Here is a 121,896-nt window from a genome sequence, read left to right as displayed (position 1 = left end):
GTACTGGCTATGAAAAGATAACATCTATTTCAACATGTTTGGGACAATATGTGAGATGTTTTGGGAAAGACATGTTACCTTGGAAAATGTCTTGGGTCAAGCTGAATTTGAAATCTAATGGCTTCTAATATAATAATAATAAGGTATATAATACATTATAATATAATAATATTACAACATAATAATATTCTTTGTATCTAAAATATACTCTTCCTCTCCCTCCTTCCTCAGCCAAGTTAGAGCACTCAATCAAATTACTTGCAAAAAAAAAAATGCCTGTAAGGAAGAACAAGTAGAGGTTGGACATCTACTTAGACAATGAACTTGTTAGTCTGCTGTCTGTAGTAACCTGAGCAGGAGAAAAGCATTGCCAAACAAAGACAAGTGATATCAATTGAGGTGACAAGATTTCCCAAAAGAAGAGAGCCAAACTTCAGGTGATTTGTTGGAACCAAGGGAGGGGACCCCAACACTAACAGGCTGTGAGGCAAATTTCTAAAGAAGGAATCAGAAGTGGCTTTTCCAATATCAAATATCTTTGCAGAGGCTCTCAGGTGACTTCCTGAAGAGTGCCTCTTCAGACAGAAGCAGCATGAGGATGCCCGCCGGAGGATATCAGCAGCAGGCCCAATTAAGAGAGACTTTTGTAACTTCTGCCTAGCCTTCCACTGAGAACCAGAAGGCCAGGAAACAAGGAAAACCAAAATAGAGATAAATAAGAAAATAGAACACCTCCAAGTATATCAGTCAGTCTTTGAAACATGATTAGATTGTGAGGGCTTTAGGGGATGAGTAATGCAGGTGAAATTCAATATAGGATTGAGATGAACCAGATTGAACTTTTTTGTATGTGTAATACTAGTCCAGGCTTTATGCACACTAGGCAGGTTTTCTACCTGAGCTACATTCCAGGCCCAGAGTGGGTGTTTTACTGACAGGAAGACATTTGAAAGTTATGACAGTCTGCTGGAGATGTTAAAGGATTTGAAAAGAAACGTTATCAGCCACTTGAAAGCAATGATCAACAACAAGAGAAGAAGTCTTTTCATATTTATACCCCACTGAGTCTAATCCTTTCAATGACCTTATTTTAGAATCAATTGCAAAGATACGTTTCTAATTATGGTACTCTCGGTTTTCCCCACACGCAGCTGGCGTGTTCTTCCGAAATATGTATCCAATTACATCACACACTTAACATAAAGATTTACATCCTTACCATTTTCCCAAAATCTCTCATGTCTCATAGACCCAGCTCTCTTCTCTCTGCCCACCATTCATGCAGGTTTCTCAGGGGCTTAGGTACACTACATTCATCTTTATCATTTGCTGTTTCCTAAGTCTGCGCAGCCATCCCTGTTCTTCCCTCCATTTCCAAGCCAATTAGATTTTAGCTCACGAGTCACCTCCTCAGCAAAGTCTGTCCTGAACTAGGCAGCTATCTCCTTGTTACACATACTCAAGGCACAGCATATTCATTCATGACACCAGTTATACTCATTATAATAATTACATACATTTATGTAACTATGTGTTACGTCTGTCTTCTCCATAAGTCTTAAAAAGAACCAAAGTGATTTTACTGACTTTTATATTCATAGTACCTAGTACAGTAGCCAACAATGAGAAGGCAACACAAGAAATATTTGTATTTATTTTTATTTATTTATTTTTGGTACCAGGGATTGAACTCACTACCTCATGCTTGCCAGGCAGGCACTTGTGCTGCTAAGCTATATTCCTGGCCCCCTCAAGAAATATTTAATCACTAAACCAATGAATGCACAGCAAAATCCTGTCTCAAAATTTTAAAAGGGAGAAAGAAGCTGGAGATGTAGCTCAGTAAGACGCACTTGGTTCAGTCCCTAGTGCTACATGTATACACCACACATACACATACACATATACATACAGAGAGAGGGAGAGAGACAGAGATACATATAGAGACAGACAGACAGAGGGAGAGAGAGAGAAAGAAAATGAATTTACCCAAAGCGATCCAGAAGACCTTCAGTGGAGATAGCACCAATTCCTCATCCTCAGAGTCAGTCACAAATGGAGTAAACAACAATGGGCAGGTCCACCTTGGTTCTTGTTTCTGGGGAATCTTGTAATTACAATAACAAACTACTACTGATAGGAGTAATTCAGTGAGCACATACTGAGTTCTAAACAGATGGTGTTAAGAGCTGTTCCACTATTTATGAGATCACTGTGGGGATCACTGTGGATCTCACCTAATCCTACAACAATCCTGTGTTAGATGCTACTTTTTGACAGATGAATGAAACTCTGGATTTAAGGTGTTAAAGGTCACAAAGTCAAGTGGGATGAGCTGGGACTGGCAGCCAGATGTAGCTGACTCTAAAACCTATGTTTTTCATTATTGTAATGAATAGCTTCCAAAAACAGGTATTACCCTTGGCTTACCAGCGCACACTTACTGACCATTTATTGATAAATGCAATCTTCTGACTGCTGTAGTAATGGTCTTCTTCAGTGCTATTTAATACCTGGATTGAGAGCTAAGATCTTATGACTGTGTGTTTTGAATCTGAATTAGATTTTCAGTTCCTGCAGAAGGAGGTCTTATATTGTCTCATGATTCCTTGGCTTCCTCATGAGGTCTATGTGCAGCTGTAAATGCTGAGAAATAATTTTAGTATGAATGAATACATAAGTACTGGAATAATCTTAACAGTTAGTATGGATAATATATGCCATATTCATTAAACACAATTTCAGGCTTAGGAAAACTTTCATTTTTAATGAAGATGTCTGTGGATCAATACTACGGCCTTATTTAAACTTAGGCTGTAATTCAATGTGCCTCAGAAAAACACTACATATATATAATGTAATGTATATATATATATATTATATATATATATATATATATAAAACAACAAGCCTAACTTAGATCTCTCTAATGTTACATGTTAGTTTCAGAACAAATGCAGAAGTGTTCATGTTACACTTGAGATAAAATATGAAATACATGGAATCATTCATCAAATATTTAAAGTGGGTTAGGGTAGATCTTTTTGCAGAAGACTAGAAGAAAGTTTTATATCTGTTCAAATGGTAAACCTCATTTATCACCTCATATATTAAATATCCCTGTGAATGATTTAAATGTTTTATTCTTCAGGGAAAAGTAAACTGGGATAAAAATTACTATTTTTCCTGACCTCTGACTAACAATGTTGTAGTTATAATAATGAATTAAGTTTCAATTTATTGTCATAACTCAATAAGAAACCACTCTGCTACAATTGACAGTCTGAATTAAGTCTCTCCAGTTTAATTACAGAAATGGGAAATGACGCATAAAATATACAACTATTTCCTAAATTAATTTTACCAAAACTGTTTTAAACTGTACCTTCTCAAAACAGAAAGATGAATTAAAATAGTTAAATGAAAAACAAATATTTATATTTAACTCTTCTAAATTTCAAGATTCTGCCTCATTTAAAGGTTTCAAATCTTTCAAACCTTGAATCTGAAAATACACCACAAAGTTAAGAAAAAAAAGTGAATTCCATGTAGACATGGGAGGTTGTGACCACCTGATAATTTGCTCTAAGTAATATGGTCCTAAGGGCATGTTACTTTGAAAGTTGAAAGAGCAATTAAGCAAAGAGTTAGGAATTACAATTTGTAGTTTAATCTGAATGTTCTCTTTCATCTCTTTAAATTTTCATTTTCCCAGTGGAAAACTGAACATAATAATCCCTACCTTGCATCTATTTTACAGAAATTTTAGAAAGACTGAGAGGATATCTTAGAAACACTTTGAAAATCTCTAATGTTTGATGTATCACAGCTCTTGATATCTTTACATAGCTGTGGCTTTAGTTCACATAGATCATACTGAAGATCAGAAAGATAAATGGTTATTTCTGTTACCAGTCTTTTTCAGAATTTCTCAAGACATGGCAATGGCCACAGCAAGGTAATATTTGTGATTCTTGATTACCTTGAAGAACAAAACAAAATAAGCAGTATAAAAGAAGTAAAACTAGTAACTTTGCACTCAGTGCAAAATTTATTTTAGGAATGTTAATTTCACCACCAACTATTCACCTTCAGCCTTGAGTGTATTTCATATGGATGGTTTGAATTTTTGATACTCTGAAATATTCTGCATTTTGACAAGTTTTGATGAAGTCTATTCACACTAGACAATTTATGCAAACCAAACTTGAATAGTTGATTTTGACTTTATCCCCTTGAGTTCCTAGAACAGCCCTGATTAAAATTCAAAATATAATTACAGGTAGAACATTGAGTCAGTCAGTTAGTCAGAGATCTGAGCTCTCTGAATGCCTGCTTCCTGAAGCACAACTGCATTAAGTGCTCTGGAGGAGGGCGGGGGTGGACGGAACAGTCACCCATGAAGTGATTTAAGGATTATTATTAAAACAATATATCACCAAATGCAGAGCACTCCTGTAGAAGAAACTCTATATATAAAGTTCAAGTAATGGAGAGTAAAGGAAATAGCTTCTCTATTTTAATTGTCTACCCTATATATTTAGCGCACATGTTTTGTGAATGCCACAAGCTTTGTGAACGCCACAACACAACAAATTAAATTGTTGATGTGCCTACAAACAGGCAGCCTGAGTTGATGCATAGTGACCTTCCCTTTCTTTAACCTGGAAAGAGCTTTACCTCCAAGGGCTTTATGAAGATTCAAGGAGACATTTTTTAAAGAAATCATTTTATTGGCAGAACAGTTATCAAAATAATACTTTCTTAACACCTTCCTCAATTTTCCCTTGTCAATTCTTACAGTCTTGTAACATTTTTTTAAAACATTCTCATAACAATTTTTTTCATTTTCTTTCAAATCTTTTTTCATTTGGCACATACTGTTAAAGATTTTGGACCTTATTCAAATGTTATCCTTTTTCCAGTTGTTTATCTTTTCCAAGATTCAGTCCAGGATATCACAGAAAGAGATGTTAACATCTTACTACTGACATGAAAAGATCAATGTTATATGAACAATGCAGTTAATCAGTGTCAGATAGTAATCTGAGCAGTAGGAGAAATGAATTGTGAGTTGGGATTGTAGCTTAGTGGTAAAGCACTTACCTATAGCATGTGCAAGGCCCTGTGTTCTATCCCCAGCATCCTCCCACCAGAAAAAATAAATTGAGTATCCATCAGTCACCTGAACACAACTAATATCAGGTTTTAACTAGCTTTAATGAAAAGTAAACATGATTTTATAGCCAGTGCTTAATATCTTTTATTTATCTAAAGGAACTACCTATATCAAGCTTAAATATAATAGCTAGAGTCTATTTATTGTATAACAGCATCTTACTATACTAATTCTTTTGCCATCACCTAGTATGGACATACAGATTTTTCTATATGAAGACACAGGAAGAGGCTGATTTGGTTACTAAATCTTCCAATCACTAAAGATTATCATAGATATAAAAAGAATAAAGACCTTTGGTCCACTTGTAGATGTCAGAAAATAATATGGATCAAAACCAGTGAATCTCTAACTTGGGCATGTTTCAGGATCACCTGTAGGCTGTTAAAACACAGACTTCCAAGTCTCATCCCAAGTCTCTGGGTTAGTGGAGCCCACACATATGCACTAACAAGTGGGTATTGTTCATTTGGGGACCGTATTTTGAGAGTCACTTTTCTGAATCTTCCCTAAATTAGCCTAAAATCTTTAATAAATCCTCATGTCTCTTACTGACATGTCCTAAAAATTATTTTCCCACAGTGGCAGTCAGTGAGCATGCAAACTTATTCTATGAGGGTGAGACAGGCTCCTTATTTCAGCCTCAGGGACCTTTAGGCCCAGCCCAGTGACAATCTGGAAGAAGTCCTGCGATTCCATGTTTTTAATACATTTTCAGATACTGATCACTGGCTTAAACTTCAAGCTACTCTCCAGGCCTTTTGCAGGGTTTTAGCAAATATAGTATGTACTAGTATTCAGCAATCCCTGGAGGACAATGGAATTTCCTAGCATATTTCTGTCATAGGCACTAGTTAGTGCCATTGATTAAGGAAAATTTTGGAATATACTGGTCTCTGTCCTGAATTCCAGGTTTTAGAATACAGAAAAGATAAATTCAAAGAAATGAAATCAACAAAATCTTCCTAGTGTCCTGGAACATGGTAGAAACATCTAGTACCTGATTATTTACTAAAAATTTCTTTATCCTCGATCTCTACATCTTCAGTAGCAGAATTTCAGTTTAACATCAATCTAGTAAGTAGAAGTGATATAGGAAGCATATAAAGATAAAGAGTACAGTTCCATTCTGCATTCTCTCTGTATCACTACTATTAGTGCTGACCTTGATGTATTTCTGATTTTCAGGTGGTTCTTTGGTCTCTTCAGCTTTCTCTCTCTCAAAGAGGTGTTCCTGGGTCCTGTGATAAGATTCTAGAAAGACCACTGAATTTCACCTTTTTCCCTAAACAAAACCCACTTCCTTTCAATGTTGCATAGACCCAAACCAATATTACATGAGACTTATCATCCCTATTAAAGTATAAAGGAATAAAGAATAAGAAGACTTTGACTATATTTCATCTATTTGCTATAGGGAAAAAAGAAGAAACCAGAAAAATTAAAATGTTTATTGACTGCTTCCACAATAATAAAAGAAGCTGTAAGAAGTCATTCTTTTTTCAAGGGGTCAGGAAAGAAGAAAAACCTTAGTCAGGAACAACGAATGGTACAAACTTTGACTTCCCCTTAGGCTATAATACCAGAGACGGTGAACCTTCTAGGACTTCCAATGATACAAACAGCCTGCTGCAGCATGTAGTCCATAGGTTTCTCCACTGGACCATCTGGTGAAATATGACTCGCATAGTACTCAACTCAGTAAGGTGGAAGAAACACCCACAAAGCACTCCTTGGATTGCCTTCATAAGCAAAAATACATTAAGGGTGTGCTTGTTAATTATTAGTTGTCACCAGAAAGAATGTTAATTTTCAGGAGTCCACCAATGACAGAAAGAGACAGCCTCACCTGAGAAATAGACTTGAGAAGTTTATACCAGCAGGATGCTCTCGCTGCCCACAACTCCTCATTCTTTTTTATCTTATCCCAATATCTCTATAGTTTGCCTACATTGATGGGATCAGAAGCAGCAGCCTAGGACCACTGATGGCCCTGATCAAGTAAAAATCAGAATTTTGGGAAACTTATATCCATCATGGTGAACTTGGCAGTTTACCAGTATTTCAAAATCTTGCAGATGACATTAGCAATAATTTTTAAAATGTGGCTTTTCAATAATATATAATAAAATGTGTTAACTATTAGAACACATGTGTAACTCTGTGAGCCAATATTTTCCAAATGACTAGCAAATGCATTTATAAAATCAAGCATGAGTAAAATGCAAGTTAAATCAATAAATTTTAATGAAAAGCTCATTGTGAAGATTCAGATTGCACATGGAAACTAACCTATAACATATCAAAGTTTCTCAGAAATTGATACGGTATCAAAGAATATTCATAATATTCAGGGGAAAAAAGCCCTTAAGTATTCCTCCCTTGTTCAAACACATACTTGTTTCAGGCCAGACTGTTTTCACATACATCAACCAAAATGGTATATCATGAAAAAAATGGGTGCATCATAAGAGATTAAATGCAGGAGCAGTTATATATCCAGTTGAATTCTAATAAGCCAGACATAAAAGATATCTAAAATAATGCCACTCTTATCAATTTCTTGTTTGAGAAAATATAGCCATTTCACAACTTTGTAAACTATCAAATAATTATTTTATTGTCATTATATTTAAATAAATAAATACTGTTTTCTCAGTTTTAATTTCTACATAGTAAATATTGACAGATACATACCACATGTCCTTTGGGGATCTTCAATAGTTTTTAAAAATGCCCTGAGATAAAAATTTAAGAATAGCTAGTCTAATCTAAAGGTCATGCTTTATTGCCTGATACTTAAATATTTGTGTCTCTGGCATGAGTGATCTGATCACAAGTAGGTTAATTTTTATGGAAAATATGCTCTGAGAACTCCAACAGAGGACTTCCAAATACAGTCTTAAGTCACTGAATGATAGAGAAATGTATAAATAGGTGATCTTATCATGGTTCACACATCATAGAGTATTCTTAGCCAAACCTGGATGGCACAGGTCAACCATTCAACATGACCTTTTGATTCAGTCAAGAGATGCTGTGAACAAGACGTATGAAGTTGATGATGATATAAGACAGCAAGGTGCTTTGCAGTAAGCATATTCTTTTGAAATAGAATAATTATAGTGTATAGTATGAAAAATGCATAAACCAGTAACATGGTGGTTTGTTATCATTATCAAGGATTATGCATTATTCATAATTCTATTACTATACTTTTATATAACAGACATATAAAAGATATAACATATATGATATCACTAGACAATAGGAATATTTCAGATCAGTATATGATCACTATGTAGTTTGATCTATGTAGCTTAGGTTGGACTCAAACTTGTGGGAATCCTCTGCCTCCAGCTTCTAAACACTGGGATTACATGCATACACCACCACACCAAGCCAACTTTTGGTTTTTGAAAAGGTCAGCATATTATTATTCCTATTTGATTGTGTGGAGTATGAAAATATGAGAGTACTCAGCATTCTATTACTCCCCAGATGTTCAATGCCTGAAAAGGTTGCATACTTGAGTCACTCTAATTCACTTTGTGTGGGAGGAATGTAGTTCTAACATCTCCTCATAAAACTACATTAATTCTACTCCTGTTGATCTCAATTTCTTTCTTTTATAAAAAGCTATATATATTTAAGATGTATAATGCTATGATTTTATATAGGTATAGCTGAAATAATCACCATAATCAAGCCAATTCATGTACCTGTCATTCACAGTTACCCTGTATGTATATATTGGGAGTATTCAGAAAATTTGAAGTATACAGTACAGTATTATTACTGTACTATAATTATTGTACTATACAATATCCAAACCTTGGCAGAGTATATGTCTCAGATTTTATTTATTTATACACCACAAACCCTACTTGTTAAGGGTTTGGTCGCCATAATGTAGTGCTATTGAGAAGCAGCATAATGTTTTAGAAGTTGGGATTAGTAGGAGGAAGTTAGGTCACCAGAGATAAGGCCTTGAAAGGAATATTGGAATACTAGCCCTTTCCTCTCTTTTCCTCTTCCCAGTAGCTATGAAGTAAGACATTTGCTTCACCATGCACTCCTGGCCATGATATACTGCCTCACTACAGCCCAGAATCATGGGGTCAACTGATTATGTATATCCGGGAACCTCTGAAACAGTGAGCCACAATAAACCTGTCCTCTTTTCTAGTTATCTCAGGTTCAGTATTTAGGTACAATAACAGAAAGCTAACTAAATGCTCTTTGATCAACACATTTGCATCCTCCCTACCCTCAGTCTCTGATTACTACCATTCTACTTCTGAGTTTATTTTAGATTTCACATATAAGTGAACTACTATAATACTTATTTTCTGTGTTTGGCTTATTTCACTTAGTCTAATGTTCTCTAGGTCATCCACATTCTCATACATGGCAATATTTTCTTCCTTTTCAAGGCTGAACAATATCCATTGTATGCATATAGTACTTACTTTCTCCATTCATAGATAGCCATTTAAATTGTTTTCATACTTGTTATTTTGAATAATGTTGCAATGAACATGAGAATTTAGGTATCTGTTTAAGATCTTGATTTCTATTCCTTCAGATAAATTATTTCTAAGTGGAAATGCTGAGTCATAATGTAGTTTTATCTTCAATTTTTTAAAGGGATGTCTATACTGTTTCCTGTAGCAATTAAACCGATTTTTCATTTCCCAAAACCTGGACTCTCTTTTCTCTACATCCTTGCCAACACTTGTTATCCTTTTACTAAATGTTAGCATTCTTAACAAATGAGATAATATCTCATTATGTGTACTACTTTGATGATTAATGTGTACTTACTTGATGATTAATGTGCATGTGTAAGCCTCATTTGGCAAAATATCTGTGTAGGTCCTTTGCCCTCTTTTTTACTCAGGTTACTTCTATTGAGTAGTATGAATTCCTTATCAAGTAGCAGATTTACAAACACAGTTGCTCTTTTGGTTACCTTTGGATGTTGATGTTTTTCTTTTTTGGGGGAAGATGTTTGTCCTCATTTTTGATGTAATCCTACTTATTTTTGCTTTTGTTACTGTACTTTTGGTTTCCTATATATTGCCAAGATTAATGTCAAGGTGCTTTTAAGCTATTTTTTAAGAATTTCATAATTTAAGATCTTACATTTACCTTTTAAATCCATTTTGAGTTGATTTTTATTTATGATAAAGGTCATTCTTTTGCATATGGCTATCCAGTCTCCCCAATGCTATCTTTTGAAGAGTCTAGCTTTTACTCATTGTATATATTCTTGGGCTCCAGTGAAACATCAATGGATAAGTGGTGAGTTCTAGAATTGTTCTATTGTTCTTACCAATAAACTATATGACACAATTCAAGTTCAAAAAGCATTGGTTTAATTTACATTTGCCAAAGGATGACAGTACTATGCTATAAACTTACAATCTGCCAACTTCAAAATCGATTATTTCTTACTAACATGCAACAGATTCATATATGCCTTTGGAGTTTTCTGTTGATATAAAGAACTTAAGTAATAATTTAAATGTGTTTCTTAGCTCACTTGACAGTTTCTAGAATACAATAAAACTATTATAACATGCATAGATAACTTTAAATTGACAGCAATTTTATATTTGTGGCACTGACATAAAATATTTATCACACTATATAAAACATTTTTGAAACATTAACCAGTCTTACATATTTGAGACAAACTGTCTTAGACAAATTCAATATTATTGGATTTGATATTTTATTTTATATTTTTAAATTTATGTCTGTATGGAAGATGGTTTTAAACTGACTTTTTAAATTTTTTTCTTTGGCTTGTAATCATAGTAATCTTTACTTTTTATAATAATTTGTTCATTTTCACTTTTAATCAACTGACACTTTATATAATAAATTGGAATTATTTTTTCCTAGTAAACATTTCATCTGTAATAAAAGAGAACAAATATTTTGATCTTACTTTATATTAGTGAATTCATCTGCCTAAAAGTTGTATTCCAGAGTCTATAGTGCATAATATGTCAGAAGCAAAACAAATAGGTTAAAAAAAAAACTAATAAAAGGAAAAAAATTAGGAAATGTTCAAAATATTTTATTTTAAAAATAACATGTATTCTGTTAAGAATGGCCCTTGAAGATAATGAATAATGAAGTAATTAGAGAAAATAGTTGAAATCAGTCTGATGAAACAATCAACACTGATCTTTAGTCAACATTTGACATACCAGATCTATGTTTCTTTTTCTGAACTACTTAATATAAACATAATGTCTTTTGCCTCCACAATGTTTAGCACCTCTGACACCTTAGAAATAACAACCCAGCTAGCTATTAACTATGTCTAATTCTTTAACATATTTTTACTTCTCTCTGTATCATAAATGTGGTAGCATAATCCACCCATTTTCAGATTATTTCTTTAATATACATTACTTTTACTTATCTATTGGTAGCATAATTTGCCCGTTTTCACGTTATCTCACAGAGATATAAGGCAACTTAGCTGAGATTTTATAACAGCTAAGTAACTAAGATCAAGTTTGACCATATATCTGATTCACTGTTTCCATCATTCCCACTCACCCTATGTATCTATTGAGTAGTGTATTAATTAGCCTTCTAACAAATATTTAAGATAACCAATGTAAAAAGAGAAAATGTTTGTTTTCATTAATTGTTTCAGAGGCTCTAGTCCATGATCAGGTGGACCTGTGCTTTTATGCCTTTGGGGAAATGCCAGATAGCAAGGTGAGTAGTGGATTGCAAAGTAAAACTGCTCACCTCATTGCTGGGAAACAAGAGAAAGAGACCAGGGTCCCACTATCCCACTCAGAAGACGACCTAAAAAAACCCTCTCCCTAGGCCAGTGGTGGTAAACCTATGGCATACACATGCAGCAGCTGGCTGTTTGTTATCACTGAAAGCTCTAAATGGTTTGCCTAGGGCCCAGTCCCCAAGTCTTAAAGACTCTCTCATTTTCCATTTGCACCAAGTAGAGCCTCAAGGTTTTGGGAGACACTCCAGAACTAAACTGTAACAAATAAAATTAAATATATATTTGCTAAATTGATGATTTTGTGACTTTGTCAGAATAAAGATTTTATTCTGGTCATAGAAATCCTCTCATTCAATGCACACAATTGTGACTATAAATAGCATGTGAGGAACAAAAGGAAAATGTCTATATTAAGACATGGTCTCATTAGTAAGGCACCCTGAATAATTTAAAAGTTACATAAATCTATTTCAGGATAGTATTCTTATAAGGAAAACATATATGTAAAGAGATAAAATATCCAGGCTCGTTAAAAATGGAAACAGCTCAATGTAATAAAGTTTGAGTAAGGAAAAGCTTCTACACTGAGGCTGCATCCCAAAGGGAAGTTGGTTCAGAAAGCTCCAACCGACCACATGCACAGATTAGTTTTACAGCCAGAGGAAAAGCAGTCTCAATGCCAAAAGAACCTGACTGGTTGCAGTTGTCATTTACCTTATTTTTATGGTCATGTTATTGATTTGTAAGCTTCTGACTGGCTGAAGTTCAGTTGCTATAACTTAGTTGTTTGGTTTCAAGTGTGTACTCATAGGTTACAGTTTGTTCATGAATCAAACTAGAATGCAGTTCACTATAAAGGTCGCTTTAGATCAAATTTATGCTTCCAGTATGGAAAATGGTTTAGGTTAGTATTTAACGTTATAGTTTTCAAATGATGTTGTCTCTTCCTCTTCTACATCTCATATTTTTGTTTTTTGGGGGTTTTTTTGGCCGATTATCCCTCTTTAAGTAAAATATGAAACTATGATTTATTGCAGCCAACTCACATGTCAGTGGTTTTAAAACAATACTATTTTCCTCTTTTTATTTTATTACATAATTCAAATTCAATTTTGGATTCAAATATCACAGTTTTATTTAATCGCAATTTTGTCTTGTGACCTAATAGCAGGTAAAGATGGAGCTTCTACTATGGAATATAGCTTTGATGCTTTTGATGTCCTGAATATTAAAAACAAGAAACATGAATGAGTGAGAGACAAGCTTGAATATATCGAAGTATTAGATTAAAATAGATACCAGAAGATAAAATTTGAAATATCTAGAAAATTGACTAACAATAAACCAAACTGGACTTTTGTCGCTGGAAGTCATTTTCACAAAATTAAAGTGAAGAGTACAGCAAATTTAACCTTTGCGGAAATGTTTCCTCACTTGAATTTCATGACACTTAACTCTTGGTTTTCCCATTCTCCTTTGCCGGGTCCTTTTTTCACTCTTGGTTTTCTTGTCTCATTCTTCTTTGCTCGGTCCTCCTTTTCTCTTCATGAAGGATTTTTCCATAGTTTAGTCATTGTTAATCATCCCTTTCCCATGTATCCATCCACACTCACTGATGCCCAATTGCTGAAATTACAGGCATGCGCCACCACCGCCGGGCATATATACTTCTAAAAAAATGTAAATAGGGCATAGGTTGTTTTGTCCTATAATTTTCAGAGTTTAGGACACAGCGACAAGTAACGAAAGAGCCCATGAACTCATTCATACAAGTACGTAGGTTTGCATATACTTATGCTTCAACTTTGGTACTTCCTTATTGCCCGCAGCTCACAGGCTTCAGCCTGTTTTCTTTAGGACCTTCATAACCCCGGAAGTAAAAAGGAAGAAAAAGGACTCAAGAAAAAACTATTTCCGTTTCCGTGTAGATGCGCCGGGGCAAACAACATGGCGAAGACCGGAGAAAAGAGTGGCGGCAGCGGGAAGAAAACCTTGAAAAGGAAAGCTACTGTGGAAGAGCCTGAAGAGGGTACGGTCACCGGAGATGGAGCGACGCAAGGCGGGGTCCAACCTCCGAAAGCCACTGCCTTCCCCCCAGGCTTCAGTATTTCGGAAATTAAGAACAAGCAGCGGCGACACTTAATGTTCACACGGTGGAAACAGCAACAGCGGAAGGTATGCGAGGGGCCGGGGTGAGCGGGCGCATGCGCTAGTCTTTGGCGTGGAAGAGGATTGGGAGTTGTCAGAGCTTGGGGTGTTTAGCCAGGATCCTCCACCTGCGCAAAGTGCGCAGGAAAGTTCGTCAGGAAGTGTAATCTCCTGGCTCACGGCTCCTGATTCTCAATCTGCCTTGGAGACTTAGTGGAGCCTGATCGTCAAGGCGAAGGGTTCCCTTCCTTTCCAACGCCCAGAGCCGTCCACTCAGAAAGCTAGAAATCTTGTTCTCTTAGTGAGAATTACCCTAAAATCTCAACTCCTCTGTTGTACGAACCGTATCCAGATTTGATGAACTTAGGGAACATGTGGTACAGGCAATACATAACAGATAATGCAGCCTTTTCCTGCAGTAACACTTACTGACGTCAGTACTGTTAAGTTTCTAGTAATTATATTCATACTGTTATAGGAGGCAAACAACAAATTAGGTTTAAAACGACTTATCTCAGGTCATAGTACTCTTTTGTAGTTAGATTGCTACTGGAAGAAAGCATGTGTTTCTGCATGTTACAGAAGTTCACCTATAATACTTGCCTCTTCTTACTAGAATTTTTGGAACCCTGGACTGTTTCTTGATTCATTCTAAGTGCCAGAGAACTACTGAAATACATAAAAGGGCCGTGTAACACATCTGATGTGCAAGTATAAGGGAGAGGTGTCGTAGACTACTTGTTTTTTGGTTTCAAACCAAAAACCTGATGGCTGAGGGTTAGAAGTTATTGGAAAAAAATATTTTTTATTTTGTATCTAGTACTCTGTCTAGAAAACAGAAGATACATATTTATAATAAATAATCCTAACTTTGTGAGTTGTCACGAATTTTAAAAGCATATTTTGATTATAAAATATGAGCATCAGAAAAAAAATAAGGTTTTTTTGGAATGACCTAAAAACTCATTTCCTTTTTCTGTTTATCTGAGTGCGTTCCAAGAGAAACAACTAGCATAACTATGACCATTAGGATGAAACTGTTTAAGAAAACCAAAACTTGTTTACTTGTTTAGATGTGCGTTTTGCACTTTGAATAATTTTAACTTGAATTATTATAGCAAAAGTTAAAAATAAGGGTATTCTAAATGCTCACCTTGCCAGTTTAGACTTTGAAGAAGTGAAGTGTGTTAAGTCATGTTGATTTGACTTAGTTACTTAATTATAAAAATGTTTGATTACTTTAGTATGCCATTTCCCAGTTAAAATGTTCATAGAATTAGTCATTTATAATATCAGTGTGTTCCTGACATAACTAGTGGTTTTTCAATAGTGTTCTTTTGTTTTTAACCCTTTAGGAAAAGTTGGCTGCTAAGAAAAAACTTAAAAAAGAGAGAGACGCTCTTGGTGATAAGGTAAATAAAAACTTTAGTCATCTACTTTCCTATACTAAATAATGTTACAGTGATTACGTCTCTAAAATTTATGAAATATTTCAGATATATAAGAAAGTACAAAAAATATCTTTCTGTCTTTTTTACGCTGCTTAACATAAAATGTTGAAACCCCTTTGCCTGCTTCTTTGCTCATGTTCCCCCTCTAAAAGTAACACTCATGAAATTGTTTTATTTTTCCCAGGTGCTTCTTTATACCATTACTGTGTATGGTGCCATATCTAAACAAAAAGCGTAATGATGGTGTTTTATATGCTTAAAAGGCAGAGAAACCTCTTAATTTTGAAGGGAAATTATCCAGGTTAGGATAAAAGACTTTAGCTCCCCTGGTTGAAGTTAGGCTTTGTCAGACAAGGCTGCCTAAAGGCAGGACAGGGCCTCTTCTATGTGAAGTGGAGTCACGTGATTAAGAGAGCCAAAGGAGAGGGTAGAAACCTGTGAAGAGTGGCAGTAGGGCAAGACCTGCCTGGATAGAGTATGGCAAAGAAAGAATGCATCAAGAAAGGTTTTGGCTATTTTTGTGTTGATAAGCGAGTGGAATCTTTCTACTTAAAAATATAAAAAGAGCTACCAAGTATTCCTACATTGTTGCACAGCTAAATTATTTTCTTTAGCTTCATTTTACTTATACATAGTATTTCCTTGGTTATGATTTGTGCTTGGGAAATTTTAAAAACATATCACTGCTTCCATTCTTACTGTTAAAAGGTACTATCTTAGTTACTTTATTCTGTTGCTGAGACAAAATACCCAACACTCAAAGTTATGGAGGAAAGGTTTATTTATCTTAGTTTGTAGAGGTTTCAGTCCATTGTTGGCTGGCTCCAAGGAAGATGGCACATAGCAGAGGGGCAGCAGTCACGGCGCTAGAAGACAGCAAAAGCAACAATGGAGTTTACAGCATCTTTCTGCCTCTTTCATTTTATCCACAGTATCAGGATTAGGGCGGTGCCAATCCAGTCAGTGGACTGATCCAGCAATCATTCACCCTTAATCCCAGCACTAAACCATGAATCAGTCATACACTCTGGAATCAGCCACCTCTGAAAAAGCCCCATCTAAAAACTGTATGAGGCTTTGGAGGGACATCTAGACACAAATCATTAACAGGTACCAAGTAAGAATAAAGTTTTTCAAGAAAGAGAAAAATATTAATAATATAAACAAAGTGAATATTCTGCTTTTTCAGGCATTCTCTTAATGGTATTAGATTAAACTGTATGAAATTGTCAGTATTTTTTGTTTGTTTGTTTGTTTGTTGTACCAAGAATCAAACCCAGGGCCTCACGCTTGCCAGGCAAGATCTGTGCCACTGAGCTACACATCCCTGGCCCCAGTAAAGACTATTTTGACCTGTAAAATTCTGATATATCAAGCAATATTAGTATCTTTGAAATTCTTCAGTAGTCACAGGAAATTAATATGCTATTAATCACCATTTTAAGATATCACAATTCTTATTTTTTAGACTGGAAAACTACAAAACTTGTTTCATAGAGTAAAAAAAAATCCAAAATAGTTTATTGGTTAATACTTTCCACATATCCTTGCAAGCATACATGTATTGTGAATTAGTTTTGGTTATTGTGTTCTTACAGTTCTGTTCTTGCTGCTTGCAAGTCATTTTTCGTTTCTTGTTTTAAACTGAGTATACCTGACTGCTGATTTTAACACTGTCCCATTTTGTTGATGCTATAAGGTGCTTAATCTTTATACTGTTGTTAGATATTTGCTGTTTATTTTCATTATTAATAGTGATACCACGTGTTTCTTTGTAAAGATAGTGTTACCCTATCACCCACCATTACTTACCGTAAATTCTCCAAACCAAAGTAGAATTATGAAGTCAGATTAGTGAATATACTTTTATGTTTCTAAATAACTTTCTGGAAGTACAGAAATAAAGTCTAATATATAGACTTTTGTAATTTTTTTTCCCATTCAGTTGTTTGCTTTCTTACTTTGTTTTCCTCTGTGATGGATAATTATTTTGATAACTACTTGGATTAGTGCTTCTAGCTAGTTTTAAGCTGTTTAATTAGCTATTCTTCCAATATGTATTATATGTCTCTTCTCAGATTATTAAAAAGCAGTATTCAGTTTTTTTTTCAATCAGGATTGTTGGAACAATAGCAGTAGAATGAGTTGAAATAAGGAACAGATTATGTTTAGGAGGTAGTGGTAGATTTGTTTTTCCCCCAACTATATTGTAAATCACTAATGTAAAATGCTTTTAAAAACTATCTTTTTCTTTTATTTAGGCTCCACCAAAACCTATACCTAAGACCATTGACAACCAACGAGTCTATGATGAAACTACAGTAGACCCTAATGATGAAGAGGTAATGTTAGAAGTCTTAAGTGAATTTGAATAGTCATCCTTGATAAAGTTACATGCTGATATGTTAACTGTGCTGCCTGGCAGCGTTATGTAATGTACCATAGATCCAGCAATAATGTTTGATGGCATAATATATTTGCCACATTATTTCATAATTGATTTGTCCAATAATACTGTAGAAAAATACAGTAAGCACTTTCTACCAATGCATTGACTGCTATGACTAGATAAACTTTTACATTTGTCATTTAATCTCTGAATTCTGTTTAATATTTTAAAAAGAATCCTTTTTAATGCAGATTTTTGTAGCATTTGTTAGGTATTTTAATGTCTAATGACAATTTATACCTAAAACTCTTGGTCTCAAGATAATCCACTCTGAATGTGTTCTCCTAAAATGGTTTGCAAGATTATAATAAATCAAGGCTTTATAGTTTCAATATTTTAAAAGTTTTCATAATGGAAACTTGGTTTTGTAATATTTGTTTATTTTGAAACAATAACTGCTGCCAATATTGTTTTACATATCTTCTAGTACAGTTGTTTCTTCAGGCAGTCAGTCTTCTAACAAATGTTTATTAATTGTTTATTATATATTGGTATCTATTTGATTTATATATTGGTATCTATTTCAAAGACTCAAGATTCATCAGTGGACCAAACACATACACTGTCTCTTTCTTATAGACACACATACCCACGTGCATACAGAAGAGGAGGGAGAGAGAAAAGGAGAGGGAGAAAATAAACACAGTAAAATAAGTTAGTCCTGCTAGCAGGTACTACTTTAAAGGAGTAGAGAAAATTTAGGACTATTTGAAGTAAGAGAGGATTTGCAGTTTTATATATGTATATATATGGTAATGTGTATGTATGTGGGTACATTTTGATTTTGTTTTGATGTATTTTCAGATTTAATAAAAAAGTAATTCACATACATCTTTAACCTAAGTTTCCAAAATATTATATTGTACCACACTCAAAATCAGACAACATCAGACAACAGAATCAGACGTTGATACACAGTATTACCTAAGCTATATCTTATTCAGATGTCACCAGTAATATTTCTTTTTAACAAAAGAAAAGTTCTAGGTCATTTCATTCCATCCTCATGACTCCAGCTTCCTTTATCTTGAATGCTTCAGTTTATTAGCTTTTCATGACACTAACAATTTTTTTAAGAGTATAAACTAAATATTCTGTAGAATGTCCCTTGTGTGAGTTTCTCTGATGTTTCCTCTGATTATATTCAATTTAGGTACCATTGGTCTTGCATCTAGAGGAATACAGCAGGTGTGTTATAAAAACTTTTAAGTGCCTCTTACTAGGAACCACATGATGTTGATGTTCCTATTTCTGTTTGTGTTAACTTTGATTACTTGATTAAGGTGTATTTCCAGTTGATAGTAGAGAAATTGTATCTTTAATCAGCAATTTTCTTGTTATGAATGAGTTGAGCATCTTTTTCCCCCCTTGTCCTTTTCTTTCCTAATCAATTATTTGATTTGTATCTCATTTTTCTGTTGCTGGGTTACTTTTATATAGGATGGTCAGGATAAGTCTCATTGAAAAGATGACCTTTGACAAAAATTTAAAAGATAATAGGAAGTGAGCCATCTTGAGTTAAGAAAATACCTACTGCAAAAACCCTCTGGCAGGATTGTGCCTCCTAGCTTTTGAAGAATGAGGCCAGCGTGACTAAAATGAGTAGGGGATAATTGTAGAATAGGTACCAGGAAAATACAATCTTATTGGCCATTGTGAGGAGTTTGGTTTTGCATCTGATGTGATCAGACAGTTTTTAAATGTGAGTACATACTATACTGAGAATATAATTAGAGCCGGTAAGCAGACTAGTTAGGAATCTATGATTTGCAGGACAGAGATTATGATGAGTACTTGAGTAGAGTAGATACAATGAAAATGGTAAAAACTGATTTCATTGGATTTTATTTTTATTCCTAGGTATTTGAAATTCACGGTACCAGAATTTCCTGATAGATTGGTTGTGGGATACGAAAATGAGGATTCAAACATGGTACCAGAGTTAGCCTAAGCAATTAAAAGAATGGAATTGTCAGTTACCTAGATATGAAGCAGATTTAAAGAGGAAATCAAGAGTTCAGTTTTGGATGTGCTGTTTGAGGTGATTTCTAAGAATTTTTAGAAAAGACAGGCAGCTGAGCTATGAGTTTGGAATATAAACAGATCTTCACAGGTGACAAATTTGGAGACTGTAGATATATACAAAGTGTACATGTATGTAAAAATTTTCCTAGAATTTTTACCAATGGGAGAATTTGTTGGGGATGAGCAAATATTCGGCTTAACAGATGAGTACCAAAATCTTTTCCAAAGTGTTTGGATTATTTTATTTGCCATAGTACTAGAGCAATATTTTTATTCATCTACTTTCTGACTGTTATTATATTCACATTAGTGACAGAGTTGTCTCATCATGATTTAATTTATATTTCCCTGTTTGTTAATGTGGTTGAATATCTTTACACATGTGTACTGTTTTCTTTTAGAGATATAATATTCCTGTCTTTTGCTTAATTTTCTATCATATAGTGTATTTTACTGATTTGTACACATTTCCCTTATAATTTGGATACTAATTTTTATATGTGTTGAGGACTCTTTCAATTTATGCATTCTTAGGCAGGCATGGTGGCACACACCTGTAATCCCAGCACTTGGGAAGCTGAAGCAAAAAGATCACCGTGAGTTCAAGGCCAGCCTGAACTAAATAGTGAAACACTATCTCAAAAAACCAAAACTAGTTTATGAATTCTCTACTTTCTGTAGTATCTTTGCAGGGACAGAAGGTCTTAACTGTGACCAGTAAGTTAGATTACCCACTTGCTTGGTTTGAGGGTCTTCCAGATTAATAAAGCATACTTCTGGATATGTCTGGTCAGTCAGGGAAGCATGATCTTGGAGCCTTTATTTGGTCCCTTGGCCTTTTTCAGCACTGTCCCCCATCCTGCCTCCCAGCCACCATGAACTAAGCAGGCCAGGTCATCATGAACTGAACCCCTGAAATTGTGAGTCTAATTAAACCTAGTGTCTCAGTGACTGGAAATTTAATACATTAACACAGTTCAAATTTTAAAACATTTTAATATTTAATGTAATTTATGGCTGATTCAAGAAATCTTTATCTCATGACCTTAAGTCTTCGTCTTCCCCAAAAGAGTTGCCTTTCACATTCATTTACTTATTAGCGATTTTCTATTTGATATGAGAAAGAAAACTCAGTTACTTAATTTCCTATCTTAACCACTTGCATATAGATGTATATAATCACTTTTCCCATCACCAGTTTTAGAGCAGTAAAACATTCCCCCATAGTATCCTTATAATACTGTGTCATATATCAAGTAACCATATGTATTTGGGTGTTGGGGCTGTGTGATTCATCAGTTTATCACTACATCATTTCCTTAATTATATGACTTCTCAAGTCTCAGTATCTATAAAGATGTGTCGTCTCTCACTCGCCTCCACCCATCTCTTCATCAAAATTGTTCTGGATTTTTCTAGGCCTATACTTTTACAAAACTCCATAAGGATTGGAGTTTTGTTGTTGGTGGTGGTTTTTCTTTTTTTTTTTTCCATAAAAACTGTAAATGGCACTAAAGTAGATCAGATTGCTTTACTTATATCTTTTTTTAGATACTGAAAATATATTCAATACTTTGTATAATTTTCTTCATACGTGTGATTTTACAAACCAATATTGTTAGAGCTATTCCCAAGTATCTTAGGCTTTCTGTTAGTGTGTTGCTTCTGTGTAAATGGTTTTGTTTGCTATTTTATGAAATTGCAGTTGATTTTTAGACTTCTAGCCAGAGTTGACCTAAACTAATTTCTAACAATATATCTGAGTATTATTTTCATTTTTATGTTAGATAATAATTCCAACAAATGACATTTATTTCAGTGATTTAATGCTTTATTTTTCTCGCTTGTTTTGATTAGAATATCTAACATAATGAGAAATAAATAGAAAAATCAATAATGTTATCTTTGCCATGCATCTGATTTCAAAAAGATACTTTTGACCCATCATCTTTAATGTTTATGTCATTAGTGATACATTCTCCTTATGGGTTAAGAAAATTCCATTTATTATGTTTTGTTTTACCATTAAAAGGATACATTCTTATAGTCTCACTCATGAACACAAACATACATTAATTCTAACCAAAGTATTAAAAACCATATACAATATACAGAAATAAGATAAGAATGTCTCCTTTTTATTCCTAATATTATATATATGGAAGTTTTACCAGAGATACATGTACTGTATTTTGTATTCTTTTCAAAGTACTTTTTTCTTTAATCTGCTCTGATAAATCCTTATTTTCTAATTCTATATTTACCCTACTCTGCCATAGCATATTATAACTGATTTCTTCTATGTAATTGTATGTCATTACACATTTGTCAAACTCCCATGTCCCACCAGTATATTTTAGTTCATTGCTCTTCCCTCAGTGTTCATTATTTCTTCTGCGTAAGTTTTGTGTCCCCTCCCCCAACTTTTTAAGATAGAAGCTTAGATTATCACTTTTAGACTTCTCTTTTTAATATAACAGTTTAAGGCTCTGATTTTTACTCATCATTGCTTTAACTATAGTCTATAAATTTTGGTATGTTTGTTGTGTCTTTATTTTCATTCCATTCAAGGTATTTTGTAATTTCTCTTGTGACTTCTTCCTTGGCTTATCAATTAAATGTGTTCCTTAATTTACAGGTTTTTGAGAATTTTCCAGATTGCTTTATTGCTAATTTCTAATTTTATTTTGTAGTTGTGGAACATACTTTAATGTCTGTCTTTTTCAATTAAAGCAGACTGTTATGTGTCTTAGTATATGGTCTAATTTAGAGAATGTTTTACATAGCCCTTGAAAAATATGTATTCTGTCTGCCTGAGTTGGATTATTACATATGAGTTGGTTCAAGTTGGTTGATAGTGTGGTTTACATCTAGTTGTATTAGTTACTGAAAGCAAAGCATTGAAGTTTTTACCTATAGATGCTCAATTGTCTTATTTCTTATATATTTTGAGGGTTTTTTTTGCTTTTGTCTTTTTCAGAGTACTTTTGATAGGTATGTAATATATTTGTAGTTATGTTTTTATGTAAATTACATAAATATATATTCACATCTTTCTGGTATACTGAACCTTAATCCAATTTAAAATATCCCTCATTGTCTCTAGCACAGTGATGGCGAGTCTTTTAGAGATGCAGTGCCAAACTGCAATCCAAAACCCACTTATTTATCACAAAATGACAATACTGCAGTTAAACTGGAATACTGAAGTTGTGGTTTAGAAAAAACAACTCATACATTAACATTATTGTCTGAAAAGAACACGTGTCAGTTCAGCACTGCAGTTCTAGCTGTATTTCTTAATGTTTGTTTTGTCATACAGCCACTTAAACTGTCTTCATAAGTACTGTTTGCATGGTACATTTTCATGATTTTACATTCAGTGTATTTATGACTGAGTTTTAAATGTATCACCTTTGGAGATCAGATAGCTGGATCTTATATTCAGTCTGACGTATTTAATGTTAATTATTGATGTAGTTGGATTTATTTTGCTTTTTTTCTAGCAAATCTTTAACTTCTTTCTCTTTGATTTTTTACTTTCTTTTTGAGAATTTTCTAGTATACCATTTTTAAAGCTAATTGTATTTTTTAGTGGTTTCTTGTAGAATTACAATATGCATCAGAGTTGGAAGTTTGCCTCAGTGGTAGATAGCTGCTTGTCCTATGTTCGATCCCCAGCACTGACAAAAACATTACAACATTAATTTTTATTAAAAAGTCTTACTAAAACAAACACTGATGCAATCTAGTACAATACAATAGGCTTGCAGTAATATAGCTTTGTTTCCTCCACCTCCTTCATGCTATTTTACATATTCCTCGTGTTATAATTACTGCTTTAAAACAACCTGAAATTTTGCAAAGAAATTAAAGAGTGTAAGTACACAGTTTTATGAACCTATGTACTTACTATATACAGCACTTTTCTGGTCTGTTACGATCAAATGTCATTTTCTTTGTTGGTAGGACTTCCTTTAGTTTCTTGTTTTTGACAGGTTTAATAGCTGCTAATTATCTCAGTGCTATTTATCTGAAAATATGCCTTTTTGCCTTCATTTTAAAAATTTTACAGAATAGAAAAATATTTGGCACTTTTTTTTAATACTTTGAACATACCATTCCACTGCATTTTAAACTTTCAGTATTTCCACTTGTATCATTGTTCCTTTTACTTAAACTTTTCCTGGTTTTGGCTTTTAGCAGTTTGACATTAATGTGTTTAAGTATTGTTCTTTTTTTTAAATCCTACTTGGGATTTGCTCAGCTTCGTAGATCTGTTAATGTTTTCCTTACTTATGGTGTTGTCGGCCATTATTTCTTCAAATATTTTTCTGCTCCTGTCTTTTTCTGGGAGCTCTTTTATACATACTGTCAAAATGTTTGACATCATCTTACAGGTTTCTCCAGTTTGCTGTACTTTCTATGATTATTTTGTTTAGTCTAGATCATAAGCATTCAATTTTCAGGTTTACTGTTTTTCTACCATGCCAGATTGACTATTTAGTCCATATTTCCTTTAAATAGTTGTATATATTAATTAGTGCTCCTTTGAAGTCTGCTAAATTCAACATCTGGACCCATTTAGCAGGTATTGACTACTTTTCCCTGATTATGTATTATGCTTTTTTGTTTCTGATAAACCTAATAATTGTTTGAAAATCAGACATTTTAAATATCATTTTGCAGCATCTCTGGATTCTCCTTTATTTTGTAAGAGTTTTTGTTGCATTAGTAGTTTATGTGGACTTAAACTATGTACCCTGTCTCCCTGACAATAGCACTGTGACTCCACGCAGTTTTAAAATTTTAACTAAGCTGCCTAGGGATTGTTCCTGTATGTGTGGATTAATGCTCACTCAGTGATTAGGCAGACTGTTGAGCTACCTCAAGCCCCTCAGACATCCATGCCAGCTGAGCTGTGTGTGGATTGAGGAGTGCCTTTCTAGTTACAGCCAGTTCTCAAGTCTCCCTTGCCTTTCACATTCAGTGCATTTTCAGGACTTCTCCAACACATGTGTAAAGTTAGTTGTCAGCCATGGATTTGTGGGGAGATCATGGGTCTGATTTACAGAGAACCCCTTTAAATTTTCAGCAGGTCCATACTTACCCTGAATGGTCTTTTCAAACCTGTGTGGTTTTAATTACACCTGACTAACTCTTCCCTTAGTTCAGTCTACCACCTCCAAATCCAAGATGGTTACTTCTTACCTACCATCATATTGAAGTTAATAAAAGTATTTTCACTGACCAAGATAATTCCTAATATTCTTGCCTATTTTATAGCCATTTTTCAAGAATAAACATGTCTGTTTATGCACTGAAATGATTATTGGTTTTATCTAGTTTTATTGTTGTGTTCTAAAGGAAAAAGCATCCCACCTCTTCAGGTAGCCACTAACATTAGTCTCTCCTCAGTCTTCAGATCCTGTCAGCTAGGTAGTGTCAATAGTCTGACCCAGTACAATATTTGTTTGATGTAAAATTAACATCTTCTCTGTTTTCAGGTTGCTTATGATGAAGCTACAGATGAATTTGCTCCTTACTTCAACAGAGAAACTTCTCCCAAGATTCTCATCACCACATCAGATAGACCCCATGGGGTAAAATACATAGATTAGTTCTTGAATTTTTAAGTATAGTTCTTGAATTTTTTAATTACCTTTTATTCTGATGTTTCAGTTAATGTGTTCAGAAGAGTTAAATTGCTTTAATGCCTGTGAATAAGCTAAATAAAAATCAACTATTGATGTTGAAGAGGTTCATTAAGCATGATTCCTCAAGATAAGAGTTTCTTGGGCTCAGCATTATTAACATTGTAGGCTGGGTAGTCCTTTATTATGATGAGCTAATCCAATTCATCATAGGATGGTTCGCAGCATCCCCAGCCTCTTTCCATTAGTAATCGCAGAAGTATCCTACATGTTGCCAGATGTCTCTTGGTGGAGCAAAAGTGTTGAGAATCACTCAGCTTTAAGATGATCAGCCTTTGATAAAAGATGAAACATAATTTTCATTTTTCCCCAGTCTTCCTATTACCCAAACTTGCCAGCAGTCATTTCTTTATGAATATAAGCCATGTAGTATTTTATTCTTTTTCACTTTTGAGAATTTTTATTATTTTGTTTTACAGAGAACAGTAAAACTCTGTCAGCAGCTCTCAACAGTTATACCCAACTCACATGTTTATTATAGAAGAGGACTGGCTCTGAAAAAAATTATTCCACAGTGCATCTCAAGAGATTTCACAGATCTAATGGTGATTAATGAAGATCGTAAAACACCAAGTATCCTTTTCGTTTTAAGAAGTTTTTGTATTCCTTCCCTCATCCCTTATTTTAAAAAATAAGGAAATGTTCCCTATAACTCCCAGAACATTATTTTCTTCAAAAATACCTATTTCGGGGGCTGGGGATTTAGCTCAGTGGCCTAAGTGCCTGCCTGGCAAGCACGAGGTCCTGAGTTTGATCCCTAGTACCAAAACAACAACAACAATACCTATTTCTATACAAGATTCTATAAACTGATTTTTTTCCTTTTTATTCAGTACACATTTTTAGGAGGCAACCTGTTAGAGCTAAGATATTGTTTTAATCATTTTGAAGGATGCAGAATGAAACAGATGGCCTTTAGGGAATTCAGAGTAAACAGACGTATAAACTAATAAAACATAGTGTGGGATAGTTAAAGAAATACAGTGTATAATATAAACCTGTGTTCGTCTACTCTGTCCTGAGTATGTCAGGAAGGACTTCACATAGAAAGAGATGTTTAAGTGGGCCCAAGGGAGTGAGTAAGGTAAATAAGCCAAGACAGGAGCATTTAGTGTAGAGGGCAGTCATTTAGGGAGGGAGTGGCATGAAAGGGCAAACCCAGTTGGATCTGCATGTTTTGGTCTGGTTATGTCAGATGTTGCGTAGCCCTTGTCACAGAATTAAGGGTCTAAAGTGAGAATCTAAGCCCATACTACATAATGGTGGTCTTTTAGATTTCAGTATCAATTCAAGGTAAATATATCACCTGAGCCCAAACTGTGTTTTGAGACAAGGGATGTCTAGATTTATTTTTACTTTCATTTTATTAACTAGTGGCTGTGATACAGTAATTTAAAGATGACCAACTGATTAAGTCAAAATTATTAGGATTAGCAAGAGAACAATGGGACTGTTTTGTCACCAAGACATGTCTTTTATCATTGAACACTATTTAAAATTATTTTAAAAGGTTACATTTTAAATATCCATTTTTTATGACTTTTATTATTTCCACTACAACTTAAGTATATTTATTCACTTGTAGTTTTCTGGAAACTAAAATAGACAAAAACTAGCTTTTTAATGTGGTATTTCGTTGAGTATCATTTAGCTTAACAAGATTAATATATCAAACTAAAGTCTTTTGTATTCACTATTCCAGAAAAGATCTTGTAAAGTACTTGCTGCCTTTTTTTAATTGTGCCAGAAGAGTAAGTGTCAAGGTCTGCTTGCCTTATTATTTTGGGCAATTAAAAGTTGGTAGTAATTCTTTGCTAAGTAGGCAGTCATCATTTCAGTAAAATATTGTTTTACTGAGATTTTTATACAGGCACACACATTTTGCTTATACAATCTGTAGTCTTCAGAAAGCTTACATTCTTTTAAATATAAAACTGTCTTTACCTACAATATATTAATTGAACACCTGATTAAGCTGTCAACCTCTTTTTGTTATTATTGAAATAGACTTAGTCTAGATAGAGGAGGTAGGAACAACCATGATACTGTTAACAATCTAGATGGAAAACTTCAAGGATCTCAAGACAGTTAAGATGCTGTGGTAGAAGAAAAAACTTATGTGAAAGATGTAAGATTTGGAGGGAGGAGAGCAGTTGAAGATAACCAAACATGGCCACATGTATTTTGTAGATTTCTGTGTAAATAGACCTGAGACAGTGTTGATTTTCATAACATGTAAGGTTCAGTTTTTAACCCCTTAACAGTTTACCCTGAGCCTTGGGGTAATCAGTACCCCAAGTATTGCTTGAGCAGGTGTCATTCAATCAGTTGGATAAATTTGATAAAATTATCATTTTCATATTGTTATAAAAACAGAAAAACATGCAGTAATACAGGTCATACTGTATTATTTGCTAAGTGGCTGAAGAATCAGTTGTTTGAAAAAACATGCTGTAAATTGAAATTCTTGTCCATTACCATCAGTGCTGCCTATCTGTACAACTAAACAATACCCAGAATTCATTCATTGAAAAAGGAGAGGTTACAGAAAAGTTGTACTATAAAGATTTGAGGAATGTTGTATAAGTGGTAATCTTAAGTTTGCTGCAGCTGGGACTTTTAGAACCATTGGGCTAGTGATGCTGCCAATTCGTAGTATGTTTGATTCATTTGTAGTTTAGTATCTAGCATAGTTCTCTGTTCATGTTAGAAAATAAATAGCAACTAATTGGTTGATTGGTTATAACTTGTGATGCACAATAAACCTAAGAGTAAGAGCTTAAGAAATACTAATATCCTTGATTTCAACAAGAGGATTTACAAGTGTCTGGTCTGCTAAGATACAGTTTGCTGCATCTTAACTTTAATGAACAGATGGACTTATTTTAAGTCACTTGCCAAATGGTCCAACCGCTCATTTTAAAATGAGCAGTGTTCGTCTTCGAAAAGAAATTAAGGTAAGTTTTAGTACTGATCTCACATTACTTGATAAGTTGTGTCATAGAGCAAACCAATTTGAGAAACATTTATTCCCAGTTAAAGCTAGTTTTACCTACTTTATTTTCTTGAGATTATGATTGTTATGGCAGACAGTAGTCCTCATACAAATCATATTTTCTAGGACCTTTCTGATGTAATAACTGCATATTAAAATGTACTTTTGTGTTTAAATAAACCATGTGGCAACTATTGGGTTTTTTTGTCATATAAATTATGAAATTGCACTGAGGTATTGTTTTACCAATTAGCTTAATGTATTACTGTGGTTTCATTTTTTTTTCTAGAGAAGGGGTAAAGACCCAACAGAGCACATACCTGAGATAATTCTGAATAATTTTACAACAAGGCTGGGTCATTCAATTGGACGTATGTTTGCTTCTCTTTTTCCTCATAATCCTCAATTTATTGGAAGACAGGTTGCTACATTCCACAATCAGCGGGATTACATTTTCTTCAGATTTCATAGGTGAGGAACATCCTTAATTGCTTAATTGGACTTTGATATGAATCATGAAATGTTTTCAATGTGAACCTGTTTTCTACTGTATTATAAGGAAATTGGTCTAGATGAGTAACTCTCTTGTCTTTGAAGGTACATATTCAAAAGTGAAAAAAAAGTGGGAATTCAAGAACTGGGACCACGTTTTACCTTAAAATTAAGATCTCTTCAGAAAGGAACCTTTGATTCTAAATATGGAGAGTATGAATGGGTCCATAAGGTATGTGCTTACCCTTTGAAAACCCATTTAAGTAATTTTTTTAAGCATGTAAGTTAAAACCATGTGCTTTTAAAACATGGGTTATTTATACCTTAAGGTATACTTGTGAATTTCTTCCCTCTGAGCTAGAAAGAACTTGTTGGTGTGGTAGTACAGTGATGGCAAGGAATGCCCAAACTACAACCCAGAATCCACTTATTTTCATAAAGTGCCAGCACTGCAGTTAAACCTGAATAGACGTTATAGTTTAAATTCACTGAAAAATAACCACCCATACATTAGTATCTTTTGTAGTGATAACGTTCTTAAAGTAGAACTAGCAACATCACCTAGGACCTTGATAGGAATGCAAATTCTTGGGCCTCATATCTACTAAATCACCTAGAGGTGGGGCCCACTATGCATTTTTCCAGTGTGATTCTACTGTGTGTTTCATAAGAACTGCTACAAAAGATTCATACAAGTCTGGGGATAATCTTAAATCATATAGGAAACATTTTTATAGAAAGTTTTCCATCTACTAAGCAGTATACTTTTAAACAGTACTATATACTTTTTATAAGATTTTTAGAAAGTCTTTCTCATCTACTAAGCAGTTTTATACAGTTTTAAAACATTTTTATTTTAAAATTGTAATATCCATCATCTTTAATAAGGCTTAAAACTATTTTAGGTCTCAAACTCAGTTTTTCAGTACAAAGACCTAAAAAAGCTAGTTTTTATGATCTTAAGTAAGTTGTTCATTATATTTTCTTCTCTTTTCTAATTTTCAGCCCCGGGAAATGGATACAAGTCGAAGAAAATTCCATTTATAAAGTACTGTGGAAATAAATAGTATTCAATTTTGCTGAATAAGGCTTGTCTTGAACTTGGTAAATTCTTTATGAGAACATCCTTTTCAAAATAGCGTTTAGTGCCTTTATGAACTATCTAAACAAGTATCCAAGTGCCATGAATTGCTACTCTGTATGTACCAAATACAAATAAAAATTATCAAGAGTTTAGAAGTTGTAAGTTAGATTTCTTAATTTATCTTATTTTAGGGTAATTTTGGAATTAAGATTCAGATTAATTTTCTAATTTGCATTTTCAGAGTGTATGTGAGAGATACAGAAGGGATAAATACCATGTAACCTCTGATATAATAGATTCATTTTAGATCCTCAGTGTCTGGCACACAATTTTAACTAAAATTGAGTTCACATTTCCTTAAGTTTTACAGAAGGGTAAAAGTTTAAAGCAAAATAATTTATCAGAACTTAAAGCAAAGTTCCTCTTTTCTTGCTCCCATTTACTTCATTACATTCCATTCAGACAATATCTTAAATTCTGGTTTTTCTGTTTAAGTCTTTTTAGTTCCACCCATTTCTGTTACTGTACTTGTGGATCAGAGCCGTCTATTCCAAAAATAACAGATTATAAATGGTAATGCCCCACAAAGAAGTATACAGTGATACCTCAGTTCACAGACTTGATTCTTTCCATGATTCTGGTCACAAACCAAACTGGATGACAACTGAATCAAATTCAATGGTTAGTGTCAATGTTGACCTTATAGGGAAATTGATTTGGTACTCATGAACAGAGGTACCACATTATTTGGAATACTTTTATTACAACCAGTACTGGGATAGCCACCTCTGGGCCTTACAAGAATGATCTGTAGCTAACCTTTGTTTTGTTTTTTAAAATAAAGTTTTGCCATGTTATTCAGGCCAGCCTTAAACTATGTGTAGCCCAGGTTGTCCTCAAACTTGGTAATGATCCTCCTGCCTCAGTCACCCAAGTGTTGGGATTACAGGCATGCACCATCACACCTGGTGCTTGCCTTTAATTTTCTAGCAGTCTTAATAAAACAAAAGGCATAAAGTCACGGTGAGAGAAACATAAAGCTTAAACACTAAAAACACATAAGTTTTCCAAACAGATTAACAGTGTATTTCAAACCAATTAAGAAAGCAAAAGATTTTTATACGAAGTATTTTATTGTATGCTGGCACCAGTGTATATAAAATACCCTCGTGAAATAGAAATTCATGAAAATTCAGAGAGGTAGATGTTAAAGACTGACAAAAGTAGAAGTTTGTGTATGTTATGGCACATGTTAAGAAAGGGGAAGTTTTTGTACAGGCTTCAATTTTCTTTTTTTCTGAATAGTCACGGTTGGTTAAAAGTGGTCTGAGGAACTGAAAAGGAAAAAAAAATAAATTAGGGTAAAGTTTCAAAGAGTACAGATTTTCTTTACATTTTCATGATTATCTTCATAAATTCTTAACTTTTAAAATAAATGCCTTACATTATCTACCTATTTTTGTAAATAACAGTACATCTTGTACCAATATTCTTTGACCCAAAAATAGCTGAACTTAAGATTTTTCAGCTTTACAACAGTGTAAAAGATACATGCACTCCATATATATTTGACGAAACTACTTCAGAATGTGTTGGGATATTAAGTATGACACTGTGGAGATGCTGGGCAAGGGCAGCACACCACAGCTCCCAGTCTGCTGCATGATCACAAGGGTTAGCAACCCATACTCTACTGTGTACTGTGCTGCTAAGCTACTGGATCTGGTAAGTTAGGTGTCTTAAATGTATTTTCAACTTAATGGCCTTACTGAGATGTATCTAATCAATCTAGAAGCACCTATATTAATTTTTAAAGGATTTATTTGGAATGTAAACTTATAAATGCTTTCAATTAAATTAAGCATCTTTATCTGCATTTTTAAAAAAGGAGATACACATAACAGGGTTTTTAAGAAAGCCTAAGAAATAGGACAGAAAAGTCTGTGGTGTTGGAAACAGTAAAATCCAATATTGTCACTGGGTATGACGGCACAGTTCTATCTATAACCCAACTACTAGGGAGACTAAGGCAAGAGGATCTTAAGTTCAAGGCCAACTTGGGCAATTCAGGAAGACCCTGCCTCAAAAAGGGCAAGTGGTATAGCTCAGTGCATAGTCCTGGGCTTAATACTGAGGGCAGGGTGGATTCCAATTTTCTCTTCATTTTCATAGCTATTTTGAAATGTTTACCTGTTTCACAAATAAGACTTACATTAACTTGCTAACATTAGTGCAAAACACATTCTCTTATAATTTTCAACAAGAAAACCACGCACATTCCTTTTAAAATGAGTAACATCAAGGAGTTAGGCAACAATAACTCATGAAATAGATATAATCACCCTTCTGTATACTAGATAATTTTATATTATTCAAAAAACATATATAAGAAACAGCCTTAATGTAATTTAGTAGGAATAATAAACTAAGATTTGTGTAAATGATAGAATACAAACTATATAGCAGTTTAAATGACTGAAAATTTAACTGTGCATGTCACATACACCTGTAACCCAACTGGAAGGATAAGATATAAAAACTTCAAGCTCAAGCCTACTGGACTATGCAGAGAAATGATGTCTCAAAAACAAAACAAGAAAAAAATGAGCAAATGATCTACGGATAAACAAAACTCAAAAATAATCTAGTAGTCATTTATCCTTTACATAAAGCTTACAGTTTAAAACTATAAAATACAGTAAATATATTTAGTAAAAAGTAAAATCATTGTCATACCAACTTAAGAATAATTTATCTGAATGGAAAAGCAGAGTAAGTGTGATCTGTTTTATGTTTAAACATTAACGAAGTGTTATGGCCAGGGCTTCAGCTCAGAGACGTAAATGCCCGCTTGGCAAATGCAAGATTGTGAATTCAATCCCCAGTGCCAAAAAAAAAAAAATTTAAACATAACAAAGTAAAAAGCATTTAATCCAGACCTTTTTACTTATTTGAAAATTTGAGGTAGGAGATAACAACTTTTAAGAAGCATAAAGAAAATTACTGCTATGGGAGGAAAAAAATAAAAAAAAACATGAAAATGGTTTAACCTCACTTAAAATAACAGCAGTCAGACCAAAGTTTGTTTGGCAAGCATTCAGGAGAAAACCACTCATTCCTGGTGGAAGACCAAAGATTTATAGTGACAGTGGTTATCTAGTTTTGTTAAAATCTTAAAATGTTCATTCCATGTTGACTAATTCGAGAAATTTCTCAACAGGTGAAGTATAAATATAAATATGGACACCAAGATATATGTCTCATTGTAGCCTCAAATTTGGAAATTTAAATATTAAAGGTACAACTGTAAAAATCTTATTTATAAAGAATATTTAGGTGGGATAGAAAGAAAAACAAAAATTATATATTAGTTAAGAGATCCTACCAATTTCTCTTAGTTCACTGAAAACTTTGTACTTGTATTGTTTGATCAACTACTTTGAAGATAATATGCAATGTATGAACCGCCATTACTCTATTATTTTAAAAATTTTGTATCATTGTTTTTCTCTTTAAAAAATTTTATTTAGTAGCCAAGTATGGTGGTACAGGCCTGTAATCTGCTCTAAGGCTCATGAATTGCAGCCCAGTCTGAGTAACTTTGTATGACCTATTCCAAAATATAGACTTCAAAGGGACTAGGGCTGTAGCTCAGTGCTAAGGCTCTAGGTTCAATCCCCAGTATGGGGGCGGGGTGGGGGAGCGCAATAAATGAGATAGGATACCATTAAGGTTTTTTTTTTAAAAGGCAGAAGAATGTAGGGCCAGGCATGGTGGCAAACACCTGTAATCCCAGCACTTGGGAAAATGAGGTAGGAGGATCACTTGAGTTCAAGGCCGGCCTGAACTACATAGTGGAACTCTGTCTCAAAGAGACAAAACAAACAAAAAACAACTGCCTGAACTATGATTCTTATTTTTTAAAAAGTATTCTTAAAAATTTCCTCTTAAAAGGTAATGCATCTGTTAACAGTGGTTACCTTGAAGTGTGCCAACTGTGATTTCTTCCTTGTGTAAAAGCCTGTTGCTAAGCTGTTTTAAAGATAGCCATATAATTTTAAAAAGCAGTTTTATATAGACACCAATGTAGATTCTTACATTCCTGTGAATCAGCCAGTCCCTCAAAACTGAGTATTAATGTAAAACCAAAGCTTGTGGTATTCAGATTGAAGTTTTTGAGAAGCATTTTTAATACCCAAATACTGTTTCCTTAGATCAAATGGTTGTGAGTCATAATATCCACAAAATGTTCCTTATACTACTGGGATTAATACCCAATATTTTACTTTGAAATCTGGGTGCTTATCCCAGTTATAAACTTGACCAAATCATTTGAACATTTCTTTGTAGGCTCCTGTGACATGAAGCTATTAATAAGGAGCTCAGGCTTCTTAACAATACTTTAAGACAAATGAAAATATATCACTTTGTAAAGTGAATACAACAGGAACTGAGGTTTAAAAAGAATAAACTATAACCATGAAATTTCTGAAAACACCCATGAAAAAATGCGTATTTGCCAGAATCAAGGAAATAAATACATTGATAGATATGAAGGTGCTAGATTATTAAAAAGATTATTTCTTTGCCAGGCAGGATGGCACACATCCAGCACTCATGAGACTGAGGCATGAGGATAGCAGAGTTCAAGGTCAGTTTGAGATAGATAAATACACATACATATATATAGACATGTGTGTGTGTGTGTGTATAATACATATTTATTTTAAGGCTAGCTAACTACAGCTGACCCTGTCCACAGAAAAAGAAAAAAAACTTTACTTGTCTAAGTGTTTAAAAATATTCTGCCATCTTTTAGCAATTTTGTGTTGTGTTTACTGGGACCATGTTGTACTTAAGAGACTTCCTGGATACTTGCATCTACAAAGCTTACTTAGGGAGGGTACATCTATGTAACGAGGTATTTTAGGAAGCAGTCTCCTGGACTTTTCAAGTCATAATGTTAGTAAAGGGTATGTGTCATATGCAAAATCTTTTTAAAGCACTATTAGTTTGCTTCATACTTCAGTACTAATGAGTCACACTCTAAATACAAAGGATTAAATAAGCATCTTTGAATCATTCAAAGCACATTTTTGGGTCACATGTCTTTTTGGACAAGTAAGACTGTGCACACCTGGTATATGATCTGAAAAATACCAATTAATGCATAGAAACATGCTTTAATGAAACTTTTTTAGTCCTCTCAAGTACAGTCCACTCTTTGCCACCAAAAAGTTGTGTTTCTCATGTTTTATTGTTGCCCAAAATATTAGAATAAAAAGGAAAACTTCTTACTCCTCACTCCAAATGCTGAATATCAAGCTTATTCAGATATCCCTTGGCTTTATATTTCTCAATTTTTTTGCTATATTATCCCACAGCGGGTTTCTATTACAGCAGCAACATCAAAATTAACCCAAATCAATTGGTAGTGCCTTAAAAATCATCTCAATAAGCACTGAACAACACATGGCAGCACTGTTCTTTAGTAGCTTCCTTATTCCCATTATTTAACTGTCTTTGTGGTGACAAACAATTGATTCACAACTACTGAATCAATGATTTTCATCAATCCTTACTCTCCCTTAAGACTGGCAATTTGGAGTACCAAACAAAGGCATAGAATGATCTTGTAACTGCTGCAAATAGAGATGTGAGTGGTTAGTCCTGCTATTATTACTTCTTTTAGTTAAACTTACCTCCCAAAAATTCAGTTTACTACAAAAAGGAACAGACTTTCTGCGGTCTGAAGGGATTTGTACTTGAGGATACTCCTGTCAGGAGAGGATCATGCTGAGCATTCTGCAGGCAAAACTGTTTCAAGTCTGCAGCTGCCTGGGAAACCTACACATAACAGAAAGGAGGAAATACCAGTTGGTAAGGTTCTTAATGGTTTTCTTAAATCCCTGGAAAAACTTGAAATAAATAGCACATCTCTTACCTCAAGAATGCATCATATGCTAATTAAAGACTAACATTCATATACTGGCTCTTAAAACATTGCTTGTAAGTAAGACATTTAATGTTTTATTAGAAGCATTATTTACAAAATAGCACATCTTGTTTATTTATTAATTACAGGCTGTTTAGGTGCAAGCTCACAGGTACCTAATATGTTTTATTAAAAAGTCTATGGTATTAGAAGTTAGAAAAAAGGAACATTAACATTCTAGCAAACTACTTTAAAGCACTACTACTAAAAAAAAAAAATGATACTGTGAGAGAAATGAATGGAAGTTGAGGAAAACAAGAAAAATATTTTATTCATAGTATTAGCTATCCCAAAGGAGGTACAATAATGTCCAAATACTTAGGTCTGTAACTTTTGAAAAAGATAATAGCTTTACAAACGTGCTCCAAAAGGAAAAACCTGCAGATTATAGCTGCATTCCAGATTTATATAAGAAATTTATCATCCTAAAATGAACCTTAATTCTTCTGGAGTCTGTTTGGCTTAAACACTAGTCCAGGGTAATGAGTCCCATAGCTTTATTGCTTCTGTAGGTACCTGCATTTTACATCTTTGTACAGAGTACTTTCACAAATGACTACACTCTTACCTTAAGCTCCTAAAAAGCAACTGTAACTAAAGCAGAGAATGGTCAGTATCAGTTATCACAATGTGTAGTACAGTACAGTACAGTACAGTACTTGGTTTCATTTATGTTAACCAGAAGTAAGCATACAAAACAGTACCTGTTAATTTTGTTTAAAATGTACCCAGGCTGGAGGAAAGTTAGCCTCTTTAATAAATGGTACTGGAAAAACTGGCTTTCCACATGTTGAAGACTAGAACCATGCACTAAAGTCAAAATGGATCAAAGATCTAAATATTAAAACAGAAACACTATATGTACTGAAAGAGAAAACAGGCAGAAATCTTGAAGACATAGGGTTAGGCAGCAACTTTCCAGACAGCTAGAGAAATAGAACAAAAAAAATCAACAAATAGGATCTTACTTTATTGAGAAGCTTTTGCACAACAAAAGAAATCACCAACAGTGAGAAAACAACCCACAGAGTGGAAAAAATAGCCAATTATCCCTCAAACAATTTTTTTTTTATCTAGAGCATATAAAAAATTGAAAACAATCAGACTTCCCAAATTCAAAGACCCTATCCAGAGATGAATATGCACTTCTCAGATTAAGAAATACAAGTGGCAAATAAACACATGAAAAAATGTGCAACATCATTGGTTATTCAAGAGATGCAAATTAAAACAACACCGAGATTCCATCTCACCCCAGAAAGAATGGCTAGCATCAAAAAAAATCAACTAATAACAAATGCTAGAGGGGATGCAGGAAAAGGAAAATACCAACACTGGTGGGAATGTAGACTGGTGTAACCACTGTGGAAATCAGTGTGCAGATTTCTTTAAAAACTAGAATTAAGTTCCCATTCAAACTGGCTGTCCCCCTTCTGGATATCTTCCCAGACGAATTAAAAACATCATACCACTATGATTATTGCACCAGGTTCATAGCAACATAATTTGTAATAGCTAAATCTTAGATGTAACCTAGATGCCCAACAACCGAGAAATGGATAAAAAAAGATGTGGTTTTTTTTTTATATAATGAAGTACTACTCAGCCATAAAGATAAACTTGAAACTTTTTAAAGATAAATGGATGTAATGTGAGACCTTACTGGTAAGTGAAATTAATCACACCAGTATGTATAATCATCATATTATCTCACTAGGGTAAAAAATGAACAAACAAGATGTGCACATTAGGGAGAAACTATTCAAAAGAAAAGACAGAGATGGGGGACAAGAGAAAGGAAGAAATGGAAAAGGAAAAAATACATGTATACACAAGATAATTATACACCTAGATTCTTTTAGTTCCTTGAGAAGAATGTTTTGTGTAATGTTAGGACAAGATATGCCTATATCTCATACTCTGAACAACTACAAATACATAATGTATCAACTACTTTAATGATCCAACCTGTTTTGAAACTTTCATTGTTTACCTTTCTTTTTTTTTTCCTCTTTTACTTCTTTAAAATAAAAAAATTGTAGGCAGTGTCCAATATAACTGCTTTTCACGTATTTTTCAAGCACCATTATGTGCCAGATGTACTTCCATCACTAACACTAAGACAAGTTGTGGACTTGACAGTTGAGGAAAAAAGACTGCAGTTAAAAAAGTGATTTTCTAAATGGTAACTGAATGGCTACCTGAGGAAGACGTCTGCACTGACATTTAAGCTGAGTGCTCAGTAACTGATAAAACCAAATCACCATTAGAGAAAAACAGTATTTCAAACAGTTCGGGAAACTTGAGACAGATCCAAACTGGACAAGCTACTAGCCCCCGAGACATGATGATAATCACTAACCAGGAAGCTAAAAATGTAAGTCTGGCATAAAAGTTCCCCTTTCACTCTCAAAAAGTACCCTGACTTACCTACAGAAGGGTTCACTGAGCACTTGTGATAATTTCTGTCAAGTGCATTCAGATATAAAGGTTTAAACATTGTATGCTTGTGCTAAGTTTTAAAATGTCACCAAAAAGCACCTAGCACAAAAGCACAGATAAAATAATGCACACTGTGAAGTGGAACCCAATCACATTTAGTAGTATGTCTACAGAAAACATTTAAAATCCCAAGTCTCCTTGCCACAGCTCTAACAGGCACAAAATGAGAAGCCCAAATTCGAATCATTTGTAGCGTTTTTTTGTTTTTCTGTTTTTTGTTTTTGTTTTTAGTAGTCCTAAGTAGCCTACAGGAGAAATAAGAGCAGACAACAGGGTTAAGACTGGGCAGTTGGGAACACAGCAACTAGGGTTTTGAAGGTGAAGCTCTTCCAGTATGTACTTGTACTTTAGTTTGACGACATCTCATTTCTTTTGGCAACAAGGGCTAAGAGCTACCACTTTTACAGCTGCTTTCACTACCCTTTTCTTGTTTCTCTAGCCCTCCCCGCCCCACTTTCCTGGCACGCATAAATGAAAACTTAACAGTTAAGAAATAAATGGTTTCAACTTTATCATGATTTTTTAAATGAACGCTTGGAAGAGCATTTGAATGTTAAGTTGTCAGTCAATATAGACAAAAGGCTTTTTCCTCAAAAGTAAATATCCCAAGACATAGGCAATGCTAATAACCAAATCCAAAGTAAGAGAGACCAGTAATGGCCCATCCTAATCACTGTTAAGCAAGTGAATCACCAGCTATCCCCCAAGGTCAGTACCAACCAAGTAAACAACGCTCCAAAAAAATGAAATGAATGCTTTGTTCAAGGCTGTATGAGGTAAGAGTGGTAAGCTGACACTCCAGGAACTTTTAGCAAAATACATGTTTCTTTTTTATGCATAACTTAAATTATGTGAGAATTCACTTCATCTGTAATACGTCTTTAATTCTTTTAGGAAGATATCTGGAAGAGGGACAAGTTAGGTAGAATTTCTAGTTTTAGTTTTTTGAGCAATCTCCACAATGATTTCCAGTAACTGGACTGGTTCACTTTCCCATCAACAATGCAGAAGGGCAGCCTCACAACCAGCACTTATTATTTTGTTATTTGATTTCTTAATGACGGCTATTCTTTCTAGAGTAAGATGGAAACTTAGTATTGATTTAATTTTCAGTCCTTAAAATAATGCGTGGTTTCTCTTAAGAAATCCAAAAATATTTGGAGCAAAATAAAAGATAATCAGCAGTAAGATCTTTCTCAAATGTGAATTAAGTCGAGAAGAAGAGACAAGGCACGAAAACAGTACGAAACGTGTCACGTACAAGCACCAACTCCCACAAGGAGTATCATCATAATGCACCGCACTGTAAAAAATAAATAAAAACCATTCATTCCATGTTAGGAGGGAGGATCTGGAGGCCATCTACTACTAATGGGAGTAACTCTGGTAAAGATTTAAAATCAAGAAAGAAGTCTGTTCCAAATCAAGTATCAGAAGTCGGAAAACACCCAGTGCAGTGCCGAGCAGAGGCGAGGCTGGCAAATGAGGGAGGGAGGGAGAGGGAAGGAAAAAGAGAGGGGGAGGGGAGGCGCGGGGCCGCGGCCGCAGGACAGGCCGACAAGTGGCGCAGAGGCGGGCGGGCGGAGCCCCGGACTGCCCGCCGCCCTTCAGCACTCGAGCCGGCCCGCGGCGGAAAGCTCGGGGCGGAAGGGAGGGCTCGCCACCCCCCCCCACACACACACACGGGCCGACTGGCTCGGCCGCTTGTTTAACGCTGGCCGCTCCCCGATGGCCACCGCGAAGCCCGAGTCGCCGCAGTCCCGCCCGCCGCCTCCCTGCCATGCCCTCCCCCGCGGCCGCCCGCTCACCTTCACGCGGTTGAGCCCGGCCTCCAGCCGGAGCTGCTGAACCACTTTCTTCATAGCGGCGACGCTGGAAGAGCCAGACATAGTACACGCGCAAGGGCCGGCCGACTCGAGGGCCAGAGGCAGCGGGACAACAGTGCTAGGCGAGATGGCGAGGGAGCGCGCGACGGGGGTGGGACGCAAAACTTTGTCTCTTAAGTTTCCGGTTCTAGGCTCGCAGACACCGCCCTCGGTGCGCATGCGCACCGCAGCTGTTGGCCCGGTCCCGCCCCGCCCCGCCCCATCGGAGCGCGAGCCTGGGAGGGGGCGGAGCGGGAGCCGCGGTCGGTGGGCGCGGCGGCGGTGGCGGTGGTGGAGGCAGCAGTGGCAGCGGGCGGAAGCGAGCCGAGGCCCGGCTTCCCTTGTTTCCCCTCGGGAGAAGCTGGTCTAGGGAGAGGTAAGAAAGCGTGGTTAACCGCCAAGACCCGAGGGGGCCCTTGAAGAGGACCGGTGAGGGAGCTCAGGCGTTTGAGGAGCTCCTGAAAGCCACGGTGGCGCACGATGGCGGAGGTCCTGGTTTGCCTCACAGAGTTTGCGGCAGGGTGGAGGGAGACAAGGGGGAGCGGCCAGCCGAGGTGTGGGAGACGGGGTACCTGGCTCGAGTGCTCCTCCGCGCCCGCCCCAGTCGTGGGGCCTGTTGTTCGACGGGCGTCGTCACCCACTACTTCGCCACCAGACCCGAGGCGGGAAGGGCGGCGGGGCCCTGAGACCGACGAGGCGACCGGGCGCGGGCGCGGGGCCACCAGAGAAGAGCGTCGGAGAGTGGGCTTCACCCATTACTCTGGAAGTTCGGGTGCTGCTCAGAGATCACACTTGTCTGATACTCATTTCGCTTTTGTATCTGTAAAAATAAACCTTTTTGTGTTCCGGGGAAGTTTGCTCTTTGTCATTTCAATTATAATTAATTAATTTGCCTCCTGCTTGAAGTTGAACCCCACAAGAGTCCGTAGGAAAGGGGGAGCTAACCAAAATAGGCTCAGCTAACCTGTTTTTACCCTAGAAAGTGCATGTGTTAAGTCATAGGGCTCCAGATATTTTCTGTTTCTGTTTAGGGTAACCCATCCTCAAATACACTGATGTTTTCTGTAAGCATAAGTAGTTTTCATCACGAGTGCAGTTAAACTTTTTCTCAATTGTTCTGGACAACAAAAACTACTAAACACTTGGTACCAGTTCACAAAATATACAGTGTAAATGTCCTGTTTTACTTACACAGTGACAGGTTAAAAACTAGTTATGAATTTGATTTTAATAACCTCATCCTATTTCCTCATTTCATAATAAAATAATAAAGCTTATTTCTTATAATTGTTACTGGGAATGAAATGAAATACATGTTTAAAAAATGAGAGGTATGGCTATCGTTTTTTCCCCACTAATTGGAATTTTTTTATTTTAACTAAAACCTTATACTTTAAAGAATTGTAGGATTAAACACTTACCTTTATTCAGAGAATGGTCCATTTTTCATTAGTATGGACTATGAACTACAAAGTTAGTTTGGACATTATTTCAGGTACAATAATATGACTCAGTCCTATGAGGAAGAAAGTTAAGAAATAAAATTATATTGCTTTAGGTTTAAACAATCTCAAAAACTTCATAGTATATTTTTAAGCTATTGTAGGAAATCACAAGGTGGATTGCTGTCTCAAACACCAGAAAACAGTTTTTGTGTCTAGTAAAGATTTTATTTGGGTTGAGAAAAAAGAAGAAATACACTGAATTCACTTTAAGTTCAGTTGTATCTGAAGAAATGAAAAGTAAGTATTTCTCATGACCTGTTGCTATCTGCTAAACAACCATTCACAGTGATCTAAAATATTTCAAAAGTCTTACCAGCCTTGAAACCGAAATTTATATTTTACTAAAATATAAATTTTAGTAGGGTTAAAGGGCTGTAGGGCTAAAGATAGACCCTATTGTAAAAAGTTTGTCACCAAGAGATTCCTTAGAATAGTGAATGGCAAGAAGGCAACCAAAAAGCTCATGGTTTTTCAGCAGAGCATTGTCAATTTAAATTTACCTGGGATCATCACTTTGTTAGTGCCTGTCTTAGTTACTTTTCTTTCATTGCTAAGAAAAAATATTCAGTGCCCAAAATTAGGGAAAGAGAGGTTTATTTTACTTCGAGTTTGTGGAGATTTCAGTTCATAATCAGTTGACTCTAAGGCAGGGTGGCATGGCAGAAGGGCAACAATTCATGGCAGGGGATGATTGCAAAAGCAACAAGACCAGAAAAAGGAGCAACAAACGTTTTTTTCCTTATATTGTGTGCAGGCTACTGACCCTAGCATGGGTGTAGCACTCATACCCCCAATCCCAGCACAAGACAATGAACCAATCACAAACTAGATTCAGCTGCCTCTGAAAAAGCCCACCTTCGTTATCTGATGAAACTTTTGGGGGACATCCAGACACATAGCAGTACCCTAAATTCTTTAATTCACTAGTTAAAACTCAATATGTTACTTTTTAGAATTCACATGCCTTCCTTTATATTTTAAAAGCAGTTAACTTTTTAAGATTCACATGCCTTTGTATTTTAAAAGCAATTCTCTTTAAGGGACATTGCACAATTGTGAATCTCAAGGAACTTACATTCAGTTTTTATGGAAGCTTAAAATTGATGTTTGGAGAGAATGACTTGTCGATGGTTGTATGGCTAATTTGTGGCAGAGAAAATACTAGAAAAGTTAGAACTCTTGATTACCCTGTTCATTCATACATTCATACCCTGTACATTCATAGGGAATGTATTCCTTTCAGTGGGACCGTACAAATGTTGGAGTAATAGTTTTTCTAATTGAATATGGAACTACAGTGAAACTTAATTCTTAAAAAAAAAGCCAAGCTGGGTACATGCCTTAATCCCAGCAGTTAGGATGCTGAGGAGGATCACTGAGAGTTCAAGTGGAGCCTGAGCTACATAGACTGTCTTAAAAAAAAAAAAAGCAAAAGAATTTAGAATTTAAGATATCTTAACAAAGTGGGTTAGAAGACTTTATTTTTAGCTTAATGTCTGTGGGTGACCCACTTCCAGTGAATCAGGTATCATTACTTTTTATTTTTTAAGTTTACATTTTTTTCTTTTATTATCACTTCATGTTATAGTTTAGATCTTTAAATGTTTACCAAAACTCCCATGTGCTAAACACTTGCTTATCAGCCTGCAGGGTTTTTTGGGAGGCGAAACATTTAGATGGTACAGCTTAGTAGAAATCAGGTTATCAGGAGCATATCCTCAAAGGGAGTATTATTAGAACCCCAACCTCTTTTTTTTTTTTTTTTAATTGGTACGGGGATCAAACTTAACAACCACGCACTTGCAAGGCAGGCACTCATGCTGCTGAGCTAAATCCCCAGGCCCCCCAACCTCTCTTTCATTTCCTATCCCCACCATGAGGTGTGCATCTCCTGTACAGGAAGCTTCTACCATGGTATGCTGTACCACCACAGACCCAAGGTGACAGGTCCAAAGACTGGACCGAAACCTCTGAAACAGCCAAAAAAAAAAAAATCTTTCATTGCTAACAGTTCAGTAGTTACAATTTGGGTCCAAATTATACAAACTGTTTTAGAAATTATAGAAACTGTTTTATCTTGTTGCTTTTGAAAGGCAAGGCAAAGTGAAGGAGAAAAAAAAATGTTCTTATAAATCCATGCTTTGCTTTCATTGTGTATTGTTGGCTAATACAGTCAGGAAAAATGAAACTTTATTGTATTTAACTTTAAATATATTTGAAGTAGAATTACTTTCAGTCTTACTTTCTATTTTTTGGCATATAAATTTGAAATACTGGGGCTGAGGATTTAGCTCAGCGGCATAAGCACCTGCCTTGCAAGCAGGCAGTCGTGAGTTCGATTCCCAGTACCGATAAAAAGGAAAAAGACCAAAAAAAAAAAAAAATTGAAATACCAACTAGATTCTCTGTAACTAGACATTCAGATACTATTTAGAAAATGCATCTTTGTAATGTGCATCTTAACTCATGTTTTAGAATGAGTAAAAATACACCTCTATTCCTTCAAAAGCTTAAATTCTTATAGTTGGGTGAAGTTTGCTAAAAATGTCCTGTTACTATTTTATGATTATGAAAACTATGCTTCCTGGAAAGATCTCAAATGGCTATATGAAAAGTCTATAATTCCTCTTCTAACATAAATTCTAATTGTGTATCATTCTTTTACTCTCAGTGAGATCCCACTTATTCTTAAATTACCCCTACAAATCTTGAGAAAATATTGAAACAAGATAAGGTAGCCATTTTATTTATATTAGGACCTGTGTGGGAAATAGACTTCAGTCCTGTAAGTATAAGGACTGCCCACAGGCATTTCTTTACGTAAACATGTAATCTTTTAAAATGGATTAGAATTTTATTTATAGGTTAACCATGAACTAGCTAATGTAAAACAGGATATAAATGTAACCTGAGTTTGTCCTGATGAAGTAAACCTCATGCCCTGATGATGAATCAGAAATTATTTTAAATTAAGATGTGTGCTTATATCAACTCCCCAAGATAAATATAATCATGTACTGCAAACATACTAATAAAAAATAAACAATAAAAGACTCAAATTATGTCAAGAAGTGCTCTCATCATCTTGCAAGAGGTTGGCCATATTGTGATTTCTTTCCCCAACATAAATCTATCCTAAATACTTTCATTCTTTAAGCAATCAAATAATCAAAGAATTTTATAGATGCAAAGGACATTAACATCTAAATCACTTTCTTGACATAATAAACTAACACAAAGCAATGAATGGTTTTATAGGTTTCATAAAATTAGGCTACATTTTTGGCTCCCAATTCACTTGATTTTTGTCTAGGTGTTATAAATAATACCATAGTCCAGTAACAAAGAATAGGGTGCTAGGACCCCTCATCCCAAACAATAAATTGAAGAGGCAGGATATTGGGACACACAAAAGCTGGCTATACCTAGAAGACACTGCTAAAAAGTAGTTATTTGGTAACAAAGTCTTAATGCTATTTAAAGCTGCCTAACATAAGCAAATAACAAGCATCACAGAAAACAAATTTTAAAAATAGAAAATGAAAAGACATGGAAGCAAGATGCAACCCCATACCTTCAGTTTGCCAAAAATAAATCCAAGCAGCATTGAGGTGGAAGAAATCAAAGGTGCCCCGGTAAACTTTGTAAAATGGTAGCAATGGAAGCAACAAAGCAGATGAGTGACTCTCTAGGAAAAAAATAATAATTACACAATAACTAAAGAAATGGTGGTCATAATGAAGGACCTGGTAAGTATAAGTCAAGAAAATGTAGTGTAGGAAAGTGATGGAAACCATCAATGTCCAACATAGGAAAAAATTGGATTCCATAAAACAGGTTCAAACAGATATCCAGATTACAAGTTCTATTGAAAGTATACACCATAGAATCAACCAATATGAAGAAAATATCAAGTCTAGAACATAAGTTTGTAGTTAGTGACCACCAAATGAGAGACTTCTTAAGAATAACAGGAGATTATGGAAAATCAATGCAACAGCTGCTAGATGAGGCAAAGAATACTAATATTAATCTGAATCAAGAATGAGAAGATAGCACAAAAGACATAAAAAACCTGTTCACAGAAGTAATAGCAGAAAACTTTCCAAGGATGAAAAAGAACTTGACATATAGATAGTGAAGTCTATAGAATAGTTGACCATGATCGGAAAAAACCTACACCCCAGAGGACTCCATAAATTCAATGCAAGAAAAGCATATTAAAGCTGTTAGAAAAAAAGAAACATTACCCTTAAAGGGATGCCCATTGGAATCAAAATAGACTTCTCAGCGCAAACCCTTAAAGAGAGCTTGAAGTGAATTATATGTATTAAACCCTAAAAGAAAACAAATTCCAACCCAGATTGCAATCGCCTGAAGAATTATCTGTCACAATTGATAGACAAGTAAGATACTTCCATGATAAAGAACACCTGGAAAAATTTATGACCACCAAGCCACCACTTTAAAATGTTTTGCAAAATATGCTAGAAAAAGGCAGCAGTTCCATGAGTCTCAATAGAATAAATCCACTAGGCAAGGCAAATAATTGAACAGGGGAAAGGGAACCACCAACAGGGAAAATAATATGACAAGAGTAAATCAATTTAAATATCAGTTATAACTGTGAGAGTAAGTTTTCTCAATTCACCAGTCGAAACAGATTGGCAGAATGGATTAAGGAACAAAACCCAGCAATATGCTGCATAAAAGAAACAACTCAAAAAGAAAATCGTAGACTAAAATTCAAAGGATTGAAAACAATATTCCATGTGACAGGAAACCCCCCCCCCAAAAAAAACAAGGGTATGTATTCTATTTGTAGAAAAGGGTATTTCAAGCCAAGATTGATCAGAAGTGACAATGTCACTACATAATAGTTAAAGGAATGTCAAGTAGAAAGAGATAACAATCATAAATATAACAATCATAAATAAAAAATCAGCAGTACCGGACACCTCACTATGAAAAACAACATTAATGAATATGAAAAGTCACGTAAGCACAAATACAGTTGGAATGGAATGGAATACCTCACTCTCACAAACAGATAAATCAACTATCACAAAAATTAACAAAATCAGAACTGAACCAAATCTTTGAACAAATAGACTTAGTAGATATCTACAGTGTTCTACCCCTCACAAAAAGAATATACACTCTCCTCAGCACAAGGAATTTTTCTCCAAAATACGCAACATTCTAGCTCATAGAATGTACTTAACTAAAGCTAAATAAATTGAAGTTATTCTATAGATATCAGAGCATAGTAGAGTGAAATTGGAACTCAATGGCAAAAGAAGTCATGAAAACTACATTATGGAAATAATATGACGGCTTTAATTTCACAGATGAAATTAAAGAAAGTAGTCTCGACAGTTAAGTGATAGCATACTGGAACTTATGGGATCAATGGGATGCAATGAAAGCACTTCTTAAGGGAAATTTGTAGCAGTAAATTGTCACATGAGAAAAACAGAGTGTGCTCAAATAAATAGCCTAATGTTGAACCTCAACTTCTAGACAAAGAAGAGTAAGTTAAGCCCAAAGCACATGTAAAGAAGGAAATTATAAAGATCAGAGCAGAAATTAATGCACTTGATAGTGAGGAAACAATAAAAAGAATCAATGGTCAAACAGTTTGTTCTTCAAAAAATTAAATAAAACAGACAAACCCTTAGTTAACCTTATCAAAAAAGGAGAGAAAAGGCTCAAATCCATGCAGTTAGGAATGAAAAGGATGAAATCACAACAGATCATGCAGAAACCCAGCATATCATTAATAACTACTTTGAGAATCTATAATGAGATGAAAAACTCAGAAGAAATGGACAGATTCCTAGATACATATGACTTACCAAAGCTGAATCAAGGAGATAGAAAAATTCTAAATGATAAAAAGTTCTAAATATTAGTTAATAAAGCTGAAGAAATAATTTAAAAACTACCAACAAAGAAAAGCTCAGATCCCAAATTCACTGTTGAATTCTGTAAGAACTTCAGGGAAGATCTAATACCACAACTCCCTAAACTCTTTAATGAAATTGAAAGGGGTATAATGCTCCCAAACTCATTCCTGGAAGTAAGCATTCTCCTGACACCAAAACCAGAAAAGAATCTAATTATCCTCATTAAGATACTGCCAAAGAAACATAACAGTCACTAAGATTATACACCATGACCAAGTAAGATTCATCCCGAGGATGTGGGGATAATTCAACACAGACAAATCAATAACTAATATATCACATTAACAGATCCAAGGACAAAAGTCACATGATTATTCAGATAGACACAGCAAGAGCACTTGACAAAATCCAACACCTATTCATAATTTAAAAAAAAAACCTTCAGAAAATTAGAATAGATGGTCTTTTTTTAAAATTTTATTTAAAAGGAAAAAGAAAAAACAAAACAAAACAATGAGGTGTAAGGGTACAAGTAATACAGAACTACAAAAAAAAAAAAAAAAAAAAGTAAGAAATCACCAGTTAATAGATTACACATTATCATCTTAGAGATAGTTGCTCAAGTCACAGTATCAAAGCATACAAAATGAACATTCAGAGAGACTGCAAACAGTTGTGTTCAATGATCCAACCAAAAACATTAATATGGTCAGCTATTTAACACCCCTAAACACACTTGCAGTTGTATCCTTTAGAGCACTTTTTTCCCCTCTCTTTTTTACAACAAAATTTACACATTTTGGGGTTTATTACTCCTTAGTTCTTATTACTTTTTTTTTAAAGAGAATAAAGTCAAATATGGCAAAACAAAGCTGTCAGTCAAAACCAAGGATAGACATAGTACATGATGTAAGAACAGATATTACAAGGTTATCAACAGTGGTTACCATAATGTCTCTTGTTTCCTTAAAAAGAATTGTCTATCTCATTAGGTATTATAAAGTTGAACAAAACAGTAGAGAACAAGACCAATAAAACTTAAACATTGTAAACATTACAGGACTTCCAAAGGAGATAACAGTCAAACCAGAATGGGCATCTTAGTGAATCTTGTTGCCTTCAAAGTAGTTGCCTATACCCCCAAACTTGATACTATCATACAGAATGGAACAGAGTCTAATCAGTCAAAACAAGATAGTGGGAGTATTAGAGGACTTCAAAACAAAGTTAATAGGAAATTTAAAAAAGTTACTATAATATATCCTGCTAATTTTTAAAATTTTTCTCCTTAATTAAAAAAAAACATAAAAAATAATTAAATAAATTTTTTTTTAGTGAATAAGGGAGAGATTGGGATAAAAGAGGATATAACAACATAACAATACAGGTCAAAGCATGACTGTTTCAGCAACCTAGTGCTTCACCACCACATATGGTAACTACTATTAAATCAGGTTATTTGGTGGAGAATAGATGGTCTTTATCTCATTCTGATAAAAGCCATCTGTGACATACCAACAGCTGGCATCATGCTAAATGGTGAAAAACTGAAGGCTTTCATTCTAAAATCAGGTACAAGACCAGGCCAATTATCACCACTCCTGTTCAACATAGTTCTGGAAACATTATCCAGAGCAGTTAGACAGGAGAAAGAAAAGGAATATGGACAGAAAAGAAAGAAGTTAAATTATTTTTATTTATGGATGACATGATAGTCTACATAGAAGACCCCCAAAACTACCAATAAACTCCTTGATTTAATAACCAAATTCAGTAGTGTATCAGGATACAAAGTCAACCCCCAAAAGTCAATAGCATTCCTGTAAACAACAGATTTACTGAGAGAAAAATTAGGGAAACAACATTTTGACAATAGCATCAACAAAACTGAAATACCAAGGGATCAATCAAGTGATGTCAAAGAGATCTTTATATTGAAAATTATAATACCCTGAAAAAGGAGATCAAAGAGGACAGCAGAAAAGTAAAAAATATCCCTTGTTCTTGGATAGGCAGACCCAATATAGTGAAAATGGGCATACTTCCAAAACTGTCATAAAAATTTAATGTAATCCTGATTAACATACCAATAGCATAACTCATAAAACTAGAGAAAATAATTCTAAAATTCATTTAAAGCCAGAAAGGACCTTGGATATCAGGAGCAATTCTGGTAAAAAAGGCAAGGCAGGAGGCATCACAATCCAGGACTGGAAATATATTGCAAAGCTACCATGATTAACATACCATGGTATTGACAAAAAAGGAACCAGATCACTGGTACAGAATATAAGATACAGAAACAACTCCAAACATTCAGCTTCCTTATTTTTAACAAAAGAGTCAAGCACTGTCACTGGAAGAAACCCTCTTTAATAAATGGTGCTGGGAAAACTAACTTTCCACATGTCAAAGATTAAGCCTACACCGCTATATCTCACCACACACTAAGGTAAAACTCTTGAAGGCATACATATGTGTGAAGATTTTATTAACAAAACTCTGATCACACAGGAAATAATACAAAGATCAAGGATGAGGATCACAAATTAAAAAGCTCTTGCACAGCTAAAGAAACCAATAAAGTTAAGGCAAATCACAGTATGGGCAAAAAATGTTACCAGCCATTCCTCAAATTAAGACAAAATATACAGAATATATAAAGAACTAAAAACAGGCCCCGAACTTTAAATACCCTATCCAAGAATGACCATCTGAAATAAACAGATACTTCTCAGATGAAGAAGTACAAATAACAAATACATGAAAAATGTTCAAGGTCACTAGTCATTTGAGAGATGCAAATTGAAGCAACATTGAGAATCCATCTGACTCTGGAAACAATAGCCATCATTAAGAAATCAACCAATTACATGCTGTTGAAACCAAAAGTGCAAATTAGGACCAAAGTGGATGACACATACTGGCTAGTAGTAGGAAGAAAACATTCAAATAAGAGAGGGGATGAAGAAGGGAAGGAGGAAAAAAAAGAAAATGAAAAAAATCTTTTGTAAATAAGGAGGGGAAAAGTGTTAAAGGGAGGGAAAAAAGTGTTAAAGGGAGGGGGAGGGGATGGGGGAAGAATCAAGGTATATTATGTACAGGTAAAATTCCCTATGATGATTATGATCATTATGTATAGCAAAAGTAATGTAAGGGGATAAAAAGGAACCCTTCTCCACTGTTCATGGGTGAATACATTGGTACAACCAATATGCAAATCAGCATGGAGGTTCCTCAAAAAACTTAAACTTGAGGTCACATTTGATCCAGCTATCCCCTTTTAGGACTTCTCCCTAAAGTGTTAAAAGCATTATAACAGTGATATATGCACACCCATGTTTATAGCAGCACAATTTGTAATAGCTAAATTTTGGAAACAGCTCATCATTGGATGAGTGGATAAAGAAAATGTAATTTTTATATACAATGGTGTACCACACTACCATAAAGAAGGATAAACTTGAGACATTTTTAGGTGAATAGAATTTTCTCACCTTGAGAACACAATTTTAAATGAAATAAATCAGACATACATGTTTAAATATTGCATTATTTCTCTTGTATGAGAAATGTAAAGGTTAAATAAGGACCAAAATAGATGATAGATACTGAGAAATAGAGAGAAAATGTTCAAATGGGAAGGGAAACAAAGCGGGGAGGGAGGGGAAATACAAGGAAGGGAACAGGGATAAAAAAAAATAAAATAGAATGCAAGGAAAACAATAGTAATGAAGTTCTGAAAAAGGAGAGAGGAAGAAGGATTCAAGGGAAGAGAGGGGAATGGGAAAAATAAAATAGTTGTACAGCTACAAATTCCCTATGATGAATGTGATCATTAGGTATGTCAAAAGTGTACCAATAAAATTAATTTTAAGAAAAAATAATGCCTTTAAAGAATTAAAATTCATTCATCATCATTTTTTTTTCTGAGACAAGGTCTCATTATATAATTCAAGCTAGCTTTGAACTCATTATGTAGCCTAGGCTGGCCTTGAACTTGCAGCAATCCTCCTGCCTCAAATCTCCTGTGCTGGGATTGCAGGCTTGCACCTCCATGCCCAGCTTGTACTTCAGTTTTGTGTCCTATTGTCAGGTCAGACAGGAACTAAAAATTGCCAGAATCCTTGTTTCTAAGCACTGAACAGTGTATGAGAAATTCTCATGCATCATTTTCAGCACTGCTACTCACTGACACTCATTCTTCCCAAATCCATAGTTGACTATGATAATTTCTGTATTTTTTTCCTACTGAGGATATATGTGACCTTGGGAATTTTTTTTAGTAACTAATTTGTTACATTTTTTATTTTCTGTGGCTCTGGGAGTCAAACTCCAGGCCTTGAGCGTGTGAGGTAAGTGCTCTACCCCTGAACTATATCCCCCACTTAGTAACTCACTTGGAATTAGTGTGCAAAACTCAGTTGACTTTCCATTCCTGGCATAAGAGTTGTAAAGCAAAATGTTGAACTAAATGAGAGATGAGGCCAGAATTCTACAATCACTCTGATTATTGACACTGTTTGTTTGAATTGTTTGCAACATTGTATTCACTAGCTAATTAGTAATAGTAAAGAGTTTGAAAACCCCAAATGTTGTATGTCAGGATTTTATATGTGATTTGGTTAGGATCTACTACAGGTTCTAAGCATGACTAAGTTTTTATTAGCCTCTTTTGGTTTTAATAACAGTTACTCATGTTACCTCAAACAATGGAGAGATTATTACAAAGTTCAGCACAGAGCAGTAGTGGAGATTGATATTTCATGAAAATCCAAAACTAAAATCTTTCCCACTGATAAACCAAACTGGAAGTAGATCCAACATTCTGGGCTTCAGCAGACAAGAATTTTTAACAAGAATTTTGACTCAACTATGTATCTCCTTAGTATACCTCCCACAACCAGTTCACTTATTCTACCTTTTAATGTTTATTTATAAATAATTATAGCTATAACTCATAACATGGGCTTGTCTGATAACCATAATACTACTACTTTATGAATTCTTTTTCTACTTTATTCTTGTTTTAGTACCAACCAATCAATACTTTAATCTTGAGATATTTTCTTAGTTTTAATTTCTAAAGGTTCATCTCTTTTGATGTTGAACCATTTTATTTGTTTCTGGGCTGGCCCAGGATTTGCCTTCCAGCACTGATCCAGTGAGAAATAACAAAGAATTCTTACAATCCAAAACATGATTTCTTTGCTGTTACCTTAGAAGGGATAACATAATGGGGCAGTTTACCTTATAACAATTGTAAAGCAGGTCTCTCTCTCTCTCTCTCTCTCTCTCTCTCTCTCTCTCTCTCTCTCTCTCTCTCTCTCCCTATATATATTTGGTAAAGCAGATCTTGAGTGACCTGTCTTTGGTTTGCTTAATTAGACATTTATTCTTAATTAAAATAATTTAATGTATTTACAGAAACTAAATATGCTAGTTTCCTAAGTTATGTACCAATAATCAGTGAATTTCCACATACTATGTCTTAGTCATTTTCCTGTCAGTGGGCACAATGCCTAACACAATTTAAAGGAGGGAAGGTTATTTTGGCTTATGGTTACTACAGTCCATAATCATCAGGCTTTGAGGCAGAAAGAGCATAGTACAGGGGCATAATGGAGTAAAGCTGCTCACAACACAGTCATTAGGAAGTAGGAAGGAAGGAGACAGGAAAGATATACTCTTACAGGTTATACCCCAGTGACCTCCTTCTCCAGAGCACACCCAATGTCCTGAGAGCATCTGAAGCTGGGATTCCTCAGTGAATTAGTCCATTGTTAAATATAGTACACCTGTGATCAATCACCTTCCCACATGATCAGTCACCTTCCAGAAACTTCAATCTATGAATACATAAGGCTTTGGGGGAACATTCTAGATCTAAACTATCACATAGTATAATTATTATCTCACTAATTCTTTTCAAGTAAGGAAGTGGGCATATATGCATATGAGTCATACATATGTGGAATAGTACATACAATAGTAGACAAAAAGAGCCTTTCAATAGATATAGAAATGAAATTTTTCTTAAGACATTGATATATTTAAAAGTGTTCGAGATACTCAAAATGACAAATTATATTTTACATTTTAATTATAAGAAATTTATATAATAAGTAATATGTCAAACTGATTTGGAAGATTGTATATCTGGGAAGTAATCTTTGTATTTTGATATCATTAAAGTAATTAACAGTACCTGATAGGATTTTGTAGAGCTATAATCAGTACTAGATAAGAAGAGTTAAAGTTTTGTTGTGTTTAAATCATCATTATTTTTAATATAAATCAACCAGGAGCAATGCTTTGAAATCTAAAGAAGTTTCTACTGTGATGTTGATGATTATTATATTCTTAAGGATGATTCCTTTATTAAAATCATAAGTTGGCTGCCTTATTTTTTCAATTTTATTATATATTGATATATTTGAAACTTTATCATGCATAACTGCCATAAGTACTCTGAGTAGAAACAAAAATATATACAAACATTGCCTGATACTTTTAAAGAATACTATTTTCATTTGGAGTGTTTACATTTATAAAGAAATAAGAAAATGTTTTTCATCATTCTTTAGCCATTTGTGTAAGTTCAGTCTTTCCAGTTGCAAAAGTATAAGTTCTGTGTTGCATAAAATACTATATATTTAATTTTTTACTCAGAAAAAATGAATTGTTTAGAATTAGTAAAATATGTCCTGGTCTAAAGTTCATTGCAATGTAATTAACCAGGTTACTTACTTATCCTTGATTTAGAATGGGCTTACATCTCAACAAATCCATTGTAAACTGAAAATAAAGTGCATTTAATCAACTAACCTACTGGATATCAGAGCTTTCAATGGGATACACTGTTAAGTATCAACCATTTACCTTTGGGATCTTGTGACTTACTGGGACCTCTGTCTCACTGCTGCTGGCCAGCTTTGTGAACCATACATTGCTAGCCCAAGAAAAGATAAAAATTCTTAATTTGAAGTGTTGCTTTTGCACTAAGATGGGAATCATCTGTATAAGATGTATGTTTATTTTATTGTAATTATCTGCCTGTTTATTTATAGTATATCTTTTTTTATTAAAGATTGTACACATTCATAAGTTTCATTTGGAATCTTTTAAACTTTTGTATTGCTTTTCAGTCCTTTAATCAGAGACCAGCAGTAAGTGCAATGCTATTTTAAATAAGCCAAAAATATATTGTAGTATATAATACTACCTAAATGAGGAAAGTTTCAAGAACAAGCAGAATTCCTACTGATAATTATAACTTGTAGACACTGATGAGTATGTCACTCAATCCCAGTCGGCCTTCTTCATCAGAGGTAAGAAAACTATGCCTATCAGTGTTTTTGAGAAGTTTTAATAAAAATCAAGTTATATGAAGTATTAGATATTAATTCCTCACCTTGTGTATCCCATTATCCAATTATACTTCTTGTGTCACTAGCTCAGTTTCCCTAGTATTCTAAAGTGAGACCTCTGATGAACTGATTTTATTATCTTTCTCAGTAATAATGAGAAATAATATGGTGTGCTCCATACCTAGCTTAAATTCTGCAAAGCAGTCTTGATCAATCCTTAACTCATACTTTTGACTCTTTGCCTTTCTCTTTCTCAATTTTTTTTTTTAAAGCAGGGATCAAACTCACAACCTCATGCTTGCCAGGCAGGCATTTATACCACTGAGCCTCTGGCCCTCTCTATTGTTTTCATTTGCAAAACACCTCTGCTTCATTTCTCCACCAATACCACGCCTAGTCCAGAGCAACAGAACATGGTAAAGAAAAGTATGCCAACATAAGAACTGTTCTCATGTTAAACTCATGACTGTGAATGTTTCATTTGGTAGTCTGCCACTCTTTCACAGTAAGACCCTGTCTAAAAAAAAAAAAAAAAAAAAAAAAAGCCTTTACATAGCCCAGAAGCTTTACTTATTTTGCTCTACTAATTCTTTTTCCTCCTGATTTTTACTTTTACTATTTTTTCTCCTCCCTCTGACTTAATCATACCAGCTATTAGATGTTTCCTTTAGCTCTTCTTTATTGTTGTTGTTGTTGTTTGTTTTTTGAGACAGAGTCTTGCTACGTGGTCCAGGCTGGCCTTGAACTCACTGTTTGGCCCAGGCCAGCCTCAGACTCTTGGTGATCCTCTTGCCTCAGGCTCCCAAGGGCTCCCATTAACTCTTTTGGAATTCTTTATCTAGGATCATTTGACTAGTGCATTATTTCCCTTAATTCTTAAATCTCACCTGTTCTGTGATAGCTACCCTATTCTATTTAAAATTGAAAACTTCTCCAATCCTTATCTTTCCTATTTTTCCTGCTCTGCATTTATTTTTCCTCCTAGTACCTATCTGCTTATAATATAATAGATAACCTATTAGTGTTTTATATTTATTAGTTATTTTATGTATCCCTTACAGGGCCAGGATTATTCTAAGGCAAATGATGTACTTACTGTCAGAGTGCAAAATTTAAGTGGAGGAAGTGGCACTCAAAGCTTTAAGAAATTAAGATAAATATTTTCATGTAATATTTTCAAAAATTAAAGTTATTGCAAAAAGTCCATGATGAACAAGATATCAACATTTTAAATACAAACAGGGTTCACCAGTGTCACAGGTAGCCATTTCAGAACCTAAGGCAAATGGAAAAACATGTGCTCCTGTACGTATATCTCTTATAAAATATTTTGTTAGTTAATAAATTTCGTGAAAATATTAATGAGTTATTTACATGAAGCCAGGAATAAAAGATAAAGATAAGTCAAGATTTTGGTATAAATAGAACATTTAACCCTAAAATATATGTATTTTTAAAATTTTTAACTATTCTGTTCTGAAAAAAACTGAAAGTGTTTTTTTCTAGAAACATACATTCAAATGTTTAGGTTAAGAAATATTTTCCCCTGTAACATAATAATACATTTATCTAAAGATAATGTCGTATTTACTGCAAATTTCTTAAGTTAGCATGTAACTTATGAAATAATCTTTTACTTTACTATTCAAAATGCACCATATGACAAATTTTACTGTCATGTCTATGCAGATATTTAAACTGTTGTTTAATGTTTTATCAAAAATGTAGAAATAATTTATTTATGAAAATAATTTGAACCTTACCTTCAATGCAAGAACCTTTTTTTATCTCTTACAAAAATAGTTGATGTTATTAATAGATCATATTCAAACTTTTAAAGTTTTCTCAGATATTTAATATTATTAGAGTATAATCATTTCCTTCATCTGCTTTCATTCTTTTTCCTCAGTAATATAATATACTAGAAAACCTATTAGTGTTTTATATTTATTGGTTATTTTTTACTTTTAACATTCAATGAATAGCAACTTTCCTTAGATTATAAATGAGACTCAATTTGCCATTTCTCTTTTAGTATTCTAAATATTCTAAATAGAAGGATTCTAATTAAAGTCATTATATAACATAAACAGAAAAGTAGATGGTTTTATATAAGCACAGATAGGCTTACAGATATGTTCTACATATAGAATAGTTTTTCCTGAAATTCTGAGAAACAACTATATTTTCCAAACCATGATATTAGCTTTTTGAAAGTACTCAGAGATACCAGTTATCACAAATCTAGTACAGAGATAGTATGGAGATGTATACAAATGATAAAGATAACATAAGATCACTCCAAAGGAATGAGTAGCTGGGAAAGTGGGAAGGATAAAGATTGTTGATGAGAAAACTAGTATTCTTACTGTAGGCCACAGAAAAAACACCTTATCAAATATACTGAGATAATCTATGAGTCAAGCCAAATGTACAACATCATTTTCAGGAAAATGTGTTCTCAGTACCAAATAACTAACTTAACAAATTTTTTAATTTTTAATTTTTATTTGTTCACAGGGCTGCATGTATTTATTTATTTCAATTTTATTTATTAAAATTATACAGGATATTGATTTCTGTCCGTCTTAAAAATATTTTAACTGGTTTTTTTCATTCAGTTGGTGGAGCTTCATGTTTTTTATGTCCCTGAAGGATCATGGAACTATAAGTTAAATACTATATCAATAGAAGTTGTTAACAAATTTATTTCTGCTGGATTTATAAGGCAAGTATTTTGTATTCATGTAACAAAATACCTAAAAGCAAATCCTTTTCTTCTTAAAGAAAATTCTTTCTGAAAATTTAAAAATTATAAGTGAACAATATTTTATTTGATGGATCCATTCAGAATTCAATGAACGCTATTAACAAATATGATTATGTAACAGGCAAACATTTTGGTAGGATCAGATGTCATTTGGTCATAAGACTGTGACCCATAAAATGGCATATAGCCTGAATGTTACTTTAATTATACACAAAAAGAAGAAAAAAGTTATCTAAAATTAAAAATGTGAAGAGCTGTGATGAACTATTTAAAATGTAATCAATGAACATATATGTGTTACCTATACTTGTTTGTGTGCGATGTGTATGTTTATGTGTATATTTTCACATTCACAGAAACATGATACTACATGATTTGACTGCCTGCTTTTATCTCACTTGAGTGTACCTCTCTCCCTAAACTTTCCTATCACCTTCTACCAGTATATCAACCTCTTTTCTCTTCTGGAATATTTCAGATATGGCCCTACCTTAGGACCCTTGAACTTTTTGTTGTTGTTCCTTTCCACTAGAATGCATTTTCTGCCCTGACCACATGCTGTCTTACCTCTGTTAGGTCTTTACTCAACTATTACTTTTTTCTGTATATGTCTTGTGATCACTGCATGTTAAATAACAGCTATAGACCCTTTTATTCTTCCCTATTTTATTTTTTTCTATAGTACAGTTGTGAAAATATATATTTTACTATGTACTTCATTAATTTTTTTGTCCCACTTGAAGTCTATGAGGGAAGAGATTTTTGTCTGTTTTGTTGATTGCCAACTTTCTATCCTGCAATACAAGCTTACATAATCAATGCTCAATTAATGTTGATGTGGTTCAATCAATGAATAATCTAATTGTCTTGAAATAATTTAGAAAAACAAGAACTTCTAAAAATAACCTAAGTGGTGGCTTTAAATTTTAGACATTGAGCAAAGTATCCCTGACGAGTAAAGTTGTAGAGTTTGGCATTATTTAATCTTCAAAGAAATGATACAGTACTGCAGTGATTCTTCAGTCTCCTGTGAGGTATTACATCACATGGTGAGAAAAAAAGAAAGAGCAAGAGACAATATGGCAGTAAAGCAGAGCTCCAGGATGTTGAGTTGTTCATGAGGAACAAAAGGCCATGAGGCGCCAGAACCTTGGCATTTATTGATTGAGGAGGGGATTATTGGATGACTCCGAGGGCAGTGGTGATTTTAAACTGAGAATGTTTCCCTGGAACACCTTTAATCTTAGTTTTGATCTTACACTTAATCTTACTCTCAGTGGTTTTAGTCTTAATAGATGGGAAAAGATGACCCAACAGCTTTCCAATGGGAAAGCAGGTGATCTCAAAAGGGTGATAGAAAAAATCCCAACCCTCTGCTCATCCCTTAAGGGAGTATATAAAACTAGCAATTGTGAATTTGTGGTCCCTAATAATTAAGGATAAATCATTCCTGCTAAACTCCCAAAATAAGTATCTGTGGCTACATTGGTCTTTATGTGTATATATATGGCTATATTTTAAAACCATAATGTTAAGTGAAGTAAGTGAGACACACAAGCTTAAAAACTGTACAATCTCTTATGTGAGAAACCAAAGTATAAATGAATCAAAATGCAAAATAAAGGCAATAGAAATAGATAAATCTTTGGCAAATATGAAGGGGACTAAGAGATGTAGGGGTGGGGAAGAGACATTAAAAGAAATAAGACATGTCATGTATATGTACCAGCTACCCACAGTCGATGCATTAATGATGTACTACAAATATGTATTAATGAAATAAAATAAAAATTTTAAAGTGTGTAAATTTTTATTTTAATAAAATCTGGAAATGGATTACAGAAATAGAAAATCATTTTTCTTTTTAGTACAAAAAAGCTTTCATATTGATGTAATTTTAACAGACAATCATTTATTTTGAAAAAGTATCCAAAGATCTACAAAGTGCAAGGCAACATAGAAACAATATATTAAGCTACATCTGATATATAAAATCATTATTTATATTTGAGATAGTTGAGTAAAGTTACTAATCATTAGTACAGCCAAAACCTATTTACTTTTATAGTATAAAATAATTTCATGGTATTTCAGAGTATCTCCTCAACTTACTTTACAAGCCCTGAGATTGCGCCTTGGTGAGTTCCTTGGTGAAGATGCTGTTGCAGAAAAATTTTTATTTCTGAAATGCATTGGAAATAATTTAGCTGTGGTGAGTGTTCTTATTTTTTTGTTCTGATAAAAGAAAAGCAGAGATTATCAACTTATGTTTCTTAAATGAATATTATCAGGGACTGAAAGTATGGAATTGTGTATGTGTGTGTCTGTGTGTGTCTCTGTGTGTCTGTGTGTATCTGTGTGTGTATGTAAATTTCCTTGAGAAGAAACAGGAGACAAAATTTAAAATGCTATTATGCAAGGAACATTTTCAGCAAATATTTATTGATACTTACTATGTATAAAACTAGAAAAAAGAATCCAATAAGGAGCTGTCCCTTGAAATATACTGTATGTAGCACCAAGAAATAAGTGATTTTTTAAAAAGTAACTAGGAAATAATGCATAGAAAATTATAGTTTGTTGAAGGTGTTGAACGCATAATTTATAGTATGCTACTCTTTTTGAAGCCTGGCATTTTTAACCAAAATGGTGACACGATTATAACTGTTAATAAGAATTAATTTGGACTCCTTAATAAATGGTGTTGGAGGGCTGGGGATTTAGCTCAGCCGCTCAAGTGCTTGCCTGGTAATTGTGAGGTCATAAGTTCGATCCCAAACCAAAAAAAAAAAAAAAAAAATGATGCTGGAAAAACTGGCTCTACATATGCTAAAGATTAAAATTGGATCTATATCTTTTATCATGCATTAAGCTAAAATTAGAATGGGTTTAAGATTTTAATATTAAAACAGAAACATTAAATCTACTGGAAGATAGAGTAGATAAAACTCTATCATTGATGTAGGCAAAGACTTTATGAACAAAACCCAGTTACACAGGAGCTATCACAAAAAATCAGCAACTGGGATCCCATTCTATGGAAAAGCTTTTTGCACAGCAAGAGAAACCACCAATGTGGGAGAAAATGTTTGCCAGCTGTACTTCAGACAAAGGATTACTATTGAGAACATATAAAGAACTCAGAAAAAATCAGTCCTCCCCAATTTTTTTTTTTTTTTTTTTTTTTGTCTTTTTCGTTTTTATCGGTACCAGGGATCGAACTCACGACTGCCTGCTTGCAAGGCAGGCGCTTATGCCGCTGAGCTAAACCCCCAGCCCCCAGTCCTCCCCAATTTAAAGACCCAATCCAAAAATGGGCATCTGAAATGAATACATACTTCTCAGATGAAGAAATACAAACAGCAAATAAATATATGAAAACAAGTTCAATATCACTGGTCATTCGAGAGGTTCAAATTAAAACAACATTGATTCTACCTCACCCAAGAATGAATGGCTATTATGAAGAAACCAACCAGTAACAGATGCTGGAGGAGCTATAGGGAAAAGGAACCCTTTTCCACTATTAGTTGAGAGTACAGACTGGTAGAAATCAATGAGAATATACCTCAAAAACTAGTATTGGACGTGGGGATACAGCTCAGTGGCACAAGCACCTGAGTGTCAAGTGCAAGGTCCTTCATTTGATTCCCAGTACAAAAACAAACAAACAAACTAGGATTGGAGGTGCCATTTGACCCAGATAGTCTTCTTCTGGGTATCTGCCCAGAAGATTTAAAAACATCATACCACAGTGATATATGTGCACCCATGTTCAAAGCAGCACAATTTATAATAGCCAGATCTTGAAAACAACCTAAATATTCATCAGCTGAGGAGTGGATAAAAATGATGTAGTACGTTTATACAATGGAGTACTACTCAGCTATAAAGAAGGATAAACTGGAGACTTTTATAGGTAAATGGATGCAACTTGAGACCATATTCATAAGTGAAATAGACACATGTAAACATCATGTTGTCTCACTAGAATGGGAAACTGATGATTTAGACAATTAGACAATTGAATGCAGATGTCTTCAGCTCTGGGCTAGTGATTGGGGGATAACAGTGCACAATGTATGTACCATTGTTGTCCCCGATTGAGGTGTTTTGAAATTTTGTTTTGTTTTCTCTTAGAAATAAAATAGGTTTGAAAAAATTAATTGGGAGACCAGGCATGGTGGCGCACAGCTGTAATCCCAACATTGAGAAGGCTGAGACAGGAGGATCACTGTGAGTTCAAGGCCAACTGGGCTACACAGTGTGTTTAAGGCCAGCCTGCACTAAATATGAAGATCCTGGCTCAAAAAAAAAAAAATAATTGGCCTCACTGAAAAAGATGAATTGAAGTGAAAAGAGACTACAGATAGTGATTCCAGCCAGGAGGTTTTTAGTGGTTCAGGAAAGAGCTAAGGAGTTCTTACATAATAGGCTGCCTCTCATCTTGTCTACTACCATGTAGCAGTTCTACATAGTGAGTTCATGCAAAAGATAGCTCTAATTATTATTATTAAGTAACATAGAATCTCTAGTATATTTGATGCAATGAATAGAAATTGCTTTATATTCTCCACTTTAGGCAGTTTTAAATATGATTTACGTATCCCACATATATATGTCTCTGAAAAGAGAATGAGTCCTGGCTGTACTTGGAGAACTGTGGAGTTATAAGCAAGCAGGCAGGTGCCCACTTTCTCTGGAGCCCAGCTTGTTTGGGACCCTCGCACCATCTGGGGGCACTGGAACAGCTAGGCAGGTCTGGGGCACCTGCATCCACCTCCCTGTGTGCTTGGAGGAATGTGGAGTTCTAAACAAGCAGGCAAGTGCCACCAGTTCCAGAGGCCCAGAGTCCTTTGGTAAGTGCCCTGTGTACTTTCCCCTGAGCCCAGCTTGTTTGGGACCCTCGAACCTTCCAGGTGCACTGGAACAGCTAGGTGGGTCTGAGGTGCTTGCATCCGCCTCCCCATGTGCTTGGAGGTATGCTTGGAGGGCTGTGGATTCTAAGCAAGCAGGCAAGCACCACCAGTTCCAGAGGCCCGGCAGCCTGGGAGAACTGGGTGCCAGAGTCCCAGGAGCTGTGGGCATAGAAGTGGATTTCCAACAAACCCTGAGGAAGCTTTCCAATAACACTTGAAACACTTGAAACACAGAAATATAGGAAAATGACAAAATGAAAGACCAAATTACAATCTCAGACCTCCAGCCCATGCAAAATATCTTAGGAGTAATGTATATAGAAGAAAATATATGCCATACACTTCAAATATTGGACATGATAGCAACTGAAATAGGCAACTCTGGGAAGCTTTAAAGGAATTCAAACTAGAAATAATCTCCCAGGTAAAAGAAGAAACGATACAAGAAATTAAAGAGATGCTGAATATATCTAAAGAAAACACAGTTAAAAAATTGGAGGAACTAAACAAAAAGATAGAATCCTTAGATGAGCAATATAAGAAACAAACAGAATACATAAGATGCACAGAGATATACCGGAAATCAAAAATTCCACTGAAAGCTGTAAAAGTCGCCTCAATGAAAGTGAAGATAGAATTTCAGACCTTGAGGACAAGATTGCAAGTACTGAACAGGAAAGGAAAGATCTTTTAAAAATAACAAAGAATCAGGAAATAACAATTTAATATCTGCAAGATGACACAAAGAAAAACAACATAAGATTGATAGGGATTGACGAAAAAGAAGGGGACGACATAAACGACATCAAGAGGATATTTGGAGACGTAATAGCTGAAAATTTCCCAAGCATGAGATCGAAAACCGACATCAGGTTCAGTGAAGTATATAGAACTCCAAATAGTCATAACCAAAATAAGACTACACCCAGACATATAATAATCACCATCCCAGAAATCCAACACAAGAATACATTATTAAAAGCTGTCAGAGAGAAAAGACAGATCACTTATAAAGGAAAACCTATCAGAATCACGCAGACTTCTTAGCACAAACAATAAAATCAAGAAGAGCATGGAGTGAAGTATTTCAGATCCTAAAGGAAAACGATTTCCAACCTAGACTGATGTACCCTGCAAAACTGTCCTTCAAAATCGATGGAGAAATAAGATACTTCCATGACAAAAAACAGCTGAAGAACTTCATGATCACCAAGCCAATCCTGCAAAGAATACTGAAAGACAGTTTAGATACACTTAGGAAAAAAACCACTAAACAAAGCAGACAATTAAACAGAACAGAGATAAAGATGCAACAGCAGAAATATAACATGTCAACAATAAACCAATATATAACAGTTATAACCATTAATGTAAATGGTCTCAATGCACCAATTAAAAGAAACCGACTAGCAGAATGGATCAAGAAACAAAATCCAACCATATGCTGTCTAGAAGAAACCCATCTAACCCAGAAAGATATTCACAGACTGAAAGTCAAAGGATGGAAAACAATACTTCCTGCAACAGGAACCCAAAAAGCAGGAGTAGCCATTCTGTTTGCAAACAATGTGAACTTTAAACCAATAATGATCAGGAGAGACAAAGAAGGTCACTACATACTCATTAGGGGAAAACTTCAAGAGGAAGAGATAACTATCTTAAATATATATGCACCAAATTCCAGAGAACCCAGTTATATAAAACAAGTATTAACAGAAATGAATCAAATTATCAGTAACACAATTATAACAGGAGACCTTAACACACCATTAACCCCAAGGGACAGATCCACCAGACAGAAAATCAGCAAAGAAATAACAGAACTGAATCACACATATGAACAAATGGACTTGATAGACATATACAGAGTGTTCCATCCAACAAAATCAGAATACACATTCTTCTCAGCAGTACATGGGTCATTCTCCATATATTAGCTCACAGAACATATTTAAATAAATGCAAAAGAATTGAAATTATCCCTGGCGTGTTATCAGATCATAGCGCTTTGAAATTAGAAATTAATGATAAAAGATACTACAAAAATCCCACAAACACATGGAAACTGAATAACACACTCTTGAGTAATCAGTAGGTCACAGGGGAAATTAAAGAAGAAATTAAACGATACCTACAAGAAAATGAAAATACAAATACAACTTACTGGAATCTGTGGGATACAATGAAAGCCATCCTCAGAGGAAAATTTGTTGCACTGAGTTCCCACATCAGGAAAACAGAATGAATACAAATAAATAACCTGATACTACACCTCAAACAGCTAGCAAAAGAAGATCAGGTCAACCCCAAAGACAAAAGACAAGAGGAAATTATAAAAATCAGAGCAGAAATCAATGCAATAGAGACTAAGAAAACAATCCAAAGAATCAATGAATCAAAGAGTTGGTTCTTGGAAAGAATACATAAAATTGATAAGCCCCTAGCCAACCTTATTTTAAAAAGGCAACAAAAAGCTCAAATTCATACAATAAGAAATGAAAAAGGTGAAATCACTACAGACTCTATAGAAATATAGGAGATCATCAACACCTATTTCAAAAACCTCTACTCTCAAAGGTTTGATAACACAGAAGAAATAGACAGATTCCTAGAAACATATGAAGTACCAAAGCTAGATCAAGGAGATGTAAAACTGCTGAATAACCCATTTTCTATTAATGAAATTGAAAATGTAATTAAGTCCTTACCTGCAAAGAAGAGCCCGGGCCCAGACAGATTCACTGCAGAATTCTACAAGAAATACAAGGAAGACCTAATGCCAACACTCCTCAAACTCTTCAATGAAACTGAAAGGGAAGCAATCCTTCCTAAGTCATTCCTGGAAGCAAATATTACTCTAGTACCAAAACCTGAGAAAGACCCAACTAAAAAAGAGAACTATAGACCAATCTCCCTAATGAACACAGATGCAAAAATCCTCAATAAAATATTGGCAAGTAGGATGCAGCAAATCATCAAGAAGATTATACACCATGACTAAGGGGGATTCATCCCAGGCATGCAGGGATGGTTCAACATATGTAAATCAATAAATGCAATCCACCATATCAAGCCAAAAGTAAGAATCACATGATCATTTCCATAGATGCAGAAAAAGCTTTTGATAAGGTCCAACATTCATTCATGATAAGAACTTTACAGAAAATTGGAATAGATGGTCTTTACCTCAATATAATAAAGGCCATCTATGACAAACCAACAGTTATCATACCAAATGTCCAAAAATTGAAAGCCTTTACTTTAAAATCAGGCACAAGACAAGGATGTCCTTTATCACCACTCCTATTTAATATAGTACTGGAAATACTAGCCAGAGCAATTAGACAAGAGAGAGAAATAAAAGGGGTAAAGATAGGAAAAGAAGAAGTTAAATTATCATTGTTTGCAGATGACATGGTACTTTACATAGAAGACCCCCCTAAACCCCATTGAAAGACTCTTAGATATAATAAATAAATTCAGTAATGTAGCTATATACAAAATCAATACTCAAAAATCAGTAGCATTCCTATACACTAACAACCAAATCACAGAGAGAAATAAGAGAAGCCACACTCTTCACACTAGCAAGCAAAAAATGAAATATTTAGGAATTACTCCTAGAAAGAAGTGAAAGACCTATACAGGGAAAATTATAATACACTGAAAAAAGAAAATGAAGATGACCTCAGAAAATGGAAACACATCCCTTGCTTATGGATAGGAACAATAAATATTATGAAAACGGCTATTCTCCCAAAACTCTTATACAGATTCAATGCAATCCCAATAAAAAATACTATCAACATACCTCATAGATCTAGAGAAATCACTCCTAAATTCATCTGGAGTGAGAAGAGACCTAGAATAGCAAAGACAGTTCTAAGCAACAAAGGCAAGGCAGGAGGCATCACAATCCCTGACTTGAAGTTATACTACAAAGCAACTGTAGTAAAATCAACATGGTACTGGAATCAAAACAGAGCCGAAGATTGATGGAATAGATTAGAAGATATAGCCACAACTACGAACACACTCAACTACCTTATCTTTGATAAAGGAGCCAAACATATTCACTGGAAGAACGATAGTCTCTTTAATAAATGGTGTTGGAAAAACTGGCTCTCCATATGCCGAAAACTAAAACTAGACCCATGCCTATCACTATGCACTAAATTAAAATCTAAGTGGATCAAAGATCTGAATATTAAAACAGAAACACTAAATCTATTGGAAGACAAATTGGGTAGAAACCTTGAAGACATAGGGGTAGATAGAGAATTCATGAACAGGACTCAAACCTCACGGGAAATACTTCCCAGAATCAATAACTGGGACTACCTCTTATTAAAAAGTTTCTGCATGTCGGGGGCTGGGGATTTAGCTCAGTGGCATAAGCGCCTGCCTTGCAAGCCTGTGGTCGTGAGTTCGATCCCTGGTACCATTAATATCCAAAAAAAAGTTTCTGGATGTCAAAGAAATCTCCAGCTTAGTGAAAAGAAAACCTACAAACTGGGAAAAAAATCTTACGAACTCTCCCTCAGAAAAAGGACTTCTGTCTAAAACATATAAATAATTTTTTAAAAATCACACCCCCAAAATTCAAAGATCCAATCCAAAAATGGGCATCTGAGATGAACACACAGTTCTCAGATAAAGAAATACAAATGGAAAATAAATACATGAAAAAATGTTTATCATCATTAGTCATTAGAAAAATGCAAATTAAAACCACACTGAGATTCCATCTCACTCGTGAAAGATTGGCCAGGATCAAGAAAACCATCAACAACAAATACTGGAGAGGCTGTGGGGAAAAAGGAACTCTCCTGCACTGTTGGTGGGAGTGTAGACTGGTGCACCCATTGTGGAGGTCAGTCTGGAGACTTCTCAAAAAGCTGGGATTGGAAGTTCCAGCTATTCCACTTCTAGGTGTATTCCCAGAAGAACTGAAAGCATCATACCACAGTGATATATGTACTCCCATGTTTATAGCAGCACAATTTGTAATGGCCAGATCTTGGAAACAACCTAAGTGTCCATCAACTGAGGAATGGATAAAAAAGATGTGGTATTTTTATACAATGGAGTACCACTCAGCTATAAAGAAGGGTCACATTGAGATATTTATAAATAAATGGACGCAGCTTGAGAGCATACTCCTAAGTGAAATAAATCAAACTCACATGTATGAATACCAAATAGTTTCCCTATTGTAAGAAATGATTCAAATATATAAAAGTATGTGGTAATCATGATTCCCCTTTATGTGGCTTTGAAACCTTATAAAGTTTTCACTCATTAATTGGAATGGCTTTATTCTAGGCTGCTTGATATTGTTGCCTGTGATGAAATGAATAACTATTTTGAAGAAAACAAGACATCATAATAGCTAGTGCTGATTTAATATCATCTTGTTTTGAAGTCCCACCAAACTGTTGCTCTTCTGTCTCCATTGGTTTTATCATGTTGTATCTTACTGGATTTTATTATATGTGATAGTATAAACAAAAAATTTTATAGGCAAAGAGATAATATAGAAACCATTGTTCCTTTTCCATTAGCTGGTTCTAAATGCCCTGTAATACTTTCATCCTCCTGAATGGTTTCACACTGTCTTGATATGTTTGATGCTATAGTATATGAAGTTATATTCAAATATTTCAATGAAGAGACACCATGGTAACTACTGTTAAGTCGGGTTATCTTGTGGTGAAACACTTAAGTTGCTGAAATTGTAATGCTTTGACCTGTATTGTTATGTTGTTATGTCCTCTTTTGTCTCAATCTCCCCCTTTTACATAAAAAAATTCTTTTTTATTACTGTTTTTTTAATTAAGGGAAAAAAATCAAAAAAATTAGCAGGATATATTATAGCAATTTTTTTATTTCCTATTAACTTGATTTGAAGCCCTATATTACTCCTGCTATCTTGTTTTGACTGATGATACCATGTTCCGATCTGTTTGATAGTATCAAGTTTGAGGGTATAGGTAACTACTTTGAAGGCAATAAGATTCACTATGACGCACATTCTGGTTTGACTATTAACTTCTTTTGAAGTCCTGTAATGTTTCCAATGTCTAGGTTTTATTGGTCTTGTTCTGTACTGTTTTGTTCAATTTTATTATACCTAATGATATAGGCAATTCTTTTTAAGGAAGCAAGAGGCATTATGGTAACCATTATTGATAACCTTGTATTCTGTTTTTACATCATGTGCTATGTCTATCCTTTGTTTTGACTCACTGCTTTGTTTTGTCATATTTGGTTTTATTCTGTTCCCCCAAAAAAGTAATAAGAACTGTGGAATAATAAAACCCAAAATATGTAAATTTTGTTGTAAAAAAGAGTAAAAAATGTGCTCTAAAGGATACAACTGCAAGTGTGTTTAGGTGTGTTAAGATAGATGACCATATTACTTGTTTTTGTTGGATCATTGAACAGAACTTTTTGCAGTCTCACTGTCCGAATGTCTACTTTGTATGCTTTAATCCTGTAACTTGAACAACTATTTCTAAGATGACAATATGTAATCCATTAACTAGTGATTTCTTACCGTTTTTTTTTTTTTTTTTTTTTTTTTTTTGTAATTCTGCATTACTTATACCCTTATACTGTTTTGGTTTTTTTCCTTTAAATAAAAAAAAAAAAGAAATATAGAATAGGCACTTTTAAATAAAGAAAAAACACAATAAAAAAGAGAATGGAAGTAAAAATAATTGAAAAATATTGTAAAAGCTTCAGTCTTTCTTATTTTTTTCTAGGTGAAAGAAAAGCAAGAGTCAGAACTAAAACTCAAATCATTTGCTCCTCCATATGTATGTAATATGATATTTTTAACTTATACTAATTTTTTAACTGACACTGTTTTAGTTACAAACTAATTTTAAAATTTTCCTATATGTTTCAGGCTCTTCAACCAGAATTATATTTGCTTCCTGTAATGGACCATTTAGGAAACGTTTATTCGGCATCATCGACCATTACTTTAGATGGGCAGCAAACTAATAATGATATTGCTGAAATTGATGGAATGATCCAGAGACCAGTTAGCCTAACTTTGTCAAATGAAGAACCTGGAAGAATTCCCAGTTCCTTAGAAAACATTTTGAAAGAACTTTTTAGCAAGAATCAGAAAGAAGGTGATTTCAAGTGAAATGGGGAAAATGAAGGTTATAATAGTATGTTTTAGTAGCCAGGTCTGTGAGTAAATGCTGGCAAACCTTGCTTACAAACAGAAGTGGTTAAAAGGAAAGCTACAGTTCAGTATGGGGACTAAAAAATTGATAAGCAGGAGGAAAAAAAACTTCTCCTTTATGTTAAAATAAAATAGAAATAGTTACAGTGTTTTAAAAACTTCTACTATCTTTATTTCTATCATAATGAATGTTTCAGATAAAATTAAGACTATTAGAAAAGAAGAAGGAAGTGATTTATCACATAAAACTCTGGTATTACTCAGAGACAGAAAGAAAGATCTTGTTCAGGTAAACAGTGTCAAAACAAAGAAAATTAACTTTACTATTGGGAACACATATATTTCTATTTATAATTTGCCTAATTATACTTATCAATTAATAATTTTATTTAAAAATTTTGGGTAATTAAAATATTTTTATCAGAATTAAGTAAAAATACTATTAATAAAGTGGACTAAACTCTTAAGAGTGAATAGAAAAAATTCAGTTTTTATATTACTTAAGAAAATATGCTATTTACAAAAGAAAGGCAAATATATTAAATAAATCCCCCCAAATTTATGACAATATCCACAATAGCTGTGAAACCTACTCTTTTTTTTTTTTTTTCCAAAGCCAGGGTTCTAAACTCAGAGCTTCTATATACAAAGCAAGCACTCTGCCACCAAGCTATATACTCAGCCCCACAAATCTACTAGTTTTTAACTGCATAGTTAGTTACATGTATTGTATAAATTAGAGCGACACTTCAAGTTCCAAACAAGATGTTCTTAAATACTAGGCACATTCACATTTCTTGTTTATTACCTACTCCAGTGAGATGCTCAGTGAGATTCTTTACCTTTGTCTTTATTTGGGCATGTCTTTGCTTTCAAGTCATGATAAAAATCACTTAAAGTTAAGCTAAAGGAAAAATGATACCTGGAAACATTCAGTGGAATCCCAGTATTTTTACAAGACCACGTAGTTAATAAAGTGGTTATGAGTAGTGTCATGTTTTACACATCGCCTGAATTATGCTGCTAATGCAAAACTTTGGGAAAGAATAGTGGGAGTATTAATTCTTTAGGTTCCATGCAATTGTGATTTTTTAAGTATTACTTTGTTGATGCTTTAATCCAAAGAAATTGTATTGTAAATGAGAGACTGTTCATTTTGAAAAGCTCTAAAAACATCAGTAAGTATTAAATAGAAAATAAGGATTAACAGTAATTCTACAACTCAGAGGTAGCTTTCGTTAGCATTTTGATACATATTTTTGTAGTTACTCTTTTTGGTTCTTGTATGCAATTCGTATTTTTTACTTTTCAATGAGGATGCATACACTGAAAACGAAAGCCTCTTAAACTATTTCTCAGATACTTCATATTAACTAATATAGATCTTCATCATTATGAAATTCCATCATAATTTATTTCCCCAGTCCTGTATTAATGTTATTGCTATTATGCACGAACTGTAAGATTTTCCCAAATGCAAAATAGTGCATCTGTTCTGTTATTCTTTTTAGAATTTTAAATGCTGTTTCTAAAATAATATAGTTTTGTTGGCATTTTTCTTTTAGAAGATGTTCTAAACTGGTATATCTCTTTGGTCATACCCTTTTTCAATAGGGGTAACTACTATTTTGGTGATAATTGTTTTGCTTTCCTTTTTAGTTTTACAAGCTGCATGTGCATACTTTAAATTAAAACCTTATACCAGGTTTTAATTTAATATATATGTTTGAACTTTCTTCTTAGTATTATAAGATTCAACTATGTTGTCACGTTACAGTTTCATTTATTTTCGTTGTTGTATTCTTTGTATGAATATCATTTGTTTAACCTTTCTACTGCTAACAGACATTTGGTTTGTTTGCAATCTGGGCTAATAAAAATATGCTGTTATACACATTTCTACATGAGTTCATACTGTATATTTACAACAGACCTATTGTGTACCCATGTTCAGTTTTACTAAATAACATCTATGCATCTTCCATAGTAGTTGGACCCAGTATCAATGTCTACAAGTTCCTATTGATCCATTACCTTGGGAGTATGTTAGAGAGTTTCTATTTCCTTACTTCTCTTGTTTAATTTTCTGAATAATTTCTTTAACTCTCTCTCTCAATTTTATTTTATCAATTATTCTTTAATGGTATCTAATCTGTTGTTAAATATTGCACTAAATTTTTAATTCTCAGTATTTTTTCTTTTCTACAAGTTCTCTTTGGTTGAGGATTTTTCATGTCTAATGATCACTTGGATTTGCCTTCAGAAGTTTTCCCAAGTGTTTTGTATATTTTCTGTTCTTTTAAAAGATTGATTTATTATCTTACATGTATTAATTCTCAATCATATGTCAGTAATTTAAAATGCAAAATATGAAGTAAATCAATATTCTAAAACAATTTCAGTATGTATATACAATTCAGTTTAGATTTTAATTGTAACATCTTTTTATTCATTTGATGATAGCAATTCTTCTTTTATTTTTATTTTTCTTGGTACCAGAGATTGAACTCACAACCCCACACTTGCCAGGTGGGCTCTTATGTCACTGAGCTAAATTCCCAGCCCAACAGCAATTCTTAAATGTTGTCAACATGCTCAATTACTGAAAAAAGAATATTGTCTTTAGATATCTATCAATTTCTGATTTTTTTATATCCATGCATATTTAGGATTAGTGTCTTTTTGATGAATTAGCCCCAGTTTTATAAATGATTCTCTGTATCTCTGGTAAAAGTTTTTATTTTGATATTTATTGAATCTGATATAAATATAGCCATTCTTCCTTTCCTTTGATTACTATCTCTATGGTATACCTTCCACCAGTCTTACTTTTAACTTGTCAATGATTTTATAGTTCCAGTGACTTTTTTTTTCTTTTTTGGTGTTGGTAATTGAAGTCAGGACTTGGTGATTGCCTAGCAGGTGCTATGCCATGTGCTATATCTCCAGCCCTGAAGTGACTCTTGTGTAGATAGCATAGTTATTTAAATTCAATTTGGCAATGCATGCTTTTTAAACTAGGGTGTTGAAATGTTTACATTTAATGTAATTATTGATGTTTGGTTTTAAATCTATCATCTTGCTAGTTTTCTTTCTGTTAGTCACATCTATTCTTGTTTTCTTTTGCCATTTTGGGGGGTTGAATACTTTTTTATGAAACAATGACATGTTTAGCGTTGGCTTCTAAGTTATACTGCATTTAAAAAAAATTCTAGTGGTTGCTTTAGAGTAAGAGTCAGCGGCCATGTATTATTTTTATTTTAAAGTATACCCTGTGGCTTGTTTTTGTAAGTAAAGTTTTGTTGAATTACTATAGTGACTGCTTTTGCACTATAACAGGTTTGAGCAGTTGTGACAAAAACCTTATGGCCCACAAGCCTGAGTTCTAAGTGGAACTTTCTGCTCTACAGTTCTTAAATTTTAATGTAGTCAAATTATCAGCATTTTTTAATGGATAATTTTATTTACTGTCTTCAAGAATCCTTCTACTCCAAGATTCTGATAACAAGGTCCTGTGTTACCTGGCAAATTTTTTATGGCTTTCTTTAACATTTTCTGGTATGTAAACATTTTATAGTTTAGTTCATTAATCAACTAGGAATTAACTTTTATGTTTTTAGTGAGGTAGAGGTTCCTAATATTTTTGCATATGTGCAGTACATTTTATTGATAGTTGTACAGTCTATTAAAGTTATTCACAAATATCATAGGTTTCTCTTTTAGCACATAAGAATACAAGATATTTATTTTCCAAGTTCGAGATAGTAGAAGTCTTTTAAAAGTTTTCCCATGTTGATGGAAAGAATGTAGTCATTCCTTTTCTCTTACTTAGCTTTTCTCTGATTCCTGATGAAGTTCAATATCTTTTAATGTTTAGTGACTAGTTCTGTGTTTTGTGATTTTTTAATCCTTTGCTTGTATTGTGTTGAAGTATTCATATTTAGAGTTTGATCTGTAAATTTTTTTATGTTATATTTTTACAGTTTATAGAGTAACATTGTTTTTGGTAATTTTCAACAGTTTTTTGTGTGTTTGTTTTGTTTTGTTTTGTTTTTGCAGTACAACATTTTAAACCCAGGGTCTCATACTTGGCTAGGCAGGTAGTCTGCCACCAAGATATACTCAAGCCTTTTTCATTTTATTTTGAGGTAGCCTCTAAGTTGATTAGGCTAGCTCTGAACTTGTGCTCTTTCTGCCTCAGCCTCCCAAGTTCTTGAGATTTACAGACATGAACTACTACAACCAGCAAGTTTTTTGTTTTGTTTTGTCTTTTTCATATTTTATCGGTACCAGGGATCGAACTCACGACCGCACACAAGCACACTTGCTTAAGCCGCTGAGCTAAATTCCCAGCCCCAAGTTTTTAGTTTTTATGGACAAATATTGTACATTTTTATGTTTCTCAGTTGCATGTCATATTTAGAAAGGCTTTTGCCACCCCTGGCTTAAAATATATATGGATATGTTATGAATGATTTGTTTTTACTTTTTATATTTAATTTTTTAAGCTTCCCAAATTTGTTTAATATAAAGAATAAGGTAGTATGGAGCTAACCTTTTCTAAATGGATATTCAGCTATCCCCACATATAAATCCAGTACTTTTGAGTGATTTCAAATGACATCCTTGCCACATGCTAAATTCCTATGCACACGTGACAACTTTTATATTCTCTACTCTCTTCCTTTTTTCCCTCTTATAAGCCACTAGTGACATGGATAGTTACCTTTATAGTTTTTTGTATACCTAGTATGAAAATCTTCCATTCAATATTATTATTCCTTATTGTGATGGTCAAATTGTGTGCTATGTATGAAAATGCTTTTTTAATTTTAAATCACCATACAAATGTAAGTAATTTTCTTCAACCTTAATTTTAATTTTCTTGAATGTTTATTTGCTCTGTTACTTATCACTTTGTTAAAATTTTTTTCATAAATATTATAAGCTCTGAGGACAAGGATTTATAGCTATATATTCAGTCAAGCACTGTGCATGGAACATAGTGCTAAATAACATAGTGTTAAATAACCTTCTTAATACAGCTATACCAGTGACTCAATAGGATATAATGATTACCTACTATGTTCTTAGGTACTAACTGAAATAGCACAAAAATGGTAACAAACTATATCCCTTCTGAAATATGCAATATTTTAGAAGATAAATTTTTTGCTCCATAATGAAATTTGGAAGGCAATGAGAGTAATACGACTTTAAGTAATTCTAGATTTCTTTTTGTTTTCTGAGACAGGGTTTCCCAATGTAGTTCAAGCTGGCCTTGAACTTACTGTATAGCCCATGTTGGCATCAAACCCCTGGCAATCTCCTGCCTAAGCCTCCCCCAATGCAGAGATTACAGGCATGAGCCACCAGGCCTGGCTCTCTGAGTGTTTTGTTCTTTGGTGGAGATAACCAGAAATCAAATTCAGGACCTCACACCCTCAGGGACATGTTGCACCACTGAGCTAAATCGCTGGTCCCTGTAAAGTGTTTTTGTATTTTATTTGTTAAGTATTCTTGAATTGTACATCTTCTATTTTTTATTCTTTTAGAAATTTTTTTATTTTAAAGAGGGTAAAATAAAACAGAATAAAGCAGATCAGAAGAAAGTGACACAGATTTCAAAGCAAGACAACAGGAGATCTACGGTGGTTACCATAATATCTCTTGTTTTCTTCTAAATAGTTATCTATTCTTTTAGAAATGTTTATGAATAATTCAGTTTTAGTAATTATAGTCAATAACTTTATGCTCAACTAAATAATGAATCTTTGAAACTTTTCTAAATATGTAGTATATTTTGGCTAATCCATTAAGAGTAACTTACTCAGATTTGTAGTCTATATGTTAATGCCATAATAAAAAAAACTCTGTATTTTTTAACAAGGAGAAATTTATTTGAAAATAATCTGTTTTGTGTAAAAGACCAGTAGATTTGGGATCACTCCTTTCCTACTTTCTGACTTACCCTATTTGTTCTTACATTACCTTATTCATTCTCCCCTTGAATCTGGAACATCTTCCCTGTTGGAAAAATATGATTGATGAGAATATGTACACTTTATGTTTTAAAGCACATTAAAGTGGGGAAAAAGTACAGTTGGAGCTTCTGTGATTCAAAAATCTGAGGTTTAAATCCTCTGAAATTTGAATACTCTAATATTATATGAAACTTTTTGAGTGCTGATAGGACACTCAAAAATTTCCAGATTTTGGAAAATTTCACATTGTAGATTTTTGAATTAGGGATGCTTAACTGAAATATATGTAAATGTTCCAAATTTTGAAAACTCCAAAATACTTAAATTCCTAAACATTTCAGATGAGGGATACTTAGCCTATATTGCTCCACCCAGTTTTGTGTATTGCAGGAGGTATTACTCTACATTATCTTCTCTTGTTTCCTATGGGTCTGTGCTACAAGTCTCTATAATTTATGGTATGCCTTTAACGCAGTTAAGATTTCATTCATTCATTGCCTCAAACTAACACACTCGACTTTTTTTTTTTTTGAGGGTTCATCATTCTTTAGTTCAGATTTTAAGCTGTGAAATTATCCTTGTTACAGAATGAATAAATTTTTTATGGTAAAGGAACTTAAAAAACATCTTGTCGAGTTTCTGTGTTTGCATTCTCCTTTATTACAATCTATCCTTTACAGTTACATTTGCAGTATTCTTTTTTTTCTTGTACCAAGAATTGAACCAGGACCTTGTGATTATTAGGCAAGCACTGTGTCACAGAGCTATATCCTTGGTCCTACAAATTGTGTTGTTTTTTTCTCTGCTCAAAAGCTTTTTCCAGTTACTACTTAAAGCCCACATTCTTAAAATATAGAGAACCTTTCATACTCCAAGTTCAAACCAAAGATTACAATGTATGGCTATCTCTAGAAGACCTGTTTACATAATCATGATTTAACTGGAGATTTCAGGGTTTAATTATGTGATAATAGGTTCAGTAATAAGTTTTGCTTTGTTGTTTCTTTTGGGGGGATGAGTAGCAAGTATTCTCTTACTATTAATATTTGAACAGCTGGTATTGCTATTTTTTGTTCATTTTGCATTGAATAGATCTTTTTTAAAAAATATGTTTGTTTTCCTTAAATGACTTTGCTAATGCCAGTTGGGAAATAAATTGTAGCAGCCAAACTAAAACTGAACCCATATGAGCAGCAGGTTGCAAAATATTTTGGCAACCTTTGCAACATGATTTTTCAAATATTAATTTGACTCCATTTTCTAAATTTTTAAGAAATTGACTTACAGGGGAAAAATATACATCAACAATTGATAGTTAAGTTAATGGATCTTTTATTTATGCACAGATCATAGAAAGTTAGTGTTAATGTTCTAACACTATTGTCTGCCACTATGGAAAATACCATCAAAATGAGAAATTTCATAAAAGAAGATATATATAAAATAATAAATAATTTTTAATGCTCCATGATTACACTAGTATTTTCCAGAGAAGAGTTTTAGAGAAATACTTCAAGAACATACTTTTAGCAAAAGATTTTTGAAGACAAAATTTGCTACAACCTGAATTACTCTGGCAGATTTATGCTGCACACACAGAAGTCCTTTACTAGGTATATGTGAATGTGTAAGGGCTCTGTGTTCTTATTTACTGTTGCTTAGTTCAATGTCTGCCAAATGGGCTGGAGAATTTTCTTTTCACATAAAGTAGTGTTTCATGAAATTCATTTTGGAAATTGTTACTTTAAATCTCTTTAGCAAAATTCAGGAGGATTCTGAAATGTAATACAAGATTATAATATATACATAAGAAAACAAATTTTCTTTTTATTATTTCCTTAATATTCTGAACTTTATTTGCTATATGTGAACATCAGCATCAGTTAAGAGAAAAGCTACTCCCAACAAAAGCCAGAATGCAAACAATCACATTGAAAATTCTAAGTTGCCAGCATTGTTGGAAGATTCAGATGATTATTTTCACAATCAAAAAAGGTAATTAGCATAGATGTTGATTCTATATGTCATAAGCTAAATTATAAAAAAAGGGATGTGGCATCCAGAGAACTGTTATAAGAAGTTTTTAATTAAAGATACAACTGAATTAGTAATGTTTTTAAATGAAAATTATTCTGATTCTCATCTTTATTGTAATATACTAACATTTTTATCCAATATAATAGGGATAATTTATTATTAATTTTATTTTTGTTGTGATATTTTTCTCATTAGGGAAACCTAATAACAGAAGAATTTCTTTGCATTTGTTAGAACTAAGTCTTATTGCCTCACATAGGTAAATTCTTGGTTATAGGTAAACTAATAAATATGTTTGAGTTTCACATTGCTATCATTTCATTCAAAATTACAGTGTTTAGACAACAACATTTCTTATAATTTTTGCAAGTAAGACCAGGATTTTATAAACACTTATCCACAGAAGAGGTTTCTTAGATTTCTAGTTATTTTGCTTTGTTATAGATGTTGGATTATGGTTTATATTTAGCTACAATATAATGAAATATGATTGCATTACTTGTGACAAATGTAGCTAATTGTGACAAATGTAGCAATTATTGTAGTTGCTCATTAAAGAGTTTGAAATAAAATATGACAATGGCCTCAAGCTAAATTCTTTTTCTATTTTTTAAGAGATGGGGTCTCCCTCTGTTGTCCAGTCTGTCCCTAAATTCCTGGACTCTAGTAATTCTCCCATCTCAGCCCATTGAGTAGCTTCCAACCTGTGTGGATTTTAGAATAAATTTAAATATTTTCAGTTTTATAACTACATTTATAGATCATCAAGTAAAATATGCAAAATATTCCATATGACCATGAAAGTTTATATTCATGGTATCATATTTTAATATGAGTTTAAATCTGTTATTCTTTTAAGTCAATTTCTTTGGAAAAATGAAGATCAAACCATTAACAGGAGACAGGACAATCAGGTATGATTTTTAAATTTTTGTTTAAATGTGGCATTACAGCCTAATATATACAGAAATTTAAATTAAACTGCAGATTAAGATATCTGAGCATTCTGGTTATAACACCTAAAGAAATACATTTTTCTAATATCAATATTGTCAATGATTGTCCCAATTTTTGTTTATACTTTTATGAATAAATAAACAGTATGGCTGAATGAGAGGAAAAAGTGATGCCCAAAACGGTTTTTGGATTATTTTATACATTAGTCTTTACTTAACAGGCAGCTTCAGTAGTTAATTTGTAATTGAAGATTGTACTTTTCACCTTAGATATGTTACCCAAAAAAATTGGGGGGGAGGGGTACCAGGGATTGAACTCATAACCTCATGCTTGCCAGGCAGGCACTATGTCACTGAGCTAAGTCTCTGGCTATGTTACCAAATTTTAACTGCAGTAGTTCAAAAGAGTTAACACTATCCATTTCACCGGTTTATTCTCAAGAAATGATGAAGAGACTGGGGGAATTTTGCGAGTATTTGCACGATAAATTTAGCACCTTTGTAAGATGCTAACATTACTAGTTTTAGTGATAGCTAACAATGAGTACCAACTAATATTCATTATTTTAAGTATCTTACCCATACCAATTCATTTAATTGCCACAAAATACACTATAATGTACATTATGGTCAACATTCCCTTTTTACACATGAGAAAACTGAGGCTCAAATAGATTCAATTACTTGCCCACCTCATAATTTAGGTAGTAAGTAATGGAACTGGGAGTCAGCCTTAAGCCATCTAGACTGGATCTATATAGTACAGGCTCTTAACTCCTATAACAACAATCTCAATAATAAGGATGATATAGTAATAGTCAATTATATAGCATTTATTGGACCAATTACTACTATAGGTACTTTATGTAGGTCAGTCTTTCACTTCAGCATTTCTGAGGAGACATTATTATCTTCCTTTTCAGATTAGGAAACTAAACCATTAACTTTTCCACAATTTCTGTATTTCATACTCATTTGACAAAACATCAACACAAGCTAACAGAAAACAAACCTCAGATGAATTTTTAATTCTGCCATCAAGTGCAAATCACACTTTTCTGGTTCTGTCCTTCTAGATAACTCTGTTATGCATTCTCCTCAAACTATCAATATCTTGTTTCTCTTGCCAGCTCAGTGATAATTTTTCTTTTTGAAACATGAAGAGAACTAACACCCTTAAAGCTTTTTCAGTCATCTCCTGGATGAATTAAAACCTATGTAGGAAAAGCTCCAGGTCATAATATTTCCTTAGTTTTTGCACATTTAAAACTTTCTCTAGTACAGAAAAGGGCAAATTAAGCCCTTCAGTCTGCACAATAACGTCTGTGGGCTCAGAATTGTTGGTGCTGCTGTTGTTATTGTTTTTGCAGTTGTAAAGAATTTGAAAAAAAAAACAATATGTATCTTTGATCATATGTGACCCACAAATTTACTGCTCTTTGGTTTTTTAAATAAATTTGCTAATTCCTGCTCTAGAGTCCTGATACTTGAAAGACTTGACTAAAAATCCTTGTCTTGTTTCCCTTGAGTGTATTTAAAATGTTGCCCTATTGTGGTGAAGTATTATTCCATTATTCTTCTTTTCTTTGTAAACTTATTTTGTGTATTTTTCCTTGGAAGGTCAGAGAATTCCTTTAATGTGCATATTTTTTCCAGACAGAATCTTGATTAAGAACTTACATAGTTTTTCTAGATATAAAGCAGACTTTGTTTTCAATGTAAAATTAGGACTTCTTTTATTTCAAGAATATTTTTTATAATCTTTAATTTTATGTATTATTCTTGTTCTATTTTTCTTTTTTTAGCAGTTACAGTATTAGATCTTCTTTACATTGTATATCACTTTCTGATTGATTTTATCACCTTCTTTATATTTTATTTTCTTCATTCTTTTTATTATTCTATTGTTTATTATGCTTACTATATTTTTTGGTCATACCTGTTTCTCTGTTGAACACTTACTAACTTGTATTAATTTCTGAGATATTTTTTCTTGAATTTTCCCAATGTCCATTTCATGTCCTCCTATTGTTTTTCAACTTTATTCTGAGTTTTTCTTTTAATTTTCATTTATTTTGCAGTGTTATCTGTAAACACCTGGTATTATGGCTTATATGTAGATGTCCCTTCAAAGCCTTATGAGGCCATAAGTGGAGCTTTTTGGAGGTGGCTGGATCTAGAGTGATACTAGGATTAAGGATGTGATGCTGGGATTGATTCATGTTGTGATGCTAAGATTAAGGGTATCCCACCCTGGGTAGAATATAAAGGATAGAAAATGATGTTGCAACTTGGCGCTTTCTGCTGATTAGTTTGCTACTTTACTACCTTCTGCCAGCCATGAGCTGTTTTTCCTCTGTGATACCCCTCTGTCATGCTATCCAGTAGGAAACCAGTCTGCTAGGAATGCCTAACTGGAGGGAACAAATGGCAGTTAAAGACAAGACACAGAGATAATTTTGAGAGAGTGGGCCAGGGAGCTCTGGCCTGTAGTGGATAAAGTGCCCTGAGCATCTGGCTCACCTTGGTTTTATTTACTTAGATCCAGGAGCAAGTAATTAGGATAGCAGAAGAGTCATCTACCTCCCGCTATCTCTAGTATATGCCCATGTAAACAACCAGATCTCAACTGTGTTGTCTCTTCCCTGGAACTTGCAATGTGACAGCACATCTGCATGTTGCCAAAAGAGCACAACTTGAGGTTTCTCTTCTGTGTGCTTGCAGAGAAAGTCAGTTAGGTCTCGAACCTCATTATCTGGTCTCCTCGAGCCAGTCAGCCATGCACTGAAACCCAAAATAAACCTTTCCTCCTTTAACTTTGGGTGCTGTGTATTTTGTCTCACCAATGAGAAAAAAATAACTAAGAGACTTGGTTAGCTGTACTTAACCTCTGTTAGGAATATTATATTTTTCTCTGTTTTTGGTTTATTTTAGCTCAATTCCAAATTTTCCTTCATAAATTTTACATACTAAAATTTATAATACTTTGCAGTAAGAACAGAGTACAAGGTTATCAACAGTGGTTACCATAATGTCTCTTGTTTCCTTAAAAAGAATTGTTCTTACATCATGTACTATGTCTATCCTTGGTTTTGACTGACAGCTTTGTTTTGCCATATTTGACTTTATTCTCTCCCCCCCAAAAAAGTAATAAGAACTAAGGAGTAATAAAACCCAAAATGTGTAAATTTTGTTGTAAAAAAGAGAGGGGAAAAAAGTGCTCTAAAGGATACAACTGCAAGTGTGTTTAGGGGTGTTAAATAGCTGACCATATTAATGTTTTTGGTTGGATCATTGAACACAACTGTTTGCAGTCTCACTGTTTGAATGTCCACTTTGTATGCTTTGATACTGTGACTTGAGCAACTATCTCTAAGATGATAATATGTAATCTATTAACTGGTGATTTCTTACTTTTTTTTTTTTTTTTTTTTTTGTAGTTCTGTATTACTTGTACCCTTACACCACATTGTTTTGTTTTGTTTTTTCTTTTTCCTTTTAAATAAAATAAAATAAAAAAATAAAATAAAATACTTTGCAGGTTTTGTCTATGTTTATTTGTGCTTGAGTTTTCATTAACAATAGGCATTCCTAGGAAGGAACAGGGAATGGTGCCCTGTCTTGTTTCTTAAATTGGGAGCACCCTCTTCTGTTGTTAGAATGAAATGCAGTTCTTCCTTTCCTTTCTTTTGTAAATAAATGAAACCTTTGAGGAAACAGGTCTGGTTTTTGTTTTCTGTTTTTTTCTACTAAATTCAGTGCTACTGTTATCTTGACTATGTTCTTCTTTTCTCTTATCAAATTTACCAATATGAAGAGACACTCTTCCCTCCCAGTGCATTTTCCTTGCACTCAAAAACTGTACCTTCCGATGATAGATGATCGCCAACTCTGGCACCCTATATTTTTCAAGCCCTCTCCTTTATATCCCTTATAGAAAGGGCTGTGATCTAATAGATCTCTTTGTTCTCAATACTTTGCCACTCCAGTGGCACCCTCTTCTTCCACACTAAAACATGGTTGATACTTCCTATATTATCTATGTGTAGTGCTCTCTGATGCATACAGCACATTTGAGGCCCTGCCCAGATGTGAGCTCCTGACCTCATTAAACGTTGGATCCTTATTTTCCTATTTACATGTAAATTGAAGGATTCTATGTCCCATTTAGGCTCTAGGAATAAGATGTGTGATTTTATTTAGTTGGAAGGATGTGCAGAGAGATTTTAATATATGTGGTTTCTGTTATTCCATGAGAATTTTATTGCAAACTTAATAAAATAAGTAAACTAGAAAAATAATAAAATAGAAGTTAGAACTCAATAAAGTTAAAAGTAGAAATAGAAAAAAATTAGAATCCCAGGCAAAATCCAAAGCAATTCAAGGTCTATAAGGTAGTAAGTAGTTGGAGAAACATCAACATGGTAAGCATTGAGATAGTTTTTCAAAAAATAGTAGAAGCATGAAAATTAGAAAAGATGAAAGCATAGAAGATAAAACATATAAGATTAAAATGTAAAACTGCTAAAATTTTGAAAATGTGATAGAATCATCAATTTTCTAAGTAAATATAAATTATCAGAATTAAATCAATATGAAAATAGCCATCCTAGGGAAATTTAAAAATTATCGTATGAAGTAACTTAGTCCAGAAATCTTGGAAAGAAATCATGTTTGGAAAGAAAAAAAATGGTTTCAATTTTTTTTGTTCATTTGATGTGTCTGTGTATAATACTCAAACAATAATGCAGTGAAGAGATTGGAGCATGAGGGAGAATCTGTAATTCTATAAACCAAAACTGATAGTTCATCACTATGTAAGAGAAAAAGTAGGCATTGCTGGTGTGCATTATCAAATACCGACAAATGAACAAAGAATGTGTAGTCTAATGGATCTTACTGATTTTCATGCTTGTTTATAGACAGGTGAAAAGGCGCGTGTCCTTCTACCAGATCTTATTGATTTCCCTTCACTTCCCTGTCCACAACAACCTGTTCTTTCTTCAGGAGTAACAGATATCTCTTTATTACAAATTGAAAGTAAGTATTGTGACATTGTAAGTATAGATGATTCTGGGAGGTAAGATTAGATATATCAATGGGGAATTATCATCAATAGACACATTTTCAATTTGAGAAGATCAAAGATTTCTGGAGACAAATGTTGGTGATCATTGCATAATAACATGTATTAATGTCACTGAGCTGTATACTTCAAAACGACCAAAATAATAAAATTTGTTATGTATACGTGGCTATAAAAATATGAGTGTTATGTTGATCACTGCATATATTTACTCACTAATCAATTTTTGAGTCAAGAAGTATTTTTAATATAATACAAGTAGATATTAATAAAGAAAATATAAAAACACTTCTATGAGAAAGTAAAAATTTCACAACAAAACAAGAGAATAACAATGGTTGATACACCATGTATCATGATCTTACACATTTCTCATGTAAAATGTAAGTACAACTTTCTCATGTAAAATGTAAGTACAGTTTATCTTGAGCCCAAGATAAACTTACCAAAAGAAATAAAAAATGTAAGCATAATGACTTGAGCTTTATCTAGTAGCTTTACCTCATAAATGTAAATGCAAAGGAACACTCTTATAAATCTAGTTGTAGACTTCCAAATAATTCCTCCACATTCTCCATAATGGTTAAGTGCAGCAAGAAAAACAAGTCTCAGGCAAAATTTATCTTGCTGTTTTGGACATTTAACTTTATATTCCGTCTTTTAGAATGTGAACCATCATTTAGCTTTTCAATACTGATGAGAATGTGTTATAATCTCTTCAGGAGAAAATATTATTGAACAAATGAAACAAGTAAAAGAAGAAAGAAGATATCTGGAAAAAATGAGAGACGAGCTAATAAAAAAAGTTGAAAAACTATTTGAACAAAAGAAATCAAAGCGATATCATGGTAAAGTTTATTACACTGATTCGGTCACTAAAGAAAACTGGAATTTTATGGAATTGAAACATTTAAAATAAAGCTATAATTAATGTTTGCTGACTTACTGTAATAGTTTAAGTGATACATGGAGTAAATTCACTATAGAAACCTCAAAATCATTATTCAACTCTTTTATACAGTAAATTCCTCACATAGAGCTTTATAAATTAAAACTTACATATTTTTATAACTGAACTTCATTCATTTACTAGATAAGTACTTATCAAATGCCCACTTAATCTTTTTTTTTTTTTTTTGTCTTTTTCCTTTTTATTGGTACCTTTTTATTGGTACCGGGGATCGACCTCACGACTGCCCGCTTGCAAGGCAGGTGCTTATGCTGCTGAGCTAAATCCCCAGCACCATTGCCCACTTAATCTAATCACTGTTTTAGGGGCTGAGGAGACATTAAAAGGAAGACCTAGCTTTGTCCCTGCCATTTGTAGATCTTTTGGTCTAGTGGAGAAATGATAGTCAAGTTAAGCATTAGTGATAACTCCTACTGAATGCTATTGTAAAGAAATTACAAAATTCTGTGAATATGAATACAAAGAAAAATCATCTATATTAGATCAGTTAAGAGAGCTTTGCAGAGTTTTGTATATGCAAGGATGAGAAATGTCCTTCTTATCTCCAGGCCTTTGGCGTGCTTTTCTCTCTGCCATGTACTACTTTTGTTTTTTTTTTTTGTTTGTTTTGTTTTGTTTTGTTTTGTTTTGTTTTGACTAAGATTGGACCTCTGTACTGACCTAGCCCTTTTTAATTTTAATTTTGAGACAGGTGCTCCCTAAGTTCCTAAACTGCTAGCCTAGAACTTACTGTCCTCCTACCTCACCCAGTCAAAGTACTGGGATTGTATTCAGGGCCGTGTGCTTCATTTTCTTTATCTCCATTTCTTTCTCCATTCTTCCCTCTTGTAGAAAATAGTCATTTTGTGATTTGCTTAGATACCACTTTAACAAACATCTTTGAGTTCCAAGATTTCTCTAGGTGGTTACTTTTGAGGTATGTTTATCTGTCTGCCTTGCTAAGGTGAATGAATGAGGGAAATTACTCATTTTCTTGCAGGAGAATTAGAAACCGTGTTATTAGGATTCATAAAAATTGAAAGGGTACAAAAAGTATAGGATAATAGCTTTAGAGATGTTAAAATTATTTGTATGTCCTGCAATTTGGCCTATGTTTAAACATTATAAGGATAAAAAGCCTTGAGATATCATAATAAACTAATCTGGTTTTAAGCTTCCTAATTTACAACAAAATTGTTATTTCAGTACTTGAATTGATGGCTGTAGACAATGTCAGGAGAAATTTTACACGATTCTGCCTCATGATGTTAAATTGTTATCTGGAGGAGATAGCAGTGGCTCAGCCTTGTGGTAATGTTAAAAGTGCAGTTTAATCAGACAAATTTAAACAATGGACTAGAAATCATGGGACTTGAATTCTAACACCAGATCAGTCTTTTACTTACGCAAGTTATTTTTCATCCTTGTGTCTCTCTTTTTGTATATAAAATGGGGATGGTCAGTCACTTTCTACTTTAAAAGGAGTGTTTCAAAATAAAAACGGTGTATTGAGCTTGATGTATGCCTGGCATTGTTTTTGTTTTGTTTTTTTTTTTAATTTTTTTTTTTTCTCAGTACCAGGGATCGAACTCATGCACTTGCAAAACAGGCACTTATGCCGCTGAGCTAAATCCCTAGCCAGCATTAAGCACTGAAGATATAGCAGTGACAAGACAGACATGGGCCTGCTATTAAAGTGCCTGCTTCCTTATAGAAGGAAACAGACAATAAACAAAGAAGTAAACAATATAAGCTCCTGATCAGAGTTGGGAGACCAGTTTTTAAGAAAATAGTAAAATGTGATGCTGCAGGGGAGAGATACTTTAGTTAGGACTCTCATTTCCAAAGAGACATCATTATCATTAATATCTGGTTACTAAGGAATCTGATATGTAAAAAAAAAATAATTGGGAGAAATTGATCTGAACAGAAGGAACACTAAACATCAAGAATGATCTTGTGGTTTCAAGGCCCTGAAATAAGGCCAGTGTGACTGGAGCATGATTAACATAGAGGAGTGCAGAGGGAGAGAAAACCAGAAAGGTCAGCAAGGAGCTGAGTGAAGGAGTTTGTATTTTATTCTAAGTAAAATGGGAAGCCACTGTATAATTTTAAAACTTGGGATTTACATAATTTAAAATATATTTTGAATTATAGAAGGCTTACAACAAAAAAATGAACCCAGTATATTTTTGGGCTGGGCTGTAGCACAGAGGTAGAGCACTTGCCACACATATGTGAGGCCATAGGCTCATGTACCAGCACTAAAAAAAATTTTGTTTTACAAAGATAGATTGAATGCTGCAGAGAATAGCCTGAAAAGGGCAAAAATTTAAAAGAAAGGGACCAGGTGGTAAGACTGTAGTTTTTTGGTAAAAGACGATAAAGTATGGGCTTGACAACTAACACTGAAAAATGTGGGATATACTACATGCAGGAATTGATTTGACTATAGTACTACCAGCAGAAATTGCTAAGATTGGATAACAGCGCCTGCGTAAAATAAATCTTGAGCTACCCAGATAGCTCTATAACTGTCATCAACATCACATTATAATATATAATTTTAGAATCTGAACTTTTTATATTCATGATAATCTAAGAAAAACAAACATAAGAACGTTCTTGTATACTGGTATGCAAACTGTGTTTCTGTTAAATTGTATTTAGAATCTCCTTGGTGTCAAAGTGACATCCTCAACTGGCAACATTTAACTTCTAATTTTCCTCAACAAAGATCCTCAAGTTTTAGAAACTCTGGCTTACAGAATTTTAGGGAAATATTCAGAAAAATCTTGATAAATAATCTGAATTAACTGACTTCACAAAACATAAGTTGTTATAGAGACTAAATTTTTTTAAAAAATCGTTTTATGGTTTTAATTATATAAATAATGATTTCAAATAAAATTATGAAAAAATGTAACCAAAATAAGTATCTCCACTTTTTTTTTTTTTTTTTGTATTTTTCCTTTTTATCGGTACCAGGAATCGAACTCACGACTGCCTGCTTGCAAGGCAGACGCTTATGCTGCTGAGCTAAATCCCCAGCCCCAAGTATCTCCACTTTTGTATACATAATCTTTCTTCATGAAGAGTTTGAAACAATTTTGTATGTTTAAAGGAGAACTTGGTTGTGGTTTCTGGATATATTTTACTATATCTAGGAAATTTCATTTATTATTTCCTTTTATTATCCAACAAAAATGACTCCATCACCTGCGATGAATGTAAAGATGGAAAGAGAAAAGGAGAAAAATGGTTTAAATTGACATTACCTTAGGATTATCTCCAAACCGACAGGTTCAGTCCTTTAACTATACTCAACCTAGGTTTTGGTTATTTTGGAGGGGGTTTATTTGTTTGCATTTTTTTTTTTTTTTTGTAGCCTGTGATGGTTGGAAGAAAAAATACTTTGAAACAAAGAAAATCACAACATCATTGGAGGAGATTTTAACAAAACTTCGAGAAGATTTGGAACTTTACTATAAAAAATTGCTCATGCAACTTGAAGCCAGGGAGATCAAGATGAAACCAAAGAATTTGGCAAACATTTCAGACTCCAAGGTCCTACTAAACGCGTTTCCCTTCTACTAAAAAATTTCTGTTAAAATTACATGCTTAATAATTATTAGTATTATCGGGTTCAGGATGCTTTGGGCTACAGGCAACAAAACACTGACTTAGATTTGCTCAGACAATAACAAAATTCCTTACCCCATGTAATGGGAGGAGTACTGCTGAGATACTGTCACAGATTAGTGATGTCTTTAAGAGCCTTGGTTTTTTCCATATTTCTTATTATTTTTACTGTTGGCTTCGTTGTAGGGCTGTGTTTCTCATAGTAGCACTAGAGAGCTACTACCACATAGTACCAAGAAGGGCTGTGTATCTCCAAAACAAGAGAAAAACCTCTCTTCTATTCATGGAATATATAAACTTTTCCCTTTAGCTGTCTATGAGGTCAACCAGACCTGACACGGGACCACTAATAATTACCAAGGAATACTATGCATTGACTTAGACTAGAATTTTAAACTTTATAGGGCAAAAGAAGTATGCAGTAGACAGTCTCCTCTCCTACCAGTGTGTTAGGATGGGGCCACTCTATGACTGACTGTATGACAAAGAGATAAATACTTGATAAAGTAAGGTAGGGAGTTAACAATGTCCACTACAGTGCTATTTTGTTTTGTTTTGCTTTTTTGAAGTTAGGGATTATAAGACCCACAGAATTTAAAGTATTGTAATTCTAAAGAAATTATGAAATTTCTATCAATTTTTTCTTGAATCTTAGATCAGTTTTTTTCATTAATCCCACCATGTAATAAACAAGGCAAAAACAATTTCAGTGTGATTCTTATTAGGTTGATCCTATGATCCAAAAAATTTAAAAATATATTAATTCTGATTGTGTAAAAGTTTAAAAGTTTTCTGTTTGGATTAAATTAAATGTAACACCCAAAATAAGCTCAAATAATTGTTCATATTAGTTGATTTTGTTCAGTAGCACACAAGGTCTTCTCAGGCAGGTGCTTAAGCCGCTGCGCTAAATCCCCAGCCAATTTTTGTACCAAAAATCAAACTCAGGACCTTGCACTTGCCAGGCAGGTGCTGTACTGCGAGCTGTATCCATGGCCATGATCTGTATACTCCACCTGAGCTATCTCCCCAGCCTAATTAAAAGCATGACTGATACTTTATAATACTATTTATCAAGTTCAACATAACAATTTTTGCACAAAGACAGTTTAAAATTCTTAATAATTTCTTAGGGGCCAGGGATTTAGTTCAGCAGCATAGCACCTCCCTGGCATGCTCAAGGTCATGACTTCAATCCCCAGTACTCCCCCAAAATTTTCTTGGGCTAGGGATATAGGTAGAATGCTTGCCTAATATCCATAAGCCCTAGGTTCAATCCCCAGTATTACCAAAAAAAAAAAAAAAAAAAAAAAAAAAAAGCAAAAACTGAACTTCTTTAGTAAGTTCATTATACCTCATAAATTTTTCTGGAAAAAAGTAACCCAAAAAATCCTTATTTTAATATATAAAATACTTTATTAAGAATTATTTTTAAATTGTTGAGTCAACTAATAAAGCATTATGTCATTTCCTAAACTTTTGATAATATATTAAACCTAGTCTATTCAATTCATAATATATGGTAATAGTTACTGGTTTTTATGGTACTAGTTTAATGTTAACTTTTGCATGCACCTATTTTAAAAAATAGTAATAAATGGGTAATGATAAAGAAAGTAGTCCTTAAATTCAAATTAGTAAAAAGTAATGATTTGTAACTATATCAGCTTTATTGCTGCTGGACAAAATACATGATACCCACAACTTAAAGAAGGAAAACTTTATACTGATTTGTGGTTTCAGAGAATTCAGTCCATGGCAAACTGGCTTCAAAGGAAAAATTTCATAGTCAAAAGGTCATATAAAGAAAGGCTATTCAAACCACAGCAGATAAGGAGTGGGGTGGGGGAAGAGTCAGAGAAAATGATACACCCTCCAAAATACCCACAGTAATTTACCTCCTCTAATAGGGCACCACTTCTGAACAGGAACATTCAGCTATGAATCCATTAGTGGATTAATCCCCCAGTAATTGCCATGATCCAGTTGCCTTCCAAAATCCACACCTCTGAACACGAGAGACTTTGGAGGGTCATTTTACACCTAAACTATAATAATACCAAAGCAATGAGTTTATTTATAGAATAGGCTATTTCATATTTTGTTTTAATATATATCACTTTATGATTTATGTTTGCAAAGAAATGCCTTCCATGAACATGAATGTCTTACTAAATAAATGTCTTTCTATATTTCACATAGAATTATCTTATAATCCAAATCACTGAAGTACAGCATGCAATTGACCAACTGAAGAGAAAACTGGATACTGATAAAATGAAACTCATACTAGAAGTTAAGGTAATTTCTATTTCTCCTAATTAGATTATAAATTCATATTGAAATAAAACATTTTAGTATTCTGATTTGGTTGTTGATAGTATAAGGATAGTCAGGATTGACAAAATTATTACTTTTACAATAAAGTAATGAAAATAATGCAAGAAGAGTAACTAAATTCTGTGCAAAGATGCATGTTATTAACAAGCCAATGGGAAATTTAAAACATTTTTTAAAACTAAAAGGACCTTGTGAAGCAGTATAGTTTTAGTATTTTTAATTTTCCAGAATAAGACATTTTTAATCAGTGTTAAAAACCTAAGTTCTCCTCTGAAGTGCCATTTACGGTTTTTTTCCTCTCCTGGGTAATTTCTGATTATTTTCATATATATTTTTTCATTTTAATATGAATCAAGATTTATCTACCAGTTGCTAAGTTTTACTCAGGATAGAGATCTCTTTAACTTTGTTTCTACCATAGCAGCTTTTGTATAGTAGACCTTTAACAAAGGCTTCTGGCCATACTTAACTTATTTGATAAAATACATTTGTAAGACAGTTCAAACAAGTATTTTCTTTGCATATTGATGAAGGGATCTATCTTATAGAAAGATAAACATGTTTATAAAACAATTTATGGCATATAATTTTGCTTTAGTGATCCACAGGGAATTAAGGGTGAAAAAAAACTCAGAAGACAAAAGCAGTTTAAAAAATGACAATGCAGTATACCTTTAGAAGGGTATGATGAAGCTCCTTTTTGAAAAGTAATTTTCTTTATAGATGAGAAAACAAGCAGTTTCAGATTTACGAACACTGAAAACTGAACTAGCACAGAAGAAAATTGGTCCATCTTTTCAATCTCTATTGGGTACGTCAATTTTACTTGTCAAAAATTTTAAGTATTTATTTGAATAATTCTCCTTGTTAATGTTTTATATAAACTATAAGGTTTACCTGTCTTTTAATGTGGGTATTAGGTTTTTTAGAGAAAATAATTAGACATAGCATTAAATAGTGGCTATTACCTATTATGGTATAGTACTATATTTTAGAATTACTTTCTAGTGTTAATAAACTTAAAGTTTAAGAGGCAATATGACTGTGAAGTCTATGTACAGCTAGATGTGATGGCACATGCCTATAATCCCAGAACAAGGCCTTGGCAGGAAGATTGCTATGAGTTCAAGGCCAGTCTGAGTGACATAATGAGTTCTTGGCCAGCCTGAACTACCTAGTGAGACCCTGTCTCCAAAAAAAAGCAAAAAAGGTTAATATCACTCTGAACAAAGAATACTACTATTGCTGGGTTTCACTTTACGACACTCCAGGATCAGCACTAGGTATTTTAGCGTCTCTTTTTCTTCAGAGTATCCGTTCATTTCATCATGTGTCATATGATCAGTTCTCATAAACTGTTTATAGATTCTACACATGCATGAGTCTTAACATGTATTTCTATCCTTTCTATATTAGAGGGAGAAACAAAACAAAGCAAGGCAAAACAAAATATATTCTTATAAACACATGAAATGAAATAAACATATAAGACCATTGTACAACTCATTCTACCATAGTTCCTGTGTTGTCTCTTGTTATCTCCAATAGAATTGGTTATATCATCAGACATAGTATAATTGAATATGTCAGTCCATACCAGTATTAATAAAACACAACTTTGTATATAGTATAGAACTTCAAAAACTGGCAGTTATCAGACCAGAATGTGTATCGTTGAGTCTTGTCATCTTCAATGTAGTTGCCTATACTCTCAAGACTTGATACTATCAATCATATCAGTTTTGAATATAATGTTCTCTGCCTCACTTCTGTTATGCTCTTTTTTGCCATCAGTTGTCTGCTTATTTTCTTCATTCTCTTTTCTGCTCCATTCATTGAGACCTCTCTGCCACTGTTTCTGGAGGCCTAGTACTTTTCTCTCTCTCTAGAATGCCCTGCAGTATTCTCTGTAGAGTTGGATTGGTGGTTGCAAATTTTCCAAGTTCCTCTTTGTCTTGGAAGCATCTTGTTTCTCCATTAATTTCTAGAGACAGTTTAGCAGGGTATATCAATCTGGGATGGAGGTTATTTTCTTTCAGGGCTTGGAATATTTCGCTCCAGGCTCTTCTCAACACAAACTTGATGGTTTGTGTTGAGAAGTCTGCCGTTATTCTGATGGGCCTTCCTCTGCAGGTTATCTGTTTCTTGTCTCTAACAGCTTTTAATATTCTGTTCTTATATTGAATTTCTGGGATCTTAATTATTATATGCCTGGGTGTAGCTCTGTTTTGGTTGTAGGTGGCTGGATCCAGTTCTGTATGCCTCATATATCAGAATATCATTTCCTTTTCCTATGTTTAGGAAGTTTTCTGTGAATAACCTTTGTAGTTCCTTTGTTAGTATCCTAGCTTCTTCATTTACATTCTTTATATACGTTATAGATCCTTTTGTCATCTTCTAGCCTTTGTATTGTTATTGCTTATTTCCTTGTTATTTTAAAAAAGTTTTCCCTCTCACACTCCCACATTGCAAAATTGTCCTCCAGTTTGGATAATCTATCCTTAGTTTCTTTCAAGCTGATTTGTTTTTTTTTATTTTTTTAAATTTTATTTAAGGAGAAAAGAAAAAAAAAGCAGGGAAAGGGTACAAGTTATACAGATTTACAGAAAAAAATTGAACAGTAGGAAATCACTAGTTAATGGATTACACATTGTCATCTTAGAAATAAGTGTTCAAGTCACAAAATTAAAGCTTGTAAAGTGGACATTCCATCAATGATACTGCAAACAGTTCTGTTCATTGATCCAATAAAACTCTGTGATATCATTTTCTATCTTATACACTTAAATATACATGCAGTTATATAGTTTGGAGCACTTTCTTTTCCTCTCTTTTGTACCATGACTATTACACATTTTGGGTTTCATTGCTCCCACGGTTCTTATTACTTTTTTGGAAGAGAGTAAAACCAAATGTGACATAACAGAACAGAATCGGTCAAGTCAAAAGGGTGGACATAATAGATAATGTAAAAACATAATACAAGGTGATCAACAATGGTTACCATAATGGCTCCCGCTATCTCTAATAGAATTGTCTATATTGTTAGTTATAATACAATTGAACAAAACAGTAAAGAATAAAACCGACAAAACCAAAACATTGGAGACATTGTAGGTCTTCAAAAGTAGATAAAAGTCAACAAGAATGGGCGTCATAATGAATCTCATTATCTTTACAGCTGATGCCTAAACTTTCGAACCTGATACTATCCAGCAAAACAGAATAGGGGAACATCAGTTAAAAACCAGATGGTGAGAGTAATACAGGGCTTTAAATCAAGGTAATGAAAAGTCAAAGTGGGTTACTATAATATATCCTGCTATCTTTTTTCCTTTAATTAAAAGGATAAAGATAAAAAAGTAAATAATGGAGTGGAGATTGAGATAAAAGAGGACATAACAATGAAACAGCACAGATCAAAACATAACCATTTAAGCAGAATAGTGTTTCACCACCAGATAATCCTAACCTAAAAGTAGTTACCATATTGTCTCTTTCTTTGAAATCCTTGAGTACAACTTCGTATACTGTAGCATTAAGTATATCAAAACAATGTAAAACCATTCAAGAGAATGACAGCATTACAGAGTATTTAGAATCGACTAACAGAAAATGAACAATGGTTTCTGTATAATCTCCTTGTCTTTAAAAGGTTTTTGCTTATGCTATCGTACATAATAAAATCCAATAAGATACAGCCTATTTAGACCATTGGAGACAGAAGGACAAAAGCTAGATGAGACTTCAAAACAAGATGATACTAAATCAGTATTACCTATTAAGATGTCATTTTCTCCAAAATAGCTGTTCCTATCATCCAATCTTCTCTGCCTCATTTCTGTTGAGCTCTTTTTCTGTCAGTAGCTGTCAGTTTGTCTTCTTCATTTTGTTCTCTGCTCCATTCGTTGTGGCCTCTCTGCCATTATTTCTGGATTCTTTGTATTTTTCTTTTTTTAGAATATCCTGCAATACTCTCTGTAGAGTTGAATTGGTGGTTGCATATTCCCCCAGTTCCTCTTTATCCTGGAAGCACCTTGTTTTTCCATCAATTTCCAGGGACAGTTGTGCAGGATATCTCAATCTTGGCTGGAGATTATTATCTTTCAAAGCTTGAATTATTTCCCCCCACGCTCTTCGTGATTTGATGGTTTGTGCAGAGAAATCTGCTGTAATTCTGATGGGTGTTCCCTTGTAAGTGGTCTGTTTCTTGTCTCTTACAGCTTTTAATATTCTGTTCTTGTATTGAATTTCTGGAATTATTATTATTATATGCCTGGGTGTTGCTCTGTTTGGGTTGTAGGTAGCTGGGGTCCTGTATGCCTCATACATCTGAGTATCTTTACCTTTTGCTAAATTAGGAAAATTCTCCTGGATTATTTCTGTGAGTAGCTTTTGTAGTTCACTTGTTTGTGTCCCTACTTCTTCTTTTATGTTCTTAATCCTTAAGTTATGGATCCTCTTATCATCTTCTTGTCTTTGTATTATTGTTGTTTGTTTCTTTGTTATTTTTAAGAAGTTTTTCATTTCATTCTCCCATATTACAAGTCTGCCCTCCAGTTCAGATAGTCTGTCCTTAGTTTCTTTCAAGCTGTTATGCCAGTCTTCTATAGACTTCTTAGTATCTTGGTAGTCCCTTTGAACCTGCTTCACGTATTCTATGCTTTCTCTGTTTTCTCCATCAAACAATTCTCCCCTTTTTTTCTGTTCTTCCATTCCACCACCTGTTTTTTCTTGGGTGGTACTTAGCATTTCTCTAACTATTCTGCATACTTCTAGCTTCAGGTCGTTGATAACTTCATTCCTGAATTGGTCTATGAGGCTCTCTATATGGTGCCTTATGTGTATTGGTGCGGTGTCTGCTATAGCCTGTTTCTCAGAATTGGGGGCCGAGGAGCCTTTCTTGTTGCTGCCTCTTCCCATGCTGCCTCTTCTTCTCTGTTCCTTATATATGCAAGCTTATATAAGAGGCCCAGCTTCTCTCCCAGTCAGCCACAGCCTGATGGAATTGCGCCAGTTAGGTGTTCCCGCTCACTGCCGCGCACCAGGGAGTTATGGACCAGGCAGCCTACGCGTCTCCCCTCCCGGCCACCGTCAGGCTCTGGGATCTGGGTTGGGCCAGCCTACCAGGTCTGCCGGCAGTGTCACGCAGGCCAGGCACTTTTCACCAATCCCGCCTGAGCGGGGGATGTGTGGCTGGAGTCGCCACCGCGCCCTGCTCCCGCAGGACTGCTCAGGCCCAGAAAGTCCTCTGCTGGAGTCAAACTGTGGTGGAGTGTCAGTTTCTCTCACTCACCTCACCACAAGTCAGTGCACGCCTCCCTGCCGTTCGCAGATTGCCGTTCTCAGAGCTTCTGCGCGTCTCTCTCCTTGCCGAGCCACTGTAGAGGCAGCCAGCCGCCGCGCAGCGGGAAACCCAAATCGTGGCTTACAATGGCGCGGGGTCCAGCCTCCACACCGAGGCTTTTCTGTTCATGTTTTAGCACCAGGACTGCATTCCAAGTTGGTTTCTCTCAGCCCAGTTCGTTCCTGAGTCAGCAGAGCATATCTCCACCTGCTTATGTCTCTTTAGTCCGCACCATTTCTGGCTTCTGAGCCGAGTCTTTCAGAGAGCCTCCGGTAGTTGCTGTTATCTGTCCGCCATGTTCTCCCCTTTCAAGCTGATTTGAATCTATAGTTTTTAATTTCCTGGTGATCTCTTTGAATCTGCTTCATATATTCTATATTTTTTTATATTCTTCACCAAATGGTTCTCTACTATGTTTGAGTTCCTCCCTTCTTCTGTCTGTGTCTGCTTGAGGTGTCTTTTATTAATCTTCTTATATCTTGCTTTAATTGTCTAAATTTTACACTTTTGAACTCATCTATGAGGTCCTGAATATTTGAACTCATCTATGAGGTCCTGAATATATCTCTTTATGTCGACTGGCGCTGTGTCTGATAGTGCCTGTTTGCTTTCTCATTCTCCTTTGTATTTACCTGTCCTGGGTCAATGTTTTCAGGGTTGGGGCCTGAGGACTCTTTGTTGTTGCTTCCTCTTCCCATCTTTTTTGTTTCTTCCAGGAGGCCCCAGTTTCTTTCTTTGTTGGTTACAATTTTTTTGAAGTGCGCTGGCTAGGTGACCCTTCACAATGCAGTGTGCTAGTAAGTTACAGACAGGGGTAGGGTATGCCAGCCCCTCCCTTCTAGATCAGTCAAGCTGCTGTGGCCTGCACTACTGTATTACTTTGCACCACCTCCTCTCCCGGCCAGCCAAATCTCGGACACCACCACTGCAGGAACTTGACCTCAGATAACAGGTCTCAGCTGAGTCACATGATCGAGGTCTAGCTCACTCCACCAATCCTGTTTGGGAAGGGAACAATTGACTGAAGTCACTGCTGCCCCTTGTACTTGCCAGTCCTGCATGGTCCCAGAATGTCATCCACCAGAGCCCCCCTATTTATGGAATGGCTCCACTCCCGTCACTCACCACAGATCAATGTAGGCTCCCCACCAGCTCAGCTCTCCGTTCAGCTTGCTGACCCTTGAACTCAATGTAACTGCATCTCCAGTGAGTCAAAGCGACAGGACAGCTCGGCAAGTTGTGGCAGGATCCCGGCCAGTCATAGTGGGACCTGGCTAGTCACGGCGGGATCCTGGCCATTTGCGGCAGGATCCCGGCAAGTCACAGTGGGACCCCAGCAAGTCACGACATCAGCCAGTTGCAGCAGGACCTCAGATGGTCGGCAAGTCGCCTTAATTTCGTCTTGCGACGAGAGAATTCATCTCCCTCTGTTTGGGGCTCCCCACTCTGTATTATGTTGAATTCTAAACTGACTATCTCAGGGAGCTTCTGTAGCTACTTGTTATCTATCCGCCATCTTTGCTCGACTCCCTGCCTAGAGGTTTAAGTGACTTCAGTATCTTGGAGAACACACATACATACTATAATGGAGTCTGAAAGCATTCTCATCAATTTGTGAAACTAAAGAAGACACTAATTTTCAGGCTTCGAATTTAAGATTTATTGGAAAAAACACAAACCAAACTGCCTCTCAAAGGCTACGTTTTAAAACAATCTCTTCTAAGCAAACAACTTCCACTTAAATTACTTGTACATTTTAGTCATCATTGATTTATAAAGGTATATTTTAATGTCAGAGAAATTTAGCATAATAAAATTTTGAAAGCATTTTTTCCTAATTATAGTGTTCAAATGTCTTAAAAAGCATTTAATATGTGTGATTTGTTTCTTGGCTATATGTATCTGAATATTTTTGATAAAAACGTAATTTTCAAATTCAAAGCACTTTTCTTATATCTTTTTGAGTATACTAAAATACACAGCAACATGACAAAAACTTATACTTTTTATCTCTTCAACCCTACTAGATCTATTTATACAGATCAGTTTTCTATATCTTAATAGTTTGATAGAAGATCTTCATCTCTGTCATAACTTTGGCTTTAAGGCTTCCCACATTTCTTCAGTTTGCTGTTTGGCTTCAGCATCTCCAGAGTAGTCAAGACAGTTTGCATTCCACATCCCAATGCCTCGTAAGCCATAGTTTTGTATATATGCTGCCTTTAAAGAAATGCTCTGGGGGTTATCATACCACACTTGATGAAAACGGCCAGCAGAATCCTATAAAAATAAATTACAATGGAAATTTGAATTACAGTAAGAGGGGAAAAAGTTTAATTCCAGTAACTCAAAAAGATACAAGATACAAAAATTTTGTTTCACAGTACTTTTCTGCTGTTTATTCCATGATTTGATACTTTCTAAATATTTTTATGGTACTTCTGATAGTATTACACAAATGAGCTTCCTAATATACTCTACTTATTTCTCATGTCCTAAGATTCTTTCCTTGATCTACTGCAGTAATTTCAACCAAGATGTTCACGTGAATCACTGTAGAGCTTTGAAAAATTCACATTCCTAAATCCCCATACTATACAAGCCCCACTAAATCAAAACCCTCCAAGGTTGGTACTAGGAAATATGTTTGTTGTTTGTTTTGTGTTAGTTCCCTTTGGTAACTGTGTATGCAGCCAAAGTTAAGAAGAAATCACTGTTCTGGTCTGCTAATATCAGCTTATATACTTTTCTTATTTTTGTTACAGTTTCTGGAAGTGTGCCTAGCTAGAAGCTGAATAGATGATTCTGTTTACAATAAATCAGCCAAATCAAAAGGTAATGACAATGGAGGAGGAAAGAACCTCCTTTTCTAGGTGTTACAGATATTGTTCTAAGAGGCTGTTAGAGTTGACTCCATGGGTGATTAACACATATCTGAATAAGAACTATAAACTAGGTTCTCCTACACATGCCTTCTACCCTGTACACCTCTCTGTCAGTAACACTCCAGCTACTGGTTACAGAATAAAGGAAAGAGGAGATCTAGGTAAAAGAGTAAAGGAAATACAAAAAAATACAGGAGGTAAAAATAGACCTGTAACTAAACATAATTTACTGATGTTTATATATATCTGGGAAACTTCTTAAAGGCAATTCTGAATGAAATTCAGGTGTATGTTTCTTTATGATAGTACTCTCAGAGTTAAAAACAATAGTTATTGGTAAATGAATAAACTGTGGCTCATTTAAGTGCAGTGGATTATTACACACCAGTATATATCTCACTCTGTATTTGAATTCTATTATTTAACAGCTTAAAAAGTAGACAAAACATCAGTATTTCATGTTAAATACTTCTAAATTATATGTAGGTGGCTACCACAACCTTTACCAAACTCTATACATGATTTCTTACCTGTTTCTAAGAGTGCTGTGAAACGAGTTCTTTGCTGAAACAACTAAATGGCTCTATATATTGCAATAATTCTCAAATCCCTTAATGTAGTGTTGTATATTAGAAGTCTCCAAGAGAGACATACATTATATAATGTTTATTAAATATATTGGCCATGGCACCTGTGTATTTGTACACAGGTATGCATGCATGGATGTGTGTAATAATGGTTCCAGAACATTCCATAAATACTGTTTATTTTCAATTCTAAAGTTTAGAAGCTTATACTAAAGCTTACTATATAATTGACATATAGGCATACAAACATGTATTAGTTATAATTTTTATACAGTAGTGTGTTTGTGGTCATTTTTTATAAATGAGTATTAGATCATTAGTCGAGAACATAAACCTTTCTTAAATTATTTTTATCATTCTAGGACTCCTTTTAAAATTACATGATTTACATCAAATTCAAAGATTATTTATACTTAGATTTTTGAGGTGAAAAGGTTTTAATTATGTGAAAGGTAAATTACAAAAAATATAATTTCTTTGTCTCTTTCATCACAATTCCTGTTTATTAAACACAACCAATCAGAACTGCTAATTGTTTACTGTATTTCCTCACATTTCCATCTATAATTTTTTGTATCTTATTTTTAATACTATTAGTATCAATTATGAAATACTTTTGAAATGATAGTTTCTTATTATAAAATCAGTGCTGATTCATCTGCTTGCAACCGCATTCCTCCCTAAGAGATGCATCAGAATCTTCAGGCTATTTTGAAATGGAGTCCTTTAGAGCTTACAGCCTACTTTGGCCCACAGCCAATTCAAAGCAAATCATCATTACATAATTGTTAATTACGAAAGAAGTCCTGTTTGTGATGTGTATGTTTTTACAGCAACATGTAAAATGAAGTGGTGCAAAAAGAGTATTGCACTGAATTAGCATTATTTGAATTGCTCCCCAGGGAACTAAAGCTTCTGATTACATAGATTCAAGTTTACTCACATAAATAGCAGTCTATATGTTATATCCTAAATGAACACTGATAAAATCTCTTAACAGCAAATATCTAATTATGAAAATACAAAGTTATAAAAACTAACAGAATAAATGTTTATAATTTGGGGGGAAATTCTTACTTTATAATTATAATAAGGAGCCTGCTGATCTTTATTCCACTGGCTTCCAGAAACAGAACTATTTATTTGCTTCATGATTGTCTTATAAGGCACTTGTCGTCCTGCAGCATCACTACAAGGAGCCCCCCGGAAAGGGACTTTTGCAATGGTACAAACATGATCCTAGAAATGCAAAAATGTTCATGTTATAGATTATCAAACACATCATAAGATCCAAATTTTAAAAAATAAAAAAACATTCATTGGAAATAAAATGTATGCTATAAAAAGATAACCTGACTATGCAGAAAAAAAGCTAAATAAATTTCATTACTAACTGAAAATGTATAGTGTTGGGGATGTGGTTAAGTGGTAGAGTTAGTTCTTGCCTTGTACACACAAAACTCCGAGTTCAATCCCCAGCACCACAAAAAAGAAAAGTGTAACATTCAAAAGCTTCCACTTTTACTAAATGAAAATAAAAATTTTAGTCCCAAGCCACACCTCAGAAATTCTAAATAAAGTTTTATATATTACCAACGAAATAAAAGAGGATGTAAAAATATAATAGAAGAGAAACTTATGTTACAAGTGACCTATTCTTACCTCAGATAAGTTCAGGCAGGGATAATCATAACCGTACCAAGGAACACCCATTACAAGTTTTTTAGGGCTAATGCCCATCTTGATGTAGTCATTATATCCTAGTCAGGTAAGGACATAAAAACATATTTTTCTCTTCATATATCTGTAAATGTGTTCATAAAAGCTGTGCAACTACTCAGAATCTAAGTTTGTAAAAACAGGTACATAATACGCAAAATACTAATTTTCTGTAACATAGTATTATAAAAGTCATCCCTTAAGAAGTATAAACTCATATCTTGCTTTCTAAATCACTTTTTTCATAAAAATTGAAATTATTTATATATACATAAAATATTCACAAAAATCTAATTCTAGAAAAAATTTCAGGAAAGCATGTTAATTTTATTAACTACTAAGACATGACAGATTTAATATCCAGATGCTAAAGTTTCAAAACATTTCTATAAATCAAACTTTCTGGCAGTTACACAATCAGAATTTCTTAAAGAAAGCACATAGTGCTCCATGTTTACAAATTATCTATTAATATCCTAGTGGTAGCTGCAAACAAGCAATATCCTCTCCTGTTTCATAGTAGGTAATCTGTTCTTGCAGGAAACAGATAAAAATGAGCAAATTTTGGTACTATCAATTCTTTTTTTGCTCAGTGCTACAAAACATGTTTTTTTTTTCTACCAAAAGAGATACTCCTAAATTATCTAGACTACTGAGCTAAATAAGTTTATTGGTTTTTAAAGTCTTTAATACTGTTCTATACTGTTAAATTTTTCTTTTCTTTTTTCTTGTTTTTTTTTTTTTGTTTGTTTTTTTTTTTTTTTTTTTTTTTTGGTGCCCGGATCGAACTCATGACCTCATGTTTGCCAAGCAGGCAGGCACTTACACTGCTGAGCTAAATACCTGGCCACTGTTAAAATTTTTAAAATGGAGATAATATGCTTCATTTCCCCAAAGTATTTGGTGATGAATCTTTTATTAAGAGTATCATCTGTTCATGAAACATGAAACTCAAATGTGAATAATTTTGTAACTTTAATAGAAAATAGTATTTTTCAATTTTAAATAGAATAAGTTTCTCATCAGATTATTTTATCCAAACAATTGGAACATCATAAAATGAGGCAAGCATCTAATATTTTACCTCTGTATGAAAAAAAAAACTTTATTTATAAATCAGTTAACTGAATCAATACCAAGTGTCCCAGGAATTTGAGTCCAAAAGATAGCAACCACTCTCTTATTCAGTTGATGGGATCTGAACTTGAATACAAACACACATCATACGATGATGAGTCAGAAGTACTCTTAATTCTAATAGGAATATAATTTTTAATAGAAGAACTAATATTAGGCCAGAGATGTAGCTCAGTGGCAAAGCATCTGCCTGACAAGCACAAGGTCCTGGGTTTGAGTTTCACTATCCAAAAAAAAAAAAAAAGAAAAGAAAGAAAAAAGAAAAGAAAAAGAAAAAAACTAATATTAAATAAGACAGAGAAAATCCTGCTAATCATGTGTGGTGGATACTCATAATTATCTTTGCTACTAAAATAGTTAACACTATTTTAACAAAAGGATCTCACTGAATTCTAGGTACATTTTTTTAATATAGATTCATGACAAAAGTGTTGTACTTGAAGTTAAAATATCACTTTGAGTCCTGCTATATAATATTTATAATTGTACAAACTTGAACATTTAATCCCTTTTATTTCTTATATAGAAGAGGGTTTATTATAAATACTTATCCCGCATAGTTGTTAGAAAAGTTAAAGGAAAATTTAAAACTTTTTGTAAACATTAAAACTCTCCAAATTAAGTGATTTTTAGATATTTAGGCCACACAAATGAGAAAATGTATAAAATAATGTAATTTAATTTTAATGTAATGTAATGATGTAATGTAATAAATTTAATGTAATGTATTAATGTAATTTTAATGTAATTAAAAGATATCTTGATGTTTGAGGTTCCAAAATTAATATTACTAGGAAATTATCATTTTTGAATTCTTACCAGATAATGTCTGATTATAGGGAGCATTGGCTGCTGCAATACATTCTGACCAAACCTGACTTTGTTCATCATAAGACATCACAAAGAGAAAGTCACAAGCATCTGCAATTCCAGTGTAATTATAGCATCTTCTGTCTATGTTCTTTGGAGACCATGCTACATCAAAGGTTACCTGTGAGAAAACATATAATTTCATGCAATGTAATCAAACATACATATTATATCATATGGATTTTCCATATATTCTTTTGCCTTATACTACCCAAGGAAAAAGAACTGTTATAGTACATAAATGTAGAGATTGGCACATACAGAACTAGAACAGTTCTAAGAAACTGGTTTATTACTACATTGGACTGGCCTACACACATATTTAGACACTACATAAAAAAGAAGAGGCTGGCTGATAACTGGCTGAAAAAAAGTAGGTATAATGACAATAGCGTGCTGTGAGGCTCCTAAACAACTGAAAAGTAAAGGCACACTAAAAGAATTCAAACACCCACAGTATTAAAGATCTGTGTAGGCTAAACAAGTCTTCTGTTGTCACAGCATGACTGGGTTGTAAGTACAAGCCTCTGATTCATAATTATACTACATGGTAGGTTCAGCCCAATATTACAGTTAGAAAACTGGTGTGTTATGGACCACAGCTATAGATTAATCAATCTGAAATGTTGAATAAATCATTTAAATGACATATTTTTTATTATCTTTCATTTTGAATGGTAAAAATTCAACACAAATGAGTCTTGTTATTGCCTAAACTAATGTTAATGAGTTATTTTAATGTGTAGAAATGTTCTAAAATGTCATTAAAGGGTTTTTTCCTTAATTAGGCACTTAGTAAACACTCATTGATTAATTACCATAAATGAGATACTTTAGGTAAAATGTGTACACTTTGGCCAATTTATCACAGCAAAACTCTTCAGGACTTCAAAGTTCTCTCCTTAATTCTTCTACTACTGGCTTTAAAGAAGACTCATCTTTACGAGCTTTTCTCAATAGTTCTACCTTGGTGCCTATATTCCATAAACCAAGTTACATCAAAGGTAACCCGAGGAAAAACACATACAAATTTATGTAAAATGATCAAACATGCACATTATGTCAGATGCGTTATATGTCAAAATAGGTGATCAAGTGAAATTCTTATATACCGGACCTATCCCATCTATCAAAATGAGGCCATGTCATATTTAAAAGAGAAAATAAATGACTATCTCTAAGCAGAAACATTTCAAATTCATTTTGCTATTCCATATCTTCCAGTTGAGTGCTGACAGTATTTTCACCTGGATTTCCTATCATAGTTAATCTTATATTTTTGAGACAGTAGTACTAGTATACTGACAGGAAATCAAAAGACTTGGGTTCTAGTTTTGGGTCTGTTATAACTTGTTCTGCATCACTGCTATGTAACACATTTGAATCTGTTTTCCAACCTATGAAAAGAAGAGTATAGAATTTTTCAAAGGCATCTCTAACTCTTTAATTTTATGATCATAATTTTGTAAACTTAAATCAACTTTTTCCCAAATCTCATTTTCTGCTCCAGGATTTCTACTTGGCCATTTTTTTAGCTACTAATTTAAAAATCTTTAGCCATTTTCTGACATTTGCCTTCCTTCCTTTAACCCCAACTCTAACTACAGTTTCCCTTGAGTATCCTCTCATAGTTCTTTTGCCCCTTACTTTCTATTAATTAATTCAATAAGTGTTTGCTGAGTGGTAGGCTATGCCATTATCCTGATTCAAACTATAAGTCTCTAGTTACTAGGATGGTGGATAAGTAGTAGTCTCCCTTTCTCTTTTGGTTTTATATACTGCATAGAATAATCTCCCAAAACATCCACATTCACAAGTCTACCCATGTACCCCATTACATACGGAATAAAATGCATATTCCCAGGCTTATATCCTGGATCTTCCACAATCTCAACTAGTTTTCCAACCATACCTCCTACTTATTCACCTTAAATGAATCTGACATAATAATCCAAATTATTCTACTCACTCTTAAACATGAAGATGGATACTCCTTTAGCTTTTGTTATTTTTTTTTTTTTGTGGTCCTAGAGATTGAATCCACAGATATAACCCTAGACTATATCCCCAGTCCTTTTTGTTTTTATTTTTTATTCTGAGATATGGTCTTGCTAAATTGCTAAGTTCTAACTAGGCTCAAACTTACAGTCTTTCTGCCTCAGCCTCGCAGAGTGCTGGGATTGTAAGCATGTAGCAGCACAGCTGGCTGAAAATAGATAATAGGGATTTTGCCCAATTTCATTGATCTTGTTCTTTCACTATAACTTAATGAGGGCCTGAAAATTAACCTGTTAGTAACCTGTTAGTTACTAACAGGTTACTAATCTAACCTGTTAGTAAAGCGACCAAGAGAATAAAGGAAAATTTCCTGAAACCAAAACTTACAAGGAGGAAGGAGCATGCCAGGTATTTGCTATTCTTTTCTACACTGTACCCATTTGAAAATTTGCATTCCATACCTACAAACTTCCCTATTTGCATAAAACCATACAGATGCAAGTCCTCTCATCATTATTTTACCAGTGATCCTCATATTCACAATGACCAACTAGAGCACTTGATAAAGTTGCAGTTCCCTATGCTCTATCCCAGACCTACTGAATCAATTTTGAGAAATTTTAAATGAATACTCCCAGATGATTCTGAGACAGGTTTAGGAATTGATGGTTGTATTTATAATGCTCCATCTTAGAATGAATATTACATTTATCATTCTTAGACACAATATAGTTAGATAAAAATACTTTTTAAATTGTACCTATACTTAGCATGTACATACTTTTCTTGTCTTTATTCTTTAAAAAACAGCATAGAAACTATATATAACATTTACATTGTATTAGGTATTATAAGTAATGTAGAGTATACAGAAGGTCCTGCATACTTTGCCATTTTATGTACAGGACTTGAACATCTATAGATTTTGGTATTCACATGGGGCCTTGCAACCAAGCTCTCCCTGGAAAGTTAGGGAGAGAGAGAGAGAGAGAGAGAGAGAGAGAGAGAGAGAGAGAGAGAATGTGTGCATGTGCACCCTATTTAACCACATTTAAAATTATTTAAAGGCATTATTCACATATTTAGTAAATAATTTTTAAACATCATGTTAGACATTGAGGATCTGTTCCCAGCTTTCAAAAATCTCACTATCAGGCTGGGGATTTAGCTTAGCAGCTTAAGCACCTGCCCTGGCAACCATGAGGTTGTGAGTTTGATCCCTAGTACCAAAAAAAAAAAAAAAGTCACTATCTAACTTAGTAGCTCTTAATTATAATCAGCGATTTCTAGGTTCATCAAAAACCTTCTGAATAATATTTTTTTGCAGTGGGTCCTTAGTGTCTATGTACATATGTATTCTTTTTGAGACCCCTTGTCATCCTGATATGTGACCAGATTTAAGATTAGTCATTTGGAGCCACACTATCCTTTGTTACTGCACAGTTCCCAGCAAGATGCCTGGTACTGGAATCATTATGGCAATGAAAAAGCACACTGTCATCTGTCATAGCTCTTACAAGTTCTACACAATCAGTCCTTTGAGCTTTATTGGGCCTTGGGTTCTCTCCAAGCAATTTACAGACCATGGAGTAAGTGTGACACTTCCCCAGAACTACCTCTCCTCTTGCAAGAGTTATTTCTATTCTGACCGGTGAAAATCGGGCTCTTCATGATGCTTCCTGCCTTCACTGCCTAACACTGTATTCTGCTGCAAGGAGGAATCTCAGTGTTGTATTCTGATGTGAATGCAGAACAAATTTTTGTACCTTAAAGTTCCTTAATAACATTAAATTTATAAAATATGTTTAGGAAATATGTCCTGAAATTCTTCCATTTTGCATCACTATTAGACCGTATACTTCATGAAACCATTGTGATAGAGAAAATACAGAATTTCCAAGAAAAAAAAATGAATGTTTTTACCTGTGATCCCTCAATCTCATGATGGAAAGACTCTGTGGTTTCTTTGACCAAAGCTGTTAATGCGTTGTATTCAGGCGATGAACAATTAACTTCCTGCTCTATGTCAATATTAATTCCATCCATATATTGTGTTTTGGCCAAGTGAAGTTTCTGTGCTATCCAGGATGCTCTGAAACTGGGATCAATGATGTCCTTTAAGGGTACATCTCCTATGGAAGAAATAGATATCTTTTGTATCTATATGCTTTTTATAGTAAAATGTCATTTATTTTACAAACCCACTTTCAAAGGGAACAAACTGTTTTAAAACATTTCATTATTTTGGAATACTAGCCTCTAATCCCCAAATAGTAAATTAACATATCAAAATAATAGCCATTGCCTACTAATCTCTAAAATTAGCAACATAGATAAAATAAAGATCATCCTCAAATTAAAGGCAGAACTTGTAAACTAACTAAAAGTGAGACAGTTTGCCAATTAGCCTGTCACATTTTGCTCAAAATCATTAAATGGATTATATAAGCTTTCAAAAGAGATCTTGATTTGTGAAATTAATTTACTGAAAATTAAAGATTTCAAAAAAAGATGAATATAAACAAATTTTTTTTAAAACAAGGATATAGCAAATGATACTGGTAAATTTACCAATTAACTAAATGCATGCAACCGGTAAAAAAAAAAAAAATACCTTTTAGCACTACTCTGGCTCCTTTTGAATGCGCATAGCACATGAGTTCTGAGTCATATTTTCCAAACACTGCCACTGTGGTAATCTGTGACCAGTCATAAGATTTCCAAGTTTTCTGGCCAACATCAAATACAAAGACCTGTGGAACAATCAGGATAAGCATTCTCATGTAAATCAAGCATATCATGCTGACCACCCAGACCACCGTACACCAGGCTCTGACAGTACGAGGGTAAAGACATGAGGATGCCAGTGTAACCTGGTGGCAAGGATAACTAACCGGGCCAGGAAAGGGAGGAAGGACAGGCCAGGAAGACAGTGGGAAATGCCAAGGCCTGGACGCAGAGAGAATGTGGGTGATTGTGTAAATGAATATTCGGTATACATAGTGCATGCCTAGAATTTAGCGTAGAAAAGAGCCTGGGAGGAGGGGTAAGCAGTGATTAAATCCTCATGAGCCTCGTAAGACCTGTTGAGAAGTTAGTCCTATATCCTGAAGGCAATGGAGAAAATAAAAACCTTTTTAAAAGAAGCTGTGCATCTTAGAGAAATCCCTTCAGCTGAAGTAAAAAATGTATGAAAGAGGGCCCCAAACTGAAAGAACAGGGAAGCTGTTGGATGAATCCAGGCAAGAGGTGCTGGCAACCTCTACCACAGAGCACTCAGTAAAGTGAGGAGAGTGAACAGATCTGGGAGATTCGAGGAAGGCAACATTCACAGGAGGTGGTGACTGACTGAAAGAGCGAGGAAGAGAAGTGAGTCTGGGAATAGCTCTGGCCCTGCACACGGAGCCGCAGGTACTGCACTAGGCAGGTACTAGGAATGTTGTTAGTGGCATTGACTTCTTAGTCAAGTCAAACAGAAGTCTCACTGGTCAGGTTTCTTTTATTCCAAGGTACTGATTAATAGATCCAGAAAATATTTATTCAGTTTTAGTAAAGCATAGAGAAGGTTCAGGATTCTTCTTTTTCCTTCCTTCCTTCCTTCCTTCCTTCCTTCCTTCCTTCCTTTCCCCCCCATCCTTCCTTTCCTTTCTTCTTTGCACTAGGATTGAATTCAGAGAACACCAAGCTACATCCCCAATCCTTTGGTATGTTTTCTGTTTTGTTTGTTTGTTTTTGTGGGGGGAGGGCTGTTGGTTTTGAGGTAGAACATTGCAAAGTTTACCCGGTTGGTCTGGAACTTATGCCCCTCCCACATCAGTCTCATAGCTGTGATTACAGGCATTATCACCACATCCTGCTAGGGAGGGTATTTTGCTAGACACTAGGGACACAGAGGTTAATAAGAGAAATCAAGTTTGTAAAGGAGTTATTAATTGCAATAGTAGTAAAGGTTACAAGGAAATGCAGGGTGCCATGGAGATCAGTTCGAAGGTAGGACAGGAAAATTTCCCTGAGGACAATACCATAGGGTTGAATGAAATCTATATAATGACAATGGAGGAAGGGTACCAATGGGCAAAAGGGAACATTCTCAGAGGAGGGAACAAACAACTCAGATGTCCCTACACCGCAGGAGAATTCTGATTCCGGGACTGAAAGTAGCCACAGCACAGAAATCCTGAAAGTGCAGAATCACCTAAAAGGAGTTTAGGTAAATATTAGTAATGTGAAGAACTTTGTACACCACTGAGGATTTTGAATTTTATCCTTGGATGGTGGAGATCCATTGCAGAGTAAATCCTCGGGCTACTCTGAGGAGACTGGATTGGCAGGAGCAGTAGGTGTACTAAAAACTCAACATTTAACTTTTTTGGTCTCCTCCCTTTTTCTTTTACTTTTTAAACTTCCCTGTAAAATAATAAAAAGGATTTTAAAAAAACACACCTGTAATTCCAGCACTCTGGGAAGCTAAGACAGAAAGATCACTAATTTAAATCCAGCAGGGCAACTTAGCCATTTAGCCAAACTCTGTCTCATTAATAAATAAGTAAATAAATAATAAAAATTAAAGAATATGAATTGAATGGACTATGAATCTTTGGATTCACTTTTTTATCAAACTGTCTTGATTTTAATTCCAATAATTAAGACTAAAGGATTTTTAAAAAATAATAAGTGCTTGTGAGATCTGATTGAAAACACAAGGGAAGGGGCTGCGGGTGTACATTAGTAGTAATGTGGCTTCTTTATATACATGAGGCCTTCGGCTCAATTTCCAAGATTTAAAACATATTTCAAAAAGTACAGAAGTTAGTAAAGTTTTTAGTTACTGTGACCATATGAAAATACGCTTAATTTTCCCACATCACATTTTTCAAAATGCCCACAAATATTACCTAATCTACCAAATATTGGATGCTACAATAAATCTTTCAGATAGTTTTTAAAAAACATTTATTGAGACCATTAGGTTGAAACAGCTCCAGTGCCTTAGATTTCCACTTAACCGAAGTGTAACATAACGTGTAAACAGTAAGACAAAACTCAATCAGAAACCACCAACTAACCTAGCAGGGACTTTTCTCCAGGTCTTACGCAAATGAGGCAAACACCTAACCACAGCTAATCAACTTCTTTGCATTTGTGTTCAGTCTATAGAAACCTACAACTCTTTTATATCTTTTATATCTCTATGAGTTGTTGATGATATGAGTCTGATCGATTATCATGAATTGTTCTTCCCTCAGATAAACTTTTGGCCTGAAGTTTTTAAAAAGATTTCCACACTGGGCAGGGTCACCACAGCTTTCACTTTTATTTTTTCTCCTGAACAGTGTATATATACTTACAAGCCCTGCCTTCAAATTAATCTACTACATTAAGAACTAAAAATTGGTCCTATTTCTACAAAAGAATTGTTCTTTGGACAAAATCTGACTTTCCAAGCCAAGCACAGTGATGCATGTCTGTAATTCCAGCACTCAGGTGGCTGAGGCAGGAGGACTGCTGCGAATTTGAGGCCCGCCTGGGCCACAATGAGTTCAATGCCAGTCTGAACTATATAGTGAAACCCTATTTCAAAAATACAAAAAAAAAAAAAAAACCTTAGCTCCCTGACTTTGTCCAACATCATGTGTGCACCAGACAGCTAAAACATTTGGATCTGTGTGGTACCGGACTGACTGATTTTAGTCTTGACCCATTGCAAGTTCAACTGAATAACGCTGCAGCTGCCCTGACCGTCCTGTGCTTGCAGGAATGTGGGGTCACAGATGTCCAGTTCCATGCCATTCTGCCTACACGAAGTCTCTGCTCCCACCTCAAGGTCGCCTCCCAACTTTCAGTTAAGTAGCTCTAATACAGCTTCAGAAGGTTTATAAGCCAGAAGCCTTATAAACTGTTTAGGTAGAAGGAAAATTTACTGAAAGATCTATTTTTTCCACTCTTCTTGGTTCTGAGGCACCATGAAGGAAAGAGCTCAATAGCTACACTTTTAAAAAGATAAAACATTCTCTGTCTCTTCCATACAAAGCCCTCATTCGCTGAAACCACGAAGTGAATCATCCCACCTTTGGGTTTTATACCTAGTCTGCCCCTGGAGAGGAGGCCGGGCAAGGGAGAGACAGGAGCTGGCCCTCAAAGTGAGACATGGGTTTAAGCCTCGCCGGCAGAGCTGGGCACTCCAGCCCGGGAGGCGTAGGAGGGGTTACTCAACCTCTCCGCGCCGGCAGTTTCCCCCTCCGCAAACTGAAGGAAATCTGTAAATAGGAAGGCCCTCGGCAAACGGTCACGGTTAGTGCTAGAGTCCCATCGCCTCTCGGTTAGGGCTCCGTTCCACTCCTCTCTCCCAGCCTTGAGGATCAGACCCACAGCGGTGAGAGGCTCTGACCTCGAAATCGGGGCGGTGTAAGATCGGGCCGCAGAGCGCAGGTTCCTGGCAAGGACAGTCAGCCCAGACCGCAAGGAACAGAGCCAGCAAGGCCAGCAGCCGCAGCGGCAGCAGGGTGACCCTCGGGACTGGGCGCTGAGCAAAGCGTTGGAGCAGGGGCGCAGACATGCGGGCGGGCGGGCGGGCGGGCCAGAGGGAGGACAGACAGCGAGAGCGCGCTCTTCCGGGCGGGCAGGGGCGGGGCGGGGCCGTCACGGTGGGCGGGGCCTTTCTGAGGGCGGGGCTTGGCGGGGGCAGGGCTGCGAGGTGGGTGGTGAAGGTCCCGGAAGAGCAGGGGGCGTCTCCCCAGCCTGCGTTGACTACGTACCCAGTAAGTGGGTTGTTGACCCCGGGTTAATATCTCTGCGGCTTATTGTCTCCACCTATTTCCACTCTGGCTCTGCGTTGTGGCACTTTATATACTCCTTATGGAGCCTGAAGTTAGCGGGAATCCCCCCAAATGAAAAAATGGGATGTCTTTGGAATGGATGGCTGAGCTGCACGATTGGTGTACCCAAAACGCTTTTCAACCATAGGAACACCTGTCCTGACTTAAACGGTGGCACGCGGAGGAGCGTCCAATATTGTTTAGCCCGTTGCTGAACCTCTAGGGAAAACCTAAACCGCAAGGACATGGAGCTTCTGTAAACAAAATGTTGGAAGCTGGAAAGCATAAATATGAGCGGTTAAATCGAAAATAAGGGGACGTAGGGTTGCTAGAACTTTTGTCCAGCTTCCTGTCCCAGGGCAGCTGTCCCTCTTCCCTCTAACCTGAAATTGAGAGGTTGAATTATTTGATGAGTGTTTGTCTTTATCCAGTACCTAAACAGGGAACAAGTCAGAGTTTGTGCCAACTGTAAACTGATCCCTCCCACTGTGATGCTCACTGTGTTAATCAAAATTTGATTAACCCAAGAGATTCACCAAAGAGACTGCCACTGGATTTTTCTCTATAAATCACACAACCACATCACTCTGGTGAAATTCAGTCAGAAAGACTGTCCATCCACTCAGTGCTTCTGCTCTTTTTACTTATTTTTTACCTTTAATCATAAATTGTGGCCAAAAGAAACCAATAATATAGGACAAGGCCAAAACACTGAAAATGAAAGATGAAGAAAATAGACAATGAAGGGAAATACTTAAGAAAACTCACTATTCCAAGAAAGAGGAGAAGATGAAGCCCCACCAGGATATAATAAAGTGTATGGGCAAGGGAGGTAAGAGTGCCTGGAGACAAGAAAAAAAGAAACGAAAAAAATCAACAGAAGATAGCCGAAAGGAATGTGCAGGGGAAGATAAAATTGGAAGACTAGCTCAAACAGGAAGAAATAATTCTTAAGCCTGCTTGAGAAGCAAACAAGAACAAAGAAAAAGGTAATTCTGGAGACTCCAAGATTGACGGATATAAAGTTTTCAGATTGCAAAGTCAATAAATTCTAAACACCTACACAAGAAAAAGTGAAACAAAACACAACAAGCAAAATAACCACCAAGGAGCAACAATCTGAAATTCTAAAGAGACTGATTTCTACTTAAAATTCTACCAATTATCAATCTAGTGGGAAAGTAGAACAAATGTATTTTTAGATGTACAAAATTTCAAAATATTTACCTATTATACACCTTCTCTTAAGAAGCTACTACAGAATTTGTTTCACTAAAATAAGAAAATAAACTGAAGGATAAACAAAGGATACAAGAAACAGGAAATCTAAAACAAAAGAAAATGAAAGTCCCCATGGAAGATGGTAAAGTCTATGATATCTTGAGTATCTCAACTTTCTGTAAAGTTGTGCAAGAAAACAATAAAGTTGTTTGGTTCTGCAAAACAGAGGAGGAAAACAGGTACCTGGGAGAAAGTGAGATGGGAGACTTCACCATTTACCCTTTTGTTTCTTTTGAATCCCAGATCATTGGAGCAAGATTTAAAACACTGTTACTCTCTTAATTAAATACCTTCTAACTAACTTTTGTTTTTTCTCCTCTTCATGTGAGTAGACAAAATATTCTCATTGGCCTTGAACTTTTTCTTAGACTGGAGCATCCCTCAAAGGCATAAATAGTCCTGACTATAGCTTATAGCTAGAGCAGTTTGTCATAGCCCCAAACTGTGCTTTTAGTGGAGGATGTAATTGTATATGTAGCGAGGAATGGATTTCAGTACTTCCAAAAAAGTTGCCTTGAACCTACAGGCGCCTTAGTTATCAACAGCTATATCTAAATCATATTCAGATTTCCTTGTTTGTTTAACAAGGAAAATCTTCCTGATTCCCACAGAACTACCCTGTTACTTGAATAGAGAGAAAATATATAATTAGCTGTTTTGAGGATTTCCAGATCATCCCAAGGTTTAATGATGGACTAGAAATCACAGGACCCATTCGGAGTCACAGCTAAGAATCATTTTTGCATGACACAAATTTGCTCAAATTATTTCCTGTGACCTCTGGAAATCACCTCTTTGTTCGTGGACTTTAAACTTTCCCTTCTTCAATCCATTCAACAATTCTATGGTTTTTAAACTTCAGTCTTGAGAAGAAATCATGCAGAGTTTAAACTGCACTGAAATAACCTGTTTTATTCTTTGAGACTCCTAGATTCTTAATCTTCTATTCCAAAATCTGGCTCACTACTATTCAGACTTCTGACAGAATTTTAATCATATATATTAACAGCCTCAAGGTTGTTTGGCATGCTTGTGATGAGCCTTCCTCTCCTGGCTTCCTGTGAACACTGAAGTACTATAATTTGGATACTTAACAGAAAAAGGCATAGGAGAAAGCATTGATTATGACAGAAGGCCTTTCCTACCCCTTAAATCATGCTCAGATTTACAGAAAATTAGTATCTTATTCTGTTCTTTTTGTTGGTGTTGCTGTGTTGCTGTTGTGGTTGTAGTTGCTATAACACGTACCTGAGGCTGAGTAACTTACAAAGAGGCTTATTTGGTTCAAAATTCGTATTTCACAATACATGTGAAGTCAGGTATATACTATTCTGGAATTATGTATAATTCTCCAAATACACTTTGTTTTTTCAGTCCTCTGTGCTTTTCTACATGCTATTTTCTCTCCTTGGAATTGTCCATTCCCACTTCTGTGTATATTCTGGGTCCCTGATGCTTGGGCTTTACAAGGACTGATAATATTAATGCTTTCAGATCTCAGTTCTCACTTCTGCAAAACTGGTGATATTTCCTTAGAGAGGTGTAATGATGGCTATACAAGAAGAATAAACTAAAGTGCTTTATGGAAGACCAAGTGGATGGCTCTCCTTGAATGCAGAACTATTACCTCTACATTATTTAAAGCAAGCCCTATCTCCATGTACTGACAGGTACAGAGCTGGCTATGCTGTTTCTTTCTACATTCAATTACCTCTAAGCAATGCAAATAAGGCTAGCTAAGGTATTGATATGTAATCTTCAAGGCCAACTGACAGTCTCCTGTTTTCTCACATTGTATTCCCCATAAGCAGTTGTTACAGTGGGATGGCAGAGCCACATAGCTCCAGGAATGTCAACTGCATATGAGCCTCAAATAGGCTATGACTTCTCAGGGTACAAATTTTATATTTCAGAAACTAAAGCAACAGCCTCCTCAATCATTTCTATGCTACCCCAATTGAGTTATGCAAATTGGTCTTTCTGAATACCATTCTCCTTGCATTTTGCAGAGGTGCCTTTCTTACCACCTGGCTAGCTCAGCTCATATTTCTCATGTAATTCCCACCATATTCACCCTAGAGTCACTGCCTTCTTTGCAAGATAATAAATTCTGGATGAGGCTTTGGATCAAAGCCTTTGTTCCATGTATTCTCACCTGGACCAGATTCAGGACTCCTTGGCTACTTGTAACTTTAAATATGTCTTAGTGTCTTAATTCTCTCCTGGGTTGTATTGGAGGTGGTAGATTGAAATTAACTTGCCAAGATTCCAATAATGTTTCAATGGGATTACAAATATAAACTTTCTGGACCAGAAGGAGGATGAGATAAGGGATTACAATATTATAAAGAATTACTATTACTATTGGAATTATAATATTGGGTTTGTAATAGTGCTTAATGTCACTTCTGGCACATCAATATGTGCTTAATAAATAGTGGTAGTGATGATGATGATAATTATTTATCACTTTCCTCAAGTTCCTTCCTCTGAGTTGTATACACAGTTTTTCCAAATTGGGTTGGATGGACTTCTCTTTTTTCTCATCACCCCTTCAAACTTAACTTTATTACATATTTGTTACACAATGCTGTGACTGTATGTTTATATAAGTTAACCCAACAAGAATTTTTAAAGGATCTATTTAATCTGTTGAAAGTGACATATGATGTTCTAAGGTCTGGTAGTGAGCCACACAACCAAGATGGCCCCATGCAGATTACAACCTTGTTAACTAGTACAGAAATGCAGTACTCTCTGTGATGGGATTTGAGCTGGAGGTGACTGCTCTAGAAAACATCACTAGGCATTTGAGCCTAAACTCACAAAGCGGGAAGAGGCAAGTCATGCAAAGAGGCACAGAGAAAAGGGGATGTCCAGGCACTGAGACTGAGGATGAGACTGGCTTATCCTAGAGGCAGAACGAGGCTCCTTATGTGACAGAAGCATAATGAGCAAGGGATAGGACGTGAAGAGGAGAGTAGGGGTCTGTCGCACAGAGCATTGTTGCCAATAAGGGATTTTATTCTAAGAGAAATAGAGGGGAAAAAAACTTATGGAAAGTTTTATTCAGGGAAATAACTTTATCTGACATACTTTTGATTTTTTTTTTTTTTTTTTTTTTTTTTGTACCAGGGATCAAATCACTACCTTGCACTTGCCAGGCAGGCACTGCACCACTGAGCTGTATTCCCAGCCCCTGATGTATGTTTTATAAGATTATTCTGAGTATTCGTGGGAGATGGTGTGACTATTAATCTTGAATATCCTTAGCAATCTAGTAGAGCATGCTCCTGGTTGTACCTGTGTGGGTCACGGAAGCATGGCCTTGGATGTTATATCTGGTCCCTTGCTTGTTCCTCTCTGGTTCTGTTCCTCTGCTCTGCTCCCTGGCTGCTGTGGAGGCAGCTTTCCTCACTATGTGCTTGAACCATGAGGCTCCTGCCTTGGAGGTCACTGACTATGTGCAGAGTCTCTCTACGCTGTGAGTTACCATAAACCTTTTCTCCTTCTGGTCGTATTGGATATGAGGAAACAGGGAGCCTGCAAAAGAGGCTGGGGTTCAGGTTTGAAGCTCACATTCCTCTGGAAAGCACCGAGTCTGCTTTCTGGCTTCTTTATGGCCAGCTTTTGTCAATCTGGTGTACTTTCTAATTAGTTAGTGCCATGTAGTGTCATTATCAGATATTAAATACTTTTATTATTTCCTAGTATTCCCATGGAAGTTTAAAGTTCAAGCTACTTCAAACTGTAGTGGGCATTTGAACACATAGGCTGTTAAATAATATATTTTGTGGGAAAGAGCTGGAAAGATTGACTGGCATAATGTGAGGATTGGAGGAAAGAGAAGCAGTAAAGATGACAATAATGATTTTTTTCTCCCTTACTGTAAATGTTCCTTGGTCGCAGAGATGATCTCTGGTCACTATTCGATCCCCAGAACCTGTTACTATCCAGCATTAAGAGATCAGATATTCTGGTGAGTGGAACTGAACTATGATGTTATGGTAGGGATCTAGATGTCTCCTATGTGTTAAAAGCCTGGTTTTCAGTTTGACATTATTGGGAGGTGGTAGAACATTTAGGAGATAGGACCAGTAGATCTTCAGCTCATTGAGAATGTGCTCTTCAAGGAATAGTAGGATCCTAGCCTCTTCCTCTTTTTTTTTTTTTTTACTTCCAGGCCATGAGAGGAGTGGCTTTGCTGAACCCTACACTCTCCACCATGAGGTGCTACCACAGGCCCCAAAACAGGAACTAACCAGCCATCAACAATAGACTGAAATCTCCAAATTGGCAGTAGTGGGGATTAAACTCAGCAGCTTGCCACTGAGCCACATCATAGCCTCCCCTTCTTTCTTTAGACAGGGTCTCACTAAGTCCCTGAATTGCCTAAGCTGAGCTCAGACTTGAGATCCTCTGACCTCAGTCTCCCAGAATGCTGGGGTCACAGACATGTATGGCTATGCTCATCAACCTTCTTTATAAGTTTATTATCTCAGATATTTCGTTACAGTAACAGAAAACTGACTTTCATATCTCAGGGTGATTCCAGAGAATAGAGATGTCAGTGTAGTCTAGAGATGAATACTGTAAAGTTGGAAAAAAAAAATCTAAGTCCTTTACATAGTGTCAAAATAGGATCAACATCTCAAATGAGCATCTCAGTAGAAAGGAGGCAGAAAATTAATGGAATTTTACTAAGGAAATTTTTAAGAATAAAAAGGACTGAAATTTCAAAAAGCACTTGTGAGATATTAAAAATCTGGAAAAGTGGGTTACAGAGGTCAAGAAATCGCATGATTTTTTTCCCAACTCCTGAGGGAAAAAAATCAGAAAATTAAATATAGAAATGATGGTTTATGGGGTGGAACATAATATTGGGAATACTGACAAAGCAGGTCAGACTGGAAAATGTAACAATGTTGATATAATAATGGAGTAGCAGCACTGGCTAAATTCCATATCTAAGTGCTCCTGATCTCAAAACCTTAGGCTTTCTGTCTGATGAGGAGAGGTTCCATGCCTTGGACAGAAATGAGCCTAAAAACCGAATTAAAGAAGCCCACCTATGTCTAGAGAGCTAGGGAGTGAGGAGAACTAATGGCCTTTTCATCTAACAGGTTTTGCTCATCCCCGGAGCTCGAAAGCACTCTCAAGGTGATGTGTAACCACTTGCTTAGCCTCCCACGGCACAAGCTCAGCATAGTACTGGGCATGTAGTAAGTATTAAAATTCAAATTTGATTGGCTTTGGTGTACTTAAGGCTCTTCTTTCCAGGTCTCAGAACAGGGTGCTTTAGAAAACTCTAAATAGATGGAATGATATTAATTTCCCATATTATCAGATACTTCATTCAAGTATATTTTGTGATTTCTCAATAAAAGATAAATTTAAAGACAAAATAAATTTGCTTATGAATAAAATAAATTTAGTACAATACTCTTAGGGTGAATCAGACCTTCATGTAGAACTCCTTGTTTCATTATAGAACACATAAGTTGCTACCATATCCTCAGACATGTGGCCCAGATTGCTCAGTTCAGCAGTGCTAGTGAGCCCTAGAAGCAAGAACAGTTTGAAAATTATTTGGGCCTTTGAGGATACTTGTGTTTAAACATCAATAGAAATGAACACTCTTTGTGGCTATAAAGGAAATTGAATACCACAAACTTCATAAAATAATAACAATTAAACACTAATTATAGCATATGAGTTTAAATTTATTTTAAAGCCACTAAATGCCAATAAAATGCTAAACAATGTAAATTCTCTTCCCAGAACCAAAATATTATCACAACAAAGATCTCACTGCAGCTGTCTCAGAAGATAATTCTTCAATTAACTAGGAACATAAATAATTAACATAATTTTACTCTCCATAGATTGGAACTCTACATAGTTTGAAATACTTTTCCTAATAGGAAACCCATTTGCTTTCCTAATCATGAAGTCTTCTTGGTGGCCGTAGATAGCACCATACTTTTATTCTGCTAAGCTCAATCATTTGCAAGGATTTTGTTTAGTCCTGCTAACATTTTCCTCTCCATTTCTTGCTCCAGTGCTCATTCAAATCCCTGCCTTTATGTCATAGTAGTGGCCATGTAAGGCAGGGATGATTTTCAGCCCTGTTACAGATAAGGAAGCTAAACCGCATAAGTCATCTGCCCAAGAAGCAAGTTACTGAACATTGTGAAGCTGGGCCTCTATCCTTTGTCCAGTTACAAAGCCGCCACAAGCTCATTTGGCCAGGAAAGAGACAGAGAAGTTGGCTACTTGAGAGAGACTGCCCAACAAAGGGTACATTTCACTCATCAGAATGTCATTCATTGTTCAAAGTGTTTTTCATGTTTCTTTTTCCAAAAGGGGCCAGGTTCTCCAAACAGGGTAGAGTTCTAGTTACTGAACAGGCATGAATTTATAGTTTCTTAACAGTGCTTAGAAATATGTTATAGTCCTCTTCTTGTGGAGATTTCATTATGGAAATGCACCCTAGTGAGAGTATAATGAAGTGCAGGGTCAGCTCTCAGTGAGATCTGTCACCACCAGTATTCACACCAGTCACATCCATTCATATCCTAGCTTCTTATCTCAAGACTATAGTGACTTGACTAACAGCTGGATTTCGTTTTCCCACTTTATTGTCAAAATTTTCAACACCCTGCTTGCTTTTTCTCAGGCTGCTACTTCAACATCCCGCTAATGCCCTCATCTCAGTAGTTGGTCCCCAACCCGAAGCATCAGCATCACATAAGTACCATTTAGCAGTGCACAGCTTGGGCCTTATCCCAGATCTATTATATCAAAAATTTCTCTCAAACTGGAGCATGCATCATAATCACCAGGAGGGCTTGCTAAACTAGATGACCGGACTCCACCTTTGGTGTAGAAGGGACAGGAAATCTGAGTTTCTGAAGGATTCCCAGGTGATACTTATACAGCTTATTCAAGGGCCACACTTTGAGAACTGCTGGTTATGAAGCTTAGTGTGGAATGTGCCTCAAGAAGTACGTTTAGTTGGAACTTGAATGCTGAATTAGGTTTTTTAAAATCTAAAATCTGGTTTCTGCTCTAAAGATTGATCATAGCTTGGCGAGATGACATGTTAGATCTGGATCCAGTTGACATTGCTGTGTATTTAGATCATTTTAGAGGCTGATTAAACATTCCAATGCGGGAGTCAGCCTGAGGGGTAAAAGCATGCTATAAAACATGTCTTAGTACACTGTGTTCCAAGTACTGTAACATCCTTTTATCATTTAAATCTTGAAACCACCTATGAAGCAGGTTCCATTACATTTCTGGTTTACAAAGAAGTTAAAGACTTTTTCACAAAGATAGTGAGGTGAGGAGCTAGGGTCTAAAAATGAGCACTGTAATTCCAAAATCTATATTAACAACTGTGCCAGGCATTGTCCATTCTGTAGCAGAGAAGAGTAACACTCAGGCTGCTGAGGTGCCTTTGAGCAAGAAATTTGTTCACTCAAACAGAGGTGCCCAGTCTCCCAGGGCCATTTCCGGTAACTACAGTTACTGTATTTTGCTAGATGGTCATTTAAGTCAGACGGTAAGCCAACAGCGGGCTTTTCTGGGATGCCAGAGTCACTATTAAATTAATACAGCCTATGACTGGTATAGAATCTGCAGCATGGGCAGGATGGCTTCTAGTATCTCCACAGCCATCCTTATCACACTTTTGAATAGCAATTCTTGATGTCTTACTTTATACCCTCTTTTCCCTCCCATAAGAAGTGGTTTTCAACTTTGGTTTGGCTCTTTCAGAGTAACAAACTTAGCACTCCACCAAGCAATCCAACTTTTTAAACAAAAATAATAATTAAGATAGCTTCTCACCTTGAGCTGAAAATATGTCTGCAGGAACTCTATATGATTCTATTTCTTTTTCTTGGAGACT

At 34.8% G+C, this 121,896-nt stretch overlaps 4 protein-coding genes across 4 annotated transcripts; 2 read left to right on the top strand and 2 right to left on the bottom strand.

Annotated features, from left to right (window-relative positions):
- The first annotated feature begins 13,870 nt into the window (after positions 1 to 13,870).
- Positions 13,871 to 30,467, top strand: Rpf1 (ribosome production factor 1 homolog). Its single transcript, XM_003478801.5, has 9 exons — positions 13,871 to 14,129; positions 15,458 to 15,514; positions 17,815 to 17,895; positions 25,535 to 25,630; positions 26,161 to 26,314; positions 28,616 to 28,698; positions 29,026 to 29,207; positions 29,334 to 29,460; positions 30,234 to 30,467. Exons 1-9 carry the CDS (start codon positions 13,902 to 13,904, stop codon positions 30,273 to 30,275), a joined length of 1,050 nt encoding a protein of 349 aa, XP_003478849.1. The 5' UTR covers positions 13,871 to 13,901; the 3' UTR covers positions 30,276 to 30,467.
- A 959-nt stretch (positions 30,468 to 31,426) lies between these two features.
- Positions 31,427 to 40,830, bottom strand: Gng5 (G protein subunit gamma 5). Its single transcript, XM_063257583.1, has 3 exons — positions 40,618 to 40,830; positions 36,015 to 36,159; positions 31,427 to 31,646 (listed from the first exon to the last, which is right to left on the bottom strand). Exons 1-2 carry the CDS (start codon positions 40,696 to 40,698, stop codon positions 36,034 to 36,036), a joined length of 207 nt encoding a protein of 68 aa, XP_063113653.1. The 5' UTR covers positions 40,699 to 40,830; the 3' UTR covers positions 31,427 to 31,646; positions 36,015 to 36,033.
- A 14,433-nt stretch (positions 40,831 to 55,263) lies between these two features.
- Positions 55,264 to 99,484, top strand: Spata1 (spermatogenesis associated 1). Its single transcript, XM_063257573.1, has 12 exons — positions 55,264 to 55,419; positions 58,080 to 58,186; positions 60,323 to 60,440; positions 69,915 to 69,968; positions 70,061 to 70,292; positions 78,216 to 78,327; positions 79,229 to 79,283; positions 84,248 to 84,365; positions 85,134 to 85,259; positions 88,749 to 88,927; positions 91,205 to 91,303; positions 99,455 to 99,484. The coding sequence occupies exons 1-12, from the start codon at positions 55,378 to 55,380 to the stop codon at positions 99,482 to 99,484; spliced, it is 1,272 nt and encodes a 423-aa protein (XP_063113643.1). The 5' UTR covers positions 55,264 to 55,377.
- Ctbs (chitobiase) lies at positions 98,326 to 112,466 on the bottom strand. Its single transcript, XM_003479066.5, has 7 exons — positions 112,274 to 112,466; positions 108,500 to 108,638; positions 107,809 to 108,017; positions 103,837 to 104,008; positions 101,824 to 101,921; positions 101,239 to 101,400; positions 98,326 to 98,969 (listed from the first exon to the last, which is right to left on the bottom strand). Exons 1-7 carry the CDS (start codon positions 112,439 to 112,441, stop codon positions 98,778 to 98,780), a joined length of 1,140 nt encoding a protein of 379 aa, XP_003479114.3. The 5' UTR covers positions 112,442 to 112,466; the 3' UTR covers positions 98,326 to 98,777.
- Between the last annotated feature and the right edge of the window lie 9,430 nt (positions 112,467 to 121,896).

Source organism: Cavia porcellus, unplaced genomic scaffold, assembly GCF_034190915.1.
Source record: "Cavia porcellus strain 051 isolate PalLab524CR breed Dunkin Hartley unplaced genomic scaffold, mCavPor4.1 scaffold_1, whole genome shotgun sequence".
NCBI classification, from domain to species: Eukaryota; Metazoa; Chordata; class Mammalia; order Rodentia; family Caviidae; genus Cavia; species Cavia porcellus.
Note: the sequence above shows the minus strand (reverse complement) of the source record. Positions and strands in the feature narration are given on the sequence as shown.

What these genes read in the sequence shown, in the direction of transcription:
- Gng5 (XM_063257583.1), bottom strand. Translation starts at nt 40,698, where the DNA reads ATGTCTGGCTCTTCCAGCGTCGCCGCTATGAAGAAAGTGGTTCAGCAG. An exon ending in CCGGGCTCAACCGCGTGAAG is followed by an intron (nt 36,160 to 40,617) that starts GTGAGCGGGCGG and finishes TGTTATGTGTAG; the next exon opens with GTTTCCCAGGCAGCTGCAGA.
- Rpf1 (XM_003478801.5), top strand. Translation starts at nt 13,902, where the DNA reads ATGGCGAAGACCGGAGAAAAGAGTGGCGGCAGCGGGAAGAAAACCTTG. An exon ending in GAGACGCTCTTGGTGATAAG is followed by an intron (nt 15,515 to 17,814) that starts GTAAATAAAAAC and finishes TCTTTTATTTAG; the next exon opens with GCTCCACCAAAACCTATACC. An exon ending in ATTTTCTTCAGATTTCATAG is followed by an intron (nt 29,208 to 29,333) that starts GTGAGGAACATC and finishes TTGTCTTTGAAG; the next exon opens with GTACATATTCAAAAGTGAAA.
- Spata1 (XM_063257573.1), top strand. Translation starts at nt 55,378, where the DNA reads ATGAGTATGTCACTCAATCCCAGTCGGCCTTCTTCATCAGAG. An exon ending in AATCATTTGCTCCTCCATAT is followed by an intron (nt 69,969 to 70,060) that starts GTATGTAATATG and finishes TATATGTTTCAG; the next exon opens with GCTCTTCAACCAGAATTATA. An exon ending in AACTCATACTAGAAGTTAAG is followed by an intron (nt 91,304 to 99,454) that starts GTAATTTCTATT and finishes TTTTTGTTACAG; the next exon opens with TTTCTGGAAGTGTGCCTAGC.
- Ctbs (XM_003479066.5), bottom strand. Translation starts at nt 112,441, where the DNA reads ATGTCTGCGCCCCTGCTCCAACGCTTTGCTCAGCGCCCAGTCCCGAGG. An exon ending in ATGAGATTGAGGGATCACAG is followed by an intron (nt 104,009 to 107,808) that starts GTAAAAACATTC and finishes GTTTTCTCACAG; the next exon opens with GTAACCTTTGATGTAGCATG. An exon ending in CTATAATCAGACATTATCTG is followed by an intron (nt 101,922 to 103,836) that starts GTAAGAATTCAA and finishes TTACCTGACTAG; the next exon opens with GATATAATGACTACATCAAG.